The sequence below is a fragment of the Aquila chrysaetos genome, chromosome 7, assembly GCF_900496995.4.
Source record: "Aquila chrysaetos chrysaetos chromosome 7, bAquChr1.4, whole genome shotgun sequence".
NCBI classification, from domain to species: Eukaryota; Metazoa; Chordata; class Aves; order Accipitriformes; family Accipitridae; genus Aquila; species Aquila chrysaetos.
This window is the reverse complement of record NC_044010.1, coordinates 46,593,219-46,703,213: the sequence shown is the minus strand read 5'-3', so window position 1 is coordinate 46,703,213 and position 109,995 is coordinate 46,593,219. Positions and strand designations below refer to the sequence as shown.

At 41.1% G+C, this 109,995-nt stretch overlaps 1 protein-coding gene across 17 annotated transcripts; it reads right to left on the bottom strand.

The window, feature by feature from the left end:
• Positions 1-9,929: 9,929 nt before the first annotated feature.
• Positions 9,930-95,816, bottom strand: MAP7D2 (MAP7 domain containing 2). Of its 17 annotated transcripts, none has more exons than XM_030020757.1 (18): positions 95,472-95,816; positions 47,885-47,962; positions 44,392-44,555; positions 36,385-36,499; positions 35,352-35,450; positions 33,274-33,384; positions 31,825-31,947; positions 28,637-28,785; positions 27,440-27,567; positions 19,351-19,583; positions 18,833-18,959; positions 17,323-17,527; positions 17,071-17,175; positions 15,770-15,823; positions 15,025-15,103; positions 14,116-14,302; positions 12,181-12,460; positions 9,930-11,581 (listed from the first exon to the last, which is right to left on the bottom strand). In XM_030020757.1, exons 1-17 carry the CDS (start codon positions 95,512-95,514, stop codon positions 12,211-12,213), a joined length of 2,250 nt encoding a protein of 749 aa, XP_029876617.1. In that variant the 5' UTR covers positions 95,515-95,816; the 3' UTR covers positions 9,930-11,581; positions 12,181-12,210. The 17 variants fall into 17 exon arrangements, with proteins under 17 accessions (XP_029876617.1, XP_029876618.1, XP_040980616.1 ...); XM_030020758.1 differs by lacking the exon at positions 95,472-95,816 and adding an exon at positions 90,848-90,896; XM_041124682.1 differs by lacking the exon at positions 95,472-95,816 and adding an exon at positions 86,178-86,460.
• Between the last annotated feature and the right edge of the window lie 14,179 nt (positions 95,817-109,995).

Genomic DNA, 109,995 nt, shown 5'->3' with positions numbered 1-109,995 from the left:
GGTGAGGCGGCGGCCGACGCTCGGTGCCGGGAAGGCAGGGCCTCGCTGGTGGGGTTTTTTGGGGGTTTTTTTTACCCCACCTGAGGTTCTCCTCGAGCGTCTCGGAGCGTTCGGCGGAGATCCCCTTCCCCGGGGGAGGAGGCGGAGGGCTGAGGGTCGTGAGCCCCGGGGGCCAGGCCCGTGGCTGCAGGAGCAGACGCCCTTCAGAAAGAGAGTATCTTTTTTTGTGTGTGTGGTAGGAAAAAAAAAAAAAAAAAAAAAACCAAACCAAAAACCCACCGAGAAAGAGATTTAAAGGTGGTGCAAAACCAGAGGCGAAGGGGTCGCAGCGGGGCTCCGAGGCCGCTGGTCAAGGGTCGGGAGCGCTGGTGCAGTGCATCGGATCGAGTCATTGACGTAAATTCGGTTCAGATCGGGTGCAGGCACGTGTTTTTGGTTCAGGCCGAGCGCGGGACTGGCGCTGGGCTTGCCTTCCGACAGGGAGATGGGCGATAACCTGATACGGCATCCTTACAGCGGCACAGGCGGACGATACCTGACCTGGCGTAAAGCTTGCCAAAACCGAGTTAGCCTGTCCAGGTTTGAGGGTTTTTTTTAAGAAATTAAGTTAAGCACAAACAAGAGCCAGAGTCAGCACTCTGTGTGTATTGGTTTTGTGTGGCAAGGTTTTGGTAGCGGGGGGGGGTTACAGGGGTGGCTTCTGTAAGAAGCTGCTGGAAGCTTCCCCTGTGCTCGAGAGAGCCAATACCAGCCGGCTCTAAGACGGACCCGCCGCTGGCCAAGGCCGTGCCCATCAGCGATAGTGGTAACACCTCTGTGATAACATTTTTAAGAAGGAAAAAAAGTTGGGACAGACAGAAAACGGCAGCTGGAGGGAGGAGTGGGAACATGTAAGAGAAACAGCCCTGCAGACCCCCGGGTCAGTGCAGAAGGAGGGGAGGAGGTGCTCCAGGCGCCGGAGCAGAGATTCCCCTGCAGCCCGTGGGGAAGACCATGGTGAGGCAGGCTGTCCCCCTGCAGCCCAGGGAGGTCCACGGTGGAGCAGATCTCCACCTGTAGCCCGTGGAGGACCCCACGCCAGAGCAGGTGGGTTCCCGAAGGAGACTGTGACCCCGTGGGAACCCCGCGCTGGAGCAGGCTCCTGGCAGGACCAGTGGATCTGTGGAGAGAGGAGCCCACGGAGCAGGTTTTCTGGCAGTACTTTTGACCCCGTGGGGGACCCATGCTGGAGCAGTTTGTGAAGAACTGCAGCCCGTGGGAAGGGCCCACGTTGGAGAAGTTCGTGGAGGACTGTCTCCTGTGGGTGGGACCCCACGCTGGAGCAGGGGAAGAGTGTGATGAGTCCTCCCCCTGAGGAGGATGAAGCAGCAGAAAATAACGTGTGATGAACTGACCGTAAACCCCATTCCCCGTCCCCCTGTGCCGCTGGGGGGGGTTGGTAGAGAATCCAGGAGTGAAGTTGTGCCCGGGAAGAAGGGAGGGCTGGAGGGAAGGTGTTCTGAGATTCGGTTTTATTTCTCATTACCCTGCTCTGGTTGATTTGTAATAAAGTGAGTTAATTTTCCCCAAGCTGAGTCTGTTTTGCCCGTGACGGTAATTGGTGAGTGATCTCTCCTGTCCTTATCTCGACCCACAAGCTCTTTGTTATATTTTCTGTCCCCTGTCCAGCTGAGGAGGGTGAGTGATAGAACGGCTTTGGTGGGCACCTGGCGTCCAGCCAGGGTCAACCCATCACACTGTGTTACATAGTCTTGACGTTTCTGGTCCAGCTCAGAGCCATAGTGCTGCGTTCGCTCTGTCATCAAAACACGGCCTAGCAGGCTGAAGTTAGATATTTGTATTCTCTGGGTAAAGAGTGGAGAGGAAGGGTTGCTTAATTAAGGTTGGCCCCTTAATTAGATGTACTTCAAAGAGGTGGTCTCAGTTCCCTTACGTTCCCAATACCACAGCGCGTGGGCTGCTGGGTTTGGCCATCCTTCGGACTTTCAGCTGCCGATATCTTCCTGCCCTTCTTTTATAGGGCTGATCTTTTAGCAGAGCGTTATCGTCAGATCTCTGTCTTCTCAACCTGGGCAGAGTTGCTGCAGGTGGGACTGAGGGATCCCTCTTCACACCTATAAATCTGGTTGCTGTCTGTTTGCGGGACCCCGCTTGGTTTTTTCCAGCCTAGCTCAAACACGAGGAACCCCGCACGATTGCCGTAGAAAATAATTTCCTGCGCTCACCAAAACACTTTGAAATTCTCATAAGAAAAGCATACAGAAGCATAAGATTATTTTTAAATTTAGTAGTAGCGTCTCCCCAATTAAAAGGGACTGCAAAAGGTTTACTGAACTATATGGCATAGAACTAACAGTGGCACGCTGCACTAAACACTGCTTGCTTCCTCTTCGCCACGCTGGTATTTTTGTTAATAGGACCTCTGGGCGAGAACCGGGCAGAGTGAGCTTTAGATGGAGAAATGAGACTGAAGCCGGCAGGTGCCATTAATCTGCACTTTCCCAAAGAAACCTGGGCCAGCTCGCAGGGCTCAGCCAGGTAACGTGCAGTACCCGTTTGGCATGCCTCTCACAACGTGCGGGATAATCACCGTATAGGCAGCTACGGCTTCATTCTCAAGATTAGAAAAGTCGAACCAACAGAAAAAAGATGTGGTTTTATTCCCTGCTCCAGCTGGTGTGGTGGTTTGCCTGTTCTCTGCGCTTAGCAGGGCTAGCGCTGCCCTGAAGCTTAAAACTAAGCAGACACCTCACTTGAAGCAAAAACTGGTCCAAAGCACCGAGTACCAACAACCTGCCTCCACGTGCATATGATAAACTTCTACATCACATAAACTAAATTACTCAACTTCATTATTAACCTGTTTACTGGGATTCGCCTCAGATGGTCTTGATCCAGTATACATTTATCCTGACGGATGGCAGGATGGATACCATCGTGATGGGTAGTAAGTACACAAGGGTCTCGATGGTTGGGACCGTGTAGTCTAAGGAAACAAGAACTTAAAACACAGTTTACAAATTAAATATGCAAAGCAGTGTCTATTGGTAGTTCCACAGCATCGTTATTCTCCATCTCTAAATTGTGAAGGCTATTCTGTTGCACAAGACTTGGCAATTACTGCTTATTAAGACTAATTATTTTAATCTATTTCCATTTTTTTTCTAATTAAGTATCATTAGAATAGAGAATAGCTTTCATATTCCTTTAATGTTTAATTTAGTAAACATTCCCTTTGGAAAGAGCATGGCTGCGGTTTGCATGCTAAACACTTGGAAATGGTGAATGGAAGTCACCTAGAATTCAAAGGCAGAAGCTAACCCTCGATAGCAGACAGGTCCTACGTATCCATTCTTTCCAGGAGGCGTTTCGTTTTCCACGTAAAACATTACTATTGGCACTGAACTTCGCTGAACCGTGTTATGTTAATTTTTTTTTAAAAAGAAGTGGAACTAAAACTTCCCTTGATCGCTGGCAAGGTCAGGCGCAGAGGCAGGCAGAGCAAAGGAGCCCGAGCCGGGCAGGGGAGCGCTGCCTGGGCTCTCACCGCCGCAGCAGCCGCGGGTGAACGCCTGCCCTCCGCCGAGGTGGACCGGGCACAGGGAATTAAAAGCTCTTTGCAGGGAGCGGGTTAGCTTGGTTGTCATACGCAGTTCACTTGGTGTCTGCAGACAGAGCCCGTGGACGGTAATACAGGGGAAAGAGCACGTCGGAGCAGTGAGAGAGGGTCTGGTGGAGTCAACGTCTGCAAAGGCGTGATCCACCATCAAGAACCGCTGTCCGAGGGTAATCGGGGTTTTACCAGCCAACCTCTCGTAGTACCTAAAGGGAAGTGTTCCGTTTGTACTTCGCTGTCTTGTTATGCCTCCTGATAAGACTCGCATTGTCGCACTTTCTCCGCTGCGACAATCTAGGGAAAACAACACATCGCCAGGGACTCGCCCTGGGGAGAAAACGGACTAACACAGATACTGTGGATCAAACGATTTCTCCATTTATTAACTGCGCAACACTCGGTTATATATGTTTCTAGTATCTACTCACATATAAGCCATTTGTTGATCGGTTAACATGTGCCGTTGACGCGCTTAAACAATAGTCTAATTGGATAAAGTCTTCTAATCACGCGAATAGTTTCCTCCACCTGCATGCTGTCTTGCACTCTGTCTTCAGTCACATCGCCCTCCTGTTATCAGTCACGTACGCCCGACCTTGTTCTACTTTTTGTGCATTCTTCAGCAAGCTCATAATAATTGTGCCTTTGTGCAGTTAGTAAACTTACAACAACAGTTGTGCCTTGTGCAGTTTCCTTCGTCCTCCCACAATTTCTCCCACAAATTCTCCCACACGCATGGCTTCATTAACTTGGATCTCTGCTTTTGGAGGAGTTTCACATTCGTGCTTTCCTCTTTCCCTTCTCCCCCACCCCTACCTTCAGTGCAAGCAGGCATCTTCTTCTTTGAGTTTTATCAAAATACATGCGCCAAACCACAAAGCACACCTTCCGTCTTGAAACGAGAGCAAGCTGCCTCATTCTTTGCAGGCACGCTACTCATTTGCTAATAATAATCATAATCATAATAATAAATATTTCTGTCATTCAGTGGAACTAATTTTGCTAAACCTCTAAGTCCCCAGCAAAGGAGCATCAGCTCTTTCTCTTACTTTATAGAAAATGAGATACTGGTGTTAAGGTCAACTCCTGAAGTTACTTGTCAAAAGAATGTCAAATCTGTAACTCCTCATCCAGACAAGGCAAGAATTTGGTCCAGAATAAAGCAAAAAAACCCCCACAAATTCAGTTGTAAAAACTTTCTTTAACAGCTTTCTGTGGAACTGTGCTATTTTTTTCAGTCAAGGCTCGGAGCAACAGATGACGATTCCCTCCTTAATTGAGGAAATAAGTCCTACATTATTTAGCTTTGAAATTTGAGGAAAGCTGTAAAGTAATTGTTTAATTAAAACCCGAAGGAATGTGAGAGGATGACTGACTGCATGACTTGGCTCCGATAGTATCACCAAATTACTCTTTAAAGAGAGCCTTTAGCGAGGCTGGCTCTCATGACGTAATGATGCCTGTATGTTTTATTTATGAGGTTATCAGGACTTTCCTGTAACAACATGTGAAAATGCGCTGTTGCCGCTAGGCGTACGGCCCATGTAAACTTGGTAGGATTTTGGCATAATACCAGTGAAAACAATCTCAGTGTATGAATTAATGCCAATGTGTGACATAAATACAGTAACAGGATTTTAGAAGCAACGGCTTTGAACCAGGCTTATCACCCAAGAGGCCACAGCAGATGAATTTGAGGAGGAAGGCAGAGGCGCAGAAAGGCTGCATTTCTTTCCCTGTGCAAGAGCCAGATCTTGGAAAGGTGACGGGAGGAGAAATTGCCGTGAAACAGCAGGATGCGAACTCCGAGGAGCGATCGGATTTCAAAATGTCCAGCTTGACAGGACGTTGTGGGCATAACTGACTCCGATTTGTCTTAGGAATTTTAATAGCGATTACGTGGCAGTAAATATGTGCAAAGTATCTTAGCTTTCTTCAGCAACTGCTGCCTTCACCCATCCTGCTTCCCCTCCCTCATCCCATCAACTCATTTACTTGCTAAATCCACCAGCACTTTCATCTACTATGGGATGCTTTCTGGCCTTAAAAACCGACACTAGCCCAAGAACATCAGCATAAATTAACCTTGTAAAAACATAGGTTAGAAATACAAATGTTTCTTGCCAAAAGGAAAGAAATTCTGACCCAGTCATCACCTGGGGAAGTTTTAGCCATTTCTGACCAGGATTATACTCGTTGCTGGTGCCAGCGATGCTTCGCTGCTGTCCCCATGTCGTGGTTTAACCCCAGCCAGCAACTAAGCACCACGCAGCTGCTCACTCACTTCCCCTACCCAGCGGGATGGGGGAGAAAATCGGGAAAAAGAAGCAAAACCCACGGGTTGAGATAAGAACAGTTTAATAGAACAGAAAAGAAGAAACTAATAATGATAATGATAACACTAATAAAATGACAACAGCAATAATGAAAGGATTGGAATGTACAAATGATGCGCAGTGCAATTGCTCACCACCCGCCGACCGGCACCCAGCTAGTCCCCGAGAGGCGATTCCCCGCCCCCACTTCCCAGTTCCTATACTGGATGGGACGTCCCATGGTATGGAATACCCTGTTGGCCAGTTTGGGTCAGCTGCCCTGGCTGTGTCCCATCCCAACTTCTTGTGCCCCTTCAGCTTTCTCGCTGGCTGGGCATGAGAAGCTGAAAAATCCTTGACATTAGTCTAAACACTACTAGCAACAACTGAAAACATCAGTGTGTTATCAACATTCTTCTCCTACTGAACTCAAAACATAGCACTGTACCAGCTACTAGGAAGACAGTTAACTCTATCCCAGCTGAAACTAGGACACCCCAACACACTACTGCAGGTGTTCAGCCTCCAGAAGACTCCTCGGACCGTTTGTTTCTCTGCCAGCCATGGTATGGACAGTCTTTGTCCAGGAACTGCAAGAACAAACTCATTGCAGCAAGCAACCACCAGAAATTGTATTCTCTTGGATTCGTGTATTTGAACTGATAAGAGGTTGAAGAAAAAGGAAGGAGTGAAAACTGTTCCTGACTGAGACTTCACAGCAGGGAGACTAGGAGTAACTCCATAGAATTTATTGGTATAAACCCCCATAGCTCTGCATATTTTAGGCCCTAATAATGGTATTTCAGACAATGTTGCATCTGTATTTTAAAAGAGAGAAGTTGCTCTGAAAAGGGATGTGTGAACATAATGTTAATATGGTGTTACAGATATTGTCCTAATCCTACTTACTGTGCTGCTCGTGTATTGAATTCGGTGAGAGTGGCTGTTATTTCTAGAAAAAATGAGGAAATACTGTCAGCATAATTTCCCTGATTGTGAACATCTCTCACGCCCATTAATTTTTTTCTCCAGCTATGTAATTTTATGTTCTTGGGTCCATTCCTGTATAACATCAGTCGCCTACAATTGCCACTGACTTCAACTTATTCCTTTTAGACACAGCAAGAAGACAGGAGTGATAACGCAAAGCTTCTGGTTTGAGCTATTTATGTAACTACTTTAAAAACTCGGAGCAAGGACTTCGCAGAGCACACAGCACATTGCTTACCATTTCCTTTTATTCACTGAATCTCTCCTGCAGCATAGTTGTTTTTTCTCTGGAAGTCATTAAGGCTTGATTTCAGCAGGGATACACATTATTTTTGGAGAGCTCCCAAGTGAACATCAGACACTAGCTTCCACAGCATTTATTTTGATCCCGAAAATTGCAGGCCTTAGGTAATCATCAAACCCACTAGTTTAAAAAAATTACTGCCTCAGTCTTGAATCATTAGAAATGCTATAAAACGTATACAAGCTAGAGAACAAACAAGGCAACTGAGAAGAAAACAAGTGTCAAAAATTATTCTGGTGGTCAAGAAACCATTTTCTTACACTTTACGTAATTATTTTAAAAGCATAAACATCCTTTCTCTCTTAGCGTTTCCACCTGCAATTTTAAGGGCTTTTACACTTAACGTGTTGCTTCAACAGACACGGAAAAATGGCCAGCTGAGTGAATAGCATCTCCTCCTCTTCAGCTGTAGGAGGTCATAAGGATAAGAGAAATGATGGGGTAAAAAAGCAGGGGAGAGACGAACATTGTGGCTTGCGGTGTTCTAGACTGGTATGATTGCCGCTAACAGCAGTAACAAAAATGCATCTGAACATCCTAAGTTTTCTATTATTTTTAAGTGTATGTATTCTGCAGAGACTGAATTAATTTAAAACCTGTTTTTCTTAAGATTAACAAGAAAATCCAGAGAAAATTGCATTCAGTCACCACATACATCATATTTTGCAGATCACGGCATAGTGGCCCAGCAATAATACATTTCTCAGAATTTAATATTGATATTGAAAACCAACATCCCCAAATGTCAGGTAACTGCCATTTACATGTATTTGTGCACGCGTAACACAGAGGCAGCACAGGTGAACAACCACCCTCCGTGTTGTTTTCGGAGGCAACCAACAGCTTGAACAGCGTTGTTCTGAAATGAAAGCCAACAAAGAGAGTTTTTCAGTCTCTGCCTCGTTCTTGTATAGGGAGGGAGAAGGGAGGAGTAAGGAAGAAGTCCCACCGGTCGCTAAAGCAGGAGAAGGAGCAGCGTATCCCCACCGATCCGTTTGTGCCGCTTACGGGACAGTCTCCCTCTTGCGTGGGATACGGGCCGTGGCTCACAGCAAACAAGAAACAGACCTCACGGGGTAAAGGGTCTTCAGCTCGTGAATGTTAAACGATTTACACTTTAATACGGGGAAGGGACCACAGCTGAAACCTTTATGGGACGGACATCTTCTGCTAGGCGTTCCCGGCTGCCTTGCAGCGCTGAAGCCCCGGAGGTGTCCTGGGACCCCGGGCTTCTCTGAGCAGCCGTGCCTGACGCAGAAGAGCCGCGGTGCCAGGCTGCCCACGCAGCCCGGGTGTCCGGATCCACCCCTCACCCGTGCCATTTTGTTTGGAACCGATCTGGCTGGGGAGCCAGGAGGTCTGCTCCGCGACTTTGCTGGGGCCCGGGACAAGCTCTGGCTGTCATTTCCCTGGGTAACGCCACGGGAAGCGCTGAACCTACTTGGAGAGATACCGTGATGCCCCGTTATGTCACAGGTATCATTTCTTTATGTATTAAAGTTACTAATAGTTACTGAAAATAAATCTAGGAAAGGACAGTAGCAGTGTCCAATTCTTCTTGGTGTGTACAATCCTGTGGTGCAGCTCACTTTCTAAAAGTAATCTGAAAAAAAAAAAAAATCCATTTCTAACTCCATTTATAAAAATCCATTCAAGGATCACTGCTCTACTCTTTTTTTCTTTCTTCTCACAGCTTGATTCTCAAGTGCTTTACAGCAGAGAAGCTCTACCAAGGACCTTGTGTCAATCACTAGTGATCCCTCACCACAGTTCCAAGACCGCTGACAAATTAACAGTAAAGCTCATTGCGCAGACCTCAATCACAGCACCAAACGCTGGTATGGTACTGGTATGAAGAAGTTACATCATCAAAAGCAAAAAGTAGAAGCAATTTAACCCCTCAGCTAACAGTACTTGCTCCAGATATTCAGCCAAATTTGTGAAGTTACATCTGAAAGCAAATAAAAAAGGAAAATGGGCGGTATCTTCCTTCATGAATGCTCAGTTACCATGCTTGCTTTCACCTTAGTAAATAATTGAGTGGACCAATAACATGAATGATTCAAGAGTTAATAAGAGTGAGATGAACTGTCACCATGGAAAGTATTAATATACTTCATAATAAAAGTAGATTCTCTCATTTTTAATTTTGACTGAAGTTACAATTTAAAAAAAAACCAAACGAACAAACTGTAGAATGTTTCCCCCCACCGTTTCACTAGAAAACTAACAGCAGCTCCAGGCTGGCCTCTTTCTAAGCAGCAGTACATGCAGGTAGCTTGAAGAGAAGTTCAGCGTCTATGTTACAGGTACCCTTACGGAACAGCTCCTGCACACTGAACAGAACAGTGCCACGGCTCCCAAGCTTTCTTTTCCTCATTTCCCTTGCCAGGTAATACCCCAGCGAGCTGCAGCTGGGGCTGCAAACGGGCCTGTATACTGTGACTAGCTCCCTGGCTGCCACAGCTCGGAAGCCCTCACCTTAAGGTTCTTCTGCATCTCCTCTGTGTATTGGCAAGACCTCAGAAAGCAAATCAGTATAGGGCAGAGGAAGCAACGGTGAAGTATTTTGAGGCTCTGACAACCACTCCTTCATTCAGTGTTATGCCCGCCTTCAGCAAACACCTCAGAACAAATTAGCATACCTGTATTTTTAAATCAGTCGTATTTTTGCTGGGAGTAAAAAAAAAAGCTAAGAAACAAGTTAGATTCATAAATGAAAATGTATTTCACCTTTATACATGCTATACAGGTCATGCAAATACAGAAATCTACAGGTTATACAATGACACCATAATAAAATATAATGTGACATTTGTCAAACACAATGTATCACAGCAAAACAAACTGGTTTTGTTTGTTTATTATTTAGGAAATAGATGAAGGACTAATTTGGAAGACACAGAACCATGCTACAGCTTACCGCACAGTCAAAAGAAAGTATTTCTCTGAAGTACACTAACATAAATAGAGCTGGATTGTTTGTAGGTATGATTCCTTTATACTTCGCACATAACGTCATTGGTTAGTTTCCCATTGCTGGCTTTAAAGAGCACAGGAATGGGGCTACAACTGAGCTCAAGCTATGCCGTGAACTCCCTTACACGTAGGAAAAAAAAACAACCAACAAAAAAGCAAAAAACCCACCCACCCCATTTCCACTTCTTTTGCATTTGTGTCCAAAGAGAGTTGTATTTGCAATTTATTCTTATAAGGAACTGGACAAAAGTGTCCTCAAAGCAGCATGTGATCTAGCATAAAGTTATCGTAGTTCACCAACAGAAATAAAGTTAACACTGTATGGCACGTAATGTCTAGACACCAGACATCTCGATGTGAATTTTTCCATACAGATGCTTACAGAACGTTCAGGGGGCGAGCAGTGTTCCCCGTGTGTGTCTCAGCCTTTGTTTTTCTGCTGCAACATTCGTATATTGTTTTGCTGCTAACTAAACCTTGCTTTGTTGAGCCTATAGGAAGACAAAATACTTCCCCACTGGATAGAAAGCCTGCTGGTATTAATCAAGTGTCTGCATCTTCAAAGACCAACGTGTTATCTCACCCCCCAACCACTCACTTGGATCTACTACAGCTATTCTATATATTTATATATATATATAAAGGGATTACACTAGGCATTTTGCCTACTTTTGTTTACAGGTGTTACACAAGTATGTTTTTAAACACATAGTTGATAGTCGCTCCCGGACTAATTAATATTAACCAGTAAGTGCCACTAGTGACTAAAAGTGTCAACACAACCATAACGGGATAGCTCCCACACTCCACAGTCAGTAAGAAGGCTCTTTTGATTCCAGCAGTTGTGTATTTTTCAAGCCTCTTCAGCTATAGTTTTGAATTATACACCTGCATAAAAGTTGCCAATAACTCCTTATTAAAGACAAAAAAGATAGGCACAAAACTAAAGTACAGTGTATTATTTCATTTCAATGCACTGTGGGCAAACCTCATCATTATTTACATGAAAAAGATGTCTAAATGGATGTATGATAAAACTTAAGGAAGAATTGTTTCAAAATAAAATGCAGGTAAAAATCACAGTGAAGTGTTGAGATGAATTTTAAATTAAAAGAAGAAATAAGTGCTTTATTAGCAGCTAAAGCTCAAATTCTAATGCACACTCAGTCTTCCCTGAAACCATCAAGGCTCTAGATCATTGGTTTCTACCAAAAGCAGCCAGTTAGTCAACATATTCCCTGGGAAGACAAAGTTATATTCAGCTCTGATTATTTGAAATCCAGTGTTCAAGGACTGCAGAAGCTTTTTCAAGTGACAAGCTCGTATTTTACTGCCAGTAGCATCACAGGGATATATATCCTCCAGAAATTGGTACTTCTGTCAATTAAAAAAGAGAGAGAAGAATATCAAAGTCAGCTGTGCAAGTTAGATGACCTCAGTTTTGTAATTTAGAATACACCCTCTCAAAAAAATTGACTGTGGCATTATACTTTGAAACTGTCACTGAAGCCTACTGTGCTTTTTTACTATGCAGGCTTTCCAGGATAAGTGATTCTACACTGTGCTGCAAGTATTCACAGCAGCAGGAAAGAGTAAGCAGCAACAAGAACTATCATTTTCTAGGCTGGCCCCACTTTTAACTGTTTTCTTCATGCAAATAGGCTCCAAAGACTTACAGGAAAGGTATTGTATTAATGAAGAAAGAAAACCCAACTCTTCTCACTATATTCTGAATGCATAAAGGAAATGTTTCCATTTACCAGATGCCTTCAGTTGCTATGATACGCTCAGTTTGCATATGATGCCAATTTACAAAGAGCTGCAAATATGAAAGATTATGCTGAATTTAAATATCTAGGAGACCAGCTTTCTTCCTCTGTCCACATACACTGTTTACAACCACTGTATTTTTCTGGGAAGCTCGTAAGTAATCACAGCAATTTATCATATCCAAGATGTTTATCACAATACTGTACCTTTATCTGTTCTGCTGAAAAGCGAGGTTGTCAACAGATAGAATTAAGTGTATTTTCCTGTCCTGGACTGTTAAATCCCTCAATCAAGTTTTTGTTACAGTCATCTAGGCTGATGGTATCACTGGACATCTTGGAGTATGTAGCTTGGCCTGTGAAATCCAAGAGATCTTCAAGGGCCTTGGCATTACTTGTCCCATTTTGGTCCAAAGAAACACCGGGCATGAGTTCATTCATGGGTGAATATTCAGGGATAGAGATAAGTTCTTCTTTTGAAACCGGGCTACACAAGAGATAAATGAAAGGAAGATGCAGCATAAGAGGTACGTAACTTTTCATTAAGCAACAACGAAATTAATCTTCTGACTGTACAAAAACTACTACTTATCTTAAGGCCAGCCGCAGCAAGCCTTTACCTAGAGTATGTACCAATCCAAAGAAGAGGTTACCCTGTCCAGGATGGAAGGTCATACCTAATTCATATTCCTTAAAGATTAAGATTTGTGGTAGCTGTGTGATGTGAACACTCATCTCCTAACAAGTTGGTAGTTTACTGCCAACTCATTCCTTCAGTCCCTGCACCACTCCCTTTCTTAAATGTTTATTGCATCTTGCAAATTATTGTCCTGACCCTGCAAACATTTACCTAAAGCACTCACACTTCACAACTTAAATAAAAAGTTATTTCTTGCAACCTTACGATATACTTCAGACGTTAAAAATCCTACAATTTAATTTAACAAGTGCTGCTACCAGCTGATGCTTTGCCAAGACTAGTAAGGCTAGTGCGTTTCACTCTGGAGAAGAGAAGGCAAAGGAGGGATTTCACAGAGATTTCTAAAACCATGAAGGAGTGGTGGATACATTGAGGGCAGAACTATCGTGCATCAAATCCTGCAACACAAAACCCAGGGGGTGCCCAATGACACTAGTAAGGGACTGGGTTTAATGGGTATCAAAGAACGCAATTTACCTAGTGAGACTGTACTGTGGAACTTGCTGCCAGGTGAGGTCCTGGATGCAAACTTTAACAGCAGTTGAAAAAGGAGTTGGATAAACTCATGGGCAACAGGTCCGTCAGTGGATATTTCAAAGGGCAAAGCAGAGTTGTGCCCTCTAACATCCCTAATGACCACTTCTGTGTCGTCTTGGATTGCAGAAAGCAGTGGGCTCAAGTGCTCTACCTAACCAGTTTTTCTTATTGATACTCTCGGAGACCAAATAACAGGCTAGATGGACTTCTGGTCTGTCTCACTATGGCATTTCTTAAGTATTTATGCAGATTTACCAGAAATACTGAAACAGTACGAGAGGTTAAGTTGGCTTACTGATTAAGGAAGCACCATATAAAAATTCCATGTTTAAAATTCAGAGCTAGCTTCCTCATAGCAGCCTTAAGTTATCAACTTCCTTCTTTCCTGCAAGTTCTTCCATCAAAATCCAACAGTATTTAATACAAACGAAGTTATTTACTGATTTCCATACATTTGTTCTGGTTAAGTACTTAAAATTCTAAATTAACTATTTTCTTTATTCTGTTTGTATGGAGGGAGAAAAGCTCATGCATCATAGCTATGCAGTCTTGACACAAATTAAAAAAAAAGGTGACATCTGACAATATCTACAGTAGCTACTTTAACAGAACAATCTGAAAGGTTTGGGCAAACTTGTATGGAATCCATAAGTAAGGACTGCAGAAGGATTTCAGAGCCCCACCCTGGCCAAATATGTGAGAGTGAGATGAGGTTCTCTTGACTGTTGTCTGAAACAACCAATTCACGTCTTGCCAGGAGCGGCATACACCACGGTAGACACCTGACTGCCCCATTGTGGGGTAGGTGAGAAGTAAAGCAGTAAAGGTATTAACAAACAGAACAGAAAACTCTGTGCATGTCTAATACGAATTCCACAATTTCTATTGGTAGATATGGTCTGTACCTCACATCCATGGACTGAACCTCATCTGTTGAATCTTCCATGCTGTTAGATTTCCCATCAACAGCTTCCAGCTGGATAAGTCCTGGAACTGACTTTAGTCCATTAGCAAGTACATCTTGGGAAGGGATTACAGAGACAGCACTTTCTAAGCTTTTATTTTTCAGGCAGGTTGCCAATCCATTGATCTCTATAAAAGAAGGTTAGAAATTATGACAGTAGCAACTTCTTTATTTACGTAGTTTAAAAAAAAAAAGATCACAAATGCTTTTAAGTTATAGATCGAGTAGAAAAGACGACTGACAATGCAGTAGGACTGTTTCATCTATGACTCATCATACTATACTGTCAATCCTCTTTTCCACTCTAAAATTGCTCTTTATGCTACATCTTTTAAATTTGAAGAAACAGGAGGAGAATGTTTTATCTTTTATGTCATGTACTAAAAGCCTTAGCCCGCGGAAGTAAACAAAATATAGATAAATGCCAGATATGTATATTTTCTTTAATAATTCTTTAAATACACATACTTTTTTGTAAAGTCAAATTAAATGTAAGATTCAGAGCAGTGCTATAAAAAGCTTGCAAGCTTAATTGTGTGCAAAAATTTTCTACCTACAAAACTCAGCGGTAGATTGCAGCAACCAAACCTATTGGCAGACTGGAACTTGTCACTCACAGAAATGCTATGTCAGGTACTAAAATGGAGGAGAAACTTTCTTCTGCTTCTGCATAAGTGGCAAAACAAAGCTAAGTCTCCAGTTTCTAACATTTGTCACTGACGCAAACATAGCTTTCTTTTTGAGAGGAAAGCAAAGAACCTGCGATAATACACAGTGCTCTGCCTGAGATTACAAAACTCTGAAGAGAACTAACTGTGAAAACAGGTCAGAAAAATATGGCAATTTTTACCTGGCTGGTTGAGAACAAGGGCCTTTGGTTGCTTTTCCACATTCAAAGTTGATGGTACCTCCAGTTTTGGCTCTTCCTTCTGTAATCAAGTAATGAGTCAACTGTATTAGACAAAGACTGTAACCTTCAGGGAACTGATTGGATTCGAAACTTGTGAGACTGCCCAGGGCCACAGGGTCAAGGTCATCGACAGCAAGAAAGGATTTTTTTTTTTTTTCCCTTTTTAATTAGGCATAGGATATTTTTTTTTTTTTTTTTACTCCAAAAAGAAAACATTCTCTGAAAGTAATTGAAGAAACAGCTTCCTTAGTAGAAAACTTAGAACAGAAGTGAAAACTTGACTCTCTGTCACTTCCTAGCTGGACACAATTGCCTTGTTCTCAATTCTACATTCCTGGCAGGCTTAACACAGAGAGCTCAATAACTCATTCACTGGCTGGTACAAAGCAGGAGAAGATACATTGCAGCAGCAAACATTACAGCTCCAGCATCCAGGAATGGGCTCTTGCCACCTTGCTAGATAGCAAGGGAGGTAAGTCTGCAACAGTTGTATAAAGCTGTGTCTCCATAGCAGTGGCACAACAATAACTGTGACACAGCAACAGTCATTCTCAGTTCGAAATGCAACTAAGATTTGGGTGTAGAGTGTACCTAAGTATACCCACTAACATGGAACTACTCTCATTTTCACATATGGGTAATAAAACAAAACAAAAAAACCCTGCAACCACACACTGTTTCATACCTTTATTTCTGGTGTTTCACTCCTCCTTGTTCTCTTCATTATTTCATCTATTCTCTAGAAATCAAAATAAATCAGAGGATGAGAAGGCAGACAGAATATTTAACACAAGAGACCGATAAAGGAGGAAAAAAAGACAAAAATAAAAACTTTTCTTTACTGTCATGACCTCATCCCTGCCTGCCTTGAAAAAGGAAGAATAAATAAGAAAAATAAAGAAAACAAAAGGTAGAAAACACCTGGGAGCTGGCTTTCACATATCAGATATCACAGAACATGACTTTCTCAGTAGATGCAATTTAGAGACAAACATTTTAATACCAGGTGTTTGCAGTTATGAGTTGTGCTCAGCTCTGGAACATTTATTTAAAATCAACAGCTATTATTTTCATCTAGTTGCTTTTCCCACTATTTCCAAATAGTTCCTTTAAAAATAGTCAGGCTTTTTGAAATGGAAGAGTAAAATAAAATATCTGAAGTTATTCTTGCTGGAAAAATGTAAGGCATTACCCTAAAATACTGGTTTTTTTTCTTCTTTCTTCATCAAAATAAAACCCTCCCAACAAACCTTCGTCTCTTTGAACTACTGTGAAAGGACACTATTTCAGATTTAAAGACACTTTGGTTTGGTATTCTAATCTGCAACCGCAACATGCCTCCAGCTCAGTGGTAAACAGTTAAAAATAACATATTGGAATAACATATATGGAAAGATGACCTTTTATAACCAGACAGAGGTTCTGCAGCTCTGCAGTTGTTCTCTTTTTCCTGCCACAGAGCTGTAGATAAAGCTAAGTTACGCAGCTCCAGCCATTTCCTTGTGCAGTTGTGGCCAGACAGCCCTGCTGCCTCTGCATAATGCAGCCAGAGACAAGCCAGGTGGGAGAAAACCTGTTTGTTAATGACATTAACTTTCTCAATTAATGACACAGAGCTTTTGTTGAGTAAGTTTTAAAACAAAGTCACTCATGTTCCTCAATAGTCTGTGATGTCCTGGGTTGGGCGGCAATCGAAGTTTGCCTTGGCATGCCATTCCCTGTTTGTCTCCGGCATTTAACTTTGTGAGTAGAGGCTAATTCTGTGTTTGTTCAGTGCCTAGGAGAAAGTCGTTTGCCTTAGGCGATTCCACTCTGTTACAGATTTTGATGTCCACGTTCCCCTAACATGCAAGTAACAAATACTAAGTTAGGCATAAATATCCATGTCACCCCTCCAGACTATTATTTCTAGATACTTTTGGGTACTTCCTGGGTTATGTATTTAAACAAGAGATGAAATCATTATCTTGAGACACAAATATCTACCTTCTTCCGCTCCAGTCTTTCTTGCTCAATTTGCTGCATGATTTGTTCCCTTTCAAGACGAAGTTGTTCAGCTGCCTCACGGGCTTTGATTTCTGCTTCTTCCCTCTAATCAAAATGTGTAAAACATGATAGGGTCATTATTTATTTCAGGCAGATTACCAGATACTATAAAGTATTTATTTGTATGTACATATAAATATGTGTATACATATATATGTACATAAAGTTTCACATTTGTGTTCAAGATGGTACCTGTCTCTCAAGTTTGGCCTGGAGCTCTTTTTCTTGTTTTTCCTTTAGCATTTGTTCTTCCTCAGCTCTTCTCCTAGCTTCCTCTTCTGCCTTTTTTCTAGCTGCTTCTTCTTCACGTTTTCTTTCCTCCTCCTTCTTACGAGCCTCTTCCTCTAGACGAAGTCTTTCTTCTTCTGCCTTTCTTTTCTGTTCTTCTCTTTCAAGCCTGCAAAAAAATATAACAGTATGTTTAAAAGGCTTCACCTTGTTTAGCATGAATCCTATTGTATGTATGGCATGCAATCAGCAGTAACTGATAATACATGCATCAGCACACATTTTCCTGAAAAATGCCATGATACAGCAAAGAGGTTGAGCACATGCTCAGAATTCAGGTTGCTATCACACTTTTATTCCAATCTTATTTTCACTGCCAAAAATATTTCACAGAAATTATAATTTCCCTTAAAAAAACCCAGGTGTGATCTAAGAAAAAGAAAGCATTTCCATTCTAATTTCAGTTAGAGTTTCAATAACAGAAGTTTCACTAATAAAAACATCCCACTTCCCCTGTACTTCACACACAGAATTCTGGTATCTATAAACAAGCAAGTACTTTTTTCCTTCGTTTCAGCTGAAGATACACAGTTTGGATGAGTAGCAGCAAACAAAGTCCACAAAACACAGTGGTACACTAGAAAGAGCGGGTCTGAATTCTACCTGTGTTGTTCCCTGCCCCACTCAGGGACATCATGCTCCTTTGTCACCACATGCAAGAGCTGCTTTGACAAGTGATCATTCTTATCCTTGCATATCAGGGACCCAGGAAATATTTCCATTGGGCCAAACTGGTAGGCACTAGTGATCCCCCCCCCCATGTTTTCAATGAGAACAAAGTTGAATTTAGACATGCAGAGTGATTTATGATTAGCGGCTTGAAGGAAGGGCATGATTTGTTGACACTTGCAACCAGCACCCCATGCAGAGGACAACCTAAAAGCTTGCTCCCAGAACAGAGCCAGAGTTTCACTGCTCAGGCACAGCAGCCTTCATTATGCCCACACTCCTAAAGCCCTCAGCTGCCTGCTACAGAGTTGGGTAGGAAGGTGAACTTCAGGTTAATTTCCTGAACAATACAAACCTTGCCGTTTAAGGCATATACTACTACTGCAAGACTGTTTCTTCTACATGAACTAGCTCATTTAAAACTGCCTCATATTTTTTTTATGTCGTCTTTTACTTCAGGTTGGTCCGTACTACAGTGTGCAGTACACTGCAGTGTGGACATACCTGAAGTATTTGGATGAGTAATAGTTTATTCAGGCTTCTTAAAGAGGCCAAATTATTATTTTCTAACTTCACTAGTCATAAAGACTGCAAAAGACACTAATGAATTATAAGTCCAAATTGAAAGAAATTAACACTTACATGTAAGCTCCCACCTTGATTCTAAAACTACCACAGTTTCAAGCCTCTCCAATGATAGAGGTTTAATTACTAGGTAATAACTTTCACAAATCAATAGAAATACCTCTCCCGTTCTTCTCTTTCCTGTCTCTCCCTTTCTTCTTGTTCTTTTTGCAGGCGGGCCTGTCGTCTTTTTTCAGCTAGAATTTTTGAAGCTTCTTCTGCATCAGTTGTTCCTGCTGTGATCTTCCCTAGGAGGAAACAACCGAGGGTGGAAAGTTAGGCAGGGAACAAAGAGAGTGCCCAGCACTGCCACACTTGCACAGAGGCTGAAATGGGCCTGGTTCACACTGGTAAGACACCTTTGCTTTTCAAAAGCAGACCAAAAGCATTTTCAGCAGATAGAATATGGGATAGGTAAGGGAATCCCTGGATTTCAGCATTTTAACATCCTCATTAACAAGCGCTTTTCATACATGGGTAACCCTGGTGAAAACTATACATTTACTGGTTCCAGTACGTACCTTTACACATTCTCATAAGCCTATGACTGAGCAGCTTCAGGAGAAGAACAGGTCATTACTGTCTAAAAGCCTCAGGGACCCATGATATCTTGCAATATATTCTTGCAGCAGGACTCACCTTCACTATTTTCAGTCTTTCCTGCAGAAGGCACGTGCTTCTCAGAAGCCACCTGGCCTGCCTCATCGGTGCGTGCTCCCGGGGATTTTTGATGACTGATGTTTTCTTTTTCCTTGTCTGCTTTCTTCTTAGGAGTCTCCTGGTTGAGATTAGAAGTGGCACGATGCTTCACAGGAGAAGCTGGGTATTGTTTGGCGTTTTTAGGAGACTGAGGATAAGTCTTTGCAACTGTCCTGATGAGGGAAAACAAAAATCAAAACAGGCCATATGTTACACAGCTTGGAATCAAACTCCATCTTCACATAGATCGTTCCTTTTTCTTGTCTCTGGCTACGTAGGAGTTTCAACTGTTTTGCACAATACTGCATAGGAACCACCTGGATGCAAGCAACCAGAACCTGAAATGCAGGGAACTGGCATGCAAGCACAAATGATTACAGAAAAACTTCATTTAAAAAGACCAATTAATACTGTCTGAGTTGTAGGCAAGAGATATGAAATCATGGATTACCTAAACCAATTACTTTAGTAACAATCATTTCATAACAATTTTGCCAACATTACTGTATTCAGTAGTCCTCCTCAACATTTAAAGCAAAGCTATGGCTGCTTTCTGTCTGCAGAAATTATAATGAGTTGCAGTGTGCTGCTTTCATCTGAATACCGCCTCGTCAAACATGGTCTTTTTCTAATAGTATCTGATGTTCCAAAATAGCACCCAATACTACTATATACGAAGGCAAAGCTGGGTACCACAAAAAGAGACACAACTGACCAAACCATTGTAGTCAGCTCCCCTGCTTCAGTGAGCACTTTAATCAGTGCCAGCACAACAGACTCAAAGCTCAGAACTCAGCCCCTGCAACCTCTTACCCAACTGCACTTGTGGTGACGGCAATGCGCAGCAGCAATGCAGCTGACTGCCCGTTCGGCTGTTGCATACTTTAGGTGAAATGATAACCTCGAAGTCAGTTCTGGGAAAGTGGAAGGGTAAGGATACTTGATATTCACTGAAAATAGGTGCACATTAAAGAGAAGAGATTACCAGGAAACATAAAACTACACACAAACACCATTCATTATTCATGTACCACCAGTAACTAGCACTAAATACTTGTAACATTAAGAAAGGCTGGGCTGTGTGACTAAAGTAGTATGGAAGTAAAGAGATTACGATCTTAAAATAATGATTTATGTGAGTCCCTTTAGAATAAATACTCCTACATTAAAGTGAAATTACACATGTAGTTTAACCTTCCTCATGGATATGCAATTATGATATAAATGTATTATCCCTTATCACTTTTTTCATCTACACGATACAGTGTTTCATATACTATAACATGTTTTCTGGACTATACACTCATTCTGGCAGACCACAAGCAGGAAAAACATGGACAATGGCTGAAAATTAACGGACTGGATTGGCAAGTTTTGTATAGATCTAACTATAGTATTGTGTGGCCAGAGGCTATTATAACCGGAACAACACTCGCATTACAGAGCAGACAATAAAAACTAAACGTCTTTCAACTCCCCCCCAATTCACAAATCCAGGAGCAGAAAGGGATCTTTTCCACCGTATTATGCTTCATTTGAAAGAAGTGGAGACACCAGAATACAGGGAGCTGCCCAGTTTGCAGGGAGGAAAGGACTGCAGAGTACTGCACCACCCGTACTTTCTTACTCCCACTGAAGAGCCGTCGCAGACTCCAAAAGCCCTTGGGCTAGCGGAACAGTAGCACCCAACTAAATGTGAAGTTCAGCTCAGGTACCCTCTGCCTGCAGGACCAGGAGCTCCCTGTCAGTCCTTGCCCAAGCCAAGCTGTAGCTAAGCCTGCTTCTGGCCTCCTAACCGGCTGGTCCTGACCTCGTGTCCTGGCTTGTCCTTGGACCTGCCTCAATAAGGCCTTTGCTGGCCATCACTGGGCTCTGGGCTGACCCCGGTCACCGCCACCAGACCTGCCCCGGTCACTTCTTTTGTCCGCTATGGGACGGGGTGCTGTGGAGGAGGTCCCTGTCCTTGTCTGTCCTGCTGCCACCCACGGCTCCCGGCTCGCCCTGCCTTGCAGGGCAGCCTGCCCCTGCTGCTCCCTGGCAGAAAGAGGCATTGGAAGATGTGGACAGGCACGTCTGTTTCCAGCTCTCGTAAAAAACAGCGAAGGGAGAAGCCAATGAGATTGGCTGGTGTTGACCAAATCTGGTTTTAGCATTGTCTTTAGTTTGATACAGATGGATTCCCAGGCTCTCCTGAAGAGAAAGGTGGATTTCGAGGCCCCACCTACATACGTACGTCTTATACGTGCCTCACCATCACAGTCATTTCCAACTGCACTTCATAAAAATATAACATGTAAATAAAAAGAAAACAACCTTTTTCTTAGGCTTCTCTGCAGCACAGAGGATGCTTCTTGCTCATCAGACACTTCTTCAAAGCATAGTCCCTTCTTGCTGTCTTTGGTTTACATTTCCGACTTTACCACGCACTCCTTGCAATGCTTTTTATTTAACTTGTTGTGACAGGAGGAGCAAAAGAGTCATATAACTAAGGCTGAGTCATTTTCAATATTAGCACAGAGGTAATTGTTCTCTAATAAAGACATGACAATCAAATTAAAGAGGTTGGTAGGAAGGAGTCTAGTCATGAGAGCTATGCATCTTGCACTGCATAGGAATCAGAGCAGACTGGCTGTACAACTTACCTGTTGGACTAGAAACATGTGATGAATGCATTATTTAAGTAATGCGTCTTTGAACTTTTAGACCTACAGAAATGTTTCCTTACAGCTCTTTGGCCAGAAGACCAAGAAAGAAGCATGGCTTTGCTTCTTTTAAAGCAACTAAAAGGGAGAGGCATATAAAAGACTGATTACTGCAAGGATGACAACAGTGCAGTGCGAGGAGTGAAAAGCTGAGACAGCCCATCAGGAATAAGAATCTTTTCTCAGAAATTTTAAATCATATTGGATGCCAGTAGAAAGTATTAAATGAACACTGTCATCCCCCTTGTATTTAGAACATATTGTCAACTTAGCATCTTTAACATTCCTAGACACAGGCAGAATTGTTACTGGAAAAAACACTCCTCCTAATAGTATTTAAATGATCCTACTTTTCACCAGAAAGGACCAAACTTGATTGTGAGGACAGAAAAACGGGAATATTAAGGGGAAAACGTATAAACACTTGCATAGGGGTCTGCTTAGGTTTAAAAAAATGTTTTATTTTTGCCTTGGGAGAAAAAAAAAAACAAGGGGTGTAATGAAACCCTGGTAAGAATGTGGGAACACAGAAGTGTGCCTGATGACGATCAGAGAATTAAGATGACAAATCGCCAAAATCCAAGAAATGGTAGCATGTTAGTTGTTTGGAAGTTTGCTCATCTCAGTCACTAGATTTTACAGGGGAATACAGAAGTACAGGAAGCATCCTCCTCCCTCCAGGAGGTCTTAGTGTTCTCACCTAACCACCCTGTGTTGACACAGGGGCAGCAGCTTATAAGAAGCCATTCACATCATGACCCCTACATGCACTGCAAGAACCTCTATCAGGTCTGAGGATCCACTGGTCCTTAAGTTACAGTGGTTCTTATTTAATTAAAAGAGGGATAGCCCATACTGTAGAAGAATGTGTCAAGAAGAGCACAAGAGGGGTTCTGAGCTTTTACTTTTGCTAAGCAGAGGAAATAAAGTACATGTAGTACACAAACCAGAGGTCACATCCAATTTTGTCCATAAACAGCAAGGGAGAGAACAGCATGCTTTCTTGAAAAGCCAGGTACATGACAGGTCATTGGTGACAGCAGTTCAGAAGGCTGACTGTAAATCAGAAATCTACAGCAATGCCAGAGCTGCATTATTTTTTTCCCTATCTCCCTATTAATTCAACAAAAGCTCTGCTGAAACTACACCAAGGACTTGCATGTTCTCAAGCCTGCTTTCTGAGATTGCTCTGATCACAAGCTGTTCCTGGGTTCTGACATTTTTGCTCTGCTATCTGTGATATTTTCTCAAAAGCAGTTGTCTTTCACTCTTAGTTTTGATCTTTTCTAGCCAGAGACAGATTCATTTCTCTTTTACATTTCCTAAAAGAGTATAAACTCAGCATAGGTCTATAGAATAGTTATTTTGCTAGCTGCATTATTATAGATGTTCTCAAAATCTTGAATTGGCCCATTCTCTAGCTAGCTGCTGAAAAAAACCTCAAAATAGTCTTGATCCAAAATTCTACCCATTGTTTTTAAATTTCCAAGGCAAAATAAAGATCAAGAGTAGTAAATGTAGCACATTATCAAATAAAATCTAACACTAGGTCACAGCAAGACACAGAAGCTACTTCTGTGAGAAATTCACCACATGCAGACGCCTTTCTGATATGTAATTTTTAAAACTTTTAAAAGTTTGGGCTTTTTTTGTACTACTCTAGGTTCATATTTCATCAGTGTTCTGTAATTTGATTGAGCATGTGCATTTCTGACATCAAAGTGTGTCCCAACGGCTGCAGCGGGATGTCACCGAAAAGAACCACCAAGTTATGGGTTCAGTTAGTGAAACTGTGAGCAAAGGACAGTGACACAGACTGGGAACTGGAAATGAACCAAGAACCACCACCACCAGCAGCGCTGCAGTCCCTTTTCCCTTCCCCCTTGCCCCTTTCTCCTTCTCGTATGAGGTAATGCTTTGGCAAAATAACGTAACACAGAGCCTTGTCAGAGCTTTCTATTTTTATTCACTGGCTTATCCTATGGCTTATCTGAAGATACTTAAAACTAAATTTTACTTCCTTGATTCAGTCAGGTCCCATTGATTTCAAAGGGACTATTTACCCAAAGACACGTGAAGGACACAGCCTTTATTGCTTTGCCATCTATAAGATAGGACACGTACCTATTCTCTGAGGGATACTGCAAGAAAAAACCGATTAATGTACAGATCTTTGAAGACAAAGCATCAAAAAAAAAAAAAAAAAAAAAAAAAAAAAACCCACCCTACCAAAAAACCTGGTATTATTGATCTTGTGAAAGATCTGAAGAACAGGAGCACTTTACACAATTAGTATCCAATAGCAATTGGAAAAATAAAAGATAATTTCTCAATTATCACAGCTCTCTAATCCATTTATTTTCATCTTTGTCAACTGATCCACATTGGAGTCAAAGCAATCCACACTGGACTCAAAGCAATAGTTTGGGGTTTCTTTCTTGTGTGATGTTTCTTGTGATATTTACTTTTTCAAGTATCTTCAAGCTTTGAATTCCTTCCTTGCTTTTAATTATTGCTCAACATTTTTTTTTTTCCCCCTTTTCTCCTTTTTAGGTCCATATTTGTTCACTCGTTTTGTCTTGGATGTTACATTTTTTGGGCTGATCTTGTTTGCTTTCTCAGTAAAACTTGCACCTTCAAACATCTGTATTTTATTTATGTAATTACTGTGACTGTTCTGCCATCACTGTCTCTCTTTAGGCTGAAGTTTTATTGTCTTGTTTGAGCCTGTTTCAGTTACTTTACCATGATTAAAAAGAGCTTTTTAATTAATAAATAATGAAATAACATATAAAGACGACAAGCAACTACTACTCATAAACCAAGATGACGGTGAAGAACTAGTAACTAGAACAATACTAAGAAAACTTGAATGTCAAGTCACATACTTTTAAGAAGAAAATGCATACAGCTAATTATCTAAATCACTAACCATACTTGATTCTTTCCTCAACAGCTCAAGTTAAGGTGCTATGCAGGATCAGTAACTACTAATGCTGTACAATACGTATTCTTATTTCTTCCAGGGTATTTTTTGGGGCCATATGGTGTGCTAGAAGGAGAAAGATTAAACTTGTAAAAGATCGTCAGGTTTGCAAGGAGAATGAATATTTGCCTACATATTTATCCACATTAAAATTATACTTCAGTTCCACACTTAATTTTAAATGAAAAGGTAAGATTATACAATCTAAAGGAAGGTTCCAAAAGCCTGATTGCCTGTATTTAAATCCACTGACCAGCCAGATCGTTATCTGGCATTTGAATTGTCTGAAGAAATATTTATCTTTATGTAATAATATAATATGGTGACCAGGATGCCTTTTTTATTTTATTTTAAATTTCTGAGGGGAAGTTTCTAGAGTGCTGAAGCTGAACTGTCTTTCTGTAATCAGTAATAAACATGGATTTAAACTCTATTTACTGTATCTCTCATAAGGTCAAGGAGGGTGTTCTAATTGGGCCATGTTAAGATTAAATGCTCAGTAATACATTTCTAGCAGTGGTCAGAATGAGATTCTCTTGATGAAGAGAGGGAGGAAAAAAGAAAAAAAAAAGGGAGGGGGGGTAACTACTGTGGCTCACAATCACAGAGAAACCCACCAGCAGGTTTCTTAATTCCTCCATACAGCATCTGCTTACTCCTCTAAAAACAGCAGCTTATACTCCTTATAGGCATGAAAACCTTTTACTATAAAAAGGTTCTCATTATTTGCACCTCTGGGGAAAAAAAGTCTCAGTCTTTGCCTAACCTTTTACGGAAATTAGCACTACAAATTAAGACTAGGCATACTTTTTTCATGAAGCACTAAACATCTGTTTGTTTCCCAAAAGCTTTTTCTTTTTTTCCCCAGACATCTGTGATGAGCTATACCAACCTTTTCAATGTCTGCCCATCAAGAAGCACTTCACTCTCAGCAATCCACTTCCCACCAATCATTTTGCTTAACTAAATATGTCTCCTGGTATGTCTTTTGTACTGGGTGAGTGAACTGAAAGATGCATTCTGAACAGGGAATATCAGTACCTACAGAATAATATATATTTTTATAGCTCAAACTTTTCTCTGTACATTTTGGAGTGCCACTAGACAATGATCTGCTCAAAACTGTAATGAAAAAAAGCTGATTGTGATTATATATCATATCATTCCATTCTTCACAAAATTTACATAGTTCAGACTCTGATGACATAATATATATAATATTGAAAGTTTGAGAATTTGTAGCCCTCTAATATGAACCAAGAATTGCAATTTCCCAGCTGCATGCAAGGGAATGTCTAAAACAGAAAGAATGCCCAGTGGGACGGTTTCCTGTATTTTGTCTAACACCAGATTCACACACAAAATCATCCTCTGTTACAGGGCTATGCACTCAGAGCTGAAACAGAAAAGGAACACCAGCTAGTTTTTGAAGTGGAAGAAATTTGTCAGAAAGGGGATCATCAAGACTGGTTCAGAATATGGCCAGGTTCTGATTAATATAAATAAATAAATAAAATCAGACAAAAGGAAGTAATTCTCAAGACAGAAGTGGGACCCATGAACAGGGTCTAGTGGAAAAAAAAACCCAAACCAAAACAAAAAAAAAAAATCAGACAACTGCTGTGGACCATGACTACTTTATCATACTTCTGCATTTGAGCCAGACTTAATATCCTGTTCTAAGCAAGCTGAAGACACATTTGCTTAGACTTCTGAGTTGCAAGCTGTGGCACATGGACTTCAGTTTTGAGTGTCTGCAAAAGACAACTAAGAAAAGCAACTCAATTGCTAGCAAGCCCAGATATGCTACAGGTCCACAACCCTGCATGAAAAAGCCACCAACAAAACCCAACAAACTCACAGAGATCTGCAAAGAAGCAAAGTTTAAAACCGATGGTTTAGATGACGCATAGTTAAGTATATTTATGGAACCAGATGGTCATGTCAGCAATAGGAAACGTATTTTAAATGCTGGAATTTCTAGTTAGTATTCATGTTCTGTGCATTTCTTCACACTAGGCAGAGTTTCTTCAAAACCCAATAAAACAAAAGCATGTTTAAAAATAAATGTTAAATAAAATTTCATGTGAATTATGAAATGCACTGTGATAATTTTAAAAGACTGAGAAAAGGCAGGGAAGTGTCTCTAGTGAGCACTAACACAAACTTACATATATTATTTCATCTACACCTCTCCCTCCCTCTGTATATGTGTGTATGTATAACCCAAATTAACTAGATTTTACACAATACTTCAGAGGAAGTTCCTCACAGATCTACATCTCCTTTATAGGTAACAAGAAACTCACAGCATATTAGACCACTAATAAGAAAGGCATACTTGGGTGTCGCAGGTGATGCAGATCTTCTGGACATGGCAGCAGGAGAATCAGACCTTCTTAGAGGAGATCCCATACCAGACGATGAACCAGGTGTTGCGGGTCGCTTCTCTTTCTTTATCTTCTCAGTCTAGAAGCACAGTTCATTTTAGTTCACATAATTAGGACCAACACATCAAAAACGTATTTGATTACTTTATTAACAAGATGGCATATAAACAGATTTGTGTAACATACATTTAAGATAAAAGTTTTTTTAAACACCAGCTCATAACTGAGGTTCAATAGTTTTTTATTTTACATAGACGTAACACCCCCCCACCCCCCCATGTCTGGCATGGACATAGTATACAAGTTGCAGAGAAGTAACACCACATCAGAGCCTCTCTGAGAGTTCTTGGGAGGGGTGGTGGCACTGGGAGTTTTCAAAAATCATCTAAATGCTCCTGCAACACCCCTTAGACATGATCAGTAGTGAACGCAGGCACCTCGCAGAAACGCTGCTGGGTGTAACACTGTGAATCACACCTAAGACAGACACTACACAAATATTTAGCTCCCAGCTTTGGTCCTCTCACTCGCATCTAATTTAGATGGCATGAATCCCCTTACGATGAACTATTACAAGACACAGGACCTTATGTGAATTTTATAGCCCTAGCATACCTTACATTGTGTAGACTCAGTGAAAGTGAATGACTTGCCTTTGCTTTTCTGGAAACTACAGTGGATCAATAATGCGTCTTTCAAGCAAACAGCATCAAAAATGTCCACAGAAAGAGTTACGCAATTGGTATAAAACAGAGGCATTGTCAATATACTTGGCAAGTTTCCGAAATATGTGAAGATAATTAACCAGCAAGACTGGATAGTCATACTCAGTAGAGAGATCCTATTTGTCATTCCCATTCCCAGAAGTTACAGGCAAGTCCAGAAACATACACTTCAGTGCCAGAAATCTCAGTTCCCTGAAAATAGAGGCTGCTGTTCCAAATACCAGCGCTCAACATGGATGGCCAGGAGTAGAAAGATACTAAAGTCCTGCTAAACAGGAGCACAAAAGCAACAGATGCATGCAAGGCTTACTTTCTTACTGCTGTTTCTTACAACAGGGGTGGCACTTTATTTTTATGAATGTAAAGGGAAAGATAACAACCAGAACCCGCATCAGTTTACCCAGAAGCGAAATCAAACCCCACCTGAGTAACTTCAGCTGCAGCCGCCCCTTTCATGGCATCAGAAGTGGAGGGTGAAGTTGCCTTCTTTCTGTCGGTGCTTCGGCTGGGGGAAGGCTTGTAGGGAGATTTAAGAGGACTAGCTGGTGCTACACGAGGACAGATATGGAATACTAAAGAGTTATAGTACAATAGCAAGAGCAAAAGGGAACACAGACAGCGGAAGTAAAAGAGAGGAGAAAACAGCATACTTTTATGTTATAATGTTCAAAGGTAGTTTTCAAGGGTTTTTTAAAAGCATTTCAAGAGATCACATTATAGAACACATTCAACGTGGTCCCATGTTTACTAAAAATGCCTCAACTGAAGTAACATTTTATAGGATTTTAAATTTTTTTTTTAAATTATCTCTGCAATATCGCTCCCTTACTCATATACCTTTTGAATCACCTGACTATGATTGTGATTCTTTTCTCTTCTGAAAACTCAAGCTTCCTTTGCATATGATAAAAAGAGTAATCAAACAATTCTAGTTGGGTGACTTCTGAACAAATATTGCAAAACAGGAAAGGTGATAGAAGCATAGGGAATTTTTTTTTTTTTTAAGGCCTAAACATGGCAAAGGCTCCTAAATACCTTAATTGCTTTTCAAAATAACACTTAATTAAAAAAAAAAAAACAAAACACAAACAAACAACAAAAAGAACCCCACAAACAAAAACCCCGCCCCAAACCTAAACTAAATGCTGCTGCAGGTGTTTCAGTTGTTATTTGTGGTAGACATAAGTGTGAGTGCGACACATACATTACAGCTTCCAGGGCACCTCTTTCTGGGTATTTTTTCTTTATTTGCAATATTAACAGGACTTCTTTTAAATGGAGTATTTTACTCCTGTTTTTGTTCATATTGCCTTCTAAGATGAAACTTTCACATACATATAGAAAAATCAACAGAGTATATGCTTTATTAATAAGACAGACACTAATTGTAACCATGTGACAAGTGTGTTTCCAATCTTACTCAACTGAAGTCAAGAATGACATTGACTTTGGAAAAGCAGTAATTATGCTCAACTGTAAAGGAATTCACATTTCCAACATTTTTTTTCTACTGGGGGCAGTCCTATAAAATTTCTTACAAAGACTTTTTGTATGCTTTTAAGTTTAACTGGACCTGTGTATTCTTTGATTGACTTTCCAGCAAGTTGGTAAAAATTCACTGAATATTAAGAAAAATGTTCAGAATCTTAAATGCTGCCTAAGCTGCGACTCTGTTCTGCCATCTCTGTCTCTCTTTAGGCTGAAGTTTTATTGTCTTGTTTGAGCCTGTTTCAGTTACTTTACCATGATTAAAGTTTGCCCGACTATCTTGACTTAGAGTAACCTTAACAATGCATTGCCCTAGAGAAAGTGTCTTAAATTGAGGCTCCTAATTTCTAAGCTTACAGAAAATGCAGGAGTAGCAGCATTTTGACCCAAATATAATGACATGAGGCACAGTATGAGCTCCTGAAAAGGAAGAACCCTCTTCCCTGTTCAGGAAGCTACTCCTACGGAGAGAAGTACACGACAAACGGGAGATGTCCCTCAACCCTTTTGCTGGCAATTACTGACAAAACCGTCAAGGGCCGCTCTGAGTATTGACGCTGTTTGCAACCTGTGCTACAGCCCGACTGCCTTGCAAGGAAATGACAAGAGGACGCTGGTTCAGAGAGCTGTTCCCAGAATCAGCACTCCTGTTTTGGCTCAGGGAAAAAGCAGTTTACAGGCCAAATTGTATCCTTGTCAGACATGCCAGAATGCTACTTTAAAGATCCTGCGATGAAGACAGAAATAAAGCTGGGAGGTTACAAACAAAACCAGTGAGGAAGGACAAAGGAAGTCCCTACTGATTTCTTCAATATCAAATACAACACCGAAAACAACATCTGTAGGCGGCCCCAGCAATTCACCTCAAAATTTTAAGCAGAATATACTGATCTAATTTCGAGTTGGCTTTTGTTCAGTCTTAGTGATAGTTGATCCCTGAGCAGTAAACAGGGAATTTTCTCATGGGCCAAGTACTGTATGACAACATTTCTGCTTCCAACAGATGCTGCTTTTAAACGTAGAAACGAGGGAAGTCATTTTAGAGCCATTCAATATCAATGTCCCTATGCACTGCGACAAAGAAGTAACACACAAACGAAAGTGGGCTTACTTTGCAATGAATTTTTAAATAGCTTTGTATTAACAGTGCAGATGCAGGACCTGAGCCTATTTCAACCATGGTGTATGAAAATACTTATCTAAAGATGATCAGGCTTTTACCATCTAGCTCGTTTTATCCAGAAAAAATGTTTCCTTTTGCAGACAGGCATTTGGGTGTGGGGCTTGGGGTGGGGTTTTTTGTTTTTAATAAAAGTAAAAACAGCTGTTAGACTTTTGTCCTTGTTTCAGTAAACACTATGACCAGGTATAGCTTTGTAAGTAGAAACTACTCTGGAAGTCTGGCACTTGCCTAAGTATTAGCAAGACTGGAAACATGAGGTTTGTAGATGTCTGCAAAATAAGGGTTTTATTAGACTGCCATTTACAGATAGGAACAGTAATAATCATCCCTAATTTTTTGTTTCTTAAAGATCAATAATTTCTGGAACTGACACCTTCCTATCAGTGTCTGTTTTCTCCTCTAAGTAAATGTCATTTTGTACGAGTATACACACACATATATAAAAATACACATACAGTCACACAGTTAAAGGCAAAAAGTAATTTAACAGCAGAGAACTGGAACCCTGGTAAAAATAATTAAGGCTCAAATGGCGCACTGGGATTTTTGTTCTACATACTACTTGGGTATGAAAGGGGATTACAATAATATATCAAACCCTCTGAGAGGTGTCACACACTGGTCTAAAAAATTTTCTTGAATGAATTTATTCAGTTTTCCATTGGCTTAGGTTTTAGTGATTTTGTTAATTCAATTTTTTGTTTGTTTTTTAAAAAACAGCATTCTTTTTTAAAAAGACAGTCAGAACAAGACAGACAAGATGATGTGTTTTTTCAAGTTTTAAATACACTGCTACCATGAACAATTTAGTTCATCATTGATTCTGTACTATCATGTAAATTGTCATTTGGTTCATAGCACCCCATTTCTTTCAGCAACTACTCAAATGCAACCAAAACCATACCTTAATGGTTTCAAAGTGAGTAATTCACATTTTTACCTGGATTATTGTACTGCTCAGAAAGCACTAACGTACTTCTGCTTCTGGCTAAAGATGACTGTGTGGGAGTCAGCAGTCGAGAAACAATAAAGTTTTCCATTGGACTAAGATGCATGCGGTGAGCTGAAGGATGGGAGCAAATAAAATAAAATTTAAAATGCAAAGAAATAAAACAATGTTACATTAAAATAACTGAAACAAAATGATTAAATGATTAAATGAAATGAAAAAAATCTTGAAATGTTTGAGATAAAAAAATATTTAAACATAATTCTCATTCCCTCTGAAAAAAAGGTTTCTAGTTTCTCCATCATTTTAAATTATTTTCCCACCTGTACAATAAATATAGTAGGGTTAAGACAGTGTTGCATTTTGCTCTTACACAGAGGCATGTTCCATTCTGCAAAATGGTTGCTTTCATGACTCAGCATGAAAAAGGTTTACCTTCTTCCCCAGCACAAAAGGTGAAACATTTGGTATAACAGCACAGCTACTCAATAATGTGCCAACCATACTGGGACTGCGTTTAAGATTTGCAGTCTCACTGCATTATATAAGTCTTATTTATACAATATGCCTGCATTCCTTCCTACTCCATAAATATAAGCGTCAACTATAGAAGACAGGTATTTATAGATGTTCCTATTGCATGCATATATATATAACCATCTATCATAATAACCTCAAAGCTATTGATGACTCTTCATTAAGCAATTTAGAAATGAAAGTAAATTTACCTTCTCTTTTCATTCTAGAAACAAGCCTTCATTGTCACCTATTTCAGTCAATACTTTTTTTCTCATTAGAGTTAAAAAAAAAGGGGGGGGGGGGGGGGGGACAAGTCAAAAAAGACACACAAAACAAACCAAACAAATCCAAAGAGTTCACAGTGGGATAAACCCTTCAGTCCTCTCTGTAGTGTTTAGCAACCACTAATCCCACAAGATGATCATCTTTTGCTGAGCCTCTCATGGATCAGAGTTTCAAATCAAATTAAAGGGCCCTACAACTCTGGTCACCAGATTGAAGTCTCCCAGGTGGCTCATCGGACATACTTCTGCCCACGGTACATCCCAAGTCTGTTGTCGAGCCACATGTTTGGTTTGCTTGTTTTTCATTATTTGTACAGTTATAGGAAATTGCTGCAGTCGCAGCATGTACTTACAAGCCTGTTTGCTGGAGTATCAAAAATTGTGTGTGTGGGGGGGGGGGCAGTGGAATCAGTAAAAAAAAAACCCACAGGGTTTGTTGCTGGACTAGGATCTGCAGCACATCAGCACAGTCTTGGGGACAGGCTGCAGAACTATTTTATTGTATTAACTTATAACCCCTCAAATGTTTGAGTTCTTCTGAATAATAGACATAAGCGAGTTACATAGCTATATGGACAAGAAGTGCTTTAAGCAGAAGGAAAGTTTATGCTGGTAGGAGACCAGCATATTCACTTGCCTCTGTCGGGGGAATGTGTTATTGCCGCTGTGGAGGAGGAGAGGCGCTTACTGATTGGCGATTCCATTTGCTTTGGCAGATTCATTGTAGAAGCTGAAAGTTTGTCACATGCTGCAGAGAGACGCATTGAAGATATTTGTATTTGCATCACAGTGTTGATAAACTCCCAAAATTAACCTTGCATTTGTACTCGTGGCCCTTGCCACGGATCATTGCGCTGAGTAAGGCATGAGATAAGTTCTTTCCAACTGCTGGACAACCAGCATTTTATAAGACACACTTTGGGATGCAACTTTTCTGCTTGTGAATTTAACAGTACAGCTTTACGACAGCTTATCTTTCATACTGTCACAGGCAAATAATTATGTATCAGGTCTGAATGAGTGAAGCCATTCTGATACAAGATACTCAACACCAGCACAAGCAGAAAGTTACCTAAAGAAAACAAACTGCACACATGACAGCTCTGAGCTCCTCATCTCCATTCCCCCTCCCCTCAACTTTCAGTCTGGAAGAACTCAGGTAGACCTGAGGTATTATTCTAATACGAAAATTAAATAACCAACATTTGTGCATTCGTACGATGAGAACTCACTGTTTTAATGACTGATCTGGCACCAGCCATTTGGCTTTATCTTTTTGTTCTTGAGAATATTAAAAGAAAAAAAAAAACACCACAAAAAACCCCCTTTTTGGTACTACCCCAAGTACTTTCATTTTTCTTCTGAAATACCATTTGACAAAGTCTGTTTGAGGACAATACCTATTTCCTACCTTGCCATTTATTCAACTGAAGGACAGAAAAATGTTATTCAAGTACTACTACAGTGTACTAGTATATGACAATCACTGCATGATGCTCAGAAGCTAAAAGCGTAGAAGCTTTGTCCCTTAAATTTGAATTTGATTTCTTTCAAAACCAAAAATGTTTTCAACTAGACATATATGTGGCCCTAATTCTGCAGCCCCTAAGTTACTGCATTCCCTGTTACATCCATCGAAACGTTGCCTCAGTGACGTCTGCAAGATTTGCCTCCATCTACTACAGTAAACAATACAATTCTCTACATTTGCTTTTTTTAAAAAGCAGGTATAACGCTGGTATGCTGCAAAACATCTCGTTGCACATCCAAATCTCTTTGTACATGAGCAACAATTAGTACAAAAATTTGAATCCGTTTGCACAGAAATAATAGTTCTGCGAGATCGTGGGCAGAACATTTACTGTGCATTCTGCAGGAGTAATATGCAAGCCTAGCTCCTCCCTTGGGGTGAGAGAAGTAACCTAGTTCTTAAAAGCACAGCTTGTGTTACACTGCTGTGTTATGTTTTCAAAATGCCAAGTGCATTTGCAATCAAAATTAGAAATCTTATATGCAATCCATTCTTAATTTTGGAGGACTCGTCTACTTCACAGTCCTTTTATGGGAATAATACTTTAAAAAAAAAAAAAAACAACCTGAACAACTTAAAAGAAAACAGAACACGATTGCCTAAACAAAGTCAACTACTTGAGTTTGTTACAAATACCAGCTTGGCCAAAATCCACTTCAGAAGGCTGAAAATATAGCATGGCTGTTTATACAAAATTTGCTTGTTCTTAAAATATTGCAGAAAAAGATGGAAAAAAAGAGGACTGTTTTGATGAAACATGGTCTCCATAGCACATTTTCTCTTACTGTGCAACTGAAATTTTTTTCAACAGCACCTGCACATGTCCATTAGAACTGTCGAATATATGCGTAATTATATTCACACACACACACACACACACACACACACAGAGCACCTGCAGAATTAACAGAGATGAGAATCTGAGTGGTAGAAGTCTACAGTTAGTGAGAAAACCATGAAATGCCTCTACTGTGCTGGAATGCGAGGCATGCACTGCTCCACCATGGCAAAATTAAAAGGAAATTAAAAAGACATTTGGTCCACATCGCTAAGGGTAATGCCGTAGAGTACCAGACTGAAATAATAAGAAAACAGTGGTTAGGAAGGACAAGATCAGTGGATGGATTACAGTGATTAGAACAGTTATAAACGAGACACGATGGTACTGTGATTCTCTGAAATACCATTGAAGGAATCAGCAGGAGCAGTAGAGGTCACAGGGTCTGGAGGAAGGGTGTTGGCAGCTAAACCTAGAACAGGGGGTGGGGTATTTTCTGATTCACCTACACAGCAAAGAAATCAGAGCAAAAAGAGGTGAAAGAAATTACTGAGTAAGTTGGGGGACCTGGAATTAAGCATAAACTGCATCACAACAACAAACTGGTTTACTTCTCAAAGTATAAAAGACTTCTTTTATTATCATGTATATTTAATTTCCTGGCTTTTTGGATGGCATACTGTGAAAACTATGATGTGAAACAGTTTGTCTGTTTAGAATTAAGTATATTTGCACACTGTTTAAAAAAGAGTAACTGTCATATTTCATCATCACCCAAACATGGATATTTTTCCCCCATAGTATCAGTTTATTCAAACCTGACAAATTTAAATAAATTATATGATTTAAAACAGAAAACATGCATCTTTTTGAAATATAAAAGCAGTACATGACTGATTATGTAATAAAAAGAATTTGTTCTAAAGCCAAATCAAAAAGAGCAGCAACAAAAAGTATGTTGGGAAAAAATCAAACTATTTTAAACTGCACATGCTGCATAGTCATCTAGGAATTCCTGACAGGTTTTTAGAACTACCAAACAAAACCAGATCATCTTTTGCAAGGCTTAGACCGCACTCAGTCTTTTGGCGAATATTAAATTTGCTAACTGTGTGTGTGTGTGCATGGGAAGACAATGCGGGGGAAGAGAATAAGGGAGAGAGAGCATAAATTTTAATTTTAGCATTTAGCATCCTCCAAACAGATTCTGGTTACTTTATTAAAATGATCTGTATTCCTAAAGTTAGGAGTGACCTTTCTCCCCAGAAGGTGTCAGAGAGAGGAAGCCTGGCAAGCAATTACAAAGCATTTATTCACACCCCAAGGCAGCAGCCCCTACAGTACCACCCTAACTATAAAATGCATCATCCTTACTATCTCCACAACCTCATGCATTTTGCACTTCAAGATCTGCAATGCAGGCAGCCTGTTTCACTTACCATCTCTCCCTCCTGAGCCTGCAGCCAGTGCTCCTCCCCACGACCATCGCTTTTGCTTCTGTTCCAGCTGCTGGCTGCGTTCAAGGGACCGACGCATCATGGCTTCTAAACGTTCCTGGTTATATTGGTACAAAAACAGAAACCAAATCTGAATCAGTTCTTTGGAGGCTTTTTTCTTCCTCCTTCTGAAACCATGCTAAAAATACACAGTTCCCCTGTTGCTCCACGCAAGAGGATTACAGGAGCTTGTTTGCAATAAAAGAAAAAGGACTGAATAAAGAAGGTATCAGCATGCTACCTACCTCCAGATATGTGTATCCTTTGTCTGCAAGCCACTGAGGTCACTACAGAGGCCTAAGTAAATAACACAGGTTGCATCACTGCCTAGCATCTGCTCCTGCTGGTGAGGCTGCTGCTGTGCTCTGGACTTAATTTGTATAAGAATAATGCTCGACAAGCATTAACTCCTTCTTGTCTATGCAGACCTCAGGATTTTTTTCCATCCCTTTCTGAGCACAGCTAAATTGCTGCAATGCCAGTGGCTCCTCCTAGCCACGCAGATAAATGATCACTTCAAACCCAAAGTAGGTTACTTTGCAGGATGCCCTATTTATTTATTTATTTCTACAAACCCTCCCTCCTTTCTTCTACTATGTTCTTTACATTCTAGGCATTTAAGAGCTGCTGATTTTTTTTCCCCCCCGTGTATTTTTTTTAGTGTATGCCCAGATCGCGTTGTTCTGAGATTTTTTTTGTCCCCTCCACCTCCATGTTCTTCTCCACGACTTGATGAGTTAGGATCTTCAGATAGGGAAGAACAAGAAGATTTCTTTCCCTCCCCAAATCCTGCTCTACCTTTAACTTACAGCCTTACTCCCTCTCCACGACCTCCTAACTCTCACTCAAAGACCTCCACTCAGTTTTGTTCCCACCTCCTCCCTCTGCTAGTTTCTCAGTGTTTTATTGTGGTGGCAATGATCTCGGCACTTTTTCTTTTCTTCCTTTCCAGCAGATAAAACCTGGTTCCTGCCCACCCACTGGTCCATCACCTACCACCCTCTTCCCTTCCTCCTCCCAGTACCGTTCACATCTGGCAGCCTCTTCACCCTCACATTTCAGCAGCCCAACCCCTACTTGGAAAGATGAGCCTACTTTTGCTGCCTCCAACTTCTGCCCCAATGGTTTTTAGCCCTTTAATCCTATTAGTATTTTTGGTCCTATTACTACCTTCGCTATGTCCTTCTGGTCTAGTATAAAACTCCTACTCTATCCACTTCAAACTCTTGATGCTGCAGGTTTCTGTGATTACATCACATCCCCTTTGATTTCTATCAATCCTCCACTCTGTCTCAAATATCTTTTGGTAGCTCAGATCAACTGCATGGAAAACCTCTCCTGCATCTCTTGGCCAGATTACCTTCTCTCACCCATTCATGACTTTGGACTAGGTTTTTTTTATTCCCCTTCCCCGAGATATTTTACCACAAAATTTCAGTCTTTGTTCAAGCATGTCTCCTTCAGTCTCTGCACTGATGTTGAGCCCATTGTCTCTGATGGACCTCCTTCAGCAGATCAGACCCTAACATCAGGCACCTCCAGTAACTACCATGCCTGGAACTTTTATGCATGTACCTGTAAACTTCATATTACCTTCCTGGGGCTCTGTCTGTGGTTTCTGGCTTTCTACACCACCAGATGCCCTCTCATCATCTTCTGGTTATCTGCAATATACTTTTATCTCTTCCATGTGTTTGAACAATCTCTTCTACTACCATGACTTGCAGTAATTTATTTCTGACCTCATTTTTTCCACCTCATCCAACCCTGCCACCAATTATCCATCAATTTCAACAGCAAGCCACTGCCTTTTGTCTTTAAGCTCTCTTCTCTTAATTGTATTATAAATCACTTGTGCCATAAAGAATTCCATTATACTACCCTCTATACAAAAAGTGAAAAAAGGCAGTTCTCGCATACCCTTTCTATCATTCTCAGCAATCCTGTCCCTGTTACCTTTCAGCCAGGTAACCCACCTTGCTGTTACAATTTCTGCTGCCATCTCCAGGAAGACAATCTTTCAGTCATGTGTTTTGAGCTCTCACTTCAGTTTTGTCTCCCTTCTGTGTCTTTAGGTCACAGTCTATCAGGTAACATCATGCAAAGACCACTGAAAGCAGGCAGCTGCTTCCCCCCACACCCTGCTTTTTCCACCCACGCCCCGCTTTTTCCACCCTTCTGTCTAGTCAGTGCCATCAGCGTCCAGGCAGGCACAGAAATGCTCTCTCTGTCTCTTCCCCCCTCCTTTTTCTCCCTACAGAGCAAACGCGCAAAGCATCACAGAGCTTAAGCACAGCCTCTTCTGCAACAGCACAGAAAAACCCCACAGTTTTGAATATCCTATCACTTCTTGTCTGTACTTTGGGCATGAAAAGAATGCAATTTTCCAGTCTCTGAAACCCAAGGTCACTCCTCTCTGACTTGGTTTGCTACAGTCTTTCTTCTCTTGCTCCTTGATGATGCAATTTTCATGTTTAAAACCTGTGTGTGCTGGCTTTGCATTTCAAGTTCACACTTCTTGCTTTTAACTTCCCACCTCCCAACATTAATTTAATTCTGTGAGTCCCTTTTCTGTACTTACTCTTTCCAAACCTCACCTCCTGTTTCATCACCAGTTCTTCTCTGCTGTCTGCCTCTTTTCGTTACTTTCTTCTACTGTGCATCTGGCCCCAATACACCTTTCTACCCCCACTCTTTACAAAGGAAAACCACCCTCCCATTTCTTTCTCATACACTTATACTGAATCTTTCTTTCTTTCCATATCTAATGAATATTGTTATACATTAATCACAAAAGATAAGATGAAAGCAGTCAAGTTTCAATTACCCGGGTGATTTATATTTGGCTTGTTTTTTGTGAGTTTTTTTGGTTTTTTTTTTTTAACACTGCTTGGAGCAAGGACCAGCAATACTCTGTAGTTTGCAAACTACAGAATACACTTACACCACCTACTATGAAAGTGCTGTTTTAAGAATAAAATGCATGACGAAATAGAAGAAATTAAATTATTTTTCATACATATTTGAAAGCCCATACTACCTACAATCTGAGGTTGAAATCTTGAATTACATGATGTGGAGAGGATCTTTTATTTTCATTTGCAAAGAGCCTTTCATTAAAGCACTATAGAACATAATTATTAAACCTCATGAAACCCTGCAGATGCAGCTTAGATAAAGAACAATATGAAGGCCATTTTTCACACAGAAAGGATAGTTATTTAAAAAACAGTTTAAGTTAGCACAAAACTAAAAAGCCAAAGAAAACAATAAGACACATGGAAGCATAGCATAAACAACTCATACATTAATAATCTAGTCTGTGATGAAAACTAAACAACAGGACAAAGCATTCCTTCATCAGCAAACAATGTGCAAAACCCTTCCTGTCTATGTTACAGATTAAGCAGCTTCTTAAAAACATATCAAACTATCCACGTGATCCTCCTTTAGGAACTTTAACAGCTATAGATAGGGAAAATAATCTCCGCACTAAAGATATAGTGAGCTTCCTCAAAAAACTATAATGTACAAGCTTTGTGTGTAGGTTAAGTTAAGAATGAGTAAAACCATAAAAAGAGAGCCATCTACTGCTAGTATCTAAGATACACATGTTATTTTCCATAGTTACTCATCCAGGTTCTCCTCTGACTAAGCAACAGAACAAATGTTTGCACTGTCTGAATTAAAAAAAAACAAAACAAACAACAAACCCAAAACAAACAAACCTAAAAACCAACAGTGAGAATAAAAGTAATTTAACTGAAGTACTTTCCTTTTCTCTATGTAAAATATGACACAGATGTGAAAACAAGGAAAAAAATTAATTTTACAAGTAGTATGACTTAAAATAATTTGTGCAAACAACTGTAAAACAATCTACCTTATGCCTACAATACAAACATCCAAAAGAGCCTCAAAAATCTCTTCCTCTTCACTTTATAATATTCATCAGCACTGTATACAAGCAGCTCACTGTTTCCTGATATTATCAGTTGGCTTCATCTTTTGAGTGGCTCTTCCACATAGCAACGAAAGAGCTATGTTATTTTCTATTTGAAGAACCCATTAAAAAGCGATACAGTATTTTTAAATTTAACTACCTTTCTGAATAGAATTAATTTCTGCTCTCAACCAATTACAATGACAGGTGCATATTAAGGGTGTGTGCATGAAAGAACAACATTGGACAAATGAAGGCTCTGCGTTAAGGTACATGGGGAGCTGCAGCAGCAGCAAGTAACAGCAGGGGGGGAGCAGAGGACAGTCAGCGTTGTAATGAGGACTAAACTCTTCTCCTCATGTCCACCGCACAGCAAATTGAGAGACTGCTTGCATAGCAATCTCAAGCAGTTTGCAGCAAAATTTTTGTGTTACTTGTGCAACTGAGCTCCACTCGGTATATGAATTGCCAAAGTATGTTTGGAAAGCAGTTATTATTTCCATATACTATAATTCAAAAAGTAATTAGCTTTGAATTACAATATACTAAGTAATTAATGCTACATCATCTTGAGAGTTTTTTTACCCTTGTGTTTAAGTGCATACTTTTTACAAATAGTGCACGTGCACCAAAACAATCTCTCCAATGCTTCAGGATATTCTTTTCCATTTAGCAGTTGTTACATCAACCTTTCAAGTCTGAGTGCTAGATTAGATTTGATGCCATCTACTAGTAGCGGTTCATTTGAACGTTAGTATATTGGTAGGATCAATACTAATTTTATCAATTTCCTTTTAAAATAAATATGACGGTTTTATTAAAAATGGATCTTTGACTAGATGGATGTTATTGTTCTTATTCGCACTAGTATCCTTGATGTGGCCTGTACAAGTGATGCTCGTATTGTCTTATGGAATACAAGAACAGAAAAACACAGCTTCTACAGAGACTTCCCAGTACCCTGTGTACAGCTAGACATTTATTTGCAAGGTATTTCCAAGTCACATGGAAGTTCAAGATAGGGAAACGGAAAAAATTATTTTAACGGAATGAGAATGAGCTTTGCTTTTATCCAGTCCCAAAGCCACTGGCTACTTACTGTTAAAAGCAACTCTTCAATTACTTCTGTTGCACAACACCACACTTCTTTCCTCAAGGCTCAGGGAGCGCTTTTACTAAAGGAAGCGGGCAGCTTTAAAAGTAATATGGCAGAAAGGGCAGAGCTACTGAAGACCTCTACAGGTAAGAAAGGTGCAGTCAATGTAGACAGGATGATTTTCAGACACATTTCGTTGGTTCCTGTTTGAGGAACTGGACACACTTCCACTGTGCTCTGCAACAAGCTCCAGCTGCCCCAGAGGAGAACTCTGCCAGAACACCTCCATTCCCATCAACACAGACTTTAAAACCACCATCTCTTATCTGGCACTGCAGAAGGGAAAAAGTATTCCTCTTTGAGAAGTCCTTTGCATGCAAAACAGCCAAGCAGGGGATGCTCCAATGTAGGAAGCCAACAAGCCCCATAGTTTAAGATCTGTTAATTTCTCTAAAACTCTTAGAGAAGCAACAACAATATTTTCTAGAGAGATATTTATATAACCTCTTCCTATCACAAACATGCACTGCCTTCTGCTGTGTTAAAAAGCAAGGAAAAAAGACTTAAGGAAGATATAAAGGACAACCAATAAGGCAGGGAGCAAGGAAGAAAATCCCTCTACTTGGCCCTTCAGACACCTGATGAGGAGGTAAAATGGGTGCTCCAGTCCCCACCCAGCACAAACCAGTATTAAAAGGAGAAACACTGAAGACATGCTGCAGTATACTGGCTCACTGGCCAGGGCACCGCCTTCCCCAAACACAGGTGTGGGAAACAGGGGTTTCAAAGTTCTTCCAGTAAAGGCAGCCTCAAATGTCCAGAATGACTCAGGAGCAGTAACTTCCAATGCCCTGGGAGCTGCAACTTCACCACCATCCTTACTCAGACCTCCACTGCTACTACACATAGAGGGTTTGAGGGGCTCGTCAGAAGAGTTGGGGGGGGAAGTGCAGATTTGGCAGATCCTTTAGTACAATGCAAGTGGAATTCGAGAAATGAGGTAATGACAAGTAACCATGAAGGGAAGCCAGGAGGTGCTGGTGTCTCCTTTTCCCAATTTCCTTCTTCCCTTGTCCTCCCCTGTTCTACAGATTACTCCCCCATGTACTCTCCCCCTCCTTCAGAGGCTCCCAGATTTGTCCTCCCACCAGGTCTAATCCATCCCCAAACAAGCATCCTCTCCTGTCCTCCTGCCCACGTAGCCTTCCCTCAGGTTCCTCAACCTGGGCAGAGGAGGGAAAGGAAAGGGAAAGGAGCCAGACCTGCCTTGGCTCCCGAAAGGTTTAGGACAGTTTAACCTTGAAGGACAGCTCAGTGAGCAGAGCTAGGAGTGGTATTCATATCAGGACCAAACACTTGGAGGCAGCAAGCCTTTCTCTCACCACGAGAGAAGTCTCCCATCACCTGTACGGGGTGTTGGGGAGCTGTAACAACCTCGCTGATACTTGGGAGAAACATCACTGTGTGCTCAGTCTCTTCTTACGCCCACCTCTGGGCCAGTGCAGGAGACGGGGTCCCCACTGAGCAGACCTTTGGGTCTGAGCCGGCACAGCCTCTCACGTCCGACAACCCTCCTCCGATTTCTCCAGCACAGGCAAACCATGCAGGCAGGGAAAGCAAAGCAGGCAGTTGCTCACTCTTCCCACACCTCTCCCCCTCTGGTGCAAATTTTGAGGATAGGGTTTTGGAAGTTTCTGTACTCACCACTTACCCTGACAACTCCCATAAAGGGGGTCAATTTTGCTTAGCTACAAAAGGTTATTACAGTAGGAAATGCTGGGGAAGGAGCACGTCAGGTCAATAATGTTACCACAGAAGGAGAGAGATCTCCCACTGTTTGTTTCTGGTTTTGCCATTTTTCTTACCAAAACTTGAAACAGGACACATGACAAAATATTTTAAAATTAATTCTCAGCTATTATGCAGAAACCACAATCAGTATGTTACAGTTGAAAGAGGAATGCCAGGACGTAATATTCTCTTCAGGTTAAAGTGAAAAATCAAACAACAAAAAAATTTCAATGGACAGAAGTATGTTATTCTGATCCCATGCAGAAGTGTTTTACCTCTTTTGCAAAGGATCTTTTGATCAAAAGATGGGGGGCAGAAAAAAAGGAAGGTTAATAACTGTAGATTTCTAGAGCCTTTTTATCTAGCAACTAGGGATATATCTTCTTTTGGCTTTTTTTTTTTTTTTTTTTTTTTTTTTACCCACTGCCCCCTTTTCCAAAAATCATTAATTCTTTATCAGTTGCAGTGCTAGTGTTTTCTACAGAATGTCATGCAGAGAGACACACACACACACTGCATTCAGAGATCTGCATCAGAAATCGGACTCAGTGGAGCAAAAAGGAACTTTAAGTGATCTCAGCAGGGAGAGTAGAAGGGAGGAAGGGTATGAAGATGCTTCAAAAGATAGGTTATTAATTCTGTTCTGTGCTAGAATTTTAAACCAACCTAGATTCTTCACTGGTTTAAGTAAGAATTTCTGATTTTATATTACTGAGGAAAACCAAAATGTTTTCATAAACAGTTCAGTTTCATGGACAGTAAACAATACAGTAAGAAAAATCTTGCCAGTTTATGGAAACACTCATCTTTAAAAGCTACCTTCTGGAAAGCTGGTGCTTTATCGTCTGACAGAGTCCCAGATATGTGAGCATAAGTAGATGACAATTCTATGAGATCAGACAAAAATCAAGAGAGAAAAAAGCTTTGGAAAATGCTTTTGATATACAAGCAGTAATAGAGTATTTATAGCTATGGTGATGTGCAGTTGCAGTTCCCAAAGTAATGCCCACATGTCTCTGGGCCAAAAAAAGAAATCAACGTTTAATGCATGTCAATATTGAGCTATGTTTAATGCTACCACACAAAGTTGCTCTGCCATACATCTCGCAGTGAACCTTACCTCCTCCTCTTTAAGCTTTTGTCTCCGTTTTTCTTCAACAGCTGCTCTCTTCTGCTCCTCTCTCTGCCTCTGTTCCTCCAGTCTTCTCCATCGCTCCTCCATTTGCTTTTCATATTGAAGTTTTGCTCTTCTCTCCTTCTCCAGTATCTGCTGTTCCCTAGCAGCTTAGGCAGACAAAAAGGTGCATTTCATTTTATGCAAATTTACTCCTGCTTTAAAATTATTTGATAACACTGCACAATAGAGTAAAACAACAAATACAAGTACACAGGGTTTTAGTCCACTAAGATAAAAAAATATAGTGCACAGAAGTGCTAGAATGATTAGTAAACCAAGTGATTTGCTCAATAAATAAATAGGGAAGCCCTTTGTACATAAGGTGATGGTTTGTGCCCCTTACCTATGTAAAAACAGTGTACAGAATAGTTAACAACTGTTTTTTTGTTGTTTTGGTTTTTTGGTTTTTTTTTAATGTTTCAAATCCCTCTGTAGCTTAAAGCCAAATTCTGTTTTCGGATATAACAAATGTTCCCAGTACGTTTTAAAGTGAACCAGTTATACATGTTGAAGCAAAAGCCCTTGGAATTTCTTTAGAACTGTGCTTCTCATTATGGGGCTGCCTTCAAAATAAATACGTGAAAACAACATAAGCTAAACTTGCTATGAAGCTTTGGAAATACACCATTCTGTTCACAATTTGGTGCTACAATGTTATCCACTTCTGCCTCTTTGCTTGAAAAAAAAAAAAAATTACTTCCATTATTGGGGGTTTGCCCAGTTGCTTTTTCCAACTGGAGTCATAATCTCCTTCTCAAGACATTAGCTTCTTGTTACAGAAATTCAGACTGCAACATTACATACAGGACTGTTGCTTCAGGTTTACATAGCAGAACAAGTAGCAGAAGTTAACGTGACAAATGATGAGGAAAAATCCACTTCTCATGCAAGTGTATTCCATAAAAAGGCAGGAAAGAGGAGTTCAGTAAGCATGCCTACATACACGCAAGCCTGTAATGTCACATACCAACATACATACAGCCGATATCAAAGAAGGAATATTCTCAGAGTTGCCAGGCTAGGAACTTGAAAGTTAGGGAAAGCCAGAATTAACACTGTTTATACAAGAGCTAGTCCTTCATCCTGCTCAGATATTCAGCCTCAGTCTGCTTTTTCAGTTCCTGTTTCCTTGTACAGCAAATTTTCACCATTCTAGCTCGCTCTCAGTATCTTCCCACCAGTCCTAGGCTCTTGCCCAGCCACCTCACTTCCCTCTTGTAAGGTGAGCCTTTTTCCCCCAGCTCCTGCCCCCAGGCTCTTTAACCACAGCCATGACCCTCACCCTCTCTTAGCCCCACTCCACCCTCAAGCCCTTGGTTTAAAGCCAGACTCCCTCCAACACCAGATCCTTTTCCAACAGTTGCATTTCTTTCCCTTGAATACTGGATCCTCCTAAAATACTTCTCCCTCGCATCCAACCTGCTTTACGGAACGCCTTCTACCTTATTCTTGTTAGAAATACAGTTGATGCTGTCTTCCCCTTTTGCCTTATGAAAATTCAGTATTCCTCTCCCCACAGGACAGGGCAGTATGAGAGGGGTGTCGGTGCTGGAGCCGAGCTTGGACTTGTACGCGTAAAGAATCAGACTTGTCAACAGATAAAGAGTTACCTCAGAGACCATGGAAGACAAGTGACCAGTTGCTAATTGTTAATGACTACTAGCCATGCCAGGTAGAGCAGGTGAAAACAGCATGCTTGAGTTGATAAAAACCAAAACTAAAGTGAGGTGTCCAGAGATTGTGGCAAGATTACCTTCTGAGTAAGGAGGTGAAACCTGGGACTGGTTCCGGACAGAGAAGCAAACCATTCCGTCATCAAACATACAATTCCTGTTCCTTAATTTAGGGATACTAAAGCACTGATTAATGAGTTCTAACTTTGGTGAAAAGCTTATTCCGTATTGCTGCAAAGTACCTGTTGGCTCCATAAAGATCTGTCCTTCTGGGGAACTCACTGCTTTTTTCTGAACTTCTAAAAGAAATTTGACACAGACAAACTGTGACCAAAACCCAGAACTCCCCATTCTAGAAATGGTCTTAACCCTAAAAAAATATGTTTCCAGAAGGCAGGTATGACGTCTGGGGACAAGAACTGCAGCTAACACCTTCCAAATCCCCTGGGCCAACCACTCCCAGATTCTCCAGCTTTCAGTTTCCCTCTCATCTCCTCTTCTACTTTTTAATCCAAGTCCTTTCCAATCTACTCATCATGTCACTTTCTTGGGAACCAGATAATCAAGAGGACAGAAGAGATAATCTGGACTGAGTATACCTGGAAGAGGTGAGAGCTACAGCTCAGGCTGGTGCATGCCCCATATAGACAGAACCTCTGGGGAGATTAAGTACTAAACACTAGCAGATTTTCACAAGAACTACCAAAAGCAATCTTGCTCACCAAGCCCATGGTACTAAAAAATGTCAAGTCACTGGTCTCAAGCCTCAGGTTTTGCCAAGAAATGGTCAACAGTTTGTTTGTTTGTTTATTGCAAGAAAAACAGTATTTTCCTATAATTCTTCTCACAGGTATCCATACTGTTTTAGTTGACACTTCCTCAAAATATACACCTAGCTTAAATTTTACAAAATCATAATAAAACACTGACAATTCCTTCTGATAAGTATTGTCAGGTAACCTTAAAGAACAGTGCTACTGGCTTTTCTTGTTATTACAATGAGGAAAAGTGAAGCTAACTGTCCCACACATATATATATATATATATATACACACATGTATGTATATATAGAAAGTCCAAAACAAATCTTGAACAGTTAATTCCATTCATATATATGTATGAAATTAACTCTGTATACACACACCCCCCTTATTTATTTATTTAATATATATATAATTTGCAATTTCCTCAACATTTCCCTGGAGGTATTAGTAGATTAAAAACAACTGACTTTTTTAATAACTCTGAAAACAATGCTTATGTTATTCAGGAAATGAATTAATAATTTTTCTCATTCTCTTGAAAAATTAACCATTTTAAAACTTATGGAAAAGTATCTGCTTTATGTCGTACTTAACAACTCCATGATATCTCTTAATATGGCTAAAACTTAATAAACTAAAATTGAGGCTGCTTCACCAAATCATCCTACATATTATCCTGAATATTATTCAAGGCTTATTTGGTATTTTTCCAAATCAGAATCCTAACAGTCAGTATCTTGCACATAAACCTACATTCAAAAGTAAATAGATCAAAGAAGAAAGTCAACTTGTAACTATAGAATATTAAATACTGGAATGGAAATCAAAGACAGATTAATTTAATGTTTATTATTTAATGTAAAAGTAGTAATATAATTGATAAAGACTAGGAACAGACTAAACCACGTTTAAAATTCAGAACAGAAAAAATGTCATGTTAGTAACTTAAGCCTATTAACACGTATACATAAATAATACATACACCTCCTGCCATCTTACCAAGGTATTTCTCCCTTTCTTCTCTTCTCTCCTTTGCCAGTCTTTGTCTTTCATCGGTTTTTAGAAATCCATCAATGGCTGAAGTCACAGAGAGAGAGGGAAAAAAAGTGTTAAAAAAGTGTTAGTAAAACTAAAGAAGCATCCAAAAGAACTAAAAAAATCCACAAAAAATGAATCAAATCTACCGCGTTTAACAGCTCCAACAACAAAAATGACTTTGCACTTGTGTGCGCGCAGGCTAACAAGCTGGGATTTGGCTACACCTTGAGCACAGTCTCCTACCTACTGCCGAACTCCAAGCAGAGTTCCTCAGTGTAAATGCCTGACTCCTCTTCTTGGAGCAAACAAGCATGCTGTTAGTGCTTGTTTCAAAATTTAAAACTTTCTTGAGAAAAAACATAAAGATGCAATTAACATGTATTCATCTTTGTTAATAACCTCATTTTAAAGTTTTTGGCTAAAAAAGAAAAAGGTAGTTCAGGAAAGCAGTAAAAGGTGTATGCAGCTCTCATAGTCTAATGCTATGTGGAGTCCCAGCCTTCATATTTATGGCTTAACACAGCCCCACAGCTTCCTTGCCCACAGGAAACCACCAGCACCAGCTCGTTTCAGCAACCAGCAATTAGTGCTGGATGAGGCTACGGAGGCAGCAGCCCTCCTGCCCTCTTTTCCAAGTAGGAAACACTTTGTTTCCTCCTTGGGTTGGCATCTAAAAGCAGGTTACTTGTTTGGGAGGAGGTTGCCTACGGATGTTTTGTACCTGGATCCAGACACCCCAGTTCTTTGCACAGCATGAGCCACCAAAAAGCCCAATTTAAGAAGGCAGGCAGGCAGGCAGACCGTGACACACGAGGTGCCGCAGGGTCACCTGCCTGCGTGCCCTGGAACGAGCAGCCAGACGGACCTTGGATGGACCTTCTGCAATACCACAGGTAAGCTCACCAGGTAGTGACTCGATAGACCAGCTAGAGGATGGTGTCCCTCCAAAACAGCTGACGGGGCCTCCAGTGCCCTCCTTTCTCTCTTTGTTTTCAGGATCTCCTGGGGTCTTAGCAGGGCTGCAGTGCAAACAGGCACAGCGTCTCATGGCACAGTTTACAACCTTTGCAATCATTATTTGGGCTCCCTACTGAGTTACTGAATTATAATTAAGTCCCCTTCCCTTTTGCTCTAAGAACTGCAGTTGTTAATTTTATCAGATAAATATGAGCAGAAAAGTGACTTAGACTGTAACCCCGACTCTCTTCCTGAAAAGCCACACTTGCAGGCTCCTCTCCGAGGGCATCCTGCCTGCGGGAGCAAAGGTTCTGCGTAGCAAGTGCCGTTCTGTAAAATGCACGGTTCTGTAGGAAGAATGAAAACCAGCCTCGGTGGTCCAGTGTGACCCGTGAAAAACGCAGGTCTCAGCTGTCTCCCATTAGAACAACAGCTTGCTTTTTCCCCCAGCAGCACCTTCAAACACCATCTCTAATCCTCCTCTGCACACACATACGGCGACTACCTGACGGCAGCCAGGCCTCTGGAAAATTGCGATTATAGCTCCCAGCTGGTTAATTACAACTAGAATTTGTGGGTCAAATACATATCTATTTATTAGCGAAGACTCATCCTACTTCCATACTAGCCTGCTTGTTTGTTCACTTGGCTGCCATTTATTGTCAGATTTGACAAGCAGGGAGGAGAGAAGAGGAGGCGGCTCAGTAAAGCAACCATGGCGAAGGTTTGCAACTACTTTGAAGGGGCCTGCAATAAGAAGTCAAGAAGGGGAGTCCTGTTGTCAGCATAGCTAAATTACAGCTCCAATGGAAAGTTTTTCAGAGATCTAAAAGTCAAAAGAGCACGAAACCTACAATTTAGGCTAGAAGCAGCAGAGGAGGCGAGATCAAGACTGGATCAAGAGCCCAAAGAGGGAAGATTGAGCTTGGGAGCAAGTCGAGGCTGGAGAAAGGGAAAGAGGCAAGCAGAGGCAGGAGCGAAGGTCTTCTGCAGCAAGGGATGCAACTCAGATGGAGAAGTGGAACCTGAAGTATGGAAACCAGGATGGGGATAAGCTGGAGGGACGGGGAGAGGAACAGCAAGACAGTCCACGTCCATGGATTATGTTCACAAAACCCTGCACTGACTCTCATCACTCTCCTGCTTTCAGCAACTTCTATGAAACCCACTGGCAAAAATACATCCCATTATGCTTGTCAATAAAATTACAGCAAACTTATCTCTGCTTTGATTGCCTCATGAATGCAACTGGTAGAAGTGGATCTAAAAGCTCCAGCCTTGCTCACAACTGCTACAGCTATCCAAAGTTGATGCACAATTTTTCATGTTGGCTTTCTCAAGAGTTTGAATGTCCCAACCCCACTCAGGTAATATTAAAAGAAGATCAAGGCTGTAATGCCAGACACTTAAGAAATGAGGATGTATCAGAATTGAAGCAGTCTGTACAATCCTTATTTTGCCTCCTTTTACACATAAATTATGCATTTATTCCTTTTAGGTCCTTTCGCTTATTCAGTGCATAGGATGCACCTCCTCAAGAGATGAACCAAGTTCAAAGTGATTAGTGCTTCTTGCTTCATTTCTTTCTGCAACTGGAAAGTAGGCAGAACTATAATCTGAAGTCTGACTCGGAGAACAGCGCTCCAGACTTGGCTATGTCACAGGTAAAACAACAAATACATGGAATTGCTGCTCATTACATGTGCGACACACCAGCGTGCAAAAAAACATGTGGAAGAAAATAGTACGCAATCTAATAAGTACAGGCATCAAAATGCATATGCATGCAGCAAGGGTAGCATTAAAATAGCACAGGCATCCTCAATACTAGTATTTCTTAACTCAAGTACTTGACTTCACAAACCAGCATGCCCGTCAAAAACCAGAAATTTCCTTGCCTTCGAAAAGTAAATATAGCTTTGAACGACAGAATAACTATTCCCTGGGTAATAACTTGTACCTTGGGATGATTTTTTAAAGCCAAAATTAGCATATTTACTACACATCTTCATATAATATACATTACAAATGTAATGGGCAGAGCAGTTACCTGTGGCAAGAAATTTGATTAATGACAGGAATTCAAGTTCTGTTTGGTAAAGCAGACTGCAAACAGCAAGCTAGCAGGGGTGAGCCTAGCACGAAGATAACATAACTCCATCTCTGCTTCAGCAGGGAAACTGCCAGCAGAGGGCAGAGAGAGGCTGGAGTGAAACCCAAACCCCACAGCGAAGCAGCTTTCCCTGGGATAAGTGACCTCAGGTTAATAGTCTGTATGCTCAGCTTTATCCTGAGCCTTCCTCATACTTACAGCTCAGCCTCTGATCCCTCAGAGAGGAAGGCGTGTAGCAGCAAACGACGTGTTTAAGAGTGAGGACGTAAACGCAGGCTGGTTGTGCCTTCTGCCAACCAGAGTAATAAATACAAAAACTGGCAGAAAAATCTAAGAACCCTTTACTCCCAGACTTGCAGAAGAATAAGGAAACTGCCCAAGTAACAACATCAAAGATTCTACTGTAAGGAAGTGCGCGCTCACACACACACACACACAAATTGCTGCTACTTCTACTCCATTGCCCAGCCCTCCCCAAAAGCCCCTTTTCCAAAGAGTCCCCACTCTCAAAGGCATGCATCTAACTGCTGGGCTAATTCCTTGAGATTGTGCCTCATTTTTCGACTGAAGAGGGCCAGCTGCTCATCTGGGACTTTGTTACAAGCAGCATTTCTAAAGAAAAAGACTATAACTTAAAACCAGTTAAAATGTCAGCAGCAGTCCTGCAGCAGTAATACACCAGCTAATGCTGCAGGACTCTTTCAGTACTTTAATGTTACTTTGAAATAAATATTCACAGAAGTAAAAACCTGACATGTTAATCGCTGCTTCAACCCTTTTTGAAGGGCAAGAGAAACCTATTCAGACTGATGGAAACAGGGCCAGAACACGTCCACGCACACTCTACTCCACATACCAATTGCGTAAGCCTCTTGGTGGTTGCTCAAGACAGAGAGGAAGGTTGTCCTGTCCCAATGAGACACAAGGAAACCTCTGTCTTTTGAAATCCATATCCTGTTTCGGGCTGAGAAAACAAGTATTCGAGCAGGACAATCAGGTTATTGGAAACTGAGAGTACATTTCAGAAGGACCAACCGGCTGCTTGGACACCTCCTCTCCTGAAATTTGCACCTGAGTAACTGCCAGCAGGTAGGGCCTCCATTAATTTTTATTTTTTTCCTACTTTGTTGTTGAACCCACATACACTTCTGTCCTTTATAATATCCCACGGTACTTGGTTTCATGACGTATTTATATATAGTAGATATCGCAGCCCTTGACAGCAGGGATCCCAACACAGAAGGAAAGCCAGCGGGGATCTGAGGCCAGCTCTACGTTAACAGTGTTCAACACACCTAGACCTTTGGCTGTCCTACGTGCTCATAGACCTCTGCCCATTCTACGTGAGACCGTCCCAACGTTTTCAGACCTTTGCCACAGTACATGTCATCTAGACTGACGTTGCTGTGTCGGTGAAATTCCCGGTTTGGATGCAGTTCTGCCAGTGGGTGGCCTTGCCAGGGATGTGGTGAGGTGGTCTCTAGAGCAGACCAGACCAGCCCGAGATACCACTGCGCTTACACCCACCGTCCTGCTGGCAAACTCTGTTGTTTCACGTAATATAATCTCAATCTATAAAATCAAGATTTTGCTCCCTAAAAACCTGCTTTGTCTCCCTTGAGACTGTTCTTTGAGGCAATAAAGAACAGACCTTTCCACCTGCCACTGCTTCCCTCTGGGTACTATTGAATGAAGAAATGTTAAGTTTTCAGTTACTGACTATTCTCTGAGCAGGAAAAAGGCATAAAACTGCATGTGACTGTACCTGGATGACACTTTCTATTGGCAAAAGGCACTTCTAAGTTTTAATTATGGTATATTGCTGAGAGGCTTTCAGGTAGAGCCAACACACAAACACCACAAGGGCTTTGCAGGTATGTTCACTAAGATTGAGTGGATTGTCCTCTTTTTTGATAATTGTCTTTTTAAAAGTTTCTTTAATTAAAAAAGCTCTTTATTGTATTGCACTCAAAAATCTAAATATAAAGAATCAGAATTTTTCCAGTTTCAGCTACTTAATTTTATTTTTATGTTTGCCAGGCTGGATTTCAAATATAGCAGAAAAGAAAAAAGGGACAGTTTCCATTCTGTCTAATTAAAACAGCGGGATGGCTATCTGTTGTTATAAAGATGTTAGGTAGATGAAGTCATTAAAGGCAGACTCAGTTGCCAAAACCAGTGACATTTCAGACACCCCAGGCTAACTGTCTGAGAGGTGGCCTGGCAGATCGGACAGAGAAGCTGTCAGGGACCTGCACGCTCCAGTTAAACAGGTAGGACACTGCTTTACGTTTGTGATCCCCACCCTGGATTTTCAAAATTTTCTGTTGAATCAAGAACTCAGCTGTACACCATACTTAAACAAAGATTACAATAGCAAAATATACCCTACTTGTATGTTTAAGTTTAAGGTGAAATCACTCCAAAATGCTGGCCAAATAACTTTAAAATTATACATAAAGTATATATAGGTCATTTGGTGATCATGTATAATAATGAAAATATCTTAATTACTACATGGGGAGGAAAAAGTTACTAAAATGTAAAAGGCAGCTCTTTTCAGTTCTGCATGTGCCCACAGACACCTCATCGGCTCCACCGGATTGCATGCTGTAGGTATTAACAGTGTGCGCAGCCCTAACAGTGCCCCATGGAGACTCCAGTATCATGCAGACACAGCAGATGCATCTCAGCATCACTCGGAGGACTGATAAGATACATTAGCAGAATGTTTTTACTTATTAAAACACTAGATAAATAGTAATACTAGATTAATATTTTAGTTTACTGAACAGGTCCCTGCTAGACAGCCCACCACACGGTAAGCGCGTACAGAGCGGCAGCACTATGTCAAGTGTGTTCTACACTGCCGTTTTATTCATGTGCTTCTGTAATCTCTCGGGCAGAAAGGAGTCCGGAGGCTTAACCAGAGCTTGCCAGCATCTCTCTCCCAGATTTAACACGCACGAACATTTATAGCTGTATTTTTCAAACTACACCAGTCCCCAGACCCATTTGGAATCTGCAGGTAGGATCCTCCTCCCCTTCTAGCCTGTCCCTTCAGCTTCTTACTGCAGGTAATTACAGAAATTGCACAAAAAGGGAGCTGAATGGTGGAGATTCAGCTGTAACTTAACCATGGTTTTGTTGTTTGTTTTTTTTTAGCTTCAGTTTCTTCAGAATAAACCCTGCCATCACTTCAGTTTATGAAGACAGAAGGTCAAATATATAATTTCTAAGTTCAGCAGTTACTTTAAAAACTCTGTATTCCTACCTTTGTCAATACAGATCCCAATTAATCCTTTCAACCTTACTACAACTAAAAAATTTTGTCTTCAAAAAGAAAAGTCTGTATATATGTGAATGCATATTATGCATGAAGAGAACTTTTATTCACATAGATATAACAATTTTATTCTTAATCTTGTGTTCTGCAATCTTTTACTATTCATGAATAGTAATTTTAATAGCAGATGCTGATATACTTGAACACACAAATTCAATTTCATAGCTATTTTTGTATTCATTGTATGACTGCAGCTAACTTGAAAACACCTTCAGTAACTTCACATGAAGGTTAAATGAAAAACTATTCTCAAGCACTTTTAGAGGTAGTGTCGTTTCTTTGAGAAAGTTCATCTTTGCAGCATACATGCAAACACACATGTGCTCAGTTAACGAACGATTAAATGGTGGACACGTACGTCAGATTTTACATGCTGCAGAATAAAGCCTGTGCAAAGACACAGATGGTAAATAGGGATAAAGGACAGACCTGCCTCTCCATCCTACTCCAAGGGTGTATATTACACTCTCTTTCTCTGCGTTAATAACACTTTCCAAGACTCTTGATTCACGAGGGGGAGGGAGAAAGGAGACAAAAAAGAAGGGAGTTTCCTTTTGCTTATTATACATCTTTCATCCAGCAATTAGTTACCAATGGGATCATTCCTCTGCTAGAAGACAAATGGGCAACTACTGTTAATAGCCTCATATAAAATTTTAATACAAAATAAAACGTTCATATATGTAAATATTATGTCCAGAGCCTTAGCTAACAGTTCTTGAGTGCTCTAATGCTAGCTTCAAAGTAGCTACCGCCCTAGTAGCCATGGATCAAAGTAGGCACAAGTCTACCACTGGCTTCAGAGCAACCTGGCAGGCAAGGACCCAACCAGATATTCATGCCACTCCTGCTCTCGTGCAAGTCTCAAGAATTTTATCTTTTGCAGAATATCAGAAGAAGCAGAATTTAGCATCAAGATATTTGTACAGAAAAGTCAAGAGTTGACTAAAAATTCTGAAATTAGATGAAAGGAGAAGAAAACGGGGGGGGGGGGCAGGGGGCTGAAGATCTTCATTTATTTATAATTGTTGTTACCAAAATGTCTAGTCATTTTCTTAATTGCAACTGATTTGAGTTACACATTTGCAGTATGATCTAAGTTAAGTTTATGGACAATTTCCAGGGCTGTTTTATTAAAAAAAGGACACTGCACAACATCAGAATCACAACTATGAATGATTTTTAAGACTTATCCTTTAAAATAGCCTAAGCAGAGCTTTTGGGGGGCCTTGTGGGGGTTTTTTTTGCAGGGGTTGAGAGGGTTTTGGGAGAGTTGAGGTTTGGGGGTTTTGTTTTGGGTTTTTGGTGGTTTTTTTCTTCCCAGCTCTTGCTTTAAAAAAATAATTTTTCTAGTAAGCAGAAATTCTCAGTGAAAAGACAGATAATCAAATTTGAAGATGCACTTATTAAGATGTAGGAAAAGTATAGTTTTTAAAATTGACCCGGTCACAACTTTAATTATATTATCAGAAAAAGCCCTAAAGAATATTAACCAAAAATAATAACATAGCCTTTCCCCCCTTCAAATTCCTAACTACACAAGATTTATAATGAGGAGTGAAACAAGAGAAGAGTGTAATCCAAAAGGAATTCATGTATTCATGACACTATCTTGATAATGGATTCATTCTACACACACACACAGTGTACAAGGAAAACCATCCTTTTCAAACCTGTTCCCTGAGCAAGGGAAAAAAAAAAAACCAACTTAAAATTCTGTGGGGGGAAGGGGGTCGGGGCAGGAATCAAATCAGCAACTTTCTGGAAGGAAAGCCTATGCATTCTAGAATGGATTAAAAAAAAGGAATAACAAAACCAAATACTGCTTCTGACTCACAATTAACACTTTGAAACTAGATGGAAGTAGGGTTCACCAAGGAATAATTGCTGGCACTAGCTGGAAATTATATACTAAACCAACAAGCAAACCCCCAAACCCTAAAGCTATAAACATTACAAATGAAACAATTTTTTTTTCTACTACAGAAATTTTTTCTTCTTTCGTTCACTCACTGCATATGTCCTGAATTAGCAATTGCCCCAACATATATTTAAGATTTATGCATTTACTAACTTGCATGGACTAGTTTCACTGACTTCAGCAGAACTACTTTGTTAAAACAGAAAAGATGGAAATATCTTGTTAGGATCAGGAAGCCCCACCCAAGTCTGAAAAGAGGTCCTATCACTCACGTACTATCATAATAAATGGAAAATGCCTTTGTTGGAAGGAAAGTATCTATAAACACTGTAGACACTGCTTGCCTAGTTCACTTCACCTTATGACCTTCGCAAGAAAAAGCCTCACTGTAAGACAGTAAGCCTTGAGTCATAGTTATTTTGCCAAAATTATCTAAGGGAAATGTTCTGGGATCATATACATTTGTTTCTCCATCTCAGTAAATTCAACCTGAACAACTTCATTTTAGGAACATACACATCAAAACACAAAAAATTCAATTTCTTGCCAACAACTTTCATTACCAAAATGAACTAGAAACAAAAACTTTGCTTCTATAGCGTAGTCTAGCACACAGCTCCTCATTAAAAGTGTTTCTGGACTTGCAATACACATCTATGTATCAACATCTGCTGATGTTATATATTTATTATTAGGTATTAGATAACCAGAGCTCAGTGAAAACCAGCGTTTCACTGAGAGATTCAGATATTTTTAGCATCAGCAAATGAGATGGAAACTGTAAGTATCCATTTCTCCCACCTCCAGCTAGCTTGTAATCCCCAAATGCACATTAAAAGCCACTTCTTTCCTATTCAAGTTAATTGGCTTTGCTGGTGTACGGCACTGAATAGTGATCTTACGCTTTGGTGGGTTTACAATTTTCACTGCTGTGTTGCTCTCCCAAATGGTAGCTGAAGTGCATGACAGCATCAAAAGTGAAGAGAGAGCACAGAACTGCTTTTCCAGATCCACGCAGCAAGAGCTTTCGTGGAAGTCTTTACAGCCACTGCATCTTGCATATCCCCCACATGGGCAAGGAGATGACCTGCAGCTGAGGTGCCCCACTCCTCTCCTTTTACTGTGATTTATTTTTTTTTTCCCCCACTGAAAACGATGAACACTTACTCAAACCTTTGCAGCAACTTCCGATGCCGCAATTTAAAAGCAAGGCGTACAGGAGCCTGTACTTGCAAGGATGGTTGTCTGGAGGAAACAGAAGAGCTTACCCAACGTGCGCACTCCGAAAAGTTCGAGCATACTGGGCAGAGTCCTGTCCTCATGCTCAGGCTCTTCAGCATCACTGGCCTCGCGTCCCAAGTAATACCCCCCTCACCCCCCTCAGCAGCGGGCAGTCGTGCTGCCTCCAGCCGCAGGCCAGACCTCCCTACAGCCCACCGCGCCGGCAGCCAGGACCCCTCGTTAAAATTGTGCTTCACAGCGAAGAGGAAAGTTGGGATGATTTTCCCACTGTGGCAGCAGCCTGGAGCACGTGTCAAGCTGCCCGGCTCAAGGCACTGAAGCGCGCTGAAGTCCATTATTCTGCTGCCAGAACTCCTTTTGTCCTAAAAGGAACTTTCACAGCACCGGTACCGCGCAGCTGCGAATCTCCAGTTTCCAGTAACTTGGGGGTCACAGGACAGCGTTTCGGGGGAAGCCCCAGCCTTCCTGTGTGGTCCCTGCCTGCAGGGCTGGAAGGCAAAGCAGGCGGCCATGGGCCTCCGCAGGAAAGCAACTGCTTGCAGATGGGCCAATTGGTAGAGACAAAAAGAAGTCCTATAACAAAACTCTTAATTAACCTCCATGTCAAAGTACCCATACAAAAGTGTGACATGGCAAAACCACAGCTTGCTTCTAAACCGATTCCAGCCAGAAAGCATTCTTCTGAATGAAGCCTTGAGTAAAAATACACAGATCTGTCAGTATAGTCTCATTAACTGTCATTAAAAAAAATTAAGGATAATCACTGAAGAAATGATAAAACAACGTTACTATCTACAGATAAAGGGCTCACACTGGGGATACAGAGGCTTGATGAATGAGCATTTCAGTGGTGGCAATTTGTACAATGTAGCATTGACCTTAAACAACCCACTACACATGTATGTAGAGGGGTGGCTCTCCCGAGTCCTTTTACTAACTAACATTTTCTTCATTTCAAGTTTAATTTAATAGAAACTGCAATAGAAATATCTGTGCATTGGGATTTTCTCCGAACTGTAGAAAAGGTATATTTAGAGTATCAAGAAAACATATTTGGCTTCTAACAACACTTACAGAGAGGCAAAGTGTTGCCAGCATGCCCTTTATTTCCACTATATGCCTACATTTTTTTTTCCCCTAGACAGTACAATTAACATTTAAACATTACCTTCATTTCTCACTACACTCTGTCCTCCATCATTAAGCCAGGGATGACTGAAGATCTGGAGAAGGCTTTTTAGGGTGCTTCTCTTCTGGTTTTTGTGGTGAGCAAAGTGAATATAGAGCATTTAACAAAAGAAGAATCCATTTGCAATTTTCCATTTATATATCTTTCTATAAAAAAAAAAAATTAAGCGTTGATGACTTACTAACATGGCATGCACCCATCAAGGACTAACCTAAATAACCTCCACTTTGCTCTGCCCCTACCTGGTGCATCACTGACACAGTGTATTATTCCACATAGAAGCAGCTACTAGGTGCAGAAAACATGTTTTCCCTGCAATTTGGCAAAAGCTTCAAAAAAGAAAAAAAGCTGATTAATCCAGAGTGGACATGATCAACTGAACTTCATCCTCTGTGGAGCTGACTATGATTAGGAGCAAGAGTTAAAATGTTGCTTTTATTGTGCTTCACGCTAATAATATTTGCCACAGATTTATTTAAGGGAGAAGAAGAACATCCATTGATTATCAAACCCAAACAATTTATTCTAGGAACATGCACAGTAAATCCTCATAGGGAGGAAAAGCTTTTCCAATTAACAATTAATTTTAACCTTTTTTTCTTGCATTTTAGTAGGTGTACTACACCAAGCTACTTCATATTAATAGCATTATGTATAGACTTATAGTTTTAACTATGTTTCTGGTCAGTTTATCAAAGTGTATTCCATACAGCTCCTGCTTTTGGATGGCCCAGTCTTGGCCCCTAGATATAATTCTTAATAAATCATATAACTTAGTGGTGAGATCCGACTATTTGCCCATTTAAATCCAGAACATGAACTTTTCCCTCTGTCACTTAGGCAGTTATTTGATCTCATCGGAGAATCTAATCCTTCTAGTCTTCCATCAAGGGCCTAAAATGTCCTTGTCACAACTTCTGCCTAGTTTTCTACCTGTCCTTTAGCTGTGAGCTTCTGACTTTTGAGCATGAAGCTTTCAGTGCATGCAATTCCACCTGCAAGACACTGCTGCAACTTGACCAGGCGCTGGCAACCTCACTGCCCCAAAGAGAACAAAAATATTATATTCGCACACATCCTTTGCATCTTTGTATGATCACTTATAATGATTTTTCTTGATCCAACTATTTAATATTAGCCACCGTGCATGGAAAATGTTAATTGTCTCTGTTAAAAAACAAACAACCCCCCCAAAGGACAAGACTCCAAAAGCAAGAACCTCATACAACTCTTACTCTTGAACTATGTTAAATGGTCTGAATTACTTAGAGCTTCTAGATGTCTAGGAAATATCCCAAAGTGGAGATTATTTTAACACTGACAGGAGCAACCCAATTTATGCATGGGGCTGGTGCAGCTTCTTGGAGTCCAAGACTGTGAAGGGACAATGAGACAGTCACGGCTATTAACACTGAGATACGTTGAGTCTTGCCCACCTTGCCTAAATCCTACTCCGTTCTGATGGAAAGACAACGTTTGCATTTTGTGGAAACAGACAGAAGGCATTAGATCTATTAAGTTAGTATCTGGAAGAGTATTTTTTCAAGGGCAAGGGACAGCATGCAGATGGACTGATACACAAACAGGGCTGATCATTTCTGCATCCCTTGAAAGAGTTACGTGAACCTATGTTCTTAAGTAGTATTTAGGTGGATTTTCAGCGCTTAAAAAAGTGTTGAAAAGATTAAGTCTGCCTTTTTACCACTGCAAAAGATAAATCTTTGTTTAATCTGTAATTTCTCAGAGGATTATTCACTGAGTTGCTGCTCTAAGTTGTCTTATTTGTTTATGCAAATTCAGAACACAAATCACATTATATGTGGAGCTCTTAAGCTGCAAAATAAATAAGGTATTTTACCAAACCAACACTCCTCTACACAAGAGAGATGAGTGGATTGTGCATCTACTAATTTTTCAAGCCTCAAAAAAAGGGCTTTTTTTTTTTCTCCCAGTGTAAGAATTTGGAGCTTTTACAAAGATTTACAAAAATCTGTAAAACTGAAGGATAAAACAGAAGTGAAAGCTACCTGTACAAAGTGACCAAGCTGTATGCAAAGTGCTTAAATGATATGCAAAGATGAACACATACACTGAATCCAGGATTCAGGGCACGCTTATGCCAACAGAAAAAAGCCAATTAAAACAGAGTGGGTCACTAAGCTTTGCAGTAAGCAGTGCTTAGCACAGAGATCAGGTCCTGTATTCTGTATTTTCTGTCAAAGTTCATCTAACCTTTGGCAGCGACATGTAGCAAAGCTACACAGGATGAAGGGAGACTCCAGTTCGCACAGGTCTCTCCCACCCTCTTTTGCGACCTTTATGGCCCAAAGAGAAAGGAGCTGAGAGATGTATTTAAGTCAGTAACGTGCAATTTACACTGCCATGCCAAGAGTGCCTCTGCCCTAGCTCAGGGAAGCCCGACACAGGAGAGCGTGCGGCAGGCACTGCGGGCGCCAGGGCAGGACTACGGGGACTTGGCTGGCATTTCCCTTGGCACAGCTATTCTACAGCCTTTAGACACACACAGGCACTTGCACTCTACAGGCATGGTGTCTTCTTTTGACTGTTACCTGAATTCGTTTCAGAGATCAGAGACACTGGCCCAAAAAGTTATTTTTTAAGAAAATACCCATACTTAAATAATGACATTTCTTAAGAGTATTTCTGTTGATCCTTCAACCATCTGGAGAAGACTGACTTGATGCAGAACAAAGTTCAACACTGGCACGTAAGTGCTAGAGTTAGTGATTCAAAATCAGCATCCAGACACTTTTAAAACACTATACAAAACCAGCAGAAATTAATTTAAAATATTTTAACAAAAAAACATGGTTTCTATTTGTCAAAAATCACAAACCTCTATTAAAAGGCCTGTATGGGTCTTCCATCACAGTATAAGAAAAGGTATTTGGTTCAAAGACAAAATTTGTTTATTGTTTTAGTCCTTACGCCTCTGTATACAACTCTGGGAATGCAACACGAATGCTGCTAGTTCTTGCACCTGAATTTGTAGCACTTTGCACAGTGAATTTCTGGTCTCGTTCATGTGTAAGGGCAGAGCTAGAAATCTGGCCCACAGAATCTTATTTTTCTGGTAACTCAAATTCTTCAAACAAGTGACTTGGAAAAAAAACTCTACGGGGCACTAAAAAGCCTCATTTCATATGGGGCTGTGCCTAGAGACCAGATTCTCTTGTGTCTATCAATATGCAAGTTTCTATTGTAGTGTTCTCCCTCCTAAGAGTGGTGAATATTATGGCATGTAATATGGGGTAAGCTTTTACTGCATTCTGTGGCATCATCTTTGCAGGAATACAGCACCCTTTAGACCATAACTTCTGTCAAATTTGGTTGAAGTTGACTGATGGCTTCAACAGCTAATTATTGGTGAAAAGAAAGGAGGATGGACAGACAGATAGCCGTAATCCGCTATGCTTCATTTCTTTTTGAAGAAATACAGACAACTGAATTCTTGAAATTGTAGCCAGACACTTAAAACCCGTATCAAAGTCCTTATTTGCACGCCTTGAGAAATGCAGCACATTCAGTGTATGATGACCCTACATCATTAAGTGGTTTCTATCATCAAGGCCCCAGCTACTCACAACAGGATGGTCTTGGGGAAAAAAAGAAAACTCACAACAACTTAAGAAAATCTATCAAAAATTATGGAAGTTGCTAAAAACAACAAATACAGAAATCTGCATGCTATTTTTTTTAATAACCTAATAGTTCAGAGAAAAATCAGTACCTCTTCCGCACATTACTTTCTGAATAACTCATATAGAATAAAGACAACTGAAAAAAAATGAGAGGACATAGATTAGCCAAACGCCACACATTTAAACACACAGTTTAAACATTTTAGGAAACAACCATATGATGTTACGCTGCACTGATTTTCAGAGCACCTAATTAATTGCCCAACATTTAAACTGACAGGCTTAAAGAAAGGAGACAACATATAAAATGAGCACTTTAAAAAGAAGCTTAATCCAGTGTCATGACACTAAACTGCCAAGATAAACTGACCAATGATAATGGAAGAATAATTTTCAGTGGTAATTTCTTTTGGGTTATTTATAAAAAGCAGAATGAGAAACTGTGAGTACTTGCAGTTTATCAAAACAGCAATGTTTAGCTAAAAAGTGGGTGATAACAGATGAGCTTGAAGAAATAATTTGCAAAGAACATAACAAGCTCTAAAGGGAAACAAAGATAATTATTTGCACAAGTGAACAGTAGCATAAATGTACTAAGGTTGACCATGATTGCTGAATTTACACTCACTATCTTCTCCTGTGGGAGATGCCACACTGAATACACCAAATCTCATCACGCAGCCAGACTTTTTTTTGGCATACAGATTTATTTAATGCTATGACATAGTCTAGTAACACGTGGTGTGGGTGTGTACATTGGGTTAAAAAGAAAGCTCTTCAGTATTTATCTCAATAGAGGTAAATACATGGTGAATGCAAGAAATTGAAGGTCACATATGCTTGGCAGGCAATACTTTGTTCTAATTGATTTTGAAAACACTTGAATGACGATTTCACAATTAAATGATCCACTGCTAATACAATGTAATTGTACATTTTGGAAGATGAAGGCCAGTCAGCTTAATTTCTTCTAATGTGTGTTTAGACTTTATAAGTCTACAATTAGCCTGTACATGGGTTAGATGGTATTTTCTATTTAAAATTTACTTTTTAATTTTCTCTTGTTCATTGTTCCTCCCTGTCCCCCTTTTCTGATGTGTCGCAATTGTGGTTTTAATAAAACAATTTATTGGCAGGAAATTTAACCTGACCGATCCTGCAAATAAAACAAACATAGCTTTATTTGGCACCAGAACATAGGTGTTTAGAGTCAAAAGCTTATAACTTAGCATCCACTTTGCACCAAAAAAGATAGCAAAATAATCCTGTTTTAATTCTTGTTACAACTTGTGCGTCAACATCTTTCCCCGCCCCAATGTCAACACTAAATCCCAAACTATGTTCTTTCCTACTTTATTATTTTTCTTTTCATGCCACGAAACCAGTAAGACAGAAAGATCTAGCTTTATATAGTACTTCAGTTATTATGACATTTGTACCAATAAAACTTGCTGTACAGTCACGCCATAGCTGAGTATGTATTTACAATTCATTCCTTATCTTTGCCCTTAATACCTCACTGGGGTCTCTACCGAGACAACCAGACTGTCCACCTCACACAGGCTGCCAGAACTTAGATTACAGCTACAGAGTAGAGACAGATACAAAACTTTCCTCATTCCAAGAACATCTTCAATTATTTAAAATAGTTCCTATTCTGGATCCTACAAAACTAAAGAAGTTTTGTTTGGTTTTTTTTTTTAAATAACTTCTCAGCTATACCGCAGGTGTAAACTGACAGAATTGCACAACACAATTATAGAAATACCATAAAATTATCAATGAATTAATTTTTTTTTTCTTCCAGCAATCTACCAGTTTGGTAGATTCAAGTTAGACTGTCTTTTCATCGCCTTTCTTTTGTTTTGCAATATAGTTACTTAGGATATACCATATACATAAACGTGTCCTATTGCTATGACTGGAAAAAGAGAAGCAGGGAAACAAAAACCAGAACACACTACTTGAAGACCTCAGCAGTCCCCACAGAAGCCAAGGTCCAAGCACCCTGATCACCCACATCATAACAGCTCTACCGGACAGCACGAGAGTTTTGGGTAAACACTGAAATGACCTTGCACCCGTCTGTCCTTTCTGTCCCACCAGCCAGCTCATTTATTAAGCGAGGTTTTCGCAGGCACTGCCCCGTTGAAGACCCCTCTGGTGCAGAGAAGGGACCAGTGCCGTACGGATGGGTCCCAACCGAGGTTGCGGGCTGGCTGCTGCCCACCTCTGGGCTGGGCTCTGGGCTACGTCCCAGGTAGCCCCATCTCCAGTCCAACTCCTGCTCTTCCCAGCTGGGACCCCTGGACCCAACAGATGACCCTGCCAGCATGGGACCATCGATGGACCCCGCTACCAGCGCCCTGCCATGCCCACCCTGCCCAAGCCCTGCAGGATGGTGCTGGGGGAGAGAGCACGGCAACGTACTGCACTGCTTCCAACACACAAGACTCGGAATTACTCCTTTGTCTCACGGGGGAGAGCCACCAAAGTGCTCGACTCCACGTCTCTTACCCGCAGCCCAGGAGCTACTTCATTGCCTATGGGGGCAGAGGCTGCACACTGTAGCTGAACAGCCCTGCAAAGGCAGAGGACCAGTAAGGGCAGCCTTTCTCCCAGGCTCCTTTTTATTTCTCATCCCTTTAACCACAACAAAAACCTGCACGCTCTTTTCCACTTCTGGCTTCCAGCAATCACTACCTGACATCAAACAAGGTGATTTTTCACTGCATAAAACAACAACAAAAACACCCGGTAATAGGGTGTTACCCTACTAGTCCATCCACTAGATGACAACTGAGTAAAATAATAGCTCTGTTAATAGCAAATAGCATACCAGGTTTCAGACATTTTTAAACACAGATGTCTCCTCAAGCCCAACTTTTATGTGAATCAGATTGCAACAAAACATGCTTTGTAGTGGTATTTACTTTTGCTGTTTTTTTAAATAGAGGCTTATGAAGTGTGAAGTACTTTTGACAAAAATTAAAGTGTTCAGAACTGGTATTATTACGTTTCTATTTCTATCTTAGTAAGCCACACATGCCCACTACCCAAGCCTGTGATCATGCTGGGCCAAATACTTTATACATAAGAGATGTTCATAAATAAACGATTTGGTTAACACGCAGATATGGCTGCTGGTGCACAAGTAACCAGAAGCCAGCAAACCATACATTTGCTCACTGCACAGGGGCCACCAGCTGCTAACAGAAGGGAAGGAAAAGCTGTTCTGCTCTATAAGGTACACCCCAAGAAACCAGCAGCTGCTCCTACATAACGAGTAAGAAGTGATCAGATAAAGACGACTTTGGGGAAAGAAAACATTAGACGCCTACACAGCAATGTTTTGGGTTTTTTTTTCCCCCCTCCTTGTATTAACCTTCCTTCTTCCTAAGTTTTAGGACATGCTACTCATGAACATTTCCCCAGACTAAAGGCTGGAGTGTCAATGAGAATCACCAGGTTTTGAGTGCTGCAATATAAGTATTTTTATTTTGCCACCTTAAAAAGCAAGTCTTACTAAGATGGGCGTCTCAAACACACACCTGCTGAAGGGCAGACTCCTACCCTATGTAATCCATCAGGGCAGTTCAGCTAAAAGATCAGTGCCACTTGCCTATTAAAACCTGCAGCGCAACAAGTCCAAGGTGATGTGTCTATAAAAGCCCAGTTAAAGAAGGTCAACATATTTAAAAAAAAATAACCAAAACAAGAAGGCCCCATACATACACGCAACACAACTACAGCAAGTTTTGAAATTGATAAAGGTAGACCCAGGAAGAAGTTTGAAACTTTTCAGTTTGAAAACAGAAAGTGTTCAAGATGAAAATGAAATTAGCCAGCTTTGCAAACAACTCTAATTATTAATACCATGTACATCTAGCCAGATGGGAAACAATATCCTGCATAGTGCAGCTAACAAAAACAACAGCAGGGAAATAAAATCATTATTCTTTTCAACTGTAATACCATAGCTAGTGCTAAAAGTTATTTTCAGAAAACATTCTGCACTGTTCTTTCTTTTAAATAAAAAGTAAAGTACAGCTTCCTAAGAAGTCTTACAACAGCCACTGCAGCAGACTGAAGCCACAACGATTCCCTTCTCGGTGTTGAAGAGCTCTCAAGAATGTTTTTGACAACTACTTAAGTAGGTTTCATGATAATCACAACTACTTAAGTAGGTATCATGATAATCAAAAAGACAACATTCCTAAACACTATTTGATGAGATCATAGCTGTTTCCCTCCTCTAGAAATATAAAAAGTGTATGTATATAGGCCATTCAGTTCCACTCTCAAAATTACTTTTGACAGAGACACCTCCAGCTAGTGATACCGCAATTGAGCTTCCTTCCTCTCACTGGAAGTGGGTGCAGGCTTTTTCTAAGCACTTTCTATCTTTTAAGCCTATGAAAAAATTAATAGGTTGATTACCACAATTTATACAAAGGTAACTTCTACAGAGGAATCAGTGAGTAGGGCTCTGTACTGTCTTTCTGGCAAAAATATATATACTTTACACAGTGAGCACATCATTATTTCAAGATTACTTTTCCTGCTGGCAAAGAGTTCAATTGGAAGTGTTGTCTATTACATGAACAGCCAAAGACTGGATTAGCTCTTACATTTATTTTTTTGTCTCAGCCATTTTAGATCGATTTATGGGATTAAGAATTGTCCTGGTTTCAGCTGGAATTTCTTTCTTTTATCAAGGTGAAACCTCTCCCAGTACAAGTTGCTGCCCCTTGCCTCCTCCACGTGGCTCCTTGTGAAGACAGAGCTTCCATCCTCTCTGCAGCCACCCTTTAAGTACTGGAATACAGTGATGAGGTCAGCCCTTAGTCTTCTCTTCTCCAGGTTAAATGCCTGGTCTCCAAAAGAAAGAATAGGAAAATAAACCCCAGTGTCTTGTGCTGCTGCCGTACGACCCCAAAGACTGATTCTTCCCGCTGGGGCAGAGGACAGAGGCGAGCCAAGGGCCAGGCTGCAGCGCGGAGCAAAGAGGCACAAACGAGAGGTGGATGCTGTTCTCCTGAAGCCACAGGCACAGACCTGCAGCGGGGTCCTGCAGCACTGTAAGCATGAGAGAGCAGCCTAGCCAACCGCATCAAAATAATCTGAGGCAATTCTGCCAATTAGAAGAAGTCTAAATCGCTCGTATTTTGGCATGGTTGTAACACAACAGAAAAAACACACTGTTCAGTTTGTTTGTTTGTTTTTTATAATCATCATTAAGGCAGGACAGACTTAAAATCACAGTAGAAAAGACCACTTGTTTCCTTACAGTAGGTGACTAGACTAGTACTTTTGTCAATTTTATTTAAAAGAGAGTTGCAAGGTTATAAAGCATCATTTCTGCCAATACAATATTTCAATATCACAATTCCATAAAATCAAGTTCTATTTGATTCTAAAATATATGTATGCTTCCTTTTTTAAATTTCAACTTCTATCTTAATCAAAATGTTTATAGGAGGATACTTGGAAGAATAATAAGTTCGTACGGCAAGTTGATTACTCTTCAACAAATAGTTCTCTTGTAGCCGTAACAGCTGAAGCTATTAAGAGAGAATATTAATACCATCTCTGCAAGATCAGTTGAAACAGTTTGGCAAAAGGGAATGTGGCAATTAGAAGAACAAGTGAAATTTAACTTGAAGCACTTCCTGCAAGCCTTGCCTTACACTTCAGATGTATGTAAGTATCGATATTTGACTGCTTAAGGTTCAAGAAATGAGTAAAAATCAAGTTAAAAAAAACTTTGAAAGCAATGTCAGTACTCCAAAACCGCCTTAAAGCAAAGTCTGAATGTTAGTTTTTACAAAGTACTTCTGATTAGTTCTTAACACACACACACACACCCCTAACATGAAATAGAAGTTATCTGAATAAGTAGTTGGCATACATGAATATCCTTGCAATGACCTGACCCAAACTATAACAACATCAGTACGTTTTTATCTAAAATGATTCAAGGATCCAAGTGCGTGATTAAGTCCTTCCACAGTAGTACAATATACACAGCTGATGTACTGGGCATCCTTCTTGTTATGACTAAAGTTGGCTTAACTTCTGGCACTACTCAGAATTCTAACTCCATTGTTTTTATGTTTTCCATGAGAGGTAGAAAAGTGCAGATGACAGATTTATTTGATTTTTTTAAAGTGCAAGAACTATAACCTCATCTTCAATTGGATCCTCCCAAGTTTGCTCATTGCCTCCACTGACAGAAGACTTCTCAGCTTGTTTCTACTTATACAATCAGCAATTCTGATATGTATTTTTTTCTGAAGCGTTCAGTGTATTTCTTTTAATAGAAAAATCACTGATAACAATTTCTAGTACAAATGGAAAATATGACATAATTCAGAAATACTTGAACAATAACAAACCAGTAAGTTTATAACTAAGAAAAACTGGAAAATCAACTCACTCTCTCATCCTTGGCTAAAGCTGTTTTAGTCTGACAGTCTCTGAGTCACCCTTAAGGAACATTTCTTCCCTTTTTCACCCTACACATACTCATCTGCAAAGACATTTAATTCTGTAAAGCTACCATTCCCGAGTCCTCTGACAAATCTCTCTGCTTTAAAGACTTACTTGCCACTTTTTAAACAACAACATCTTGTCATGCTACACAGACAAAACAACCACAATTTCTGTTCGATACACCACTTTCCAAAGTAAGTCTTTGAGTACCGCAGCCACTTCAATGCAATGCTCAGAAACTGAGGGCGACAGGCTTGCTTGAGTACAAAAGCTTTGTAAAGATGCAAGAAACCTTCCCTCTGATAAATGGGAGCGGGAGAGGGGAATGGCTTGGGGTCCTCACGGGCAGGCTGCGGGTGATGTAGGCTCTTCTTGTCAGCTATGAGAATTGAGGGAGCAGAAGAATTTAGGAAGCTTATTACCGGTTCAGCGAGCAAACAGAGTTAACACACATGTAGCAGTCCCAAGTTACAAGCCAATTAAAAGCTTCACATTATTGCACCACCTCACTGAAAGCAATAGGAAGGAAAACAGTCAACTCTGCAGATCTGTTCCCTCTTTATAAATAAGACCAGACCAAAACTAAGACCAAAAAAAAAAAAAACCACCCCAAAACCCCAAAACACCAAACAAAAAAAACCACACAACAAAAGAGTCCATACAGTCACTGGTCCTGCAGCCATCACTTTGACGCAAAAGGACACCCCTGAGCATCTGTACACAGTACATAACACTGTTTTCACTTGGTGAATATTGCGATTACCCTAACGTAGCTAATTTGGGGTAAGCCTGTACACAGTCCTTTAAAAAGAAAATCACCTCTTTGCTAAGGAATGTTTTCATAGCACTAAGTAGCCAATTTCTGAACAAATTCCCTTTTGCAGTGAGTACTACTAGGCTCTCATCTATTATACATAATTATAGCAGAGGAGATCATTTGGATGCTACTGCTTCTACACTACAGCAGCTCTGAATTTGTTAACAAAAATAACTGTCTAACATACTCGGGGCACTATTTTCCTATGGCAATAAGGCAATTAAAACCATGCACATTTAAGTAGTGATAATCAGCATAGCTACATATCTGGTTAGGACCATAGCGGGGCGAGAAGTAACTGTATTGCTTTCACTTCATGAGGATCCAAGCCGGGGGAAAGGAACTGGGCCAGCTTACAGCAGCTGAGCAAGATGGTATTTTTGATGACTGCCTTCTGGTGCTCAGAATCTAATTTCCGTACAAAAATACCCAATTTTTTGCAAATGGAAGGTATCTTCATAATTTTCTATATATGCCTCAGTCAACAGGCTTGAGGAAGCATGGATCACACCTATTTGTTTCATAAGGTGTGGGATACCGATTTGGGCAACAGGAGCTTGCCTCAGACTTCATAATTATTAAAATCTATTACAAGGTTGATCAAATTATGCAATTTAAAAAAAAAAAAAAAACACACAACAGAAACACCATGAAGTGCCCTCCAATTCTTCCATTATTCATTAAAATGAAACAGGCAGCTCGACATAAGGCATTCAAGCTGTTACGAAATTCATTTATGTGTAAATGACAAATGAAGCTCCTTCTCAGTATAACAGCTTTTCCTGGGGAGTCAATTTATTTAGAAGAAATTAAGACCTTATCATACAGAGACATAATTACAGGATTTTATATGTAGTTGCAACCTGAAGTATCAGGGCTCTGCTTTTAGACTTCTATAGCAAAAAAGACTTATTAATCGTTATCTCGTAGACCCTATTAGGTTTGGTTCTGGGAGTGAGGGGGGTCTATACATCGCATAGCTAAATGCCTTGATCCTGCAATGGATACATACAGCTCGATGCCCCCTACCACAGTCAGGAAGGCTCCACGCAGGTGGAGATATCCATTAATGGCCACCTGCAAGGCTGTGCTGCAAAGAGGACTGGCTTGCTGCCTGTGACAGCTAGAAATACCTCTCCATGGCTACAGCAATGCTCACATTAAGATTGCCCCTGTGAAATCTATTTAGAAGAATTTACCTACTCAATACAGTGTATCAGCAGTATGCCTCTACACTGCAAGTCTGCCTGGCACCCCAGAAGTAAAGAACAGTACGAGACATCATAGTCCGTCTGGACAAAGTCCACAAATCTAAAACCCCTGTGATTTAGTAATTCAGTACCAAGGTGATGAGCGTTCTATAGATATCTGATGTAGATTACTCACCCAGCAAGTCTGTCACACACTCAAGCGTGGTATTTGAAAATACTAGGTTTTTTTCTAATTACTTTTTAAGGCTTAGTAAGAAAATTTTCATCCTACTCACTGTACCAAAATAGCCTGAAGTAGAAATATCTGGCCTCGGGAAAAGAATTACTACATTGTGTGTGTGCGTAGGTACACGCAATCCAGGAACTCCAGAGTATGCCTAACCAAAACAGCTCAAACCTACAAGCAGCAGATCCTATCTGGGGATTTCTATTTCACGTTTGCACACCGGATCACTCGCCTTCTCTGCCTACCCTGCAAAGGCGACTGCACACTGGCTTGGCAAGGCAGAGCGGAGCAGGAGGGCCAGCCCGTGCAGTGGGAGTCGAAGGAATGCTTTGAAGGCAGGACACCCCGAGCAGCACACCCAGCCCCACAGCGCTTCTGCACCATCGCCTCTCCCGTGCCCGTGGCCAGCGAATCTAATATAGGGGTTTGGCAGATGACAGCTATGTCTGACACATGGGAGGGAGGCGACAGCATAGCTCTTTAAAGCCAAGAAACAGGTGTTGACCTGCCTAAATTAGGGAATTTCTCACCTAAGCCACGCACCCTGATGGGCCCAACTTAGGATTTTGTTTAATGCTTGAATTTATTGTAAATACAATGCTATGCCTCAGCATGACAACTAGCTTCTTTCAAGCTATTAAAATCTGTTGTGGTATTTCAACTTAAGCAAGGCTATGCATTTAGATTGGTAAAGAACATCATTGGGTAAATCAAAACCAAGGGCTCAGATGGCTCTACAAAGAAAGGAGAAAGGGCTTTTATTTGGGGCAACCAAGATCCATTTTATTTTACGTGTTTACCTTATTTGTGAAGATAATGCTAGTGAAGTTTGAGAACACTGAGGAGCATGGTAATAAAGCATACAGCAGCATCCTCCATCATCTGCACACAAAAAACCAGACCAAGCTAAGTATTTTGGCATATAGAACCTAGAGAAAGAGCAGCACTTTGATAGTCTCCAGAGGCAAAAAAAGCTTTTAAAAAGAAAAACAGAAGCAAATAGTGCATGTGGGAAGACAAAGTTAAGGCATTATGAAGGTTTAACTACATGCTCTTAAAATTCTAGTTTTTATTGTCTGCAATCACTCAAGCCCTAGTTCAGAATACTTTACTAAGCCAGTCAATCTTCTAGAGTGATACAGTGAAAAATTCCCTTAATGTGCACATCCCAGAGCCCTAGAGGGGTTCAGAACGCTGTGCCCCTTCTTAAGGGTCAAAACTTCAGTTCTTTGATATTGCTGTACTTTTAAGTGTGTTATTAACAGCAATTCTTTGGTAGATGAAAAAAGAAAAGCTTAAGAAATAGTCTACAGCGTCATGAAGTAAGCCGGACTTAAACAAGAGTGGACTGTACAGCTCTAGACTAAGGCTCGTCAAAACAGGTGTAATAGCCAAGCTCAAGAAACCAGGGCTAGGCAGAAGGCTTTCTCAGGGCTCCGTAGCGAGACAAATGCGGTACACCACAAGGAGGGTGCAAAGTCCTACTGTCTGGGACGTGGCAAAGCAGGGAAGGGATCCCCCTTTCTCCTTGCCTTGCCTTAAGAGGCACTCACAAAACAAGCAAGAAACGCAGCCAGGGATGTCAGCATTTTAGACTATGTTTCCCAATCCCACCTAACTGATGCAAGAATTAGAAGCTAACTTCTGTACACCACAGGGATATTTGAAGGAAAAACTAGATGCTCATCCCAGACACGTATGAAAGAGATTTCACTAAGAAACTGCTTCATCAAACACAGTTCAAACTTTAAAGAGAGCAAATAGATCTGCAGCACAGGATACTCTTGATTTGAACTTGAAACCAATAGAGCCAAGCATGGAAATGACATGCATGGATCGCCTTCCTTTACAGAGACCAGTTCTGGACAACTAGGACATACTACAACAGCCTAGAGTGGAGATAAAGATGCAGATATTTTAAAGAAGATGAAAAACAAGCAAATACAATACCGTGATTGCATTCCTGAAGGTGATAACTTAGAGACAGAGGTAGAAAAAGCATATTAGGCCATGTATGGAAATTTACATGCAGGAAACATGGGGGGGGGGGGGGGGGATCAGGAATGGAAAATGAAAATATTTGGTGGTATTAAGTCTTCAATACATTAGCTCCACTTACCTTGGAACTTGATAAGAACTGGCCCGTTTACAGTAAAAACTATGATATTTGACTCCCATCATAAACAGTTTGCCTTATTTGATTTATAAGGCCAACACAGTAAAAATAAATAGCCTTCTAAAGCAAAAACAGGTGCCAAGAACGCTGACTTGTCTTTAGGAGCAGAGTTTTGTTGTGTTTATACCACTACACGACTACACACAACAAGGTCAACTGATAATGCAGAGGACAAATTACGTGCTTCTCTGCTCAGGAGCATGAGACTACGTATGTTCTAGAAACAGCATTGCTGCAGATGTTTTGAGATAGACTATTAGTAAGAACATCATCATCATCTTCAAAATCAAACAATTTCCTAGCTTCTAGAAAAAAGAAAGTAATTTATATTCTTATCTTGATTAAACCACTCTAGGATTTTAAAGGACAACTTAAGAAGTCCCTTTGAACATAAACCAATAAGAAAGAAACGGTTTTGCTACGGAGGATTACATTTATATCTGATTAAAATAGAAAATACTGAATAAGGAAAAAGAGAACAGTCTCTATATAATTAAATGTTCATTCTCAAAATTACTCCTAGTTTTAACACAGAATTGAAAATCTCTGAAAGTCTACACTATGGTTATATATTTACGAAATGGGATGATTAATCTATACTAGGAAAAAAAGCACAAAATACACAGTAGACCCGTAGATTTTACAAGAGACAGTAGGCTTGACAAAGCCTTCCTTGCTGCACATATTCTGCTGAAAGTTACGTTTCAAATAGATTTGGGACTTCACAGTGCAAATAATGGCTAAAGGCATTTCTAAATGGGTAATTTTTCAGACATGCCAAATTCTGGATAGAGTTGAAGTTTTTTAAATTATTTGAAATGATCATCAATAATTCTAACACAAGTGATAGAGTTTCTCTCTAAAAATAAATTATACATAATATTTAGGAAATAATTCTAGCACAAACCCTTAAATATTGACTTTAAAAAAGGTTTCGCTCACTTGCGCATATTGCATAGAAAACCTCCACAGATAACCAGCCTCTGAACAATCATTAATACCACTCAGAACAAGAGATTGTTCACATCTACGGGCAACAGTGATAACCCCGTGAAGACATGGGGATGAAGCACGTGCAGGGGGTCCCAGCCGAGCCCACCCTGACAAGCAGCTTGGGGGCTTTCTGCGGGGAAGGCTGTCACCCCGTACAGGTCCATTCTCCACAAACCGGCCCTCCTCCAAGACCGCCTTCCCCAGTGTTACTAGATAATTCAACACACCTCATTGTTTACACTTGCCTCCCACAGGCATTACTTCCCACATACATTTGTACCGATGGATGCTGAATTTTATCTGCCATTTACTGCTCAGTCACTTGGTACTAACTTTTCTAATATACTTTAGTAAGTGACTACTCTTTACGTGACTATTCTTAACACCTTATCAACAGAAAACCCCATGTCAGTATTCACACATTTTTCCATATCAATTATGAATTCACCAGACAGTAAAGAGCTTTCAAGATGTTCAGGGTCTTTGATGAAGGTTCCTACAAATACCTTATAGAAAACCCAAGCATACTTCTTCTGGATCACAGCACCCCACATATTTGCTGACCTCTTGGGAGAAGTCCAATTGGTTTACAAGATACATTTCCTTACAAAAAGCACGTAGGCTCTTCCCAGTGTATCACATTTTGCCTACTCAGTTTTATGCTTGAAAACAATGATTTGTCACTCTTCAGTTCTCTAGATCTTTTAAGCCTTTGTATTGAGGCTAATTTCCTCTGGCATCAAATATAATATAAGCAATAGATTAAACTATATTCCATTGTAAGAAACACTTGGACAAGAAACACCCCTTAAGCTCCTCCATGCAGAATACTGATATGGATGCAAATAATTAAGCTTCAATGAACAGCCTTATGTTTCTTGACTGTTCCTTTCACATGTGGACCATTTAGCAACCTGCCACAAAGTCTGGCAGGGTCTGTGTGAAGGTGTGGGGTGTTCTGTCCTTTTTATGCCTTTCCCAGTTTGCTCCTCAAAAATATTTGTCTTGTAATGTTATCATTTAATATTTAGCTTTCCAGAGATTATGCTCTCTTCCATGTTCTCATCTGGATATATTTTCCCTTTGTCCTTTTATTTCCAATATCCTCCTTTACTCTGCTGTTTAACCATGTTTTAAGGGTTCAAAGAAAGTACTATTTTGATAGATGTTTTTTTTTATTCTCCTCCCAAAGGGAAAAAAAAAAAGTACATCCTTTTATATTGTAGAAAAAAACAGCACAAAGTCTCTAATACTGGGCTGAGGGTTCCACTGTGCATCAGAAGCATGAAATAAAAGGTAGTCCCTGTCCCACAGTGATTATAGTTATAATAGTAATAAGGCATTAAAAAAAGACATAAGGCGGCCATGGCAGGAAAACTGGTCAAAGATTAAATACTACCTGTATTTGGCAAATGATGCAGAAAAAGAGTTTTGATTTACCCAAGCAGAGTTTTGGAGTGTCAGTAAGGCAAACTATACAGCCCCTCATGAACACAGGATGCAAGAGAAGGGGTGCAATGAAATCTAAACCACTGTCTGGACTGCTGTGCTTATGCAAAGGCTTCCTGAAGCTGAAATCTCTGTCTTACGAGAGGCAAGAATGGTTATTCCTGACAGAAGCCAAAGCGTGGTCAGTACAGCTGGAGAATGCTTACAGGCAGAGAGCTTCCTGCGCAGCACTGAAGAGGTCTGGCTTTACAGACCTGATGTCAATTAAACAAAACAAAACAAAACAACCAAAAACTGAAAGCCTTCACCCACTGCTCCTTCCTATCTGGGACCCTACCCAGTATCCCCCTCCACCTTGATTCTTTTTCAGAATAAGAAATCTGCTCTCTACTTAAGTTACGGCTTCATCTCCAAAGCAGAGGGCTCCACAGCCTAAGTTGTGTAGCCCTCTAGTTATAACTGGAAAATAAGCTTACCTTCACCAGTACACACGTAATAAGCAATGGAAACATGTACTCAACATCCAAGTCCACTAAGTAGAATTAATATAGCACGTTAAGTTTTAGTCTTCATTAAACATACCTATATCATCTACTAATCTGGCAGTATCTTTTCTCCAAACTCTTGTCATGACTACCTGCAATTTAGCAATAAAAATACCCTACATGGATCAATAAGTTGTATAATGAAAACAAAACTGAAATTGAAAACCTGAAGCTTGATGATTTTTGAATTTTGCATTTATTTTTTTCCAAACCTAGTCCCAAACACTTTGCTGAATAACAGGCTTTACAGGAATCCATATATACATGTTTACCTTGCACAGACCTTTCTAAAACAGGGACGGGCAACTCTCATGGTAACATCCATCCCACATTTCCAATTACTATAGTGCCAAAAGCTAAGCAAATAGTGTTTGTGGTGTTTTAAGTAGCATGTGTTATAACCACAGTGGTCAAAGGTTATATAGTGACATACAGTATATATGGAGCAGTAATACCATTTATCGTTAAAACAAACCTCTATTTCAGAGCCAGAGAAGCAACTGCATGCTGTAAATTTTTTTTCAGGATACATCAATATATCTGTTAAAGAGTGTCCTGTGAAATGAAGAAGATATTTAAACAAAGTGATAAGTGGTTTTAATGAAGCGATTACCAGCAATCAACTCGGTGTTAAGGAAGCTGCTGCCCGAGCATTCACACACCGATGGAGGAGTCACGCACACAGACCACCCAAGACTTTAACTGCCCGGAGCGGAGTGTCTTCGCAGCGGGCGACTCCAGCGAGCCCACGGGTGCCCCTTCCCACTCCTCACACACACACACACACACACTCGCCCTACCTCTGGTGCACAGATTCAGACAGCCTGAGCTGGGTGCCTCCGGAGAGGGACCCCAAACACTAAACTCCCTGGGCAGTTATACCCTTGCAGTCGAAGTTCCTGCCCCTCACACCACAGTCTGGTCCAACAGTAATATTTGGGTCTGGGGTTGTCCTCTCTCTCATCGGGTCCTTTTTCCCCGTCCCTAGGCGGGCTTTTTCTCTTTCCTGTTTTTAGGCTAGTGGTTACTACGTCTCCTTTTCCTGGCTCAAACTGGCTCCAGATCTTCTTATTCCTCCAGTCAGAGGATAGGTCAATGTTAAGCAAAAGCCTTAAGCAAGCTACAGAGTTCTGCTTTATCATGAACGACTACCTTTAAGCAGCTAAACAAAGTCCTTAAAGCCCTCCAAGACATAATAATGGCCTCTATAATTTATATACATTCCCACGCTATTATAGCCTCACAATCTTGTCCCATTATCACCACATGCTGTCCATGTCTCGTTCAGGTGTGGTCCGCGTGCTCACGTAGCTCAGCTCTGCCACCTTCCACAACAGTGCTGCCAAACCAACATCCTCCTGGCCGCGTGCTGCCCATCCTGCAGATCACAAACAGCTTTCCCTCTCCTAGAAGGGGCTTCTCGAGTCACACACCGGGGAAAGCCATCAGGGTACTGAGGAAGACAGCAGCTCGAAACAAACTGCTGCTGCTGGAAAAGTCTCATTGACTACATCTTTGTGAGTTAGTCAAAGGTTTCTGAGAAAGGCCCTGGCTGAGCAGAGGCTCGGTGAATTGCTAGCCAGTAGCAACGCACTCCTACAGAAGGCAAAATGTCAGAGCAGGCTGGCACTTAACCTTTGCAGCACGAACGATAAACCTGACTCGCAAACAGCACCCGGCTTCCCACCCACAGGCACGCTGGCAGGGGGTTCAACCCAGTGTCTGGGAAGGGCCGTAACCAGCCCTCCTGCGCACCTCGAGCACCCTGAAAGCCTGACCGGGGAGGATTAAAGTGACCGCTGCAGCTGTCAGCATCTCACGAAGAGTGGATGGTGGCTCACAAATTGTTTCCTCAGACACAGAGCAGCACTCCATTAGGACAGCCACAGCATCTCTAATGTACCAGGGAGGGCGAGATTCATCCTCACTTCAGCTGCCCAAGTAAATAGACACCCACCTCCATGCCAGCAGCTCTCAGCTTCCCTCTCGCTCACTTTCTGGAGCAGGGGGTACTTCTGGGACCCTCACCTCCTCCTGAGGGAGGAATTGGAGAAATTAGACTCTACTTAAAGGGAGCCCAAGAAAAACAGTGCAGACAGATGTCAGACGAATTCCTGCAGAGCGCCCAACTGTGCACAGTAATGCAATTTGTGCGCTCTCCTGCCAGGAGGCATTAGGGTGCAGACAAGGGAAAGGGTGGATTTTCTACAGGTGTTTTCACCTGTCTTCATTTGCCTGCTTACTAACAGCTGAAAAATGACACTGCAGATGTAATAGCAATGCAGGCAGTTTTTATTTAAACATTTGGAGGAGGAAAAAAAAAAATCTCAAAACTATACATTTTTATTGATGACAAAGGAAGAACATTAGGCAGCAGAACATAGATGCCCTTCAGGGAAGGGACATTTCATGATGAATTTCCAGCTAAGGATCAAAGGCTTCTAGAAGAACACACTAAAATCAGGGTTTCTAACAGATTAGACTATCTGAAGCTCCTATTTTTCAGTTCCATTATATATGACTATATCCTGCATCAGCCTTTGGGTTCCTGAATGAAGGCAGTGCTCCTTCACTGTCAGAGGAACAGACCTTGAGGGAATGAAAGGACAGAATAGCAAGGCTTTGAGAAGAACAGTAGAGACACCAGCTAAAGCATCTTAGTAAAGGAACTAAAATATTTGGCACTTAATTTCATAATTATCTCCTTGGACTGCTAAAGAAACGAAACATAGCCTCAAATCCTATTTCATCAAAACTGAAACATTTAAGAAGCAGAATGCCTAACCTAGTTCTTGATATAACACTGACAAATCTGCACTTGATGACATCAACTTCCCCTGTGACAAACCTGTGTAAACACTCATTAGCAGATACTGTTTCCCAGGAGAGTCTATTTTCAACAAATTAACACAGTAATAGTACCAGCTTTCAAATATATACTTTCAGGTTCAGCACTTGCTCCAGCTGCATGCTCAGAGCAGCATAAAATAGACAGCACTCATGCCCCGTTAACTGCAGAGATAAGAAATAAACCGGAGGAGAGCTCAGAGTTTTCATAGTTTAATGAAAGCACAGCAAGAGCGATGCTTGAAAAAGGTCACTAGGAGACAAAAGCAGTGCAGTAATGCTAACATAAAATGCTCGACCTTTTATTTAATCTTAATCCCATTATCCTTTTTCTCATCAGGACAATAAATCCCACTAAACCAAAGGGATGTATGCTATTTTCTTCCTGTGACTGCGTGTAGAAGAATTCTATGGAAAGTACGAGTAAATACAGGATGCTTCCAAAGAATTAGTATATTCATATATATATACACACACACACACGTACAAAACCTGCAAAAGTTAAATCTGTTACCAGAGGATGAAAAATAACAAACAGTACGAATAAATAAATAACCTTACTGAAGTGCATTTTTCTTCCTATTTACATGCCAGATGAAAGATTTTTAAGTCAATGCATTTAGTAGATGTTCCAGTATACAACCTCATACATTGATTTTTTTTTTTTTTTTTTCCCAGGATCATCTAACAGGAGAAGGATGTTCCTTTTAAAAGAATTCTTTCATAAAAGCAGAGATCTGACTAAAGATAAAAATCAATACACAAAACCTTTATGTTTCCACATTTATAAATATGTAACAGGACCAAGAAGAAAATCGATGAGTTGCTCTCTAATACAATGACGTTTCTTCACAGAATAAAAATATATATGGACCCTTTTTATTCTTTAATTAATATATGTCATTCTTTATTAAGCATGGTTTTTCTCAATTTTAGCCATGTGTCTGGGATGCAAAATCTCCTTCTGTAAAAGAACTATTAGCAGTGATACCTTTTGATGAGTAAGTCATTGGGAATGGCAGAAACAGCTGGAGAAAAAAAGCAATTTTGCCAGAGGAAGAGAATTCCCACATCCTGCACTATTGATCAGAGTTAAGTATGTCCATGCCCAGGTGCTTCTACGATGATTTTCTCCACTCTACGTAAACACATACACACTGTCTTTGTATTAACAAAACAGTAGGAGGCAAGATCTATTAAAAACAAAAAGAACTTGCAAAAACTGTAGTTGAGAGTGTATTTTACACCAGGTCTTTTGACACTCACAGATGTTAAAAACAGGGAACAGGAATGCCCTATTCTCACCATCTTCTTTGGCCTTCATTTTACACCTGACATAAGTAAATTAACAGGTATTGCTCAAAAATAGCTTCCTCAAGATTTTTCCCATACAAACTATAGCTATTCGTAAAAGAAATTCAATCCTCCTGACCACAGGGGAGACAAACTTCTGAGGCAAGAAAAAATTGTATTAAACTCTCAGTGAACAACCTATACTTGTCTGTCTTAATATATTGTATCAGCCTTTTAAAAGCATTGTAAAAATGTTAATGCCAACAGCAAAAGCTGTTTTTGCAATAGTTGAGGAAATGAGAGAGGATAGATGCAGAAATGGCACAGAGGTGAGATTAAAATTTGAGAAATTCAGGTGTTAGTTCCATGCTTCACCCTTGGTATCACAGTTTCTTAAAAAAGTAATTACACACACATATATGTTCTTAACCCCTGTTGCAAGACGCATGCTAGATAATGCACTACAAAATGTTAACAGATTCACTGCTTGTTTATTCCTCCATAATTTTTCAGAGCTTTGACACTAAAATGATGAGCTTCATTCTCACTTTTAAGTCAACATCTCCAAAAACAAAACACCACCGCACCCAGCTGCTTTCCAATATCTTCTCTCTGCTGCCCCCCCCCCCCCTTTTTTTTTTTTGAAATTCAAACGATTTGAAAAGCTCTGTGTCCTTCTAGGGCATCAAGTCATGCTCACTGATTAGCAAATGTATCTTCCTTGCAAAACTCAAACCTCACTAAGTAATCTAAGTAGAAAGGGAAACATCAGAGCAAATGTCATGAGTTAGTGACTTCAACTAATAATGATTTTTTACAGTAGAGTACTCAAGCTGGGAGAAAAAAAAAAAAAATCAATGGATCATGAGAAGGCTTAAGGAAAATAATACCAATTGGTCATTATTGAGAACATATACATAACTACAGTCGTGTCTTGGTAGCATCAGCTACACAAAAGAACATGCTACATGTAAATAAGTATTCCTGTTTCTGTAGTTCCCCCACAACAAAACATCAGTGTGAGCTTCCTAACACTTTCCCCTCACACTGTTCTTCAGAGAACAGGCAGCTGCACAGAAGAATCACTGAATAATTTGCCAGAACTTGCCCATGTACATCTGAAGCAAAGATTTTGTTTGTTCCTTTTCAGAAGAACCTAAAAGCTCCTACAGAAAAATGAAGAGTGAATGGATTCCTTCCTTACTACTGACATCAAGGCTGTCAGTGCTGTGCACACTACATCAACCATGATTTGCGTTGGTCATCCTTTAAGACTTTATAGAGTAGTGTTAACACAGGCATAAAAAGAACACTAATATTTGACATGAAATGTTTCAAATAGAGAGAAGGTTTTTGAAACTGAAAGCTTTCTATGAATTGCAGCAAGTTGAGGTTAACCCCACGCTGCCTCACAGCAGCTTATGCTGTCTCCCCGACACAAGGCCCATCTGCAAAACATGTGGATGCTCAGTATCCCAGCTTTGAACTGTAGACACCTCACCTCCCTGAAATCAAGCCCAAGATGCGCCTTTGTTGTGGTTAAAGCATCTTTCCTTATCACTGTCCCTAAGCAATGAGGACCCCAAAGGGAGGCAACCACCTTCAGCTTTACATTTCTAGAGAGTCTCAAAAAAATGTACAGTTTCATACCCATTACTTCCAACTCTTCCTAAAATAGACTGGTTGCACTATCCTTGCCAACACATACTGACCTCTCCGTAGTCTACCCCCTGCCTCCACACACATGTATAAGGACACAGTTTAAAATGCTTTTCCAACCTCCACTCCCCACACGCATTTGTCTGCTACTCTCACTCTGTCAAACAAAACTACTACACGCCTTTCAGCTAGCTAAATTTTAAAAATGAGACATGAAAGTAGTCAGGGAAGTCTCCACCTTTCTCAATAGTTTACCATATCTTCTTGGATTAACTTTTCATCTCCTAGATGTGTCTGTGCTGTACGCAAAAACCCTCACTCCTTCTGACAGCAATTTGCTGTTCTGCCAACCATTTTAAAAAGCACATGCCCTCATGCTACACGCAAAGTGTTAAAAGAGCTGCTACTTCTCTATACTTAGCAGGCAATCTGTGTAGGAGATGAAAACATATACTATTCTCAAAGGCAAAAAAGTTCTAAAGATATTCTACACAACACAAACCACAACCTTAATTTCCCCCCCCTTTATTTACACTGCCCTGAACTTTTCATCAAGGGGAATATAACAAGGCTAAATATCAAGAATAGTTTTATAATGATTTTGACAGCTCTTAAATCTGAAACTAACCAGTTGTACATGGCCTCATATACTCCCTTCCGTTCAAATGTGCTGAAAAAAGTTTGCCCTCAGGCATGTAAGGCTCTGACAGTGGATTCCAGTTAAGGCTCCCGATGAGAAGCACAGCTCCGCTAGAGTAAGAAAAAAAGGTGTTTTTTCAGATAACTACTGCATATCCCTAACTATCTTAGTAACTTAAATCCTGAAACACTGAAGGACGGCACGTATGTGCTAGGAATAGAGCTGATATTTGGTGATGCTGTAGGTGGCAGCAGGATCTCTTCTACTCTCTTCCAACCCTAAAATCCTCCACAAATATCTTACAGAAAAACAGCAAAGCTGCTACTGCTTTAGTAATACAACACACTTGTCGCTGTTAAATTCCTTTCTACCAAAGAAATGGTAGAAGCCTATACCAGCAGAGTCTCCATGTGCAGAGCCCATGCAAAAAAAGCCACAGCAACATGCTTGCCTGCTGCAGTTTAGCTCCAGATGTGCCCGCCGTCTGGTGCCACAAATCCCACCACATTCAGAATGAAAAATCCAACCCTTGCTAACAGCATTATGGCTGACATTCTTACTTCTTCCATAAAGCCAGCAAGCTTGCATCTGACATTTTTCCTTGACAAAGGAAGCTCTCAAAGCAAGGAAATGTTTTTCATGGAAGCTAACCACTAGTGTCATTTATCTCTTCATTCACTATAAAGTGCAAACAGGTGAAAAACCTGGGTAACAAATCAGCTGCAGTATATAAAACAAGAGCCTTGCCTACTTAAATGTACTTACTGGTTTTAGAAATTGATAAATATTTCACAATTACTGCGAGAGAGTGCATTCAAAAATATGCTAACTGCAGCATTTACAACAAGAAATCTGAAAACTGCATACAACAATGTGACACGTCAGTGATTCTCTTGGTTTAGTTACTTTTAAAAATCACAGAAGTATGCATCCTGGTCCAAAACATACTAACAAGAGAGATATGTAAAAAAGTTTGGGGGGGGGGGGGGGCTCTTTTATTTCTTCTTTTACACCAGTTTTACTTTCCTTTGCTAATCTGGAATTCCACCACTACAACTATAGTTACTAAACCTACTAATCAGGGTTGCTACATTAGGGGAAAGCGAACAAGAACTGCAGTAGTTTTGGACATAAGCACAAAACCCCAAAACCCATCAATGGTAATACGAGAACAGCAGCAGTTGCTTATTCCACAGTTTGTTCTATATCCCAAGAAATTTGTCTTAACTTCATCTAGTCAATACTTCTTGAAATGTAATAGCAACATTCACTCTGCAAATCCAGGAACCATGCTGGAATACTTTTCAAAGTAAATTAGACATCTGAACTTTTATTCCCTCCCTCTTGACTAATGCTTATCTAGAACCTGCACCGAGTTGACAGAACCACCCTGAGCAGTGGCTGCCATACTGCAGCACACCTGTACCAAGGTAAAAGATCACAGTTGCTCTGTTCCAATATAAAAGGCTGGGTCACAACATTCCATGCCCCTGCAAGAGCAGGAACTCGCTGCTGCCAAGGGAGTCTCAAGGCTTCTGGCACCTGCTTCTCCTGTTCTTTTCTCCTCTCCACCTCCGTGTGTCATGAACCAGGATGCAGCTGCTCCTTCTCCAGATTGATGGGCAAAAAAACCTTGCTTGTTTGGACTATAACTGGTTGGTCTAATAAAAAGAGGTTATCTGTCCACAAACCTTGCCTCACTGGAAAGACACATTCATCAGATGTAGCATTCTTAGCAGAAGGCAGCTGACTATGGAGCTCCTTGCCAGGACTGATTAGACACAGACTAACTGGTCAGATCAAAGTTCAGGACACACCTGTACAAGAGAAGGCTTTTGTTTAATAGTGGCAACAGAAAGCAGTTCTGCTGAACACAGAACCCCATATCACCACGCACCCAGGCTGAAAGTCGGCACTTGCACAGGAATCCTGCATCCTTCCAGAATTTTGTTTCACATGTAGATACAAATCAAAAGACAGAGTCAGGGCTTGAAAAACCTGCCTACCCACAACAAGTGAAAGAGGAGAGGAATGAGTAGGTTGAGTTGGCTTAAGTAACAGAAGCCAGTAAATATTTTGGAAGGGAAGAGGAGGAGTCAGAGTTGCAGCAAAAGTCACATCCCCTCATGAGCATGTAAGAGCAAAGCTTGGAAAAAGGAAGAGCAGGTCTACGCACACACAAGAAGGATGGCCTTCCTCTATGCCTGAACTGACAGCAGCAGGAGGAATGGATTCACCTGGGGTAGCAGGCAATGGGACAAAGAAAATTACAGGTATAGTGTCACAAGCAGCCAACTATATCCACATTCTCTACCTCACTGAGAAGGATTAATGCTGCCAACAAAAACCCATACCAGTAGAATATTCGGCATCCAAACCTCTTACATGAGAACACAATGGTATTTGAAAATAAGTTCTCCCAAACAAGCAAGTAAACATTTTGGTATTGTCTCTGTCCATAGGCAAGAAGACTATCTAACTGTAAGAGAGAAATATTTCTGTCTTTGCTTTTACTACATTTTTACTGATGCACTGAACGTTTCTGAACCAAAAGGAGAAAGTCAGATACCACTAGAAGATAAAGAGATTCTTGTGCCTGATGAAACATTTGAAGACTCAGGCACAGATTACTTCAGTATAAAGTGCTTGGGTAAATCCAGAACCAGGAGCCAAACCCTGCGCCACCTTATCAAAGCAGCGCTAGCTGATGCACACTGAAAGAGGTTTTCTCTCTACAAACCTGACACTATCAGCCCTTAGAAGTTTGTGTAACCACATCAATTCAATTCCCAAAGACCCCACTGTACACTCAATGGTTGTTACTCAAGCTCTACCTACAAATAAATATGTAATTATTTATTTCACTGTTCCCTAAAAAGATTACTTAGCATCTGCCAGACGATGCTGAAATCACCTTTTTACCGAATGACACTTAAGAACAAAATATTGGATTTATTCTGGCAAGGCATGAAGTAATAGACTAGATTATATAGCTGGAAACAAAAAGGGGGGGGGGCTGAATGTATTCAAAGCTAGTTGGAGTTAAAGCTAGCTTTTAGCTGCTGAACTGTTATTCCATATTCCTTTAACAGTTTTCTTTCTTGGGGCTTCTCAGCTGTCGGATATTGTGAAGGACTGTACAATATAATCAGCCTGAAATGCTGCTTCTCAGAATCAGCTCCAGCAGGTCTCAGCCATTGGGACTGAAGGTCAGAATACGAAAATCCCACCTTCCAAGCACTACCTTATACCATAGGAGTTTTGACCAGAGTTTCTCAAGATCTGTGCATCACCAGGAGGTATCTGGATTCATTTCAGTGCAAAACAGCCATTAGAAAACCATCTCAAGGACTTCTGCCCCTCTACTTCTCCAAGTCGTTAACTTAAGGAAGTGTATCATACTGCAACACGGTAGCCAGCAGCTGCTGTGAAGACTAGGAAAACATTCCTCAGCCTGTTTGTTTTTTTGTTACCTTTGATTTTCAAAGAGCTCTTTGATATGGTGATTTTCCATTTCTGAACAGTAATGCCTGAAGCAGAGGTTAAATAGCATTGAATGCATTTTCTTTTCCTTTCCACCTTTTTCCTCTTCCCAGTCTCCTTGCCTCCCCTGCAGCTGCCACAAGAAAAATATAAGAGCCACTTTAGCCCTCCAGGCTCCAACTGCAGGAGGCAGGTGGGCTGGTGAGAGGTCGATTCCTGCCAGAGCCCATCTGATGGGCCCAGCCTCTGCCTTGGCATCACGCTTTTCTCTCCCTCCGCTCCCGAGGCTGCATGGAGCAGGGCAAGCTCTGCTGGAGCACAGAGTGCAAGAATTAATTACTGCATTGAGTGCAATTATGAAGCTGGAGCAAGGAGCAAGCTAGAGCACAGGAGTGTATATATATATATATATGAAAGATATATCCAAGTCTTCTGGATGCATCTCTAGCTCCTGAAGCTGTAATTTGTGGGACACTAGGAAGCACAGTGTATGCTTGCAGTGATCTTACATCCTGCCCGCAATGCCTTCTTCTAGCCACCAGGGAAGAGAGAGCAGTGAAGGAGGTACTGTTGCTCTGACTGAAGTGGCCATCCTTCTGCCCTTGTAGGCAGGGGTGAGCAGATGAGAATGGGGAAGGAGGAAAACACCGTTAGAGAGAAAAATAAAAAGGCAATTTATAAAACTCAAGAGTTAACCTAGTAGGATGTCAGTTTATCAATAGCATGGGTGCACCATTATCAGCAAGTAGGCAACAGAAGATCTATGCATTACAGGGGTTTTACATCAACAGAGAATTCAGTGGTCTTCCAGGAGCATTACTGTGCTATTTTAAACACCTTTTGAGTTGCTACATGACCTGTAAGCTTGTCACTATGCTTTAGGGAGCATTCATTACAAGGAACCTTGGTTGCATGAAGACTTCCTTTACAGTCTTCAGTTTGTCTTCAGCACTACAAACAGACCAGTCATGACGAAAATTGGATTTGAAAGTGGATGTGCTTGTACTGTGTAACGTGACTTTCAGTTCCATTCACACATCATTTGGAGAACTTCATCACAGATTAATATATTAAGATTCAAAGGCAGTCTACCTATTCTTTTTAAAACACCCTTTGGCAGTGTGACACTTAAAGGGAGACTGGATACAGGCAGTGACTCTGGTATAAGAACAGAGATTACAAAACCTCAGAAGGGAGTTAAAAAAAAAAAAGAAAGCAAAACCACACCAACCCAGAACAGGGAAAACATACTGCAAGGCAGGGAAATGCAAAATTGCCCTTAGATTATAAAAAGCATTATGAAAAGCAAACTCTTCCTGTTATCTGTAAATGCCTGAAATAATCTGTGCAGTTATTTCTGTTTCAGGTTTTATTTCAGTGCCGTAACTTGATAATGGAAATTTAAACTTTCTGCATAATATTTTCTCTAAACAATCTCTCCCCTATGCACCACTCAAGCATTTTCATCCATTGCCATAACCCAGCCATGAAATACATTCTGGCCTACAAGCCTGCAATCCAGCATCCTCGTACAAAACCTCATCAAAAACCCATTTATGCCAAAGGAAGGTCACCCATGTATTTCATTGCACCATTAAACCACTTCCTATGACTGTTGAGAATTGCCATGTTTACTTATAACCACAGCACTTAGCGCTACTAAACCCAGGAAACATAATGGAAATACTTATATCTATTAATAGGCCATCAAGCATATGGGGAAAAGATGCCCTGTGGCTGAAGCACAGTACTACAAGTCAAGAAACTAACGATAAAAGTAAAGCCCCAGTCCCTCTTCCCTGTAGGCTCGGGAAAGGAGAACCAGCTCATCCATCATTTATTTTGGAAGCCATAATTGGCTTACTGTTTATCAACATTTTAAGAGCCCCAACAGCACGTTTCCAGTCCTCTCCCTGAGGTCTCTTTCCCCTGACACAGACTCACACACACACACGCCACGTTCAACACAAAAGAAGGAATGAAAATGGCGAGAACAGGCGGGTCACCAGCGATGGGAGAAGGAACGTGCTTCCCATTACTTGACAGCACCCTCCCAAGGGAAGGGAAATTAAACCCCTTTACTTAAAATACGTAAAATCACAGTAATGATGTGTGGATAAACACTGCAGTATCGTCCTATTTTCCCTTCTGGGACAAAAGGAAAGGCCCTTCTTGTGTGATTTGCCATGTAGCCAACTTAGTAGCATGAAAAAAATATTTTTGTTTCATATGACTGGAGTTTTTTTTCAAAATGAGGTTTATTTTACTTACAATATAATTGTATATTGGAAGTTTATTGCAACTCAATAATCAAGGCTACTTTATTCAGACTGGAGTATTCTTCAAACTATTACTTGATTTACTGCTTAAGCGAAAAAGCAGCAGTGCTCTCCCTGGCCGGGCAGGGGAAGACCCCTTCAGCATTTTTGCTCTAGTTAACAAACCCAGGCACGCCGCACTGCCTTAGGGAAATTTGTATCTTTCTTTTTTGATCAAAGCCACAATAAGAATTTCAGTATTCCACCACACCTACAACCAAAATTAACTGCCAACTATAAATATGCGAATGAACGTATTTCTTAAGTAAAGAAGAGCTCTGCTAGCTTCTGCTTGGCATCAGACAAGTAAGTTGATAATTCATATGGATTGAACCAAGCAAGGCATACTCCCAGATTTTACCTAATTGAAACAAAACCACAATACGTCCTCCAGCATCTGGCATTAAAACAGACAAAACAATTAGATATACTAGTGTTACTACTATTTTCTTAAATATTTTTTGAGATGTTTTTACAGTGGCATCCACAAACTGATACACTGTATCGTGTATTTTTATCCAACACATCCTTTTCCATCCTATCAAAACCTGAGGGAGAAGTGATAAATTCTACAGCCTCATTTTATTTATTAAAATCACTAGTAGGAAAAAGGAGTATCTAAGAGAAATTATTCAGCAAAGGAAAGTAGATTTATGAAGCTTCACATACCTTCTTCTTCCAAAATGGTTGGATCCACAATGCAACGATGATGGTGCTATGGTTATGGGGCATAAAATCCATTTCTCTTTTTGTGCAAGCAGATGCATTAATGTGCACGTGGGGCCAAGAGACAGCCGGCTCTGGCACAAAGTACCAACTCAGAAGGCACCCCAGACTAAAATGTTCATCATATCAAACCAAGTTAATACATATTCAGTGGACTGGTCCTCTTGGAAGGCAAATGCAAGCACACAGGAATGACTTTACAAAACAACAGATGTGATTATTAGTGAAGGGGTTGACCGCAAAAGCTTGAACAATTTCATCTATTTCTGTACAAAGTACAGAAAAAGGAGAGTTTGCAGATTTTTCACACACCAGAAAAAGGATTTGGATGCCCAGGACTGCGTCAAACATATACTTACTCTTGTAATGGAAAACAGAAAGTTCAAAAAGTTAAATATTATATGATGCACAGGAAACAATCTCTTCTGTTAAATTGCTACAAGAAATTCAGCTCCACACTATGTTTTTCAAGTTATCCCAATCAATAAAAGCACATATGCGTTAACACTGGGACACAAAGAGTTGCAGTTTCCATACTGTAAATGAATTAATTTGACAAAAGTGAAATATTAATAAGAAAAGTTTCCTACTGGCACCTTTATTTATGTCAGGAAAAATAACATGAAACCACAGTGAAAGAACAAACTTTAGCACACTGAGAAAAACAGTTTAAAGAAAAATGACTGCTAAGCAAACAGCTACCACAACACAACCGTGCAAACCCTGCACAACATCAGGAATACTTCTTCCAGGCACCACTGCTTTCAACGTTGCCGCTGAAAAGCAGCTAAAAAGCAAAAAGGAGCCTACCTGCTACTTAACTGAAGTTTATGCAAAGATCACAGAAATGCTTTATCAATCTCAGCAAAGTAGGCATTTGTCTGCAGGACCTTAATACCACAAGAACAATCAGCTTCCTCTTGATCAAAGGAAAACACACACAAACACACACTTGAAAGCAGTAGCAAAACCCTCCAGGTATTCAAGTGCAAAAGAGAAATTGACATCCCAGAATTTAGGGCAAAACATTTCCACACAGTTTTATCTGGCATTTGGTAAGCAAAAATGATATACGCAAATAATACAGTAAATTAAAACAAGCACATGCTCCACAAGACTTCATATCACAGAGGAGACAGATATTAAATAGTTAAAGTGTAACTACTGCAGATAATTCATTTAAGAGTTACAGGCAGAAAATGAAGAAAAAAACTAAGATGTGACCAACAGCCATTTTAATATATTAATTCACCACATCTGCAGAAAGCCTTAAATGTTTATGCATTATGTATGTACATACACAGAACACACAAGACAACTCAAAAGCAGAATTAATTCTATATGAAACATTTTGATTACTATTTAGCTGCAATAAGAAGTACTTTACAAAGATCCTTAGAACATTCAGACCCACAGAGAATGCTGGGTGCTATGGTTTTAGGATCTTGACAGTTTCATGATACAAATGAAGAACGGAAGAAAAAACGTATTATTTGAATGACAAAGTCTGGCAGATGTGTTACAGTGTTTTAAATAACATAACAATAATCTTGAGTTTCTTTAATTTTTTTTTTCCATTTTCATGGTTAGATTTCCACTTTGTGAAACCCACTTACCTCTTATCTTTATGCCCCCACACACCATCATCATCATTCATCATTGTGGAGATAAAACACAGCATAAGGCATTTCTAAATATCCTGTCTAAAGTCAGTCCAGGGTAATACTATGCTGTAAAATACCTCTGTGATAAGCCAAGGTTTCAAGTCACTTTTTTCACTGGGTAAGCTGCTTGAACAAAAGTATATTGGGAAAACTAACACATACCATTTTCTTACATGCACTAATTCCAACCATAGAAAATACGTAGGTAATATATCAAGTTGTGATGGAAATACAGAACACAAGTCAGTTACAGCAAAACAACTCGGAAATTATCTAAACATCATCAACCATGCAGGTTAAAAAAAAATAAATCTGTTGCAGTACTGAAAGATCTTTCTTTTGATTACTGCAATAACCTTGGTTGAGTTACAACATTCCATTATTTAAGCTTATTATCCAAATTTTCCCTCTCAGCCAGTAGGAGAGATTCACAAGAAAGTTAAATTTGTGCATGTAAAGCAAGTGTATCTAAGATACTTACTGACCCAAATCACTGTACCACCTATCACACACACACCACCTGAAAGGTAACTATATCAAACAGAACCTAGAAGATACACAGACCTCACAAACCCCAAAGTTATCAGGCTGAGCACAACTGTGAGAGCCCATTAAAGGAGGAAGATGGAAACAGAGAGCAGACAACCTGAGCTGGTTGTTACTCAATTCAATTACCATTCGCATAATTTGCATTCGTTTCCTGATCATCTGTATTTTCCCCCCCAACCTGGATGGTCCAGTTAGTTATAAAAATTCTATACAAACAATACTTTAAAAAACAAAATGACACATAAATGGATATAGAACTTAAATTGAGAATAACTGTTTCTAGGATCTCCTCAACAGCTTGAGCCAGTCGTAAACAAAGGGCTGAAAACTGCAACGCCCTGTCAGAGAGTTGGTGCAAAACCCAGATTTCACGAGGAGTGGTCAAGGTAACTGGAACAGAGAAAAGCCAAACAAGCTACTCAGCAATACTGACACTGGGACCTTCTGGCAGAAGCGAAACACACAAGAAGGAAATAATTTTTTTTTTTTTCCCCCAATCACCTGAACAGTCCAGAATTAAAAGCCTTGCTCTTACTTTTCTGTAACCTTAAAATGCATTTGTAAGTGAATGACAGATATGAATAAGATTTTAAAAGCATTTCCCCTGCTGGTTTTGCTCCGCACACATTAAAAGACCGGTAACTAAGAAAGTTATAATTGTGTTTTATTTATTCATGAGACAAAAAAAGCCTTACTACATAAATCTTCATACCATATCAACATGCAGGATATATAGTTTCATTTACATTAAATATGTACATGCTCCTTCAATTAGCATGCCTAGAAATAATTACCTAGTATAAAAAAAAGTAACCCCAATGCCTTTCTACTGCTACAGATACGCCAGCCACCAAAGCAAATGGAGGTATGCGATGCTACACAACAGTGTCTTACAAACACTGAAGCTTTCAGATGCTTCACTTGCCTAACATGCATTTCAGGTGATATACCTTCTTTTTATTTCTGCAATCTTGGAATTCGAAGGCAAGATATTTTTCTTCACTGCAATTTAATGAAACTTAGTTGGAAAGGGATCTGACTTTTTTTTGAAAGAACAGAGGCAAAGTCTGTCAGTGTTACAATATTTTAAATAATAAAACGATAACCTCGAGACGATGTAGTAGATTAAACTGCTCTGAACTAAAACCAATACTCGCAAATGGTAACATCACATGAAAAGCAGCACATGAATTAACCTTGGGGATAAACAACCTTCAATGTCCCTATATGAGAGAAAAGAATATAGTACAAAAAAAGAGCGTAAGTGTACTTTCTTTAAATCATTTTGGCTGATAAGAAATCAGTTGGAAAAGCACTGCTATCAAGAAGAAAAACCCACACAGTATTTTTAAAGAAATGCACACATGAATTCCTTTCACACAAACTGGTTTTGTGATATACAGTCTAAATTGGCACAACACATAATTTTTTTCTTAAATCCTTTTAGGGCTGACCAACTTTTCTATGAGAAGAAAAAATATATTTTGCTCTGAAAATCAAAGTGTTCGGTATTTTAATCTCCCAGAACATACATTAAGCAAATTTCACTGGGCAGCAAAAGGGAAGAGGAGAGATTCAATACCGAGCAGCTTGTTCTTCAATCGCTATTTAGTCATTATCGTTACTACAGATGGCAGCAGCAATAACGCCTACATTTTGGTCACCTAACGCTCTCCCTGACAAAAAGATTCCTGCAATGTCTTCTCAGGCCATAGCATCTCTATTGTTTGCCGCATGCCTTTGATTTTTGGCAAAGGTATACACCTGAGCTCTGCAAATTTTATTTGCTTGTGCCACAGGATTTCGCTCCTTTCTGCAGAATTATAAACCATTGAACAATAGTCTCTTCCCTAGTAGTCAAGAAATGCAAACACCTTCCTTACCGCAGGCTTGTTTGTTACAGCTTGATCTGGGCAGACAGCCTGAAGTGATGGATGCGCTAAATCTGGCGCCTCACTTTCACTGCCATCCCAGCAATACCCTCAGCACTGGAGGACCCTAGAGATCAAAACTCAGATGCTGCCAGAGAACTGCGAAGTTTGGGAAGGGGGACGGTGGCTGCAGCCACTGCCCGTTGCTGGGGCAGCACCCTTTTGGGGGGCAACACAGTGGGAAGGAGCATTTTACTTTGGAACACGGAGGCAAGACTCTTCCTATGCCTATGAACAAGATGAGGGCTCCAGGACCAAGATACACATACAAACACGTGAATGAAGAGAGTATCATTTCCATATCCACGTTAACGGTGTGTGTTGGCAGCTGTTGTGCTTGCTATAGAATTGGTAAGTTGGGTCCCAGAAAAAAAGTCTCGCTGTCTGCTGCAACAGATCCAACTCACATCCACACTGCTGCCTGTAAAACACACCACACACGCAATCTTTTACACCACATCGTATACTATCTTCTAGCAGCCAACTCAAAGTAACAGATTTGGCTGAGACCACTCCATACTGCCGTGCTTGGGCATTAGTGTTCAAATGTCGATGCTTGACCACACGTGATTACATATGCCTGTGCCTGTCCGTGCTCTACAACACAACCTGCTTGATATCATCTTTAATTGTACCACACGCTGCCTTTCCTATGGATTCCCAATCTCATACAGGGTGAAAAAGAGATGATGTCCTGGTCCACATAACGAGCAAAGCTTTTTTGCAACATTTGCGTCTGAAGCTAGAAAGTAGAAAAACACAAGAAGAAAAACGTCTGGGAAGAGTCCAAGTGAACACTGGGCAGATTTCCTCATGCTTTAGAGAGGAGCTGAAAAAAAAGTCACAAATATAAATTCTGAGCATTAGCTAGTTTTCTCCTTTCTCTTCCACGTGAAACATGGAAAAATGGAGACCCAAGACCTAGAAGTGCTTGACTGCTCAGCTGCAACAACTTATTATTGTTGCGGGGAGCTGTGACTGCTGATCAGAGGAGGAGGGCGAGGAACAGCAAACGCAGGTGATCCCGGCTCCCTCCTCGGCTTCCCCCACAGTGATGCCTCGGAGAAGTCAAAAGACTTGGATTCATCTTCCCACTCCATCGATTTGGGGCAACAATACTTCCTTATCTCCCCAAGCGAATGTAGAGCTACTTTTAGAAACTACAGTGGCTTAGGACAAGCGGGAAATTAACTCCTTCTTACACCCCAGGTTTAGATGGTTTGCCATCCACAAAGCAAATATCAGATAATTAAGGCAGAAGTATAATGAGCAGCTGCCTAACACCTTAATCACCGCTCACCTCATCCCTTGAACCGGGGAGAGGTCGGGCGGGCGACGAAAGAGCCGCCGGAGCCACCCTCACCCCTACCGCGGGGCCAAGAGCCACGGCCGGGACCGCCAGCCTTGGCCCTAACCTCTCCCGCTGCCGGAGGACGCGATCCCCCGCCGCACCTCACGCAGCCCTTCTCGCCCTCGGAAATTCAAAGTTACGTTCGCCCAGCAACGAGGAGGCACCCGAACAGGCGCCGAGCCTGCAAAAGGGCTCCCAGCGAGGCGTTCACGCTCCGTACCAGCTCAACCAGTTTGCCGCCCGGGTTGGCCAACCCCCGCAGGCAGGCCCAGGCACCGGCCGAAAACGAGCTTTATACATCGCTCCCTCCCCGCTCTCCACTTGGGGGCAAAACCAAGCCGCCGCCCTCCCCGGCAGCACCGCCGGCGGTCGGGGAAATCAAATCGAGCGAGCCGGACCCGCCGCACAACAGCCACCTCACGGCAAACACCTCCCGCACCGACACCCGCTCTGCGTTCCCCCCGCCACAGGAGCCGCCGGCTCCCGCCGAGGACAACCCGCCTCATCCCTCCCCACAGCGGCCCCGGGCCCGGCCCGAGATGGCGGCCGGACCCTCCCGCCGCCGCCGCCGCCCCCTCAGCACCTTGCCGGGCAGGCGGGGGGGAGCGACCGTCGCCTTGCCGCCCCCGGAGGCTCCGGCAGCCCCGGGACGGGACGGCGCCGGGAGCAGCTGAGGGAGGGAGGCGGGCGGGCGGGCGAGCCGCCGTCCTCCGGCACCTTGCGAGGCCGCAGAGCCGTCCCCTACCTGTCGCCCGCGGGTAGCTGCGCGCAGCCCCCGGCTCCGCCATCTTCCTCAGCCGGTGCCCGCCGCCGCCGGGGCTCGCCTCGCCTGGGCTCGGCTCGGCTCGGCGGCGCCCAGCGGCCGCCGCACAGGCGCACTGCCCGCCCCGCGGCACCTGACAGGGCGGGCGGGGAGGAGCGGCGGCGGCGGCGGGGCCGGCTCCTCGCCAGGTGCTGCCGCTGCCCGGAGGGCGGGCGGTCCCGCCGGTAGTCACTCGGCGGAGCCTCGGCCCACGCTGCAGCTGCCCCCGTCCGCCGGGGTTTTGGTGCTGCGTGGCCGTGGGGCGGGGGGGGACGGACGCGGCAGGGCTGCGGGAAGGCACCCGGCCTCGGGGGACGTGGCCGCGGGGCAGCTCCGCGCCCGTTACCTTCTTCTGGAGCTGGAAACGCAGACCGCCCTCAGTACGAGGGGGTGCGGGAGGAAAGTGTTCTCCCGTCGTTCTTTCGGGGAAGCATGTGCCTTGGTGTCCCCGGCGCGTCTCCCAGTAAATCGCTGCGTCTTACCAAGTGCAAGTTATTCTGTTGGGGCCCCCGTCTGTACCGTCAAGCGGTGTCCTCGTGTTTGGGTTCACGCGCCTCAACAAAAGTTTAGCTAGGTTTAGTTTTTTGTTGGTGCGGATAGTGACAATTACTCCTCACGTTGCCTTATCAGTCAAAGGCTTCGCTTTCGTTGTTTATAACCCTGCCAAATTCAGAAAGCCCCAGCTGACGTTTTCATGCCAGCTGGTCCTCACGCTAAACTTCTGTCAAGGGGCTCCACTTAAAACTGTCCTACCTGTCTAAAGATGAAATTGTATTGTTCTGCTTGTGTTACGGAAGAAAAATCCTACCTGTCTTACTGTAGCTGTGCCTCCTGATTTCCAGGGGCTCCTGTGGCAACAAAACCAAAAGAAGGAAGACTCTCCTGTAATCTTAATTAATCTTTAGCCTATTGGTGCCTGACAAACCCACGGGAGAGAACAGCTGGGGTCGGTGCAAGTTATATAGGCTTAGTGCTGAGGGAAAGGAAAGGGAGAGGATGAGTTTCCAGGACTGGGAATTAGGAAAGCAGGGAATGGATTTTAAAGAAAGGTTTTAAAGAAAACTTAAGGAAACTGTATGGAAAGCGTTAAAGCTCCAAAGACAAAAACCTCCCCTATACTATTGTATGGAGTATGTGATATGAGTTGGTTTTTAAATTACCTTTGCGGAGTGTTTTTGTTCCGCAAGACTCCTGCCTCATTCAGTGCAAAGGATGTGTTTAATTAATGTATAGTTCTTCAATGTTCCTCTTCGTTTTCATCATGTGAAGTGGAATCTTTTCATGTCATATTCACTGTACATTCTTCAAACCCTGCCTTGAAGGCAGGTTAATTAATTTCCATGATGGCTTTCCTGTGGTACTCTCAAAACTCCTCCAAGCATTAATAAATTTAACTTTATAACAGCCTTCTAAGTTGTACTATTATCATATTTAACACACCGGGAAGAACTAAGAGAAGGTAATGTATCTGGAGTTGTCTGTAGCTGTTTGTTAATTCTTTTATGTTGTAGAGGTTGGCAGGTTGTTTTAAAGCAGGGAACGGTGGATTTAATGCAGTGTGCGTCTACCAGCACCTAAGAAACAAGACCATAGCCGTTCTTGCTAAGGTTTGACTTTGAATAGTTTATGGATCTTTAGGCACCAGATGTAGGGGGTTGCTTAAAATTTACACAGCTTTGGTATGCACTTACACCCAGGAGCTAGTTTCAGACATATCTGTATGACTGATAGAGGAACCCTGGGGAATTTTTTAATCTTCAACTTTTAAGAAGGAAGTTATGAACAGTTTAATTTTGCCCATACTTCACAGAACAAGATGGTTTACTTGACCGTAGCTGCTAAAGGGGCTTTTCCAGCTGTGACGGGACTACATCCAGTGTCTGCACGCTCAGAGCTGGAGATGTCACCATGTCCCTCTCGAACTCTCCACCCCTCACCTTGCTCTCCTGTCCCTCCGCACCGCACTGAAGGAAGCCGTCCCCCCACCAGGAGCAATGCGAGGCTCCGCTTCTGAGCGCTGGAGCAAGGAATACGTCACCCGACAGCCCTACAGCCTTGGCGAGCGCCGGGACGGGACCGGGAAGTTCCTCCTCACCCTCAGGACCAGGAGCGCAAATCACCACAGTGCTGCCGGTGAGGGCAGGGAGACGGGCAGGGAGAAGCTGAGTGTGTGCCGGGCTGCGGCCAGCCTCTTACCGTCGGCTCTCTGCCATGAATTGTAAGGCAACGCGGGAATTCTCCCAAGCGCAGCTTCATCTCCATAAGGCACATCGCACCGAGCCCTCTGACTGGGAAGCCGCTTTGTTGCGGACACTTTGGTTATTCTGCCTTCTTCACCTGATGCCCAGTTTGTCCGTCTGTGAATGAAACTCTGGTAATACTTGTTCCAGATTGTTGTATTTCAAAGCATTTTTCTTTCTTTTATGGTGCGCTGTTAAAATCAACGCCACTTTGGGTTTCTTTTGTGGAAAATGTTTTTTCCTCTCTTACCACACATTTTCAGCAGGTGCTGTATTTAAACAGGTCCGTGGAAATACTCATACATGAGCTACAGTAGGTGTTGGTCAGCCAAAGTCTGGGAACATCTCAGAGGTAAATCTGCAGAGAGGTGAAGTCTTAAAGTCATTTCAGGATGCAGGCAGAAAGAAGCTGGAGGGACTGCTAATTTTGCCACCTTAACAGACATTAAAATAAGAATTGGCAAAAGTGTAAACTAATTTTGAAAAGCTTGCCTTCTCTTTTCAGTGTTTTTATATCTTGTGGTTGTATCTATGCGACCAAAGCCATCTATCCCTAGGAGCGCTTTCGAGGGAAAACAGAACGGTGAGCCCAGAGCAAACCGGCCAAATCTACAATGTAAGAAATCTGCGATGGTCCACAGTTTCTGCTCTATTTTGCCATTTTCGATCAATAGCTGACAAGTCAAGAACCCAAAAAAGTGAGGCCAACAGAATGGGTGCACGCAGTGTTGCAGTTAGAGTGATTGGCCCAGCGTCACACAAACGCTGCGTGTCAAAGATGGGAAATCCAGTTCTCCCAGGCAGCATTTGTCTGCTTTAACTTCAAAATCATCCTTCCTCTTCTGAAACTCCTGGAAGTTCAGTGCCGCATAACTTCTGAATGAAATTGAGTGCTCGCACTGAAGTATTTTTACAGACAATACAAATTCTTCCGAAGAGAAGTACTCCTCTTCATCAGATAAGTTGGTGTTCTCCGGGAAAAACAGAACATGACTCAAAAGTTAAAAAAACACATACATCAGAAACTGAAGAAAGGTGGTGGGTATAACTAATTATAGTTATTCCTGATTGTTGAAATATTAACTCACCACCTTAAGCATTCCCCTAAAATAGATTATAAATCAAAATTGTACGTAGACAGTTCTCAAGAAATTTGGGTTGCAAATGACAGAAATGCTCATGGGCTAATGGAGTGATAAGAAATCTTCCTCATGAGGGATCAGTCTTTCACAAAAAACTCATGGGCACTGAGTAAATAAACTGAGACACAGTCCGATAACTGCAAAAATCTTTTTTTTTTCCCAGTCACTTGAAACCTTTCTATAAAATGTGTTGGTGGTGTCAGTCTTGAAGCTAGGTATCAACAGCAAAATGCTGCTCTGTTTCAAAACCACAATTCTGAAATCAAAAGTCATGGTCGTATTTCTAAAGGACTTCTACCTTTTAGTCATGAATGTTTTTATAAAATACAGCTGAATTTGCCCCAGTGAAATGGCTTCGATTTCTGTTTGCCTCTTACTGTCTAAGAAGCCACAGGCAGAATATCCGCAGGAATTAAACTATCTTTTTTAGTTCCCTTGATTGAAGAGCAGGAGCAATGGGCAGCTCAGTCTGGCAAAGCTTGAACTACATCTGTCTGCTTTATTTTTGTGTACTTGCATAGCTAAGAAGTGTCATTCAGTGAATTATATCAGCGTAACATTAAAATACTTTTTAGGATGAATCATAATGGATTGCTTTTGTATTTGTCATTTGGCATGCAAAAGTGTGTTAGTTCTCCTCCACATGAAAATATATATTAAAAAACCTCTATATTGTTAAATCACACGTCTTCTACCTCAATATCTTACGCCATATATGATTTTTTTATACTCCCAGAATGCCTTGAACTAGGGGCATATTCTCACTTGCCTCACACATTTATGTTATCTTTTGAAGTTCAGCTGGAGCTATCTGAGTTGGAACAGGTTGACGCAAATGGGGTCAATCTTCACAAAAATAAGTGAAAACAGAGAAAGAGAGGAGCTCTCTCATCACCTTGTCCTTCGTTATTTACTGATGGCACAGGCATTTTAAGTCATGTACAAACATAGCCCTGCCTACACACCCTGCTTTGCTGAGCACGGTAATGGGATAAACAGTAGTGGAATGCAGCACAAACCTATTTCACACCTGATTTAAATTGAATATTTTTTCATCAATGTTTCACTGAAAGGGTGAGATACATTATTTCTCCAGTTCTCCTGTAAATAAGGCCTTCCTTATTTACCACCAAATACCTGCTTTTCTCCTCCAGATTCAAAACCTTGTGGGCCATGAATCTTAAGAGCCGTGTTATTAATTGCTCTGCAGATTTGTGGCCAGGTATCATTGGGGGATATGAACAAGTTAGATTCTGATGAGTTTTGGATTGCTTTTGATTCTGGGATTAAACTAAAGGCTCTTTACTGCAGTATTAGGCAAAGAAAAGGCAAAAGCTCTGTTAGCTTTTCATGCTTTAACAGGATGTGACACAGTCTTAGCATTTGCTGGGAGAGGCAGGAGAAGATAAGTCTTGCTTAGGAAGGAAAGAATGTCTGCCCTGCAGCCATAGAAACGTTTCTCCATTTCTCTTCACCACCTGCTGAAGTGATTGATATTTGCCTGAAGGATTTGCACTTATTTGTAGTATTTTTGTTTAACTGCACCAGCGTACTTTGCCAGGAAGAGGAACATTCCTTCCCCAGCAGTACATCTATTCATATACAGAAAGATGATGTTATATTCATACATGATAGAAGCATGGACAGGAACGTACCTACGTCAGATTGATAATGAGCTGTTCTCAAGGTTATGGAATATCAAATCCCGAGATATTTCTACTCTGATTGAATGCCTAAAATAGCATTATACTAATTAAGTTTAGTTATCATTGAATAATAATTATACTGCATCAAATGGCAGACAGTCAGTAGAGAATTAGTTTTTTACTTTTTTTGGTTAAACTAGCATCCTGTGCATAAGAAACCAAGTCACCTTGAAGGGAAGGGAAGTCATGACTACCACGGGGATACAAAACCTCTGGAACATGTACAGACCAGGTAGGTCCAAGAAGCCAGGCGGTCTTGAGACTACATCCATTTATGAGTAGCACTGCATGTGCAGAGAGGACTCTGCCTCACACTCGCGGCGAGACTTGCGTGCTCCGTGCTCACCCCTTCATACAGGACTGGTAAGTGCAGTGCCTCAGCCCTTCTGAGCACCGTCCGTAAGATAACTCCGGGAGAGACATACAAATTGGAGGAGAGAAGTCAGCGTGGTTTAGGTCTGCTTCCATAACTACCTATTAGGAATCAACAACAGACCCAGATGCAACTTAAGAATATACTTAATACCTGCCCAGCATAGGAAAATAGAAGTTGACTTCTGATTGCTTTTATTTAAAGCGAGAGAAAGAACATTCTAAAAGATGAGGATTTTATTTACTTTCATAATCAATTCTCATTCTTCCTCAACTTGCACAGACCGTGACATTTATTCACGCGTGTGACTTGGCACACTCAAACATAGAGAATGCAATGCTGGTCACAGTCATTCAGTGGTTGCTTCAAAGCAAGATAAATCAGGCTATGCCTGTAGACGCTTACAGTCAAAAGGTCTCCTGGTCATTAAAATGAGATAAAAAATTTTGAAGCAAGCAGTGTTGAAAAAATGGTTGAGCTGAGCCTCTAATCAATGGGTATAAAATATTATACCAAACATTTTAACACAAAAGGGGAGAGTCTGTTGACAAAACTTGTTCATCAAGAATGAAATGGGTCCTCAAGCTGAGCTCCACTAACTTCAACACAGCTATATCAAATTACACAATCTGCCTCTGAACAGAAAAATCAGTTATTTCAGTTTATAATGCATAAATATTCAACAAAAAAATCTTAAATATATATGCTAAAAAGATAAAATAACAACTACACAGAAGTCTCACAGAGCTGTACTTAGATAGTTGTCATACATTTCAAAACTTGAGTAAACATCAGATGTTAATCAAACATTAACCTACCTTAATTTCACAGGTTAAAGATCACTCCCATGTACAATTAAGGATTGATTTTCTGCCTCCCTGACAATCCAGAAATGCATGGAACATGCTGCTTCCTCTAGATTTGAATTTTATAGGAGTTATAGCTAAGCAAACATAGTGAATGCAGTTTGTAAATGTTTACAAACCTCTGTAGTCAACACAAGAGAGACCAAACTATAAAATAAAAAGATCTGGTAATTGCTAGTGGGTTAATAAAAATAGGCATGACAGATTCTGTGAAAATAATGTAAAGGATGGTACCAAATACATAATGGTGTTTTTGCAGTCATTTAGTGTATCTTCTGAATTCTAGCTCTCTGACAATTTAGTCTCTCCCCCCCCCCCCCCCCCCCCAGCCCCTTGAAAATCAGGTCTAATTACATCTAGTATGTTTCCTTTTTTTTTTTTTATTTCTACTGCATATCAAAATGTTCAAAGTTTGTTTTTAAATTAATTTGTGATAATTATGAGAGAAGTTACTTACTCTGCCTTCAAGCTCAATTTGAAGATACAACCTGATGCAGCTAACCCAACTTAGTTGGAAAAAACTAAGATGGCTAAAACCAGCATTTCTATTCAATGAGAATCCTGCCATTTCAGAATTTCTTTTCATTCCAAATCAGTTAAAAATAATGGAAATTACTTACTTGTAGTTAAAAAACGTTTAAGGATTCTGCATATTTCTTCCTAGCCATATAATAGAAAGTTTTCATAGCACTCTTGCCTATCTTGTTACCGCAGCGTATTGATCTGTTAGCACATCTAGGAACAGGTGGGGTCTTCCAATCTGAGGACTTAAAAGTTTCCATATTTAGAGAGTTACTAAGGGTACTTCTTTTCTTTTCCAAATGACATGACAGAGATCTACATCCCTGTCTAAATCCAAGCCCCAGGCTCTCTTGGATACTGCAGGCTCTCTGATACTTCAGTACAGTATTTTTTCTCCCTTCTCTAAACGATTTTAACTTAAACATGATCCATCTTATACATACCGTCCCTTTTCTTTCTCTGAAGCCATTAATGCATAATGCTATTTCACCATCTGTATTTTTGTCTTCTATCTTTCCTAAATGATGCATATACTTCCATCCTGATATTCCAGCCATAACTGCTAATCCTCCACAGGTCTCTGTACTGCACATTCTGACTCAGTTGTTCTGGATCCTCTGTTTTGTTGTACCAATGTAAGAGCTTCATACTGGCCACCACAAGAGGCTAATTTTTAGCCAGTACTTTCCCACTCTGTATTAGCCAGCAAATGCTCTTAGAGCAGAAAGTGCTCAGTATTGGCACTTTCATTCCTCTGACCCTCTGACATTTCTTTCTCACTACATTATCATCATGCAGATTAAATGAGCCTTTCCCAGCTTTGTTCCCTACTTTTAGATTCAAGCTCTTATCAATCAAATTACCCTTGATCCCAGTCCAGAACTCAAACTATTTGGTGTATGATCCTCTTCCAAGAATGTTTCCCAGTGGCAGACCAACCCTAAACCTTCCTATCTCTTGGTCTTCACTGATGTCTACTTGCATCTTTCCTCTAAATCTTTAAGGACCAGAACAAGTCCATTCCATTTTTATTAATGTTTGTATTAACCACATTTAACTGGGTTGTAATTTCAGACACCTTTTCCATGTTTTCCTACTACCAGACAATTGCTTGTGCAGTTGGAGCAATTTTTCCGTGTTCATTCATGAGTCTTGACCTGCTGGAGCAAAAATGTGCGAGAGTCAGAAGGACCATCTCCTACGTGGTTTTAGATTAGCCAAACTAAATAAAATTATTCTAATGTCTTAAGTAAACCCCTACCACTTGACAGACGCACAAAAAAAGCAGTGTTAGGTACTTGGTGTCAAAATCGGGAGGGCCAAAGCCCAGCTGGAGCTGAGACTGCTGAGGGGCACTGATGGGAACCAGGCAGGCTCTGCGGGGATGCCGATTTCAATGTAAGTTCAAGGAAAATGGGCTTCTGCTGATGGAGGCCCGTTGTGACAACAGGGGTCAACAAAAAAGCCGATGAACTCAATGCCCTTTTTCTGCCTCTGTCTTCACAGCCAAAGCCAACTCCCGGGCTCCTGCCTGTACGGGCACAGTCGGGGAAGGAACGGGGCAGCCAGCAATGGAAGAGCAAGACATTAGGGAAACGGGACGTATTCAGATCCTCTGGGCTGGACGGGAGTCACCCCAAGCTGCTGGAAGACCTGGTGAGGCCACTATCAATCTTCATCCTTAGAAAAGGCAAGGAGGACGACTTCGGGAAACTATATGCCAGTCAGCGTCACCTCAGTCACTGGGAAGATGAGGGAGCACAGCAGCAGCAGCAGCAGTCAGCCCGGGAAGGCAAACCACGCTTGACCTGCCCGATCGCCTGCTGCGATAAAGTGACCGGCTCTGTGGGCAAGGGCAGGGCGGTGGGTGTAATACACCTTAATTTGTACATGGCTTTTGCCACCACCTTCCCCAGCCTTCCCCTCTGGAAGGAGAAGCAGCATGGACTGGACAAACAGACTGTTTAGATTAATTGAACACTGGCTGCAAGGGTTGCAGTCAATAACTCAATATTTGGCTGGTAATCAGCAAAGCACCCTGGGGTCAATACTGGCACCCATATCAAATGCCTTCATTAACAACCTGACCGCAACGCAGAGCTCATTCTCAGCAGGCCTGCAGACAACACTAAATGAGGGGAAGTGGCCGCTGGTTCAACCCAGAAGGACTCTGAAAAACTTAAAGATTGGTCGGAGACCTCGTGATCCGTGTAAGAAGTACGGAGCTCTGCACTGGGGGCGGCTGGAATAACCAACCCGCCGCAGGGGTACAGGGTGGGAAGCGGCCGGCTAGGTCGTAGTCCTGGGGGTCACAGAGCACGCCGGGTTGAATGTGAACTCGCGGCATGCTCTTCTGAAAGAAGGTACAGACTGGGTGACATTAGAAGAGTGGCCAGCACGTCAAGGGAAATTTGCTGATAATCTCTGCTTGGTACCGGCGAAGCCATAGCTGAAATAGCGTTTAGTTTTGGATACCTCTGGTCAAGAGAGGCATGGCGAAATTGGAGAGAGTTCAGTGGAGGGCTAGTAAGAAAGCTATTGAGGAGAGGCTGAAGGAGCTGGACTTACCTAGTCTGGGAAAAAAGAAGCTAAGAAGTGACATAACATCAGCCTACAACTGTTTGAAGGATTATTACAAAAGTGACAGAGCCAAACTCTTCTTGCTACTGCCAGCTGGTCTAACAGAGCAATTGCCACAGTTTACAACTTGGGAGGTTCAGACTGGGCATCAGAAAATAAAATCAACAAGAGGGTAGCTGGGCACTAGAACAGGCTGTCGAGAGAGGTGGAGGAATCTCTGTCTCTGGGGCTTTTCAAGACTGGGGAAAGCCAGGAGTTACTTAATCTAGTGCTGAGCTGGTCCAACTAAAAGACAACCTTCAGAGGTGCCTTCCAACCAACATTTTATGATCCTGCAGCAGGTCTCAGGTCTTCACAACATCTTATTTAATAAAGCCCTATTATTAAAACAATCTATTTATTAACTTGTTTGGTTTCATGAGTGGTGGTAGAAGATTGTCACCTAGCCTGTTTGAAGAGAGAAGATTCAACAGATGAGTAACACCTTGGTGAGTTGCCTAACTGAGACCACACCTCTCATCAAACCACTTTATGGAGTTCGAACTATAGCAAGAGACTTCAGCTAAGGAAAGGCATTCAAGTCACGCTTCTGCTCCACATTCTCCTTTCCCTTGCCCTGGCACCCATTTACCTTTCCAACTTGGTTGACTTAGTCCTCTACCATGTTAAAATCTGAATCTAGACTCAGTTGCTCCTTCTGCCGTGTCTGAAACAAAGAGGACCTAAATTGGTAATTAGCCTTTCTCTGGCCTTCTGTTATCAAAGCATTATCCAGTTTTGGTCTGTGTGAAATGCCTTGATATAAATAGACGTATTTTGCTGTGAACTATATCGATTCCATAACATCTCAGCCCAGTAGTTTCCCACACTGCATGACACAGAAAAAGAATCTCTTTCTCAATTGCATTAATTTTTTTTCCTCCCATTAGGAAATATTGAAGATCATAATTTTCCTCGAAGCGTGTGGACTGCCATTGCCTTTATCAGTTAGGAATAAGCTACATGTGAAAGACAAAATATAAATTTGCCAGGTTTGTCCATATAGCTTGATACAATGCAGCAAATCAAATTGTAATAGTCCATTTGACACTTAAATCTCAATAGAAAGATAATTTCAAAATTATGATTCTGTCCTCAGCACAACAGAGTTGTAGAGCATCCTCTGAAGCAAAGGAAATTGAAGCATCTAGACCTACGAACAAATTCTGCTCCTACCCGTGTGACTCTCTGTGCTGGCCAGAGACTTCTGTTCTAGCAGTGCTGGGGGGGGAGAATGCTTTCAAAAGGGGCTGAATGGGATGGACCTGCATACTTTGGATCTAAAAAGTGGACTTTTGTGATACTTGCAAGAGGCAAGTTGCCATGCATATGAGAGTCCACGTGATTTCCATAATCTTAGGCAAATGACAATAAGGTCATTTATAGTCAATATGATTTTCAGGTGTCACCACCAATAGAACTTGCTTTACCATATTCAGGGGAACAGTAATCTGATTGTCTCCTGTTTAAAGGTGTGGAATTTTTGTTTGATTATTTTTTTTCCCCTTACAGAAAAAAACCCCAACCCTTAGAGGGTAGTATATGTCCATATATTCTACACATCTGAATCCTTTCCTGTATTGTGGATTTGACCTTGGGACCAGTATTCTATGTTTCAGTGGAGAAATGGTAGGACATGATGTATCTAAAGGAGAGGAGCAGAGCAGCCATACTTGGAGAAACTAGAACCAGACGATACCGGATGGGATGCACCTACAAGTGCTGAAAAATCAGATGTTTTGGTTTATAATGTATAAACCTTCAACAAAGAAATCTGAAATACGTATGCTAGAAAGGTAAAATAATGTAACTTTACAGAAGTTTCACAGAGATGTATTTAAATAGTTGTGCATTTCAAAACTTGAGTAAACATCAGATGTTAATCAAACATTAACTTACCTTAATTTCAAAGGTTAAAGATCACCATCATGTACAATTAAGGATCAGTTTTCTTCCTCCCTGCAAATCCTGCAATTCATGGAACATGCTGCTTCCTCTAGATTTGAATTATGTAAGTTATAATATCAGGGAGCCGGCTGATGTCATTGTGAGGCCACTCTCGCTAATCTCTGAAAGGTGACGGTGATCAGGGGGTTCCTGGGGACTGGAAAAAAGCAAATGTCACTGCTTTCTTCAAGAAGGGCAAAAAGGAGGATCCAAGAATCTATAGGGCAGGCAGCCTCACCTCAGTCCCCGGGAAGGCGGTATTGCAAATGATTTCCAACCATATTAAGGATAAGGAGGTGTTGGGGAGTAGTCAGCATTGATTTACAAAGCAGACATCATGCCTCCCCTATGATGAAATTATAATAGTGGCTTGGTGGAGGAAGGGAGAGCAGCGGACATTATTTATGTTGGCTTGAGCAAGAATTACAGTGGGGGAAGTTGTTGAAAAGACTTAGTTGAAAAGACTCCTATGCTATTACTAATTCAGCTCAGCCCAGGAGAGAACAAGGTTTCTGTGGCTTCTGATTTCTTACTATTGTGTAATAGTACAACATAATAATATCTGCTGAAGAAATCATGTGGATATAGTATTCAGCTATGTAAACTAGATGCATTCATTGTTGTTACCGTGAAAAATATTTTAAAACTATGTAAAGAGGCAGGAGCCCCTAATCTGAATCTCTGATTGATATGCAAAGTGTAACAGTCGTTCTGATCTCCACTGGATCTCATTTTCTCCTCACATACTGTGTTCTTCAGTGTGTTCTGAGGATCAGTGTTAACTCCCCAAATATGGTGAAAGTTTAAAGTTCTCAGAATTCTGTTTTGGGGAGCGCTCAGTGGTTTACACCTTGTCCTTCAGGCACGCGTGCATCATCCACACAAGAGGCTTGGAACAGGGACTAGAGCACACTTAGCCTCTACTTCACAGCACAGAAGAGGAAGTTATTCAAAACCTGCTGTCCAAAGGCATATTCTCACTGTGCTATGCATAGATGTGATTATTTGAGCTGGAAACATTTTTAGATCTAGCAGTACTTTCCTCTGTCAAACTGCACAAGCAACCTACAAAAGGGGAAGAACGCACCCCGTCTTCTGGATGCATCTCATACCCAAATTTTGTTGAGGGATTAAAAGGTAAATACAAAGGAAGAACGTACATTTTAAATAGCTTCTAGTTTTTGGTAAATGAGTTAACTTTTTGCTGGGGTGGATGCCTCTAAGCCGTATATCCCCTATGCCTTCTCATGCAGCTTAATGAAGGATGGTCCTGCAAACCTCTAAAAACAGAGGCTGGAGGAACACACAGCCAACTGCACCATCAAATTTAAACGCTTTTGCGATGGCACACTGAGCAAAAGCTTGAACAGAGCTTGAGACAGTATTTCTGCACATCTCGGTGACAGAAGCAGTTCTTGAGAACACCAAAGGGTTCGGAGAAGCCCCGCGCAGCCCGACCACCGCGGGAAGCGGTTCTGCGCCGTGGCAAATCTCAGCAGGGTGCTGGCAAGCAAGGCAGACACCATCACACCTCTACGGAGAGGACAAAGAGTTGAAGTCTTTTCAGGTGGGGTGGGGAGTGTCCAACAGGAGCCTGGAGAGAGACTCGACTTGGAGCTGAAGGTCTAGCACTTTCCTCGTATGTGATGAAAAGAATTGACCTCAAAATTTTTCTCAGTCCCGAGGAACATATTTTCCCCTTTGTAATCTACTGTTCTAAAATGACTCCAATATTCTGCCAGCATATATAGAGCTGTCAGTGATTTACAGGTGAGCTTTCTAACAGAAGAACAGACTCCTAGGGGAAACTGCTTTTTGACCAAAAAGAGCAAATCTTGTGCTGCTGTCTTTAAGCAATGCCACTAAAATATGTATTTCTGGTTGGAGGTGAGCACCCAGATTCCTGATCCAGCCCCAGCACTCACCTGTGCAACCTGGTCACTTGTAGAATCAAAAATCTCTTTCCTGACTTTTTCTGAAGGACTCTCATCCTCACTCCCCATTTCCCCAGCTGACAAGGGAGGGTTTATCATCACACAGTGAGCTCCAGCTGGGGAATCCCCAAGCTGGTAAGTGCTGGGAGTGGGAGATCATACAAGAAGAGAGATTTTGTTGTATACGACCTGTTCCCTACATTCTTCTCTATCTGCTTTTAGCTATTTCAAAAGCAGGACGAGAGGGTCCAAATGGTCCTTTCAATCTGAGATTAGATATTTTCCCATGTTTATGAAGTGCTCAGTTGATGTACCAAATTTTAAATATTCCAAGATATTGTGAGAGATGAAGTGCACTTGCTTAAAGCCCCTATTACTTAAGATTAAAAGGGGACTAATAGAGGAAGTGCAATAGAGTTTGGTGGAGGCAGGAGGTGGACAAGAAACACAACTTACTTTGTCTGCCACTTCTGGATTTCTTAACCCAGAGGTTAGAATTTACTGGAAAAATATACACAGTGGTGCAGGTGGAAGATCCATGCCCAATACAGTGCAAATGTACTTACTGTGCTAGTAACCGCCCTTAGGCACTCCATCTCTTATCACAAGCAATCGGCTGTTACTGGAAGAAAGAATTTAGTCTAACAGAACAGTAAGTGTAGGTTTTAGTGAGTTAAGTGTCAAGATAAGATACCTCTTCAACTGAATTATGGTTAGTGAGTTACATGTGGTCTTTGAAGTAGTTGCCATACAAACCAATTTATAAAATATTTCTGAAAAATATTAATATATGGCTTGATAAAGCTTTTTCTAACTATAATGTCCACATTAAGTTATTTTGAAACATAGACATTCAGCTGTGGCATATCTACTGTAACCCTGTCCTTAGGAAAAACAGTAGCTAGTGCTCCTACCAAGTTCATCCACTTGCTATGTTGAAGTAAAATAAAAAGAATATTATTTTTTACAGGAGGGACACGGAAAGGATAATTATTAAGGCATATTAAGCTATTAGGAACAACACCCGTGTCCCATGATAACAATATTTCTCATGATAGAGGAAATAGATGCAAAAGTCCCTTGAGAGATCTCAACAACAAGCAGTACGAGAGAACCAG

Bases quoted from the DNA above. Each gene is read 5' to 3' on its own strand.
- MAP7D2 (XM_041124682.1), bottom strand. From the start codon at position 86,445: ATGCCAAGGCAGAGGCTGGGCCCATCAGATGGGCTCTGGCAGGAATCG. The intron at 18,960-19,350 runs GTGAGTCCTGCT...GTTTCCTCCTAG, and splicing joins AAAGACTGAAAATAGTGAAG to GGAAGATCACAGCAGGAACA. The intron at 17,176-17,322 runs GTACCATCTTGA...CATTTTGATTAG, and splicing joins AGGCCAAACTTGAGAGACAG to AGGGAAGAAGCAGAAATCAA.